The sequence below is a fragment of the Polyodon spathula genome, chromosome 3, assembly GCF_017654505.1.
Source record: "Polyodon spathula isolate WHYD16114869_AA chromosome 3, ASM1765450v1, whole genome shotgun sequence".
Classification (NCBI taxonomy): Eukaryota; Metazoa; Chordata; class Actinopteri; order Acipenseriformes; family Polyodontidae; genus Polyodon; species Polyodon spathula.
Genome location: NC_054536.1, coordinates 37,797,498 through 37,941,676, shown reverse-complemented (window position 1 = coordinate 37,941,676; position 144,179 = coordinate 37,797,498). Strand labels below are relative to the sequence as shown.

General features: G+C 36.8%; 4 protein-coding genes across 8 annotated transcripts; 2 read left to right on the top strand and 2 right to left on the bottom strand.

Moving 5' to 3' along the window:
* Positions 1 to 28,745: 28,745 nt before the first annotated feature.
* On the top strand, positions 28,746 to 61,045 carry LOC121313063 (ankyrin repeat and SAM domain-containing protein 6-like). Of its 2 annotated transcripts, XM_041245200.1 has the most exons (16): positions 28,746 to 29,345; positions 29,584 to 30,083; positions 32,871 to 32,915; positions 36,435 to 36,639; positions 38,509 to 38,615; positions 41,482 to 41,630; positions 42,156 to 42,390; positions 44,079 to 44,128; positions 44,443 to 44,637; positions 48,632 to 48,800; positions 49,288 to 49,463; positions 54,589 to 54,778; positions 55,640 to 55,707; positions 57,059 to 57,175; positions 57,653 to 57,749; positions 58,249 to 61,045. In XM_041245200.1, exons 1-16 carry the CDS (start codon positions 29,008 to 29,010, stop codon positions 58,296 to 58,298), a joined length of 2,691 nt encoding a protein of 896 aa, XP_041101134.1. In that variant the 5' UTR covers positions 28,746 to 29,007; the 3' UTR covers positions 58,299 to 61,045. The 2 variants fall into 2 exon arrangements, with proteins under 2 accessions (XP_041101134.1, XP_041101135.1); XM_041245201.1 differs by lacking the exons at positions 57,653 to 57,749; positions 58,249 to 61,045 and adding an exon at positions 55,962 to 56,043 and having other exon boundaries at positions 57,059 to 57,146.
* On the bottom strand, positions 61,046 to 90,312 carry LOC121313065 (programmed cell death protein 6-like). 2 transcript variants are annotated; one of them, XM_041245203.1, is made up of 6 exons: positions 90,138 to 90,312; positions 72,334 to 72,395; positions 64,507 to 64,551; positions 63,221 to 63,388; positions 61,703 to 61,812; positions 61,046 to 61,146 (listed from the first exon to the last, which is right to left on the bottom strand). In XM_041245203.1, exons 1-6 carry the CDS (start codon positions 90,209 to 90,211, stop codon positions 61,048 to 61,050), a joined length of 558 nt encoding a protein of 185 aa, XP_041101137.1. In that variant the 5' UTR covers positions 90,212 to 90,312; the 3' UTR covers positions 61,046 to 61,047. The 2 variants fall into 2 exon arrangements, with proteins under 2 accessions (XP_041101137.1, XP_041101138.1); XM_041245204.1 differs by having other exon boundaries at positions 63,230 to 63,388.
* Positions 90,313 to 90,438: 126 nt separating this feature from the next.
* Positions 90,439 to 98,065, top strand: pigm (phosphatidylinositol glycan anchor biosynthesis, class M). The gene is made up of 6 exons (XM_041245202.1): positions 90,439 to 90,628; positions 91,872 to 92,291; positions 93,473 to 94,029; positions 94,805 to 95,063; positions 95,483 to 95,584; positions 97,671 to 98,065. The coding sequence occupies exons 2-6, from the start codon at positions 92,106 to 92,108 to the stop codon at positions 97,836 to 97,838; spliced, it is 1,272 nt and encodes a 423-aa protein (XP_041101136.1). The 5' UTR covers positions 90,439 to 90,628; positions 91,872 to 92,105; the 3' UTR covers positions 97,839 to 98,065.
* A 1,848-nt stretch (positions 98,066 to 99,913) lies between these two features.
* Positions 99,914 to 132,100, bottom strand: LOC121313061 (exocyst complex component 3-like). Of its 3 annotated transcripts, none has more exons than XM_041245199.1 (13): positions 132,045 to 132,100; positions 123,636 to 123,793; positions 120,875 to 121,094; positions 114,540 to 115,221; positions 113,817 to 113,934; positions 112,523 to 112,648; positions 111,237 to 111,337; positions 110,817 to 110,927; positions 107,631 to 107,769; positions 106,482 to 106,604; positions 103,293 to 103,454; positions 101,715 to 101,842; positions 99,914 to 101,272 (listed from the first exon to the last, which is right to left on the bottom strand). In XM_041245199.1, exons 2-13 carry the CDS (start codon positions 123,777 to 123,779, stop codon positions 101,101 to 101,103), a joined length of 2,226 nt encoding a protein of 741 aa, XP_041101133.1. In that variant the 5' UTR covers positions 123,780 to 123,793; positions 132,045 to 132,100; the 3' UTR covers positions 99,914 to 101,100. The 3 variants fall into 3 exon arrangements, with proteins under 3 accessions (XP_041101133.1, XP_041101131.1, XP_041101132.1); XM_041245197.1 differs by having other exon boundaries at positions 131,960 to 132,091; XM_041245198.1 differs by having other exon boundaries at positions 131,972 to 132,091.
* Between the last annotated feature and the right edge of the window lie 12,079 nt (positions 132,101 to 144,179).

Here is a 144,179-nt window from a genome sequence, read left to right as displayed (position 1 = left end):
TGATTAACTTATTTATCGCAGTGGTTTACTGCAAAATTTCGGTGTTACAAATGAAATGTACATTTTGGACATATATACACACATATACGTATATACATTTCTTTCTATACAACATTTAACTTCCAAATGAAAAAATATTCTAGAAATGTGTAGAAAATTAATTAAAAATAAAAACTAAAATAGCTTGGTTGGATAAGTGTCCACCCACCTTGTAATAGTAATCCTAAATTAGCTCAGGTGTAAACAATCGCCTTCAAAATCACACACCAAGTTAAGGGGCCTCCACCTGTATTAAATTGTAGTGACTCACATGATTTCAGGATAAATTCAGCAGTTCCTGTAGGTTCCCTCTGCTGGGTTGTGCATTTCAAAGCAAAGACTCAACTATGAGTACCAAAGACAAAGTTGTTGAAGGCACAGATCAGGGGATGAGTATAAAAAAAAATCAAAGGCCTTGAATATCCCTTGGACCACGGTCAAGACGATTATTAAGAAGTGGAAGGTGTATGGCACCACCAAAACCCTGCCTAGATCAAGCCATGCCTCCAAACTGGATGACCGAGCAAGAAGGGGACTGATCAGAGAGGCTACCTACAGGCCAATGGGAACTTTGCAAGAGCTACAGGTTTTTATGGCCAAGACTGGTCAAAGTATGTATATGACAACAATATAATATATTTATAACAATAAAACTAAAATGGAACTTTTTTACCTAAATGCAAAGCATTATGTCTGGTGCAAACCTAACACAGTGCATCACCCAAAGAACTCCATCCCTACTGTGAAGCATGGTGGTGGCAGCATCATGTTATGGGGATGTTTGAGTATCCACCTTACCTTTTACTTACCATCGTTTCATGTCTCTTCAGGAACTCCCACTACTTTGGACGACGGAGAGGTGTTCGGTCGTGATCACTTAATGATTGAGGATTTGGAAAACTTTACAAAATGTTTTATGTAATTACATAATAAGAAAAAAAATTTTACAATAATATAATAAGAAAATAATAATATAATAATAAGATTATATTAATTTATTATTATTAATTATTATTAAAAAGGATTATATTATTATTATTATTATTGGTGTAGGTTTTTTATCTTTACAGGTAAATTTGTTCCCTTATGATCTTTCTTCCTGCGGTCTGGGTGTAGATGTTACATTTTTATCTCTTTCTGTTCCAGTTTGTCACATTTCCTTATCACACCTGAGTAAACAGAGTATGTATTTAAAATTCAGCAAACAAATGGATACAAACTCACAGCTACATTTATTAATTGTTTACTAGCTCCATTAAAAACAAAAATCAATGCATTACACCTAAAATTTAGGATTACTAAATGTACTTTCTAGCACATGTCCGTGAAGTGATAACTCAAGTGGGAGCTGTTCCTTCACAATTCATCCAGAGAAAGAAAACACACATTATCAAAAATAATCAAATTTAGCTTTCTGCAATGAATAATGTAGTTGGTTTAGTTCAGATATTTCTGTTTTTAAATTTAAATTTTCATTTTTCAATCTCCTGTTCTCTTCTTCCAAGTATGATGGGTCTTTAATTTCTCTTTTCTTTTTCATTAATGTGTTCGCTGTTGCTATCTTTTTTGAGGTTTCGTTTGCTTTCTAAAATGAAAATAAACAAAATCTGGACTAAATGTATTTTATGGGAGAATTGTTTATTAATTATTCACTAGCTTACTAAAATGTGATTTTTTTGTTTGTTTCTTTTGTTTTTTAATGGTTTATATATTTTTATTGTACACTAAAATATCTGAAGAATTGGAATTTCTTTTAAAAAGGATCAACAACAGCTTGCTAACAATTACTTTTAAAGGCACTTTTTAAAAAACATGTTCATGAAACAGCCAGTCAACTTTACTAATACAAATAAAATTACACTTTGTTAAAAGCCTCTAAATAATAATAATAATAATAATAATAATAATAATAATAATAATAATAATAATAATAATAATAATACAATAATAAAGGGCACAAGTCATACTACCACAATGACTACTTTAAATTATTAAGGTTATAATCTAGTACCTATCTTTTTCGAATTTTGATGGAATTCCAGTATTCCTCTTCTCAGGTTTAATATTTGGCCAATACAGGCAATTATAAATGAACTCCCACCAAATCTTCAATTTAAAAATGTACTTTTTGGGGAACTTTGTTTTGGAGATAAAAAAAAAACCTGAATCTTGCGACATATTTGCAATCTTTTGTTGTGAAGTGTCAAATATTAGAAACTGATCAATTTTGAATATGGAGGACAATAAAGAAAATGCCATGTTTACAATTTGCTTTTGTGTTTGAGCTGCTGTGGCTAGGTGCATGTTACAAAATGTCAAACAATTTAACGGTGAATTTGGGTGCGATTTGTGTTGCCACCAAGGGGAGGTAGTACCAAAAGGAAATGGCTATACACGAGTGTTTCCTACAGTTTGCCAGAGCCAGAGAAGCGAACACACAATCAAATGTACCTTGATGCAAAAACCATTGTTGCTTCAAATCATTTCTCCCACGCTACACTGCTCACATCCAATTCAAAAGTCTAGTACTCGTCTATCGCTGTCATAACATTTCTGCTCCCTTCTATCTCCAGACTATCATTTCTCCTTACACCCCCTATCGCCCCCTCCACTCCTTCCTCCCCCCTCCATTCCCTGGCCTCCAAAGCCGGCTCCTTCTCCACCCTTGCCCCTCAGTGGTGGAACAACCTACCCACTGATATCAGGACTGCTCAGTCCCTGACCACCTTCTGGCGCCTCCTCAAGATACATCTGTTCAGACAACATCTGTAAACATCACAGCTCTCGACTATATAGCACCCAGTTGTCCCAGTAGTTGCACCAGCTTGCACTGAACTGCACTATACCTTGCCACATTCAACTACTGCTTGAAACTATAACTAATTTCTGTATCTTGTATTTGATTTTACTCTTACAGGTAACCGTATTCATGTTTTTTGTATTTACTCTTATTTGAAATCATTCTCATCCATTTATCATACTGACTGCTTGTTCTTACTGGACTTTACTCTTATAAGCAAATATTTACTATACGTTTTAACTGCTCTTAGTTAAACTCGCTCTTATAATTTACTGTATTCTTTATTTTGCACTTTTCTTAACTGTTCTTATCTGTATTATGATATTCTGCAGTGGGATATTTTATAATGTGATAACTTGTACTGTGATATTTTATAATGTGATACTTTGTACTGTGATATTTTGTAACAATTGAAAGTCGCCCTTGATAAGGGTGTCTACTAAGAAACAAATAATATTAGTAATGATGATGCTTCTCTCTATGTGAAAGGACCCTCGCCTCTCATGCTCCTAACCTACTTCAATATGGTACATAGGCAATAAAACTGATCAACTGAATGAACATCTCCTAAGTATAAAACCTCAATCAAACATAACAAGAGTGCCCCGATCAATTCATATGAGGAAGTATTGAAAAGCATCAGAATACAAACATTTTCTGTTGTTTTATGCAGTACCTTGCTTAAGGGGTATTTTACCTAAGAGGTACTTGGAACACCTTTTTTTTTTAGTACATGGAACATATATAAGGATCAATTTCTCAATGAAATAAATTCTGTTGATATATGCGTTAAAAAATCATTTCATTTTTTGAAGCACTATATGGAAAATGTCATGTGAGCTATAATGTGTTTATTCTACTTCAGGCCTTTGAATGTGTTAAAAACTAGGGTCCAATTTGTTGTTATAGTACATTTCCATTTGAAGGAAATAACTTAATGCTGCTGAAATTGCTTAACGAAACACAAGAAATACCTGAACACATTTTTAAAAAGTTTCATATGTATCAATATTCCTAAATTAATGACACTCAATTTTTTAATTTAAATTTAAATTCATCAGCAACACAGTGTGATTGTACACAGAGAACGTCCAAAATAATGCCAGACAATATTTCAACATCAGTAAAAAAATGAAAATAAAAACCTGCGCTTGCCCTCAGCGACCACGCCGACTGAATAGGCTGCATACCCCGGCATCGATCGCGGTTTTCCCGCCGAACTTGAGGCAGAGAAAAACAGCTCCTTCTTGCCTCACTGTCAGAAGACAGGATTCGGTCGTTGGAGGCCACACTCTCCCTATTCAGGGAGGACGCTCTCCTATAGGTCAGAGTATATCAAAGGTTGTTGGGGCTGATGGCAGCCGCCTCAAGAGTCCTTCTGCTAGGGCTGCTGAGAATGTAACACTCACCCCACCACCTTTTGGTTCTGAAAGATTGGCAAGTGTAGCCAGAAATGGGGCATGGCTAGGGTTTTGCTGCTTTTGGGCTTGATTTGAAAAACTGTCAAAAATCTTGCGACCCTGATTGAGTGGTTTTACCATTCACGTAGCAACACTAAAAATGTATATAAAGCAATGGAGTCTAACAAGGGTAAGAGAAAATTATTGTTCTTTCTGTTGGTATTAAGCTAGGTATAATACAACATCTTGAAAGGGGAGAACAAGTAGCAAAACTGGCCCATGAATACAATGTGGGCATCCTTACGATCTACAACATCAATAAATTAAAGAATAAGCTGTGTAGATTTTACAAGGACACAAACAATGGTGGACCATCCAAAGTTAAAATAATTAGGGGTGTACGTTTCGTCGTGTGGATGATGCTGTGTATCATTGGTTCCTTCAATGTTGTAGCTAGGGTGACTAGATGTCCCGATAATATCGGGAATGTCCTGATATTATCAAGGTACGGTCGGGACATCACTTGTCCCGATTTTTACAGGTAACGTTGAAAACCCGAGCATCAGATGGAAAATTATATATATGGTGCTGCTGCACTGTACTAGTTTTGGGCGTGTGGTTTGAGTTACCGTGGCAACGCATCTATGCAGCTGTCCAATCAGGTTAACTGCACATGTTTTTTTGGTGCGTGCGTTTGTGCATATACAAATGCTTCCACACACCATTTTACTGGCGAAGACTTTGTTGCGAAGTCAAAGTGTCGTGATGGCTAGTGTTGCTAATTAACCCGTCACTAAAAAACTAAAAAGACAGAGCGGGAAGGAAATTCTGGATTCGTCAAGCATATGACTGTGTGTAGCAAAGTGGCTGGTGGCGGGGAATAGGTGTAGCGGTGATGCGATGCAGGAGTGACAGGCAGACAACAGATATCCAGTGGAAAAGTGCTTTTATTTGTAATCCAGGTCTGGTGACCGTTAAATAATAAATCCCTGGCTATACACAACAATGTGTAAAGTGCGGGGATAACAACAACTGGGCACAGTCCCGAACAAAGCCCAAACACACGGTCACCAGTCCTGGGTGAGTGCAGTCGTGCTGGTGCTGAGTGAAAACAACGGTACTTCGTGACGATAGTGCAGTGGTGCTCCGGACAGTGCTGACCCTACTCGACAGCTCCGGAGGTGTGCTTTAACTGTCTACAAGTGAAGAACAGACAATTAACAGGACAAACACAATAACACACAACATGAATTAATTTCTACACACTGAGAGCTCCTCTCTCAATCCTTCTCTCTCTCCGATTGTTTTACCCAAACAAAGGAAAAGATCAGCGTTACCCTGGCCCCTATATGTAATCCCGCATGATATCTAGGTAAAAGGTTGCAGCTGCCTTATTACTTGCATCTGCCTCTCGTTTACCTTTCAAATCAATACGGTCTTACAACAGAGTCTCGCTTCTTTCCAGGCTGACCCACTTCCCTGACCCGGAAACAAACTGTCAGGCCAGCCCTTCCAGATACTTCTCCTCTATCTTTAGTGCCCTCACAGGTCGGAAGGAAGAATCATCACCAGAACTCATGTTTCCGTCACACTGTGTTACAAAGGCATTTTGTAAATTGTGCAAAAAAGAATTCACCATCAGTCATGGCGGTGAGTCTGATGTGATATACAATTCTCCATCCCCTTTATGCTATCACGCATGACCCCTTGGTAAATGATTGCAGCTATCTCTATTGCCTGCAGCTGCTACATTGTTTACCTTCCGGGTCAATAGGTTCCTGCACCGGAGTGTCGCCGCCTTCCAGGCTGACCGACTTCCCGGCCCGGGAAAAGAACTGTCAAACCAGCCCGTCCAAAGACTTTCCCTTTCACTAGTTAGCGCCCTCACAGGTCAGGAGGGAGATTTACAACCAGAACTCATATTTCTGTCACAGTCAGCCAAAGGCAGTTTAATGTGGATCACCTGAGAAATAGTTGGGGTCTCTTTTTTCAAAGATATATATACAGTACTGTGCAAAAGTTTTAGGCAGGTGTGAAAAAATGTTGTAAAGTAAGAATGCTTTAAAAAATAGACATGTTAATAGATTATATTTATCAATTAACTAAATGCAAAGTGAGTGAACAGAAGAAAAATCTAAATCAAATCCATATTTGGTGTGACCACCCTTTGCCTTCAAAACAGCATCAATTCTTCTAGGTACACTTGCACAAAGTCAGGGATTTTGTAGGCATATAGTCAGGCGTATGATTAAACAATTATACCAAACAGGTGCTAATGATCATCAGTTCAATATGTAGGTTGAAGCACAATCATTAACTGAAACAGAAACAGCTGTGTGGGAGGAATAAAACTGGATGAGGAACAACCAAACTCAGCTAACAAGGTGAGGTTGCTGAAGACAGTTTACTGTCAAAAGTCATACACCATGGCAAGACTGAGCACAGCAACAAGACACAAGGTAGTTATACTGCATCAGCAAGGTCTCTCCCGGACAGAAATTTCAAGGCAGACAGGGGTTTCCAGATGTGCTGTCCAAGCTCTTTTGAAGAAGCACAAAGAAACGGGTAACGTTGAGGACCGTAGACGCAGTGGTCGGCCAAGGAAGCTTACTGCAGCAGATGAAAGACACATCATGCTTACTTCCCTTCACAAGTGGAAGATGTCCAGCAATGCCATCAGCTCAGAATTGGCAGAAAACAGTGGGACCCTGGTACACCCATCTACTGTCCAGAGAAGTCTGGTCAAAAGTGGCCTTCATGGAAGACTTGCGGCCAAAAAGCCATACCTCCGACGTGCAAACAAGGCCAAGCGACTCAACTATGAACTGTGTATTTATAGGTGATGGCGCAGCCATGCATTTTTGTGTTGTTTTTGTTTTAAAAATATATTTATTATAAATGACGATGTGGCCGACGTTAATAATTAAAACCCGTGCAGAAGGTGGCCATCTCCTGAATTAATTACGTGATTAATTTATTGCTAATCAGGAGATGGTCACCTGTATAAAAAGTCTGCAGCTCTCCATGTTCGAGGTGGTGGGTGTTTGGAAGTGGAGAACGGGTGACCGAGAGGCGAGAGAGAAATTTAAAACTAAAAGAATACAAGGATCAGTGAAGGCAGCTGCTCAGCCTGACCTTTGCGTTTATCTTGTGTATGAGATTTATTTTGTTTACTTGTTTTATTTTGCTCTGTGAGCATTGTTTTTTTTTGGTTTAAATATTTTATTTATTTTTGTTTTCTTAAAAGCAAAAAGGCGCACGCGCCACTACACCGTACCTGTCTGCTGTTGTTCCTCCTTCTGGTCTGAGACACAGTAACGCCATTTCCTGCCACACATACATATATAGCTTTTTGCTTATTAACAACTTTCAAATAATGACAACTTTCAAATAAGCAGCATCTACTGTATTTACCAAATCAGACCATCTCAGGTCTCGCACCAAAGCCAAGTAGAGCATTTGAAGGAGGTGATCTGATCCCTTGCATTGACTTTCTTTAATTATTATTACCGCTATAAACACCTGAACTGTTGGGAAGTGTATACTGTATGTACAAGTAGCAAATACATTACAATACTTTGTAATAGCATGCAATAGTTAAGGCACAAGAAATAAATAAATAGGGGTACAGTATCAATTTTAAACTCACCCATCAGGATACCTGTCTATATCTGGATCACCTCAAGAACACTATGGCCTGAAACAGATCTAATGATTTATACATGCTTAAAATAATCTCAACTCACCTGTAGAAATATCTTTTGACTGCATAGTCATGCAAATAGTCACAATGATGAACTGAAAATAGAAAAAAAATGCTGACACATAAACTCAGTAACCCAGTGATCAAATGCGTTTACAACTTGTTAGTCCTTTTAAACATGAAATACCTGGCATCTAAGCCAGGTGTTTGGGTTCAGGGTACAGCTACACAAGCATAGTCCTTTATAACATGGAATACTTGGCATTTAAGCCAGGTGTTTGGGTCCAGGGTACAGCTACACAAGCATAACATGAAATGTTTGGGTAGAGCTATATATATATATATATATATATATATATATATATATTATATATATATATATACAACCTTAGCCTTTTATAACAGCAACGTTGCCTTATTAACTGTTAATCAGTAATGGAGGCCACTTAACTTGGTGTGTGATTTTGAAGGCGATTGGTTACACCTGAGCTAATTTAGGATTGCTATTACAAGGAGGGTTTTTTTATTACTATTTCAGTCTTTATTTTAAATTAATTTTCTACAAATTTCTATAATATTTTTTTCACTTGGAAGTTCTGGGGTAGGACGTGTAGATAAATGAAAAAAATAACTATTTTAATGCATTTTAATTCTAGGCTATAAGGCAACAAAAGGTGAAAATTTTGAAAGGGGGTGTAGACTTTCTATAGGCACTATATATACAGTGTGTATGTATATATATATATATATATATATATATATATATATATATATATATATATATATATATATACACACACACACAGTGCCTTGTAAAAGTATTCAAGCAAGATATTTCAGTTTTTTATTTTTCTTAAAAATATTTCCCAACATAAAACCAATATCACCTTACAATAATTGATTTTGAGTTTAAGTGTTTTAAAATCAAATATCAAACAGAACAAAATTTCAATGTACCATTTGTAATTCAGTAATATGAGAGAATTGGTCAGGGGTCTGAATACTTTTGCATGGCACTGTGTGTATATATATATATATATATATATATATATATATATATATATATATATATATATATATATATATATATATATATATATATATATATATAATGTGTGTGTGTGTATTGAAAGAATAGATAACTGTTTATTGCAGTATGACTGCAGGAGTAGGATAGTAGTTTGCTATGCTAACCTCAACCAATTCACTAGTGAAGGGTTGTGTGATACTGTAATAACACAACTCTTCTGAGAAAATGTTCAAATACAATAAATTGACATTGATGGAATAGTCAAGACAATAACAGAAACCATTCTGAAAAAAATTCCAAACAGGCTCCATAAGTGATAGATTATTTTCTTCAGGTTAAAGTGGAAAACTATTATCCCTTGAAGAAATGAGAGACAGACCATAATGGCTTTGGAAATTATACCTGAGCCAGGTGCAGTCAGTTCTACCTACAGTATGCTGTATCTATCAATTTAAGTTTTAACTATTTGTGGTTATTACAGATAATAATAAGGGCAGATAGGTTACCATGAAAACAAGCCATGCTCCTTAATGCTGCTGCAAGTTTGCAGTGTTTTCATCCATATATTATAGGGTTATAGGATGACGGGTGTCTGTGTATGAGGGGAATATTGAGTAGAAGTGACGAGACCAAGGCTAAAAGCAAAGGCCTGTTTACATTCTGTTAGTACAACCCTTACACATAAGCGTGTAGTCATATAACTCTATTATATACTGCTTTATTATTAATAAACAAGTACAAAAAATCAGTTACCAATGATAATGACGGTAAGTGTCAATTTTGTATTGAATTTGCAGTTGATTGTAATTACGAGAGGTGTCTGAACTAGCACTGCACCACAACATATTTCGTTGGGTATGTTTAGGGATACTGTTCAATTAGAACACCCCACAGCTCGTATAAATCGAGCCTGTGCTTTGAGGTGGATACCAATCCAAAAAGATCTTGTGTATGAACATTAGTAAAATAGGTGACCCTATACCAGCGGTCATCATTAAAAACATGTGGAGGGCCACATTAGTGTCAACATAATCTTTGAGGCCCACATGTCAATATTTGAATCACTTATTTATCACAGATGTGTTGTCTCACCGGTGCTGCAAAGGGATTTCCCAAAAATTGTAACAACACTTCTGCGAGATGTGACAGGCACTGGGTGGAGGTGGGTTGCTTTGTAAGCAAAATACAACGGTATCATCCTTTTTTTTTCATTTAGGAAATATTGCTAAACGAAGATGTTCTCCGATGCATGCCTTTATAACATCTAGGATTCATTATTACAGTGATCTTTTTTTTCCTGGTATTTCAAGTTGTGTTTTATCTCGATTGCAGCTTGTGCAAAATGCTGCTGCCAGAATTTTAACAAGAACAAATAATTATGAACACATGACCCCTGTGTTAGCAGCGTGTAAAGCTTTAATGGCCTTACTCCCCTAGAGCTTTAGAACACCATGGGTTGTAAGGCTTTTAAATTTAGACTAAAGACACAATTTCAGAATTTAGCATATGTATTTTAAAGAGAAAATTGTATAAGCCTTTTATTTTAATTTTTTGTATTTATTTTTACTTATTTGTTTCAAAGCTTTTTAAAGTAATAACTAAAACGACTTGTTTAGCTATTTTACTGTGTGTAATTTAAGGGGATGTTTGTATTTTGTCATTTTATCTTTTACTTGTTTTGTATGTTATTAATTGTTACTTTTTATATGTAAAGCACTTTGAGATGATTTATCAATAAAGGTTGACTGATTACTTGATCAATAACGGACTACCTCTTTTTTCCACTTGTTGTAAATGTGCAATAGTTACAAACATTTAATGAGACAATTTCTTGAAATTAGATATTTGTCACATGTTTAATTAACTGTAATTAAACATGGCACCAAATAAGTGTTTCATTCATTTTGCAGAGGCAGAAGATTAAAAATGTCAAAATTGGTTTCAGAAGATTTGTATTGCTATGTTTAATATGGATACAATATAAAACAATAAAATCACCAAATTTTGCATGTTTTCTTCATATCTTGTAATGTCATGCATCTTGTAGTTTAGGATTTCAACTTTTTGTGTGTATGGTTAATAAGACCATGCTTTTTGTGTGTCTTTGTACTGTGTGATTTGTGATAAGTCAAAAACAAATATGTGTGTGTATTTTGTGTTTGCTTAGTATCAGGCGATTTGTTTTTGTGTCCTGCCATTTCTCATTGTGTTACTTTTTAAATTCCACTTGTACCATGTCAAATTTGCTATTTTTCTGTTGTTACTCTTTTGATTCAAGACAATATGAAACCCTGTAGAGTAAATGTCGGATAAGAAGCACATATCCACCATCTAGTGGACTAAACAAAAACTACATTTATTAGAATTTTAGGTAAGGGATAAATAAGTCATTGAATACAATTGATACTATGGGCAGTCAAGACTGCACTGATTTGACAACATAGGTTTGCAAGTTGTTTAAATTGCTCTGGGGGGATACATAACCATTCTGCTGTTAAGAAACTTCCTTTTTAATCACGCCAGTGAGTTCTGTAGTCATGGATACAACCGCATCTGAAAACCAAGCATCTGCTAAAAACCTTCAAATTCTGTCAAGGGACATTACAGAACAAATCTTCAAAAAAAGCAGTTATGTTATACGTAACTTTCCTAATCCCTAGAAAAGTAAAAGAAACTCATTACAAATGATTTAGTGATGTTTATCCAGCAGGAGAACTACTCCATAGAAGATTTGGTATTGGTTGTTACCTTTGTGCTTTTTGTAAAAATAATGTTGAACATTCTGAACATCTATTTTACTAATGTTCATACACAAGATCTTTTTGGGTTGGTATCCACACCTGGCTGACTTTAAAAATCGGAATCCTATCAGCTTTATCTTATGTTGACATAGTGTGGTACTTCAACTCTGGTGACATTTTACTCTTATTATTTTACAGGCTTAGTTCTATACATAAGAGTAGTGTACTTATCTAAAAATGAAATGGCTCTTTATATCAAAGCAGTAAAAATTGTTAATAGCCAAGAACATTTATGATCTAAATTCACTTTTCTGCTGTACAGTGGGTTATTCAAAAAGCGATTGATACCAGTGAGCTCACAGACTTATAAAAGTTGATATACTGTATTGCACTCCATCTTTATTCCTTATGCAACCTGCCTACAATTCCCAGAGGAGACTGTTCAACTCGATCTTAGAAAGTAAATGAAATGTAAGCCTGCCTTTTTCTTGGAGACAGTTTTGTAGGATATTCGCAGCTTATCTAGAGGCTTTTATTGTGTTTTTTTTCATTTTGGTCAAGTCCGATTCTGGTTCTATTATTTCACTGTGCCATTTTTCTTTTTAAAAAAATTCAATTCCTAGTACTGTACTTTGTCCGGTTCAGGAAATTCATCTTCATTCCATTCTTCAACTGTTTTTCCATTAAAAAGATTACAATTTGATTCTGGGTCTGACAATTTTGTGTTGTTTTGGATTTATGTCTGGCTGATAGAACGCAGCTAACCAATCAGAGAGCAGGTTTTTCTATCAGATTCATAATAAGGAAATAGTACCTGCACTGGAGAGTGAGAAATTTGAAGATTCAGTCTGCTGAACAAAGATAAGCTGAAATAGAAGAAAGATTGAATATCTGAAGACTGATGTGAGTACCTTAACACTCTCTCTCTCTCTCTCTCTCTCTCTCTCTCTCTCTCTCTCTCTCTCTCTCTCTCTCTCTCTCTCTATATATATATATATATATATATATATATATATATATATATATATATATATATATATATATATATATATATATATATATATATATATAATATATATATATATATATAATAAAAAATTAGGGATTAATCTTATCATCCACGGTAGTATTTAAGGATTCAGCTCTTCTGAAGTAATGTATTTTTGCATTATAATGTGGATTGTTCAAAAACGTTTACAGGTGTTTTTTTTTTTTTTTCTCTCTGCACCCTGAACTGGAATATTATCCTGCACAGAATATCCAAGTACAGGTGAACAACAAACTTATAAATAATCACAATGCTCACAAATTGATTAATTATGCAATGCGTAAGTACAAGTTCCTACCCTTCAGTATTTCTTAAAATAACTGTATTGTGTGGATTATTAAAACAACACAATACAATAACACCTTTTCTTCAGTATACTGTACCCAGTATGCATGCCCTAATGTGGGACCTGAGGTTTGAGGAGTATACTGCATATACAAGTTGCTGAATCTTACCTTGGGTAAAGTAGTCTAAGACTTGCAATCATGGTCTTAGGAACTGGGCGATGTCAGTCTAATTTTTGGTTGTTTCCCAGTTCTAGATGATTAGAAATCTTGCTGGTTTTCTTAGGAGCCTTTGTTTTGTCAATAATGATCTTGGTTAGTTACAATTTTGTGTTTTAAATTACAGGGAATGATAAGATAAAGAGAGGAATCCTGCTAATGTTGTTTGGGGGGAGTTCTTTAAGTAAGCCAGCTCAGTATGTACTGTCGGTCTGACTGTAGCAGTGGTGAGGGATGAAGAGCCACATGAGTTTGTGATTGACAATGTATGTGAGGTTGCCTATAGATTTCATTGAAACATGGCGATACTTCAAAACTAGTTTGAGTGACTCTAAATGTTTTCTGTGATTGATCAGGGCGTCTGCTGTATTGATGAGTTCAACAAAATGGATTTGAAAGATCAAGTGGCAATTCACAAAGCTATGGAGCAGCAAACCATTTCCATCACCAAGGCTGGAGTCAAGGTAATTCAGCTGATTTTAACTGAAAATGGACTGTAGATATCCCAGAGCATAATGCATAGTATAACATATCATTAGCATAGTCCAATGAAAACATTTTATTGTTCAAAAAATTGTGGTAATTGGATTACTGCATGTAAAAGATTACTTCAGCCACAACCCTAAATGTTTAGAGAAAGCCACCTGGTTACATATTTATAAATGCATATGCAAGAAAACAGGGGTATTTCCCTGAGTAATCAGGCTTTAAACTTTTAAACTTGGCATCAGCATATTGAATTGAATGGAAAGCCAAAGGCTCATTAACTGGTAACCTCAAGGTTCAAAAACGAATGTCTTACAATTCAACTAAAGAGTGAACTCTGTAGTCAAGAGGCAAGTGTGTCTTATATTGCTCTCTGCACCACCAACTCATAACTCATCAAATGATTAGCAGCAAGGTTTTTTATGCTATATCAAAGTGATGGCATGAACAACAGCATTGTCAGTATGTTTTGGTTAGATACAGGCTAATTGTTTGATCATTTGAAATCTAGGCCAACTGCTGATGGAAGATATAAACGATCAACGTCTTTGAAGCAGAATGTTTATATGTCTGCTACTATTATGTCAAGATTTGATCTCTTTATATTAGTAGATGAGTTCAAGGAGGCAAGAGCTTACAGCTATTTGAAATTCATAACATGTTGACAATTCTATTTGTTTTCCAAATACAGTAACAAAATTTAACTCGAAAGTGACAACATACAATGACCAAGGATTTTTTACAACGTACGTGACAGGCATTTGAACATGTGTATATTATTAAGAATAGAAAAGTACAGTGATTTTGTGGTTTCTAAGCAAGAGCTAAAACCACTGCACAAAGGGAAGGCATTACTTGTCTAGCACAGTATGTAGGGTTCAGTAGCATCCATAATTCTACCGGAACATTTAATAGCTTGCTGAAGAGACACAGTTACAAAAGTGTAATGCGTGTGTGGGTGTGAGGTTTTCAGCAGCTTTACCTGCAGATAGAATTGGGCCAGTGCTAAACTAGTTTTATACCTCTGAAGGACAATGGCTGAAGCAGGAAGTGTTGGTGACTCAGTTGGCTGGCTTCTTATGGGCTAAAACTAGCAATGCCCAACCTTAGAATTAGGGGGACACATTGCTGTTGGTGATGTCCTAAAAAACGTTGTGGACATTAAAGATTGCATGGTACGCTTTCAATCAACAAGCATAATATATTTTCTTACTGTTTCTTAGATTTGCTAATTTTCTATTTTTTTTTTAAAAGGTATTAGCTACTCAATTGTGCATTGAACACCTTGTTTCCATAGTCCAGAGAACTTTACAGAGATTTTATACTGCATACCTAAAACTTGCATGGTTTGAAATTTATTTTTTTTATTATTATTTTAAACCAGAGGGCTTATGAAGAGGAAAACCCAAACCAGGTATTTGATCCTGTTAAGGCTTCCTCAGTTTTGGGTTCCTGCTATACAAATATAGTACATCTTTAATTTAAAAAAAAAAAATCTCAGCATGCAGCTCTGAAAGGCCATTATATTATAACCTGAGGGCTGAGTGCATAGATGATCAGAAAAGTGAGGTTGCTTTCTAGAATACCATATTATGGCCTACAGGCTAGTGATGAGGTTTTTGAAAAGGAGCGAAGTATGAGATCTATAGGGCTCTTGGGGGATATTTTGGGTTTATTAATTGCATTTTTTCAATACAAGACTACAATTTTAGTTTTTGCTTATGATCTAATTACTGACATTTTCACTCGACTACTGACATAAATTTCTTATTATGAATGCTCCAGTAATTTCCCATTTTTAGCTTCCTTTAGGCTCTTATGCTGTACTGGTGTAACCTGAGTGAATAGATTAACTAATTTTAATATATAAAGAGGAAAGTTTGTCTGTTCCTTTATGCATTCGGACCCTGCAGGAGCCAATGCAACCAAACTTTTCATGGCCTCCTCTTTCATCTAGGGGAAGGTCGAGGGTTGTGTTTGGATCAAAAATGTTGACCCCCAGAGTACTTTATTTAGTAACCCAATTGCAGGATCACAGCAGTAGCCATGTATCTCAAATTAAAGAAACCCATAAAACCAAAAAAATAAATATAAAGAACACTTTTTTTTTTTTAAATTAATTTGTGAAAAAAAAAAAACCAGTTTTTTGGTCAAAATACACTTTATATATATTATATATATATATATATATATATATTATATATATAGACTATATATTTTCTAAAAGATATCTCTGTTTAAAAATCTTCTATAGATGAACCTGTTAAAGGTGAGGCCAAAGCTGTGAATAGTGGAGATGCTATGGAAACTGAACAGGAAACTGTCATTCCTGAAAAACTGCAGTTAGGATGTCATTTGCAGAATACAAAAAAATCTGAAACCTTCTGGTTTTACACATGCAGAAAATGGAGGACGGTGAGTAACACAGACCCAATTGTAATGTCTACTGAATAATGTTTACAATGTATTCTATGATAAAAGCCTTAAGTGGCATTGTAAGACTGTAAAATACTAAATATTGGAGGCAAACTGATGTTGCCCTTGTGTTTGCACATTAAACCGGTTGCTCAATAGATCACTCAGTGTCTTCTGTAAATAAGTCATGCAATATTTGTTCCTAGACTGCACAAATAGTCTGCCTTTTGATTGGTGTTATTTTGAAAGAGTTAAAATTCACAACCTTTCAATTTTGAAATATCAACACTTTGGCACCCTCTTGTGTCTGCACTGCTTCAATCAAATGTATCTGATTTTCATTTTCTTAAAAAGCAAACATACCTGGGTTGCTCTTATCCATTCTTCAAACTAAAATGTATTTGTGTGGGGTAAACAGTTTACTGTTTCTTAAAAAAAACATAACATATACTGTAAAAATCCCTGTTGCGGTTGAAGATAGTCTTCATTAAAGCAAAAGCCCATTTAGTTATTTCACAGAAGAAACCTGTTTCTCAATTGTTATTGAGATACACAAATGGCTTAACAGGTATCAATTGCATTCTTAAAGGAGAGTTGAAAAGTCAGGGTAAAACACTGAAAATCCGAAGCCCTCTCTATAATATATTAATATTATAGATATGAATAGCTACCTACAGGATAGTGATCCTATATAAATAAGCTAGTCAATTTAACTTAAAACAATCAATCAAATACAAAACCACTTGGATGCATGCATGTTTTCTTTTATTAAAGGAATAAACCAAGTACTGAACAGCACTTAAACACTTAATATTGGCTTTTTAAAATATATATTTATCTTAATCGAATTAACTTAAAAAGATTACCATCTCATAAAACATTAAAACATTTTTAAAGAATGTAAATAATGTAATTAAAACAATTTATGATAGTCTCATGTTTTAAAAATGAAACCAATTCAATTACATTTATAAACTCAAATCATATTTACATTTATCTTGAAAACCAACCCTGATTAAAAGAAGGTTGTTACATGAATAGTACATATTAAAGGGTACATTAAATATTGGCCACTTCCTCGTTTAAACATTTTTGCTATATTGTTGAGTTTGCAGTGCATAATATGGAAAGCATCTTTCCTGGTAATGTTCCGAAATCTGCGAAAAAAAAAAAGATGTGGATAATGGTATTACTGAGCAGCTCCTGATGTTCAACAGTGTGAAACATGCACGAGCTGCGGATTCCTCTGGTATAGTTCGCCACAATCGTGACCATGAAACACCACTTCCACTATACATTGCACTGAAGATCCATGCTGTCACACACACGAGAAACTTCAGTGATAAACTCTTCAGCCTGGGGATGTGTGTGCGTCTCTTGCAATTGACATCAGACATAGCCAATGGGGTATGCCAACATTTTAGGGTGGATGACGTTGCGTGTCCACCAAAGATGCGTCAAGGTCTCTTCACAACAGCAACATCGACTACAATTCCAGTTCTGTAACAGCAAAGGATTAATTTCCTGGCACTGGCATTTCACTTATGCAGCACCCATCCCATCAGTTTGCAGGACTTGACCGTGGTGAGTTGGTCATCAATGCCTTGCCGACATCCAGAAAGCAGTGATGCCGTCTGCAGCGATCAATGCATTATTGCCATTGTTCCTGGACAGTGCACACTCAGTGGCCATGATCAGAATTTGAAGACTACGCAGTGGGATCACACAGTCGTGACATTGAGTGTCGCCATCATGAACAGCATTGCGGTGTACAAGGGGCATTCCTAAAAGATGTCAGATCATTAACTACAGTGGTTGAAGAGATGGGAAATCCATTTCTAGAAGAAAGCCTTGAAACCAGGGATATCATCAACATCTGTGGCAGAAACAGTGCGAAAGGCGAGGAACACTACAACAAATTTGTTGAGGACAGGATTGTTAAGTCTACAAAACCTATCACAGACGCATTGCCCAAGAATAAGTTATCACTATTCAGTCGCCCATCCGTAGCCACCTTCAAAGCAAATGATGCAAGTTGCAGCATTAAAGAATGACTGCAATCTCTTCTCACAGCTGTACTTCTCCTGTCACCCATGAAAACCAGACAGCCCCACCACCATTGTCACTGGCAGGCAAACTTCGGCTTGGTACAAAGGCAGACCTCCTTCACTGCCTTGAATCGGAGGAAAGTCAATCAACAAACACCCTTGTTGTCAATGGCAAATTCTTGGATAATGCTGCCTTGGTCCAGATGCTCAATCCTGGAACAGCAAGGACTTTTCAAGACTATACAGACATGATGTTCACACCGTAGGTATCATCTCAGCTACAGACAGCTGATCGACTGGACATGGTCTGGGATGTGTACATCACAGAGAGCTTGAAAAGCACAACCAGGCAGAAGAGAGGCAAGGGTGTTCACCGACGAGTTGTCTCCACTACAGTAATCCCCAAAAACTGGAAAGACTTCCTATATGTGGATCAGAACAAAACTTAACTGTTCAGCTTCCTGCCCCTACAAGTGACAAGCCTCCCAACTGAGGAAGACAAAGCCATCTATGCAACCGATGGAAGGGATGTCTTGTGCTCCTTGGCTGACGCCAACGTCACAAACCAGGCCCTGCTCCCACGAGGAAGCAGACACCCGCCTCCTCCTACTTGTGTTAGATGCTGTCAGAAAGGGTGCAGGAAAGCATATGTGCACACTGTAGATGCCAACATTGTGGTGTTCAGGCAATTGCCATGTTCAACCAGATCAAACCTGACAGCTGTGGGTGACACTTGGTTCTGCTACTGTTCTGGAGAATGTTAGCACTAAGCTAGGACTCAGATCATTACTCAGACCTCCCAGTTCTTCAGATCTCTAATAAATATCTGTGTGACATCTAATGTACATGTAGACACCAAATTTATAATAAAATGGTTTATTTGTGGTATTCATTACAACACATGTGAGCCCTAGACAGCACATTTGAGCCCTGAGTGAGGTCATTGACCTCTCAAGGTCAACAGAAAATAGTGAAAATAGTGTTGCAGGACACACAAATGCACACAAATCTATGTAATCTATCATGTTGTTATGACACATGGTGTTAAAATATCAAATGATCATTGTCCGAGGTCATTGACCTCTCACGGTCGTCAGAGGTCAAATCCAAGATGGCTCCACATCTGAAAACAAACCTTAGGGAATCAAAAACACTGTGGAACATGTCATGCTTTTATCATAAAATGCACAATACCTTTTTATGTATGAGCTTATCAGCTGTACTACAATGTTTGTGTGTTTTCGCTGGAGGCTGCCGTTTCTAAATGTTTTAGGTCGTTCAAAAACTAAAGAAAAAATCCACGCTCTGAGGCACACGGGACAACGAGCTAAAAACAGGACATGAAACTTAAATACCGTACTACCATATTAGTACAGTTTTTTACTTTCAATTGTTTCCTCTCGTCCTCGTGCAACTGCATTTACTTTTCATGCGAAGCAGTTACAGTACTATCGAAACCGAGCATGTTTATTTTTTTGTAGACAGACAAAAATAAATACGTAACATAACTAATGCATTAAAAAAAAAAAAAAAGGTATCCAGTTAGATTTAATTTTCCCAGTCACAGTAGGCTATACTTCACCCTCACAGTGTGTGCTCAGACTGGCTTTACTGACTGTTGAACCAAGAGCGGGTCAGCTCAACAAAGCCTGATAGGCTGTAGAATGTCAGTGAGATACAAAGAAACTGAGCGGTGGGAATTTTTTTTTTAAACTGAGGTTGATTGTCAGCTAAACTCAAAATTTGATTAGTTACTGCAAATGTCAGTGACGCGTCGTGAAAGCGATTGGATGTAATTTAATAATAGAAACGTTCTGCATATTTCTCTTAAGCATTTATGCATAGACCAACGTAAGAAATTGTGTTTATTTGGGAATGAGCTTAGTGGACCTGGGATATTGTTTGCCCGGGGATACAGTAGGCCTACTATCCAGGCACTGTCCCCGAAAAAAGGGGAACGTATGGTCCTCCCCCGACTGTATAGATAGGAAAACATTGCTTTAAAATCCAATTCCATTGCAGCTGTTTCGGTAGTTTGCCCCACCATTTAAAATCAAGTTCCCAAAATAATTAAGGTCAAATTGCCATATTGACAAAGGAAAATTATTCTAATGGTATTTATTGTACATATGGATTACAAATAAATATATTTAATATATATTTTTTAATATGTTCATTTTTAAGAAAGTTATTAATTGTAACCCCTAATGCATACCGTCCTTTAACACGCTCCAGCTCCAAATTCTGTACATGTAATATTTTATTAGGTTTTATTTTTGCGTTTATAACTTCAAAACATCCTATCTGGCTTTAAAACAACAACTTTCTGCAACAAACAAAGCCATACTAAGACAAATCTCAGGTTTTTTTTTTTTCAATTATCGCAAGATTACGGAAGAAACTGCACACTGGTACATTTTTGGCAGAACACAGCCAGCATTTGAGAAGTAGGCTCAAAATTGCTACTAAATGTCAAACACTACATGGATTTTCTTTCTTTTAGAAATTACAACTACATTATATAATCAAAATCAGAACACTTTTGTTATTACATTTAATCTCATTACAGGCTAAATGTTTTTTTTTTTTTTTTTTATTTTAAAATGCCCAATTACCACATGCCCAATTTTTTAAAAAAGCCTATTTTCTGGAGTTCATTACAAAACCTGAATTGGGGATCTCGTGGGATTGAAGCTTTCTAGCCTGTGGTCTTTTTCCCCAGGGGCCCATTTTCATCTTTAGGTCATTCACTACAGCTGTCAGTCTTCAACAATGTGGCCAAAATGAAATTGTTCATTACATTAATATTATATATTGGATGCCAGCTTGTATACCATGTTTTTAATTGTTAAAAGGTCAATTCTTTTTCAGATTAAAGGGAGGAGCTGAAGACACTAGGAGCACTGGATATTATGACCAAGTATCCCAATGCATTCAAGTTTGTCATGTGAAGAAGCCGCCCTTGCAGCCCAGATGATGTCTTCCACCCCATTATACACCCATTGGGCTCCAATAAATATAGAAAATCTTGTACTGTCTCACTGGATAAATGTCACAGTGTACAGTTCACTAGAACAAAACTACATGCTTTTTTGTAGTTAGATTACTTTTTTAACTTGAGGATAAGGGCTGCAAAAATCACAATTTAATTTCTAAGCCTTTCACTCAACTGTGCAGTACTGTCTTGGGAAGTATCTGGGCTATGTTATGCAGAGGAAGACAAGTCGCACAACCTATGAGGACAGTGCTTCAATGACATAGGTCTGAATTCTGATAACAGCTCAAATGCAAGTGTGAATGCAAGCGCTAATGGGGATTGCCCTGATTTTGTGGGACATAAATGGAGTGAAGACGTAAAAAAAAAACATGCACTGAAATGATATTCTGAAGACATGTCCTGTGCCGTTATAGAATGCCTGCTCCATCAACACAGGTTGGCATAAATTTGAGGTGTGGTATCATTAACATTTTCACCAAAGCGATTCTGATTACAGTGTAATGATGTCCCAAATAGACAATTAAGCACTGCGTTAAAACCCGCAAGAGGCAGAAATTTGCAACCAAAAGCACCTATCAAACAGCCCCACCTCACAGGCAGATAACAACAAAAGAGCACAACTTTTGCTGTTGTCACACATCTAAGCCCGCCCTCCCACTCCTACAGTTACGCCCTTTCCTCTCTGTACTGGAGTTTGAAAGCCCGCTGGATAGTTTGAAGTTGGATAGTTAGGAACTGTAAAGGTGCTCTTAAATTTATAAAAAGGTGTGTTTTAAGTCCGGACTTGCAATTTTTGACTGGGGTCCTGGTCCAAAAGTCTCCACTCGAGTCATAGCCTTTATGATACAATAAATTACATGATCAGTTTTGTTTTTAATAATCGCAGTCCTTCTGATGCGTACAATCCCTGCCTCTTATGAGTGAGAGGAACACGAGACAGCATAGAGACAGAGAGAAGAGCGTCAGCAGCATGGAATATGAGGCGCCATTCAGGAAATAAATAATTCATTCACTGCCATAGGTATTGATAAATGTATTGCTGGAATGGCAAGCAGTATTGGCTGCTGGCTTAATTCATATATTTTAAGGGAGTTGTCAACTTGCACCTGACTAAATCCTGTGTCAAAGTTTTTTTTTAAACGTTTTTCTTTTTCCCCAGTCTTTGCAGTATTATTTTCCATGTTTTGCCTGCTTAACCAGTAGTATCTCTGTGTTTTATCACATTAATAAATTAAAAAAAAAAAAAAAAAAATGACATTAATAATTTTTTTATTTAATGAAGAGTGTTTTTAGTAGCTAATGTAATTATGCAGAGTATATGGAAAGTTTGATTGAAAAATCCCACTTTCAGGAATTATTCCCCAGGGCTAAACTACTGCAGTTTAATAGGGGACGCTTCAAGGGGCAGTTGTTTTGGGGATTAGATTTAACCATTCAATAACGCAATAGACCTAGTTTACTTGATACCTTGTGCGCCGAAACATGTCCTGTTGTGCCGCAACCTGATTCCTTGCTCCTCAATTTGACACATTTTTGTCTGGAAAGGCACCTCATAATCCTCAGCATAAAACCGGCAGGGTGACCAAAAATATTTTAAGAACTGCACAATGTTACAATGTTTAATTGGTTGTAGTGTCAATACATTCTCAATCTATGTTGCAATTTTAGTCATATAGCATCAATGTTTCAAACAATAAATGCAATGTCAGTTACGATGTTTTATGTTTTATATACTCTATGACTAACAACAAATACCCATAGTAAAATGTTAATACAACACAACTGTAAAAAATAAATGATTCTATATCTAGCCCATATTATATAAATGCTGTATTTTGGAATTTGTGTTTTCAAATAAATAAATACGTAAACAGATACAAATTGGATGAGCCTTGCTGCTAAAATCAATGTACATATTATTTTTGTTATTGTTGTTTCAGTTTCTAAAGTAGATGTAATACAAATTATAATGTTATTACTTTTTGATAACTGTTTGAAATTATATATATATATATATATATATATAATATATATATATATATGATTTCCATTACATGAGAGTAGATGTTAAAACTTCATGCTGATTTGAACTCAGCTCTCACCAAGAAAAGCACCAACTAAGACATAGCTTTACAGTAAACTAATGTGATCCATCTGCATCTCCATCCATTTGCGTTTCTTTCCATCTGTTGATGTAGATATCCTTCTGTCTGGTGTTGATGGCTGAAGTGTAATGCTGGCTCCAGGGATCACCTTATTTTGCCTCCCCAGCGCATCAGCATACATAACTGTTGTGATGCTGACTCTGGAGATCAACCACAGTGCGGTCTCCACAGCGCATCAGCATGACAACCGTCTGGATTGAGCTAAGTAGGGTACATCTCTGGAGTCTTCAAGTGGGCACCTTCCGTCCTCGATGTTTCGTCGACTAGCCCATGACACCTCAAGAGGGCTCGACAGTGATTCTGGCATCCCACCATCACCCAACTCTGTCCCTCACTCAATTCAGCCCAGCTTACTTACCAGTACATTAGCTTTGCTTTCTTTCTATTGTGCTTGAGATCCCAAGCCAGAATCTTTCTGTATCAACCACAGCCAGTTGTTGCGCCTTTCTGCTGCTTTAGATAAGTTCTTCACTGTATGACACAACTCTTGGCCACTGAACCCGGCATCTCTGAGAAACCAGGTTGTAGAGTATGCCACAAATCCCACCTCCACAGGATAAACCCAGACTCTCCATCCACCTTACATCCACCTTACAAGATCCACCTTACATCCTGTCAAAATGTGCCTTGCAGGTGATGAACACAAAGGACATGAGGAATCCTCACCCACCCAGAGATTTTGGTTCTGTGGTAATGGGAGAACATCATATGTTGATCCTGCTCTGTTCCACTGTACATAGGTGTTGCCAGCCAATCTTGCGTTGTTCCACACTTTCCCATCTCATCTATTCTCCCTGCTTGATTCTCCCTGAATCTTTTTCTTTTGGTATAAAGACTCCACCTGCTCGACCCCTCTTTCATCAATTTCCACAGGATTCGTAGAACTCCTGAAGCACTCTTGTACACTCTGTATGGAACTCCATTAGGCCCTGGAGATGATGACGCCCTTGCTTTTTTCACAGCTTGCTCTACTTCTTTCCACTTAGGTGCACAGTCCTCCAATTGGTATTCTGGTGCATTGATAGGTGAGATGTCTGAAGGACATCCTTCTTGTGCGCCGTCCTTTGGGTGAGATGTAGTGAGATGTAGTTGTAAGTGACTCAGCAGCTGATGCATAGTTCACATACCCTAGTCTCTGTAAGTCACCTTGGATAAAGGTGTATGCTAAACAAACAAATAATAGTGAACATGGAGGTGATGGTGACAGTGATTTATTTGATGGAGAAACTTTTGACCTACTGTACATGATTGATGGCGCTGACGACAATATCAACAAGTCACAGTATTTTCAGCTACAGAATAAGGTAGTTTGTTGTATTGACATGTTAATATACAGTAACATATCTAAGAATTCAAATACTGTCTTTTTGTTTTGTTTTGTTTTTTTACTAAAAAAAGGGTGGGAACTAGATTATTCACCCTAATGTGTGCTGTACCTTCATACTGTCTTTACATTTTTAATTCAGTTGGAAATACTATTGATGATATTAGCGTTTGATTTTTTTCAACAGAATGATGAACTAATTTATCCTGGGGGATGCATCACAAAAGGACAGTCTCTTGGCAATAATGATATATGTGCTCCAACATCATGTAACAGGTGTTGCTTTGGAGGACTTGTTTTCTCCCTCACCTGATGCCAGAATCAAACTACCGGTTTCAAAATTATTTGGAAATCCAAGCTTGTTTTACACTGCTCATTATTACTGCTCAGAATAAGTGCATTACAAAGGACAGACAAGAAATCAAATATTAATTCTGGCAACTTTTTCTTAGTCGCTGGGGTAAAAATTTGCTCTTAGATACATTAGAAAGTAATTGTTGGACAAAAGAGCAAGAAAACCTGATGGCTCCATTGAGGATATTATAGATGGCAAGAATTATACAGAATTGTTGAAGAAGAAACAAGTTGGAGAAGGAAGATATAACTTTGACATGGAACTGTGATGGTGTGCCTATATTCAGATCATCTAGGTACTCGATGTGGCCTCTTCAGTTCACAGTGAATGAACAAGAACAAAGGAAGAAAATGTCATGATTGCTGCCTTGTGGTTTGGTGTATAAAAGCCACGTATGGATACATTTTTAAGCCATTTATTGATGAGTGCTGTGAACTTGCTGACACTCCCATAACCTGGACTGATAATGCTGGTTTTCTGTCTTGTGTGCTCATCAGATGGTGTTACAAGACCCATTTTGCATAACACTAAACAATTCAATGGCGAATATGGATGTGACTGGTGCCTACATCCTGGTAAAGTAGTTGAAGAGGCTATGTACATGCATACCCATACACAGGGGATTTGCAAGATTGAAGAACAGAGGAACAATTAAAGGATTATGCTACTGAGGCAGTGCAATTGGATAAACCAGTAAATGGTGCTAAAGAGGTGAGCAGAATACTTTTGCTTTCTGAGTTTAACATAATATCTGGTTTTGTCCCGGATTACATGCATTCTGTACTTTTAGGTGTCAGCAGGCAGTTTGTCAATGTATGGTTAGAACCGCATAACTAATCACAGCCATGGTACATAGGCAGGCATATCAGGAAATTAGTTGAGAAACTCTTGAGTATAAAACCACCACTGTACAGGGAAGAGCATGTGTCTTCAGTGTCCATCAGTTAGTTCTTATTAGTGATAGCATCCTAAATTGGGGGCCATTGTGGGCAACATCAACATTTATTTTTTGAAAATAATAATGCTTACTGAAGTAACTTTACAACGGTACTCAGTTTGTTCCACAGCAAATATGTGAAGTATTTCTTCTTTGGAGAGATATATCACAGCATCTCAGTGTTTTAGGGTATCAATCCGATTCAAAATTAGTCACTGACAGTAGGCTAAACCGAAAGACAACTAAGCAGGGACTTATAACCCTTGGCAACTCATTTAGACTGCATATCTGTACAACTTGCCGTAGAAGAACTTTGGGAGATTCGTGTACAACACTATTTTATATTGTACTGCAAACTACACCAGAACAAAGAAAAGGTACAATTCTACATATAATTTAATAATGACAATTTGGTGAGATAAAGTTCCTTTTGCTGTGCAAGACAAACTGTTCAGTACTGCTGATTGTGATTGCCAGCCATGCCTATTGTAGTAGTCAATCCTTATAAGGTATTATTTATGCCAATAGGAGACTTGGATTGACATTAAACAAAATCCTAAAGAATCCCACTTCCAAATTCTTATGAACAAGATACATTTTTGACATTTGCATGTTAGGGCTTGCAAAACTATTAATTTCTGAATTTCAGAAATTCCAGATAGGAAACTCTTACACAATTAAACTAATTGAAAAAAAAAAAAAAATATATATATATATATATATATATATATATATATATATATATATATATATATATATATATATATATATATATTAAAGGTATACAATCTAAAAAAAAAATATATTAGATTTTTTTTTTTTTATATTATGATAACATATAAAGTAATCCTAAACATGGTGTGTAGTGTCGTTAAACATTTAGTAGCTATTGTTTTACTTTATTCATTTATTTGTATTTATTAAAGTTATTTTTACTATGGTATCAAATCTGTAAAGTGCTTTGAGGATTCCATCCTATAAGGTGCTAAATAAATGTGTTGTTGTTGTTGTTGTTGTTCTTTGTAGGTTTATGGGTGATAAAAAACACCTCAACACTGTGATGGTCTAATAATGGTGCACACCCTTCCATAACTTACTACTGAAATGGTATAGCAGTATACTACTTTTATAAATACATTGTACAATATATAGACAAATACTTTGGAAATAATAATAATAATAATAATAATAATAATAATAATAATAATAATAATAATAATAATAAACTTGTTAATGAAACTGATCTTCTGGGTTTTTATTCATGCATTTGCAAGACAACATGCATACATAGCAATTTATTATAGTTATATTCAGACTACAACTAAAATTAACTTGGCAATGTCAATACAGCCTAGTTTAAATTAACTAGTAAAATGTGTCTAACATTTTTCACTTTGTTTTAAGTAATGCTTGTTTTTTCTCTTACTTTTTTTTCACAATTTACACTTGGAACGTACATGCTTCTAGTTGCTAAACTCAACATAAAACGGTTTTGAGACTAAATACTTTGATCTTTGAATGTTTCAAATGAAAACTGTGGAGGTGTAGTGTTGGTAACAGCAAATGAACTTTTTACAATTGAACTTTTCCTTCAGTCTCAAATATTTCTAAATGATTCTTGGAAAAAAAAAGGATTCAACACATCATTAATTATTCATTAATTATCATTAATAAGATAATTACTAGCGTAACACGGGCAAATGCAAAATACATACACTTAATTGGTATCACAGGGTATAAATTTCAGTAGTTTGGACATAAAACTTATATCTTTATGTTGACAATGGTATTACCTATAAATACATGATAGACAAGCCTTATAATATAGATGCAAAACAGCAGATTGGTTAGCATATTGGTATTAATACAATCTACATAAAGGTTTCTACAGAAGTAGTATGTTGCTATAAAATTACTACAGACCAACTTGTACTGCAGTAATGTTGTATTATTCATATCTGTAGTAATATTATAGGCTGCTCTATAAGTACAGTGCTATAGTGTTATACAATAGTATAATTATACAGTACTAAGTACGATTTGTTCCTGTATTATAGAGACTCTAAAAATACAAGAATCTATAATATTACTAAAAATCACTACAGAAACCTGCAGTACGCCCATATACTAGACTTGAATACTAATATAGTACAATACCAAACAAATCCTATAATACCCTATAAGAATGTACTTTTTTTCGTAAAGGACACAGTATACTATTTCAGTGACCTGCTTCGTCCCAGTAGCTGTTATTCTTAATATTTTGTAATTTGTATATATTCCCAAAGGTAACAATGTTATCAAAATGTTACATAATTAAATGTATACGTGTCTCTATTTTATTATTATTATTATTATTATTATTATTATTATTATTATTATTATTATTATTATTATTATTATTTCTAATACAAGCAATTTTTTTTTTCTTCCTAGCATTTATTTCGGTCTTGATATATATTTGGTTCTGTTTTAAGCAAAAAAAACAAAACAACCCTTATCATCCGGATGTACGTATGTCAAAACCCTTGCTTTGTAAACTCACAGCGCCAATCTAGTGCTTTTACTGAGTGGATATCTGAGTTTTAACTCTAGCTTTCTATCTTATCTGATTGGCTAGCTAAATACATTTGCACAACCCCATTGGTTTCTAGTTCTCATGGTTTCAATGTCGTTTTGTGTTGACACTACGGTCGACGTTTGCTATTGGTCAACCCCTTTTTGTAAATCAGTACTGCGTAATAAATCACTACGGTAGGTGAATGAGTATGTTGTTAATTTCCGGTAACAGAGATCAATCGCTAAAAGAGTCAATACTCTAACTGGAGCTGCTTTGATTTCTCTCTCAGTCAGTGCCATATCAAGTTCTACCACCTTTCATGCTGGAAAGTATATAAAGGCAATGTCTATTCAACGTCTGCCAGCGGTAAACATTAGGGGCTGCAGGAAACCAGTTTTAGGAACTCTCAGGATTCCAGAAAAGAACACCAGAATTAACCTTGAAAATCATTTGAAATGGATTTCGGAATTCCAGCAAACGTGCAGGTTTTATTCCGAGCATGCGATGAGGGCGATTACGAGAGTGCAAGGCGAATCCTAGAACCAGGTGTTGCCGAAACCGCGACACCAGGAAGGCTCTGCCCCGATGCGGGATCAGAGTGCAACGCAGACAGCTCGAGCTCCAGGTCAGCTTCGCTTGTCCCGGTTGATTGCACAGATGAGGAGGGTAACACAGCGCTCCAGTTCGCCGCTGCTAGTGGACATGAGAATGTTGTTCGGTTTTTGCTAAGAAAAGGAGCTTCGGTGGACAACCGGAATCACTATGGTTGGACCCCGCTAATGCAAGCAGCAAGGTGTGTATCTCCCAATTCTGTAATGTAAACTGTTTCATAAGCACATTTTGTACTGAATATAGATATCACTGCATCCTACATTTTCAATAACTTCTTGCAACAGAAGGATATAGCCTTAGATACTTTAAACGTTTTTAAATATACATTGTTGTTTGTTGAATATATGTAAACAACGGCAGAAGGTGTGATTTGTTAGTTATGTTGTGTATGTTAATGATATTTTTCCCTCTCCATTTAGATTCGGCCATCTGAGTGTTGCCCACATGTTGTTGGAAAATGGTGCTGAAATAAATGCCAAAAACAGAATCGGGGCCAGCGTCCTTACAATGGCATCAAGGGGTGGTCACGTCAGTGTTGTGAAACTGTTAATGGAGAGTGGAGCCATTGTCGACGACTGCGATCATTTGGATGTTAACATGGGGAATAATAACAAAGGGGAATTGCCAGACATCACTGCCCTGATGACTGGAGCACAGCACGGGCATGAAGCCGTGGTGAGGTTGTTGCTGGAGTGGGGTGCAGATCCAAATTACAGCATCAAAACAACAGGATGGAGCCCACTTATGCTGGCAACACTCAGTGGGAAAGTGGGTGTGGCACAACAGCTAGTAGAACGAGGAGCAGACCCAGACCACAGAAATGTTCTGGCTAAAACCTCATTTGAGATTGCGCTGAACTGTAAACAAAAGGAGATGAAGAATTACCTGGATGCCATAACCACTATCCGCCCACAGTCAGGTAGTGTATGTTTTTCTTGGAGACCGGGTTGGACTACAGTGTTAGTAGTGTGTAGACCAACAATGACAGTAATTAGACTGCAAGGTGTTTACATTGTTCTGAAGGGATACATGGAGATTTCTAAATGAGAACTATTGTAATTTCGACATTTGAAGGCAGAAAATTGGCCAATAGGTTACTCGTTTTTTTAGGCCAGGAGATATTTACAGACTTTGATGGAGAGCTGGTAACAGGTGCTTCCATATCACAGACCTGCTATCAGCTCTCTGTCAGTCAGTCATAGACTCACTTGGAAGTGAAATGTGCAGATCTTAATTATTACAAATTATAATGTTTTAGCCAATTGGAACAGAGCCATTCATGTATTATGCTGCAACAGCACAGATTCATCTCGTACCAGGTTACTAAGTTTTGTCTGCCTTCTTAAACATGAGTAGGTTTCTGTAGCTGCTTTTACTAATGCTGGCTGCATGTAAATATTCCCTAGTAACCAGATGCTGTCTAATTATTGGCTAATTTTGGAAATCACTAAACTGACTGCACAAATAAATTAGACTTTCTTTGTTTGTTTAGCAGCTGTGCTATCCTTGTGTTTTATGTACCACAGGGAAATACTCTCCAGTCAACAGTATATGTACAGTAATTGTAAATTTAGCAGAAATGCTTGACATTTTAAGGCAGTGTGGTCCAGTGGTTAAAGTCCAGGGCTTATAACCACAAGGTCACTGGTTCAAATCCCACCTCTGATTGACTGACTCACTGTGTGACCCTTAGCAAGTCACTTAACCTCCTTGTGCTCCATTCTGCGGATGAGGTGTTAAATCAAAAACCTACTGTAAGTGACTCTGCATATAATGCACAGTTTACAGCCTACCTCTGTATAGTGCTTTGTGGTGGTGGTCCACTACGAAAGGCACAATATAAATGTATTATTATTATTATTATTATTATTATTAACAATAAACTGCCAAAGCTGTCATCTGTTAAGTAACAAGTGGTTGGATGTCCAAATAGGTTCAGCCCCAAAAAGCTTTCAAGATGCTCTACGCTGTTGTATCTAGGTGTAGAATTATGTGTCCAATCTCTCACGTGCAAGTGAATCATCTTATTCAGTGAATATGCAGTTGTGTTAATGTGCTGAAGAAGTGTGAACAGCTGGGTGTTAAAAATCCTTTCACAAATACATTAATTTCGTAACAGGGCAAGCAATACAGCAATAAATCTCAGGTATCATTGATCAAAATGTATATTCTATAGTATTTCCTTAATTCGAAACTCTGTTGTAAAACAGTAGGCCTACATCCAGTTTGAGATGTATGTTTTACCCTCCCCCCTTATTTAATGCATCCTCTACTGTACACGTCTTAAATTCATAAAATATGCAGATGGATTAGTGTTGAGGTGTTAAATATGTCAATACAGGACTTTGCACTTTGTTTGGAAAGGGTTCACCAAATTGAAGTGTGTCTTGACCTGTTGCATAGCAACCAGAAAGCAGTCACTTCCCAGAGGAAATTAGCCTGTGTTGAGGGAAACAGACTGTGAAGTAACACGTGTTTAAGTGGGAATGAAAGCAAAGAACAGTAGGACAGTTTTGTTTGCTATACTTTATCTTCAAGTTGGTCTCCGAGCAAGCCTTAGCAGGGCGAGTTTCTTAAAGGAAATCTATATAAAAATGACCACCACTAGGAATCGTTCCAATGGTGGGGTGGGCACACCTCAGGCTTGTTCAGAGACAATCCCAAAAAGTTAAAGGCTGACTTTATTGAACATGAGTAATATCGTTCAAAAGTATTCCTTTAAGATATATAAAATTATTATACAGTAAATGCCAATTATTAGCAACCCTTATAAAGACAACTTTTGGTTATTAACAACATTTTCCCAGGAACCAATCCTGTCCCATAGACTTTAATATTAATGGAATAATGATATTAGCAATTGCACGCCGCTTATTGACAACTTTATTACTAGTTGCCAGTGCTACAGAGCACACTTGCATGATTTATGCACATACTTCATGCAGCTTTTATAACACACTGACTTCACAACTGGGTATTTCTGGAGGACTGAGGCAGACTCGTGGCTTTGAAACTGGCTACGAAGCTGCATGCAAAACTGAGGTGGATTAACAGCGGGAGTTGGTACATTGTAAAAAGCGGACGTTGGACAATTTCTTATTTTAAAATTGTGTTCTTTAGAACTGATTGTAAGTACAACACATTTTCTATGTTTGTTTTACTCATAAGTACAAGTGCTATTTAAGCCTATTCGCCTTTTTTGTTTTGTTTTATACACGCGTGAAGTAAACAGTTCTGTGTTTGGGTATTTCGAGTTTCTCATGTTCATTTTTTAACACTAAAATTTAAACGTATATTTCAGTGCCATATTTGTACAACTACAGCATATATCATTGTTCCATATATACACAGGGGCTTTTCGCTTATTTGAAACTTTTTGCTGGGAACCGAGAGGTTGTTAGTAAGTGGCAGTGTGTGTGTGTGTGTGTGTGTGTGTGTGTGTGTGTGTGTGTGTGTGTGTGTGTTTGTCTATATATATATATATATATATATATATATATAATATTGTGTGTGTGTATATATGTATATGTGTATATATATATATATATATATATATATGTGTATGTATATATATATATATATATATATATATATATATATATATATATATATATATATATATATATATATATATATATATATATATATATATATATATATACGATATCAAAATTGTTACTGTTTTGTGTTTAATTGTCTATTTCAGGAGAAGAGAAGAGAAGGCCAGATGTCTTTCATGCTCTGAAACTTGGTAAATCCCATAGCATTTACCTTATTTTTATACTGTTGTGTTTTACACCGTTGGGCTAAAGAGTTAATCTGTCCTTTTAAAAATGAGGTTTTTTTTTTATTCCTAATGTGGAATGAATTCCCCTGGTGATGGGAATATGGAAGCATATTCAATCTTAAGGATCACTCGCTTGTCTTTAAGGTTTAGTCATGAGCACTTAAGAATGCCAGTATGAATGCCAGTTGAAGTAGGTTGTTGTTGTTTTTATGATTACATAAAAGGTTCTCCGGATACGTTTATTTCAGTTGATTCCCTCGTAGTGCAATAACAACTCTGCTGCCTTTGTGTCGGTGACTGGTGATTAATCACTATTACAAATGGTTTGGCAGGAGCCAGAATCCCAAACTTGTTCAGTGAAATGCAGCTTCCAGTCATTTGGAAATAGTTCAGTATATTGTCAGGATTTGCATGTGGGTCATTCCACACCAACTCAACCAGAAAAGGGCCATTTCGTTGCGCACCTGTCTCAGATTTTCCTAGAAAAATTCACCAGGGGGTTTCCTGACACGCTGAGTTCAGAAATGATAGCCATTTTTTTTTTTTTAAATGTCCTCTTCGACCTCTGACCTTGCAAAGGTCAACCTAAAGTGAGAAAGGGACCTTGACCAGAAAAATCGCCCTGGTGCAGTTTAGATGCAACCATCATGTGTAGCACCTCGTTCTACTCGTATTGAACAGGGCTTTTCAGAACAGAATACCAGGAGCACCGTACTCACTTCTTGCAAACTGCAAGACGAGGGGTAATTGATGAGTTTTATTCGCGTTTCAGCCTAACCCTTTATCTTGTAGGGGATGTGGGTATTGCTGTAAGACCCTTAGGTACCAGTCTTAGAAATTCTGTGAAAAACATTTGGTTTCAAGTCCCACCACTGGAGGGGGTGACTCCAAAAAATCACCCAAAGATATGTTTGGATAGATGTTGATGAGATCTACAAGAATCAAGCAAAATATTATGGTATCTGGGGATTTTGTATTTTTGAAGTTGCAATTGTCATGCATTCAAGCATTGCCTATTGCCAATTTGGTGAGGCTAAAGTGCCACATAGTTCTATCCATAGTTCTTGCATTCTCTGAGGATTGATCTAGAGGGAAAAGTAACAGTATGTGCTTCCACTGGCACTAGCTTGGAGCTGAGGGGTTATAAACTTGCATGGGACTTGGGACTTCTTTGTTATGATGACACATTTGAAACTACCAAAACCCTACTAGTTGAGTTTTAAAAACTAAATTCACGATTTTTCTTAAAAAATAAATAAATAAATAAATAAATACATACACCTGTCTCTATGATCGAAGACCTCCTAAAACAAGGACTTTCAGTTGTGATGAGTGATGAGTTTTTCACAAATGGTTGATCAGTCAATCAATTATTCCCCTAGGTAGGCACCACAGCTTATAAAAACAAAAACTTTACTGTCACTTTTTGGTTTTTAAAGCAAGGTTTTGGTAGTTTCAAATGTGTCATCATAACAATGAAGCCCCAAGTCCCATATGTAAGTTCATAACCCCTCAGCTGCAAGGTAGTGCCATTGGAAGCCCACATTGTTATTTTTCCCACTAGATCAATCCCCAGAGAATGCACAATTGAAGAAATAACCAGTTTGGATAGAACTGTGTGGCACTTTAACCTCACCAAATTGGCCATAGCAATGCTCAAATGCATGACAAATGCTACTTCTAAAATTTGCCAAATCCCTGGATACCAACATATGTTGCTTAATGCTTGTAGATCTCCTCAACATTTATCCAACATTCATAGGGGATTTTTTGGAGTCCCCCCACGCAAGTTATTACAGCTTAAACTCAGTACAAACAGCAAAAATTCAAATTTCAAGGGGGTTTAATGACCAGTGGTGGGACTTGAAACCAGATGTTTTTCACAGAAATGGGACGACTGGTTCCTAAGGTTCTTACAGCAATACTTAGTTTAGGTCCCAAATCCCCTACATGGTAAAGAGTTAGGCTGAAGTTCAAATAAAACTCGTCAGTTACCCCTCATCTTGCAATTTGCCAGAAGGGAATAGGGTACTCCTAGTATTATTATATGAAAAACACTATTCAATACGAGTAGAATGAGGTGCTACAGATGATGGTAGCATCTAAATTGCACCCAGGGTGATTTTTCTGGTCAAAGTCCCTTTTTCACTTTAGGTTGACCTTTGCAAGGTCACAGGTCAAAGGGGAAATTAATAAATATATATATAATTTTTTCTTTCATTTCTGAACTTAGCAAGTCAGAAAACCCCCAGGTGAATTTTTCTAGGAAAATCTGAGACAGACTGGCAACTGCACTGGTTGAGTTGGCATGGAATGAATGACCCATGTGCAATAAAGGCAAACAAACACCAGCAGGTTGTTTTTTTAAGCATCAACAACAGAAAGAGTACCCGTAAACCTGACGTGTAGTGACATGGTAAATCTTACCTTTAATTTAGAAAATGTTTGAGAATTTAGTTGTAACCATCACCAAGAGCCTTATCATTACATTTTTATACTTTAAATTTAGGTTTTGCACCCCAAGTTTACATACAAAGAGGGATACACTGTATCGCTGAATGCAAGTCATAGCAGTGAGAATCTAGGGCCCTATGAAATCCATTTTGTTATTTTGAATTTTGGGATTTATCTTTCCCTGATTTTGGATTTTTTGGTTTTAAAAATCTGTAATTTGTTAGTTAGTTTGTTTTTTATAACCACAAGTGTTTGATACATTGACAGCAATGGTGAAGCTAGAAATGCATTAAAAATATGACGAAAAATCCTTTTTAAATGGTTTTAATCGAAGTGCTTTCAGAAAAAATAGTACAAATTGGCACAATGTAATAGATACAAACTAGGAACATTGTAAATTAAAAAAAATCTAAATGTAGGCTTTTTTAGAAGTTTTTCTTTTCAACACAAGCTGAACTATAACATTTCAATTTAATAATTTTTGACAAACAATTTAAATAAAAGCCTAAATATTTAGATTCATTCTAATTTAATAAAAAGGCACTTAGTAATATCTCCCTGAGAACTTAGTTATTTCATGTGTTCCCATGACGTGTGCTTCTTGAAACCTCTTGTCATACAAACACTGTGCTATTTGTGTCATTTTTTAAATATATACATATATATTTTGTTCGTTTTAAACTGATTTTGTGGTAAAGTCCTTGGGTGCCTAATTCAGTTTTTCTCTGAATTCCGCGATCCCGTCTGTGTCCTCAACAAGACAGATTTCATAGGGCCTTAGGAAACCTATGTACATGAGTAAATATATAATTTGGCTTGTGCTTTATTATGCTTATTAAGACTATTTATTTCTTAGCAACTCTTGAATCAACTCTTGGATCAAGCTTTGTATTGACTTTTGTCAAGAATTTCTTGAAAGACTATCCAAGCATTGTGAAGATGTTACTATTTTGTTCACAGGGCATATGCTTACAATGCGATTCTTTACTGAATAATTCTGCCTGTCTCATTGCTGTATTCATGCTCCAGGAAAGTGCCAGTTAGTTAAGGAGATATTAGATGAAGATCCTGGCCAGGTGAACATTGCTAATCCTGATGGCGCCTCTCCCCTGATGATTGCTGCAGTGAATGGGCAGCTGGATGTTGTTCAATTGCTTGTGGAGGGAAATGCTGACATTGACAAGCAGGACAGTGTTCACGGGTGGACAGCACTGATGCAAGCTACATATCACGGGTACTCCAGTAAAGTAGTTGTAGCTAATTCAATAGCTCCATAATTGTTTTCTGCCATGTACAGCCATTCGCTATATAGGTCTCAACTGTGCAGTTTTGAAAGAAACACATGTTTAGCAATTATGCAATTGCATTTTAAAACTTAATATCTAGTACAGCACCAGGTTAAAGAACCCTAATCAAATGTCCAAGGTAGTAATGCAGTAACAGACTATCTCAAAGGCAAGGCAAAAAAAACATTGAACTTACTATAGTACCAGATGTATGATTTAAAATACATGTCTCCTATATAGGGCTGTGTTCAAAGGTTTGTTCGCTAGCCAGAGATTCGAAGATTGTTTTAAACCTTCGAAGGTTCTTAAGACTCCATTAAAACACTGTGGGTTTTTTTTTTTATTTTTTTTTTACTGTTAACAGAAACCGTTTGACAATGTGTGAATACTATAAATCACACGTTAAATGTCACTCGCATGCAAAATTCGATCTTTTGATTTGTATAATGTATATTACTTAAACAAAAGTTGTTGTATCACTACCAAATCGTTGTACGTAGCAACTCTATATGGCGCCCCTGCTGTGTATGGAGCAGGGTATAGTGTCCAACACACTGGGGCAGTACAGTTTTAGTGCTTTAGTAAAATATGTACTGAATATCTGGTGCACAAAACGGTGTAAGAGAAGTGCTATGATAGAATATGTTTGAAACATACAAAATATACGATAACACAAATAATTTTAATTTCGAAAACTGAGCACTGTCTGCCCCTCCCCCCTCCAGCTTGTGTTATCCAGAAGCAAACCTTTAATTTCTTCATTCGCCATCTAGACAGCAAAGCGTTGTATAGCGTAAGCTGTATTGAAAGAAATGTCTCGAAACCCCTCTGCTGTTTGGAATTTTTTTGTTAAATGCCCAGACGACTAAAAAAAAATATTAATGCAAAAACTGTGCAAACAACTCCTATCATGGAGGTATAACCAATCTTTGGGGTCACTTGACATAAGTTCATATATTATTATTATTATTATTATTATTATTATTATTATTATTATTATTATTATTATTATTATTATTATCGTTGTAGTATTAGTAAAAAGTGACAGAGACTGATAACTTGGTTGGAATGGTGACTGTTAAATAAAGTTTTGTTTTGCCTGAAGTCTGAATGTTTTAGTCCATGTATATGGATTACCCCTAAACAGTAGCTATGGTAACATCATCAGTAAATTATCCGAATTTGAACCATCGAAGTTTCGAACCTTCCTTCGGTAATGTGTCCCGAACCTTCGAAGGTCAAAATGTACCCTTCGTTGCAGCCCTACTGCTATAACATGTTTATTTAAAAACTGTACATTTGAAATCTATGTAGACAATTGAAGTACAAAATGGGTAAGATTTATGGAGTCATTGTACGGGCACACCCCTCGCTGCATTTTTGAAATGTTATACAGTATAAAAAGTTATGGTATTCAGACTGTTGCTTACAATTCCCACACTGTTGCTGTTAAAACTTTATTCTTTACAAGGCTGTTTCAAAGTCACTGTAGTACTTGGCTTCAGTGGACAAAATCAGTGACAGATCTGAAAATTCCATTAGCAACAGAGGTGTTGTGTGTCCCTATGAAAATACTCCTTTCTGCTGTATCTAATGTTCTTTACAATTAATTCCTCCTTAAGACAAACTGTGCCCATTTTAAACAGCGTTTACAGTGAGTTTATAACCATGCTTTGCTGTTTAACAGGCCTGTTTTCATTGAAACTACAACTAAATAAATAGAATGCGTTGCTATTTTGAGTAAGTAAGTAGGTTTTGTTATTTGGTTTAATTATGCTAATAGCCTCTAATTACATTTGTAACCCTCTTTCTTTTAGGAATAAAGACGTTGTTAAGTATTTGTTAAATCAAGGAGCTGATGTTCATATTCGGGCCAAAAATGGATATACTGCATTTGATCTAGTTATGCTGCTTAATGATCCAGGTAAATGAGAAATTAAAAAAAGCTCTGAACATTTGTATTCAGAGCTGAGTGAATTATCCCAAGGGAGAAATGGTCACATCTTTTCTGCGCATATATTGTGATAAGTTCATTTTCCCCCTAGGAAGAAGAATCTGATTAGTTGTCGCAGATGTTTACATGATTTCTTGTAGATAACTTTATGTTCGGGGGTTTAATAGATTAAATAAGTCATTAGCTGAGATGTTTATCTGCTTGACTTAGTTTTTACTTTGTGGTATCACTGTGTACCAAGCCTACAAAGAATAATATGCTGCTGTTCAAAAAACAGGGTAACTTAAACAAAATCCAACAGTATCTTCTAATAATTAGCTTTAGTGGAACCTATATTCATTTTATGATTGCCTTTTTTATGGAGGAAGCTTAGTATTTAGTTTCAGATATAGATATGGCAAACACATTTCTGTTTAAAGAAACATTTAGGGCAATGTTCATAAACATCTTAGGATCTCTTAGACGTGAAAGTTTTAGCTGTGCACGTAGTTCTTTTTAGTAGCTTATTCATAAAGTCTGTTTATCTCTGCATGCGATTAAAGAGTAAGTAGCGGAATGTCGAAAAATATAGCGTTACACGTCCCCACGTGTTGCTGCAGCTGTTTAAATAACATACCTGTAATTTCTTTTCATTAACATCCTGACAACCTTTTACACTTAGAACTTTAAAGTCTGTTTCAAAATGGCCGCTCTAGTGCACTTGAGTGTGTTCTCTAAATCACTGCAGGAAAAGCAATAAAATGTTTTAAAAAACATAAGTGCTGTGGCCTTTCTGTTCTGTTCCAAGTCATGGATCATTATTGCTGTGTTACCTGTTTGACAATGTGGGCAATAATCCTTACATTACACTGTGTAACAAAAAAACTTATTTTTGTTGTTCCTGGGTAGTAAGTGTTATTTCCTAATTGCTTATGCCTCAAAAGTATAGAAAATGGCTATTATTCCCCACAAACTTTGCTTTTGTGATCAGGACAATGATATTTCAAAATATCACTATTTTCAATGGGAAAACGGGCAAATGTGTGTCTTTTCGTTCACTTAAAGTCAGAAAAAAAACAACATATGAATCCAAATTAACATGTATTTATACTAAAGTAATACAAATATGACTACAAAAGATTTAGAAGTGAGTAGTTTTTCAAGATTTACAATTATACTGTATTTACAGTATAATCGTAAATCTCGAAAAACTACTCACTTCTAAATCTACTCACTTCTAAATATCACTGTCCTGGTCACCAAAGCAAAGTTTGTGGGGAATAATAGCCATTTTCTATACTTTTGAGGCATAAACAATTAGGAAATAACACTTACTACCCAGGAACAAAAATTGTGTTACATAGTGATCAGTGCACTAGAGTGGTCATTTTGAAAAAAGCTTTAAAACAGACTTTAAAGTTATGTGTAAAAAGTTGTCAGGATGTTAACAATGAAAAGAAAAATTACAGGTACATTATTTAAACAGTTGTAGCAACATGTTAGGTCTGTTCTAAATTTTAGGTGTGGCTAACCAAAATGCAGTACAGTTGAATTTGTTCAACAAGGGTATTGCTTGTTTAAGTCAAGTTTTAAGCTCATTCAGTCACTTTTAGCAGATCTAAAACATATACTCGGTCATTTAAAAAAAAATAAAAAATTAAAATTACTTTACCACTAATTTAAACACTTGGGTAGATGTACTGGGCCAGTCGCAGTGCAAACATACCGCAATTTGCATTTGGGTTACGACAATTCACAAAGTGCACATTTTGTCATATGTACTAAGAAAAAATATGTTAATGAAGAGAGCCGCAATATACTAATTTAAATATTATTTGCGTCATCTTTAGTGAGATCTCTAGCGATAGTTGTGTGACATTTTTTCAAATAAAATAGTGGGAGTTGAGTTGTGGTGTGCTGCAGCAGAGGGTGCCCAAAGGATAGCCTCTATACATGCAAGGGTGCAAAATTCAAAATAACATTGTTTTTGTTAAATGTAAACATCATCTATACAATGCATTCAGCTCCCTCTTCATTTTACTTGTTTTAATACTGTTGTATATTATAGAAAATGAAAGGCAGTTTAATCCCATCAGATTCTATAGTGTATAATCACACAGTAGCCCATCGCTAAACCAGACATGTTTGTCTGACATAAGGAGGTGTTGGGTTTAAAAACAATACAATAAAATCGCACACACATACATTTACAGATCTTGGTGTATCTTAAATATAAAGCATTGCGCTGAAATAACACTAACGTACTTTGGGTACATTATGTAAAAATATAAATCTGTACAGTAGGCCCATACAGTACAGTAGTAAAAGCAAATGAATACACTTTTTTTGTACTTTAGCCCACTAGTAACACAAAATAAAGCCTTTTGCTGCATTGTACGCATTGGTGTACAATGTGAATAAAAGATTATAAGAACTGCGGCTGCAAAGCATTCGTTAAAATGATGTCAACAGCGTTGCATTTGTTGAGTACATTTCACACTACACTTCCGACTGGTTTGCAACGATTGCGACAGACTCAACACTTTAGTACACATTCCCCTTACTGTTATAATATATATGCCATTTAATAATATATGACCCCTTCATGAGTGGCAATCTCAGAACCCTATGTAGTCCCCAAGATCAGCTCACTGTATTTGATACAGTGGAGGGACTAAGGTTTTCTTAGTTTTATTTAGGTTTCATTTAGATTTATTGTTAATTGTAAGAGACCAGAATGGTTGTACATGTTTGTACTATTTATCCTACAGAATAAACCACATGTTATAGTAAGTATGCTATTCATTGTTTAATTGAAGTATTGTCATAAATGATTTGTTGTTTTTTGTTAACATAGATACAGAACTTGTGAGGTTGCTGGCATCTGTGTGCATGCAAGTAGACAGAGACAAGGGCAAACAGAAATCCAAGTCATCACTACCACGCTCAAAAAGCAGGTTGTCTTTAAACATCCCTGTGCCTCCGGATGATAAAGGGGGACTAAAGGTAAGAAGCAATTTGTGGAGATGTATCAAATTCTACGCCAAACCGCAATGTGCATCTATTATTTTTTTTTCTTTTGTCAAAGAAAAAACAAACTTTTTTTGTAAAAAGCAGCTGAGGTTGTTTTGAGGACTCCGACATGTGCTGAAGGTGGTGACCCATAGTGAGCCCTTCTTTGCCTTCTATTTTGTTTACCACTAAATTAATATACCTTAGTAGTTAACTGGTTTTAGTGGTCTATGGGTCTTAGTTTGTGTCTCTTGACTGATTTATAAAAGCAGTAAAATATGTAAGGTGAAATAATGTCATGCTTTTCCCATTATAGTAACTGTCCATTACCAATCTGGGTAGCATTTTCCAGTGGCTTTAATTTAGTTGATCATGCCCCAAACCAACTGAAGTCAATGTTCCTGGGAGCCTGGGCAGCTAAGGGTATAGAAATGCTTGAATGATTGAAGTGTATGCTTTATATTAGTGAGGAACAGTTCCAGAGTTTTTTCAAAGCTCTGACTTGATCTGATTCTGCAGTCATGGTGGAACAGAATGTCCAATAGGTTCCGAAAGCTTAAGCTGACTAGAACACTGAGGCACGGCTTCTCCACTAGTCGTCTGGCACCGTTTCCAGATGATACTGATGTGTCCCTGGATTCTACAATGAAAGCAGACCAGAAGAACAGTGGGAACAATGGATCGATAGTGCTGCCTCCAATCTTGGGAACTGCAGACGTGACTACAGCCTGGGCAGTGAAAAGCAAAGATAGCGGTAGGCAAAAAACTAAATACTATTGTTTACTTTTTATATTGCAGCACACCCTCGCTATAACAAACCTGTTGGGTCCAAGCCTTTTGATCGTTATATCAAGGGGTTCGTTATAGTGAAAGGAAAATCAAAATGAGCGATAAACTGTTGGAGTATGTTAATGAGATGATACTGTGAATAAAAATGTGTTAAATAATTAAAACGCAGTACATCAAGCAAAAATCCTGAATTGAAGCTAAACTTTTTAATAAATCTGACATGAATCCTTTTTAAAGTGCACCAAATCTTAATCCAACATGCAAGTTTTAAATTCCAAATCAACCCGACATGAAAAGTTTGACATGAAAAGTTATTTTAGATCAAGTTTTTTCTCTCGTTTTTTTTTCTTTAATAAATTTTGCTTTGCTGCATGGTTGCTGAACAAGCCAAAAAACTGAGTTTTTTGACCACCTGTATTCACGACAGAGATGTGCCTGCGTTATTCCTTGTTTCAAACGATCAGTATAGTTTCCAGCTTTGTTGCAGCATAAAATTATTTTCGTTTCAGAGTCATAGTTACACAGCGCGCGCTTTTTATTAAGATAAAAGTGCTGACTTCTCTGCGGAGGTGGCATCCCGTGGTTACAGACCGGATGTTGACAGTGTGTGTATATTGTAACAAAAATCCTTAACGCTTTAAGAATGAGCCTTCAGTCGATTCAGGGCCAAACTTGATGTTTATTACACTAATAAATGAACTAAGACAATCTGACAGTTGTTAACTAGCAATTAACTTGTCAGTGTGGACCACGACCTACGCCTCTAAAATAAATTTTTAAAAGGAGTCAGGGTGGAGCTATTCTGTGTTTGTTTATTCGTCTCTTTCTGCTTCAAAACAACAAACACTCCCCCTGTCACCCGTCTTTAGTCCCGCTTTGGTCAATCACCACAGATCCTGTGGTCTGTGCCTGTTGCTCATAGGCGGTTCGACCGATGTGAGGCACAGCCCCCTCCCCCCACTCCAAGCATTCTTGCACTCACATCACCTTGCATACGTCACAATATGATCTTTTTTTTATTATTATTTGGGGTCCAGAGGCCAGCTACGTTATAGCCGAAGGTTCGTTATAATGAAGGGCGTTATAGTGAGGGTGTACTGTATTACTTTACTTTAACACAGGAGGGCAGTATTGATAATGGCAACAATATATATTTTTTTCCATTGTTTTCTGGACAAGTAATTGTAGTGTGTTTAGTTGTTATAACGCTACAAGGTTAAAATGTGTGTTCACTGGCAGTTTAAAAGATTCATCTAGTACTTTCTTCAAAAAGTTTGGATTTAAATCTTGTTGAAAGTGTCTTCCCTGCATTGTTTTTACAAGTCATTTAATTATGGTACCTGACCTTTTTAAAAGTCTTGACCCAGTAAAGTTAAAACCAAAAAATACAAGTTATAAATTGAGCACCTAGTATAGTAATAAATCTACAGTAAATGTTAGTCATAGTATTTGTTAGCAAGATGTCTTGAAGCAGTGTGTGTTGAGCATGTGTTTTGCTTCTGATGAAGGACACAAGAAAATGTGGTACCCAGGGTTGGAGTTACCAAGTATGCAGTACATGACCTTGCACGACAACTGACAATATGATAATTTGAAATTGAGAATATTATGGCTTTACCCCATTGTGTTTAATTATTTTCTTTCTTTTTTCAGGACTTGGCGGTACTAGCACAGAGAAGGATGATACCCTAATAACAACCATGGTATGTCTCCACATGAGAAACAAACAAAAAACTGAATTAAGCTACATGTTGAGGTAGGAGAGGATGTTGGTTTGCATTGACTCACCAAAGTGTGTATAACAAATATATGTGTGGTGTTGGTATCTTAGTAAAGACCAGCATAAAAAATCTTAAGTCTTGTTGGTATTATACAAACCCACCAACATGAAAAGTAGGTCACCCACAAAAAGTATTATAGCGTCTCATAAGAAATACCCAGACTTGGTTTCATCGAAACCGAGATAATAATGTCAGTATATTTTGTGGTAAAAGTGCTATCTCATTAACGCTCCCAGCTCAGAAATGGTGCTCCCTCCACCCGACTCCCCAACGACAAGCTGAAAGCTGTGATTCCTCCATTCCTTCCTCTCTCAAACTTCGAGCTGTGGGACTCTGACCGGTCACGGATCAACAAAGAAGGCAAGAGCGAACAGACAAGGCTCTCCATGCCACAGAGAGGCAACTTCAACAGCAGCGGAAACTCTGACATAGTAAGCAGGGGTTTATTAAAAGTGTTGTTAAAGGGATTCAGGTGTGTTATTAATAGGATTAAATTATGCATCACGTTGTACAGTATAGTGGTAAGAGTTATGTGAGGACATGTGTGAAACTCACAGGGTCAATCCTGCTGTGTATAATGAGGTTAATGATTTATTGTCTGTATTATTGAAAAACAACAGCTCCAAAGAACCAGAGCCTATTTTAATCAATAAACAATTTAGTTTATTAAAAAGGCATTCTTGGCTAAAGATGAGGAGATTATATTTTAATATAAATATTACGCAATACTATTTGGGTCATCATGCTTGGGTCATCATGCTCAGAGGAATATAACTGTGTGTGTGTGTGTGTGTCTGTGTCTGTGTCTGCGTGTTGGGGTACCTCTGGCTAATGACCACAAACAGATGATTACCGGTAGTTGTAATGAGATAGCATTAACGGTAGGGGAGACCGGGGCTAGTTGAGACGCCACCCATAACTTCCTGTCACATGATGCCATGCTTCCATGACAACAGTTGTAGTAGCATAGCCATGTGATTAACCCATTCCCTATGTGTGGAAGCTCTCAAGGTATGTCATTTCAAGTTGTGAAAGTTTTATTGTTTTTCACATCCTTTTACACCCTGAAGTAATTTTTGAGGAATTGGATATTTTGACTGATAGCCAAAGAAATATAGCACATACTAAGTGAACTGCTGTGTTTCTGTACAGTGTCATTTGTTTATAAAAAGGTAAAATCTGTTTTTGTCTTCAAAGTTTTTGGCCAGCAAAAATAAGTACATTTGTGGGGTAGGGTTTTCGGGGGTAAGTTGAGACATTGTTAGTGGAGTAAGTTTGAGATATATCTCAACTTACCCCCTAAAAATAAATACTACTAATAATAAATATTAAAGTTAACACATTATTCCATAGTATGTCTTGTCCATTTAATTTCATTGTTTTTAAAATCTATTTTGCCTATTTGTTCTCCTGATGTTTTTGATTAGTTATTGTGCTGTATAATTACTATGCTTACTGTAACCTATAATAGAAGTTTTATTTCACTCAGGTTAAAGCTAATGTGACGGACTCCAGAAAATTTTTATACAAAAATTAAATGGTTCTTTGATAATTAGTTCATCATTATTATCCTCAACAGTAGCCTAATCTTTTCCTGTGGTATTGTTGTTTTTGTTAGTATTTTACTTGTCTTTTTAAAAATTATGACAGATTTTTAAATAATTAGTAAGTAAGTAAGTAATTGGTATATTTTAATGGCTGGAATCAGCTGGCTTCTTTAAATGTTTTTTTCTTGTTGAATTTGTTTTTACTGGGGGCTCCCGAGTGGTGCATCCAGTAAAGGCACTCCGCATGGATGTGCCCTATAGCCTGGAGATCGCAAGTTTGTATCCAGGCTATGTCACTGCCAACCGTGACTGGGAGTTCCTAGGGGGTGGCCGAGTGCCACCCCATAGGTCGGCCAGGGTGTCCTCGGCTCACTGCGCATCAGTGACCGTTGTTGCTTGCCTGTAAGCTACCCAGAGCTGCGTTGTCCTCCGACGCTGTAGCTCTGGGTGGCTGCATGGTGAGTCTGTAGTGTTAAAGATGCGGGCAGCTGATGGCACATGCTTCGGAGGACAGCGTGTGTTCGTCTTCTCCCCTCCCACAGGGGAGGTAGCGGTGAGCTGATCCTAAAAATAATTGGACACGACTAAATTGGGGAGAAAATAATAAAAAAATCATTTTTGCGAAGACTAAATTTAAATAAAATAATAAAATTTGTTTTTATTGCACACTTGTTATTAAGTTATATTTTATAACAGGCATTCTAATGTATTGAATAATTTTTTTGTGCGTTGTCCATTAATAAATGTATTTTAAGTAGAATCATGTTGCCCATTTCATGTTTATTCTATACTGTCTCAACTTACCCCATGCAGTGTCTCAACTTGCCCTGTGCATGAGGATGGTTGAGACACTTGCTCATCTTTTTCTTTTTTTTTTTTTTAACTTATATTTAATAAATTTGTTTAACTTTGAATGTCAATCGTTGTTTGTAAAACAAGCACAAACCAAAGTTATTTACGGTGCAAAGTTTCAGCCTGCTGTAGACATCATTTGTGGTATATGCAGTGTTTTCCAAAATTGTTTTTAACTTACCCTGGTCTCCCCTACTGACAAAGCAGGTGAGGAGGATGTCTGCACAACTTCTCAAAAAATCACATTTTGGTTTAGAATAAATGTAAATGTCAGTTTGCAACATGTTGGTTATAAACAGATGTTGGTTAAAAACATGGATTCTGAAACCCTATGGTGACCCTTAGATTATCTTGTGTCTGCCTTTTCCCTTTTGAGTTTCAGTTTAGCCGTTTCTTCAAAGGAATAACCAGGTGAAGACTGTGCAGAAGAGCAAATAGATTAATGAAGCATTAATGCACAACAGAGGCGGGGTTGACATGATATAACCACACACTTAAGGTGTTATAAGGGACGATGCCCATCCCCAAAGTGCCTTAGTGCTATTAAAAAATTACTATAAAATGATTAGATGTATTTATTTTTTAAATTAACACGGACAATGGCAGTAAATATCACTACTCACAAGAAAACAGTTCTAGTGTTTTATTTTAATAAGTGAACATTAGTTTATTCATATATATATAATAAATTTGCTAATTTAGTATAAATTAATGGACATACATAAATAAATCTGATAAAACTTTAATTAACTGAATTACAGATCAGTGATTTTTCATATAAATGTTCACTTTAAAATGCCAGATAATGTGCAGTTTGAAAAACTGCCAGAAGGGGAGCTGCAGGTGAAAGCAACGGTGATACCGCTTGCTTTGTGCCTTGCAGAAACTTTTCTTAGGTTCTGCAGTTCTGCGGGTGTTACTGTGGGATAGTGTGTTTTGTCTTTTCCACTTTGTCATTGTTTTTTTAATTACTGTTAAGAATATATTGTTAGCATTGTTACATTCAGTATTTTTCGCTAAATTCACGTCGTTTTCTACTGTATGGCGGGTCATTCAAAAATCGATGATACCAGCTCGAAGGCATATAAAGCTTGATATGCTGTATTGTGCTCCATCTTTATTCCTCACGGGAAGCGATATAAAATTCCCAGAGGAGACTGTTCAGCTCGCTCTTAGAAAGTACATTAAATGTAAGTCTACCTTTTTCTTGGAGACAGTTTTGTAGGATATTCGCAGCCCGTTTAGAAACCTTTGTGAGTTTTTTTTCGTTCATTCAAGTTTGAGTTGATTCACTTCTGGTTCCCTTATTTCACTTTGTTATTATTTATTTTATTTTTTTTATTTGAATTACTGGTAATTTGTCCAGATCAGGAAATTAATCTTCATGCCATTCATTCATTTTTCCATTAAAAAGATTACAATTTGACTGGGTCTGACCATTTGTTTTTAAGTTAGTGGTTACTTATAGATATTAAATGTTATATAATTAGGACAAGTAAGTGGAGGAAGAGTTTGAATCAAAAGGAGGCAGTGTGGTCCAGTGGTTAAAGTCCAGGGTTTGTAACTAGAAGGTCACTGGTTCAAATCCCACCTGTGCCACTGACTGATTCACTGTGTGACCCTGAGCAAGTCACTTAACCTCTTTGTGCTCCATCCTGGGGATGAGATGTTAAAACCACGTCCTACTGTAAGTGACTCTGGATATTATGCAGTTCACAGCCTACCTCTGTAAAGTGCTTTGTGATGTTGGTCCACTATGAAAGGTGCTATATAAAAAACAAAACATATGGCTGGTAGAACACTGTTAACCAATCAGAGAGCATGATTTTTCCAAGCAAATTTATGATTGGTCCTGTAAACTCCAACGCTGGAGAGAATGTGCACAGAGAACTTTCTATTGTATCTACATTTTTTTTAAACTTTTGTTATTGTCTCTTTTAATTCTTTATGTTATTGTTGCAAACCAAACCTTGTACTATTACTTGGACCATAACAAGTATGTAATTAAAAAAACTTTTTATCGCAGACCTCTGTCAGCCGTGTTGTGGCCAGGCCAATTAAGTTCCCGAGTATTGTCAGAAGCCCATCCTCTCCTTCAAACTCTGGCAATTTCAACTACTCCCCTCACTCTTCAGGAGGTTCCAATGGTATAGCTGGCATTAACAGGCATGGAGGTGATCCACATAATCGATCAGGTATTTCATTATAGTATTTTAAATTCAATAAATAACAATATGCCAAGTAAGAAGCACTCAGTTTACTGTCAAGCTACTATAAAGCATCACTGTTGGAAGGTTTTATACTCTAGTCAGCTATCAGCATGTGACAAAAACTTACTTGTATTTTAAACCATACATGCACAGGTACAACACTTAAAACTAAAAAAAAAAAAAATCTCTTTGCAACATTGTAATGGCAAATGTTAGCATGTACAGTAGTAATGTTTTTAGCATAGGTTTATTCATCATGATAAATAATTAATTGTTTGCAATAGAGGGCCAAATAACAACTAGGATATTAAGTTTGCACAGTTAGAACTTGTCTGTAGATTTTCTGTTTTGTATATATCTTTATAATTTGGTGTATTTTTACCAGTGTTATGAACTTCTATATAGACTGTATGCTGCCATTGTGCAGAGAGCATATGTTTTATAATAGTGCTGCTGTCTCACTGTTTTCCAGGTGGCAGTGCTGACAGTGTCCTGTCCCAGATTGCAGCCCAAAGAAAGAAAGCAGCAAGTTTGTCGGAACAGAAAACTCCCACCTTGGACACCCAGACTCCCACAGTTCCAGATCTCACCTTGCCCAGCCTGCATGGTACCCACAGCTTAGTGAGCAGCAGCTGTCACAGTGAAAAGGTATCACCCAGAACAGAACATTGAGTAAGGGGGGATTGGTGGAATTCTCAATGTAGATGGGGGGGGGGGGGGCTATTTTTGTGAAATAACCAGGGTCTGGATCTTAAATATGGACCTCATGTCACACTTTTTTATTAGTAGATTAAATGAATGGGATTAATAGAGGGATCAACACAGAGTAAAAGAACAGCATTACATATTGAAATTGGCTGTCATTTAGACAGTTAAAATAGACCACAATGTACCAGCCAAAGTTGCATGTGTATTTGTGGATTAGGAATGTTCTGCTGAGCAACCCACATTTTTATTCAAAATATGCTTTGCTTAAGAATCTAGTTAAAACTTGTTTCCCTTCTTTTTGGGAGTTTTTTCACAAGTGTCTCAAATATATATTCGTATGAGCTTAACATGCAGCCTACAGCACTCGGTATTCCCAGGTTGTCTCCCATCCAAGTACTAACCAAGTACCAAATTCGATTTGAAGAGCTTTTTGTCGTCAGAGATGTTGCCCAGGGGTCAATACAAGGAAGTAGCTCTTCTTGACCCCCACAAGTGTCTCAAATTATAATGTTGGAAAAATACAACAATGCAGATTAATGTATAAATGTATTTGTGCATTTCCTGTCTCTGATACATATTCTATAGAAAGTTCTTGTTTGGCCTTCTGTTCATACTGCCACCTGCTGCATCTTATTGGAATCACAATGAAGCTATGTACTTGGTTGAATTACTTATTTCACAACAAACATGACTGGTTATTGCATCTTTTATTAAGCATCAGCAATGCTAACAGACTGTGGATAGAGAGGTATCCTGAATAATAGCTACAACCGGGGGATACAGAATAAAAAGGGGTTAAAACCGTCTAAACAGTCAGTATCATTTTTAAATTATGGAGCTTACAGTAGCTTACTTGAAAAAGTTTTCAGGCTGAGTTTTTCTCATGCCAGAGCCCCACATCCTGCAGGGTGAGCTGAAAAATATATGTATGTTTTCATATGTTTACAAAAGTAGCTGCAAGAGTAGGTGTGCATCTGCAAACTAAAGAGTGTAGGAATCACAATATACCTGCTATTCAAATACTGCACAATACTCATTGTTCTGTTTCTTACATTAATGAATGATAACATGTGCAATTGTTTTTTTTCCCTAATTCAAATGTTCAAATATCAACAGAAAACACACATAGCTAGTACCGTTTGTAAAATGGATCATCCTATTAACTTCATTCTTTCTTTACGTTTTCATGGACTTGACATCGTGAACTTTAAATACACACACACACACACACACACACAAAAGTACCAGTCAAAAGTTTGAGTACACTTGCAGGTAACACTAGTTTTTTTTTTCATAATTGACAATGTTTTACATCGTATACGTTTCTGTAAATGCTTGAAAATGAAAACACATGTTACAATATACAAAACAAAACATAAGGAGTATCAAAGCAATGTTCAAGAAAATTGAAAATCGTCTCTAAATCTTGGATTCCTCAAAATAGCCACCCTTTGCCTTAACAGCGTCACAAACACGAGGCATTTGGTTAACAACTTTCAGCAGGAAATCACCCGACGTGTCTTCCCAGCAGTTCTGCAGCAATTCCCAGAGATGTAGGGCACTTGTGGGTAGCTTTGCTTTGACTCTTCTGTCCAGTTCGTCCTGTGCAAGTTCTGTGGGATTGAGATCTGGAGACTGGGCAGGCCAGGTCATTAGATTGAGTTGTCCTTCACTTTCCTTCTTCGCCAGATAGTTCTTGCACAACTTTGAGGTGTGTTTCGGGTCATTATCTTGCTGAAGAATGAAGGACTGCCCAACTAGCTGTAATCCTGATGGAATGGCATGCCTCTAAAGTATGCTATGATAGCCATGCTGGTTGAGCTTGCCATGGACTTAGTAAAGATCACCAACTCTGTCACCAGCAAAGCAACCTCAGACCATGACACTGCCTCCTCCATGCTTCACTCATGCGCTCACCCTCTCTGCGTCTTACAAATACTCGCCGGTTGGACCCAAATATTTCAAATTTTGACTCATCGGTCCGTAAGACCGACTTCCACTCCTCAAACAAGCAGTTTCTGTGTTTTTTGGCCCAGGCAAGTCTCTTCCTCTTATTCTGCACGCTTAACAATGGTTTATTTGCAGCAGTTCTTCCAGTTAGGCCAGCTTCACGCAATCTCCTCTGAACAGTTGATGTTGAAACATCTGTACTTCTAGTAGCTTTTAGCTGAGCTTGTATTTCAGTGGCAGTTAATCGCCAGTTTCACAGACTTCGAATGAACTTGTTCTCAGAAACTGAAGACACCCATGGTCAGCCTGAACTAGTTCGGTCCTCATGAGTGCCAGTTTCTTCAAATCGTTTGATGGTCTTTGCCACAGCAGTTACAGACATTTGCAAAGTTCTTGTGATTTGTCTTAAAGATTGACCTTCATTTCTTAAAGTAATTACAGACTGTCTTTTTTCTTTGCTTAACTGAGTGTATTTTGCCATTTTCTGCTCCCTTACATTCAGGAATGACAAACTTGTGCCTATGCTACCTATATTTATAGTAATCATGGACCCTCACCTGTTAACAATAATTGGTGACAAAAGGTTAATTAGGTAACACGCTAGTTAACTCAGAGAACATCTAACAAAGACACTTTTATATTCAGGCCAGTGTTCTAACACAGTGTTATACATATTTCAGATTTTTAACTGACTTGGGTTTCAGACTGAAATCCCCTTGCTTTGGGTGACCATTTCATTGAAATTGACATTATTTACATTTTCATTTAAAATTTTAATGCAATTCACTGATGATTATCAGCTTATATAAGTACACGTATCATATAATGAAATATTAAGTGTTTATAGACAAGTTTATACAGTTAAAAGCATAGATAATCATGGAAAACCTGGTTTCAAGCAGGTGTACTCAAACTTTTGACTGGTACTGTGTGTGTGTGTATATGTGTGTGTGTGTATATATATATAAAATTTTTACCTGAATGTCCATGTTTCTGTGTTCTGTATAGGATACAGTAAACCAGTCTGAGATGTCTATTTTCAATTTCACTATGAGGTGTAATTACATTTTGAAAATCAGTGGCCTGCTGGGAGCTGTATTTGATGGGCATATAGGATGGCCTTTATTTCCTGTGATCGCCATGAATGTTAACCTAGCTGTTATTTTACAAAAATGAAAATAAAAATGGATAAATAAATGATAGATAGATAGATGTATAGATCAGAATTGCCCAAAACTGTCCATAATCCTGAAAAAGTACTAAAAGCTATTTCAAGTGATCCAGAATGATAGAAAAGAGCTCAGTAAGTTGCAGTGCATCTCTGGGGTCTTGTTATAACTTATATCAATGGGATACTGACTCTGTAGACAGATACCCAGCAAGGTAAGAATGTTAGAATGATGTTTATCTGGGATTTCTTTTTCCTGTTTGTAACATACAGTGCCTTGCAAAAGTATTCAGACCCCTGACCAATTCTGTCATATTAGCGAATTACAAGTGGTACATTGAAATTTCGTTCTGTTTGATGTTTTATTTTCAAACATTGAAACTCGGAATCAATTATTGTAAGGTGACATTGGTTTTATGTTGGGAAATATTTTTAAGAAAAATAAAAAATGAAATATCTTGCTTGCATAAGTATTCAACCCCTGTGCTGTGGAAGCTCCCAGTTTGCAACGATGAAAGAAATTGCCCTAACGAGGACACAATTATCTTACCATTGGCCTCCACCTGTGAACCATTAAAGTTGCTGTCACATTTTCTGGATAAAAACCCCACTGTTGAAGGATCATTGGTAAGGCTGTGAATCTAAAGGAAAATGAAGACCAAAGACCAAAGAGCAAAGAGCATTCTCCAGAAGTTAGAGATAAAGTAATACAAATACATAGATTAGGGAAAGGGTACAAAATAATATCCAAGTGTTTGGATATCCCAGTGAGCACAGTTGGATCAATAATCAGGAAGTAGAAGCTGCATCACACCACCCAGGCACTGCCAAGAAAAGGCCGTCCCTCAAAACTCAGAGCTCAAACGAGACTTGTGAGAGAAGCCATAGAGAGGCCGACAGTCACTATTAAGGACTACAGAGTTCAGTGGCTGGGAGTGGAGTAATGGTTCACCAGTCAACCATATCAAGAGCTCTGCATAACACTGGCCTGTATGGGAGGGTGGCAAGAAAGAAGCTGTTACTCAAAAAGTACCATCTGAAAGCACGTCTGGAGTTTGCCAGAAAGCATGAGAGTGACCCAGCTGCGATGTGGGAAAAGGTTTTGTGGTCAGATGAGACCAAGATAGAGCTTTTTTTGGCCAAAACTCAAAGCGCTATGTGTGGCACAAACCTAACACTGTCCATGCCTCAAGACACACCATCCCTACAGTGAAGTTTGGTGGTGGCAGCATCATGCTGTGGGGATGCTTCCAATCAGCAGGGACCGGGCATCTTGTTACAATTGAAGGAAGAATGGATGGAGCAAAATACAGGAAAATACTGCAAGAGAATCTGCTTCAGTCTACTGAAAAACTGAAGCTTGGGAGGAAATTCACCTTTCAGCAGGACAATGATCCCAAGCACAAGGCCAAAGCAACATTGGAGTGGCTCAAGAACAAAAAGGCGAATGTCCTACAGTGGCCCAGTCAAAGTCCTGATCTCAAGCCCATTGAGAATCTGTGGCACTATTTGAAAATTGCAGTCCACAAGCATCGTCCAACCAACCTGAACAACCTGGAGCAAATCTGCCAAGAAGAATGGGCCAAAATCACTCTGACACTGTGTGCAAAGCTGGTACCTACTTATCCCAAAAGACTTAAAGCTGTTATTGCAGCGAAAGGTGGCTCTACCAAATATTAATGTGTGGGAGTTGAATACTTATGCAAGCAAGATATTTCAGTTTTTTATTTTTCTTAAATATTTCCCAACATAAAACCAATATCACCTTACAATAATTGATTTTGAGTGTAAGTGTTTTAAAATAAAATATCGAACAGAACGAAATTTCAATATACCATTTCTAATTCAGTAATATGAGAGAATTGGTCAGGGGTCTGAATACTTTTGCAAGACACTGTACATTGATTTACAGCATTGAGGTAATCATAAATATCCTTCATTTTGCAGAAATCAGACAGCAGTAAGAGGCCTCAATCTGGGACATCCTCCACGTCCAAGAGCACCTCTCCCACGCTGACCCCTTCACCCTCCCCCACGCCTAAAGGCCCCCATGCAGATTCCTCCTTATCATCCTCCTCCTCCAATCGACGCTCCAAGAGTAGCAGAGGCTCAAGCAGTGGCACTATCACTGACGAAGGTAACACAGCTCTAAATACTAGCTTTCAGGGTCCCCATTCAGGCCCTGAGTAACCTTTACCAGGACTAACAAAACAGACATGCTTGAAAAGGTCACCATGTGCCTGAATTGGGTGGCTGTGTGTTTAAATTGTTGTTTAGCGATGGATGCATGACCATTCTTCAATGATTTTGGTCTTTTGAGAGAAGTTTTAAACTGAGAAACTGAAGTAGAATTTCAATTGCAGCTGGGCACACAGGTACATAAGGGGCAACACAAATACAGCTGCACCCACCAAGAGTAATACACTTAGGTGAAATGCATTTAAGAAGTCTTGATGTCGAAGACCTAAGCTGTCTCCCAGGGATGTATGGACTAAGAAGGTCCATGTTATAAGAAGGGGCTTGTATGTCAGCAGCAGAATCTTGTAAGTGACATGGGAACAGACAGGTAACCAATGGAAATGCACAAGAGCAGGAGTAATGTGTTCAGTCCGTCTGGTGGCTGTCAAGATTCTAGCTGCTACACTTTGTACCAACTGTAAACGATTGATAGAATGAGCTGGAAGACCAGCAAAAAAGGCATTGCAATAATCAAAGCGAGAAGTGACAAAGGCTTGAACAAGGATCTCAGCATCCCTTGGACACAGGAAAGGACAGATTCTAGAGATTTTCTTTAGGTGAAAGAACCCTGCCTTCACCACTGTAAAGGTATCTGTGTAAAACAATAACCTAGCCTAACTTAACACCTAGACTTCGGACCACCGAGGAAGCATAAAAGAACTTGAGAGAGAAAATGTATTGTGTGATGCATTTTACTCTGCGACCATATGTTCATTTGAAGTTATCCAGCTGTGTTTTTTGTGGGGTTTTTTTGTTATAGATGAACTCTCTGGGATCCTAAAGAAGCTTTCTCTAGAGAAATACCAACCAATATTTGAAGAGCAGGAGGTGAGTGATTGTATTAGAGGACTGTGCTGCTGACTTTGTTCTTTTCTTCTTTTCTAAAGCTCTTAACACATGCATTCTGTTTGTCTGTTTCCTGTTACTTTATTCTCATTTTTTTAGCAAGTCATTAAAATTGCCAACATAATTCCTTAAATAGTGTTTTTCGCATTGACTATTGTAAAAATGCAAATACAGTACATTCATGTTTGCTTTCTTGGCGCCTATCATCGAAGCACTTATCTTTCTTTTTGCTCTAGTTCTTCCTCTGTTTTCTTCCTGTGCTGTCTTTCTGCAATCTCCTCAACAGTCTGTTCTGTTTTCTGTGAAGGCCTCATTTTGGTAAGTGGCAGGTTCGTTCATTGGTCCTAATTGAACAGGGCTTCATTCAGTAGTGAGTTGTTACCAGATACATAGATGTTGCAGAAAATATGTTGTGTCAGCTTGAACTGAGATAACAAAATATAGATATAAAATATAGTACCAGATACAGTATATCTACTTAAATCAGAACTATCCCAATTCTAATTGATGTATTAAAGCTGTTGCCGTTAGTATCAATTCTGTTATCTTTATAAGTTTTATTAAAAAATAACCTCCAATGCATGTTTTAATACATTTTTTTTTTTCTCATAAGGTTACAGCCTTCTTACATTTCTCAGAACTGCTTTCTAAAATCATGTAGGGCATTTTGCTGTTTAAACAAGAACATGGCATCATGAACTCCCAGCTGAAGTCTGACTTTTTTTTTTTTTTCATTTGGCGTTTGTGTATCACAGACAAGAACATAAGACAAATACATGTATTTGCAGTTGGGTTGCACCTCCCCCCTCTTATTATTATCCATTTGAGGCCGAAGTTATAATGTAGATTTCTTCTGTTGGTTATTACTGTTTCCCAAAATGTACGAGTTGATTTATTTGGGTCTGAATTTACAGTAATTCAAAAGGAAGGGAAAACTAATGAACATAAATCTTTTGAGTCGCAATAAGATAAATCTTGTAGGAATATTCTGTATTTTATTTTGTAGAATGCAAGACTTTTTCTGGTCACCCACACCCCAGGTTTATCTTATTTTTTATTTTAGTTTTATTTTTAGAGATTATGAAACAGGAGCTACTGAGTCTCCAACATGTAGTTATCAATATGTAACTGGAACTAACATTACCAACTCCATCATACAGTTTCATAACCTTCTCCACCGCTCTTTCTGCATGAAGGGCACAGTTTGGGTTCTATCTTGTTTCAAATTACACGTCCTGACTTGATTCCTTATTTAAGCATATTTTCAACAACACATTTTTTGTATTAGTTTTTGTAATGGCTTGGTTATAGGGTGTGGAATTTGTTTCTGCAGGTGGACATGGAAGCATTCCTCACACTCAGTGATGGGGATTTGAAGGAGCTGGGTATAAAAACAGATGGACCTAGACAGCAAATCTTAGCAGCCATCTCAGAGTTAAATGCTGGAAAGGTATGCCTTAAATCTCAAATACTTGCAATGTGGTGAATGCAAGAGGAAGTCACTGGGTTCAATCAAACACTTATGTTTACACAGCTATTGGCTGAGTTACATGTTGGGCAGTTCATGTATTCCAATGAATCACATTTCTTTAAACAAGAAGATATTAAGAGAAAAGTTCATACCAAAATACAATGATTAAATTATACTTACACATAGTGAGTTTGCCAGTCAGTATAGATACCTTGGCAATAACTTTCTAGATACTAAAACCACTTCATGCATTTCACCAAGGCAATTCCCCAGTGCTTTAAAGTGATCTAAAAAACCCTGTCTGTATAGGTTGAACTTTAAGGTCTATGGTTGAGTAGGCATCAACATGTATCAAACAAAAACTATAATTGAATAAAATACTTTTAAGAGGCAAGAATCTTGGTATTCCTTGGTCCATGGCAAAATGTATCGTAAATGTTATGTTTCTTTTTATAGGGCAGAGAAAGGCAGATTTTACAAGAAACTATTCACAACTTCCATTCTTCCTTTGGGAGCAGTGCCAGCAACCCACGACCACCTGGTTATCCTCGCTGTAAGTAGCATGCATTGTACCTTACTGTATGTAAGCTTTCTAAAGTCAAGGTTGTGTGACATTTAAAATTCCAGATGCATAGAGACAGTACACTTTGAATTATTGTCCTAATGTTTGATAAACAGCTTTATTCTTTGATATCCTGGCATACAGTAAGTTGTATTACCAGTGTTATCCAGTAAAAAGAACCATATTATTACCACATTGCTTTAACCTATTGCCATACCACTGATACACAATACATGTTTTGCTGTAAGGTCTCTATAGTTGGTATAGTTATATTTAGTTCCATTACAGGTGGGGTCCAGTCCATTAACCTTTTTATTACCAGTGTTTTTAAACATAATATGTTTGACTTTTTTCACATTTCCATTTTACTTAGATTATGCTAGAGGATTTTTGTTGAGAATAAATTTAATTTCTAGTTATTTCTTGCCTCTCAATACATTCAAATAATCAACTAATTCTATGCATTTTAACTTGTATGATTTTCCTAAAGCACCAGCAGGCTGGGTTAGACAACAAGTTCGGACGTCCAGCAAGAGGTAACACTCAATAGGACCAAGCCCCTGGGGGAGGGGGGAGAGTTGTGAAATCATAGAGTTATGGGAAATTGAGCCCAGGTGAAAGCAAGACTGGCTCTTCTCAACGCCAGTGTTTCAGTGCATGGGACTGTGCAGGAAGACACTGAAGAAAGTGACTGCATGCCGACAAGAAAAAGGACCTAGGCTTCGCCACGTCTATGGGATACAAGTAATGCCTACAGGAGGTGCAGGAGTGTTTTTTTTTAAAACATTTTTTTGCAAGGAATGTGCTGCAATAAAACATCACAGTAATAATAACAAATAATATGAAACATGAAGAGGTGATGTTGGTAATCTGAGTAACTAAAAATGCCAGTCTTGTTGGAAAACATGGATTTGGTCTTTTAGGGTTCTTTTGAAGAAACCTGCACAAGTGAAGACAGGCTCTAGCAGGATACAAGTGATCCTAGGCAGCTAAGTGAAATGGCAGAAGATAGCCTTTGAAACACACCCTGGAAGAACAACCACAGGAATGCTATGATGTAATATGAGCATCAAAATAACTTGATGAAATAACTGAACTATTGAAGCATTTTGCAGATGAAGGTATACAAGTATACATATGGCAGTATTATAAGAGACACTGTTCTGTAACATTATTGTTTTGTGATGGACTCCCCTTCCTTTTTGCTAACTATTCCTTGTTTGCTGCTGCTGACCCATATTCATGGCCTGTTTGATTGGATTTTTTCCATGGTCATCCTGGTTTGACACAGTTATCTTACTGTTGTTCAGCCCTTTCTTCTGTTGGATAGCTGCAAATGACTGAAAGCAAACTTAATTTTTAAACAAAACATTGAGTAAATGAGAATCAGAGAAAATGTGCTATTCCTTTTACATTTTTTCTGATCTATTGAAATAAAACTAAAAAAGGATCAGTGTTTTGTCTTTTCAATTATTGATATATTATTTCTCTTAAAGTATACTTCCCTTTCATCCAAAAATAACTTACATATGCCAATATACCATATTTTAACCATTTCTATTGTACTTATGACTTTTGTAAGAAGGTAAAAAGTATACTAATAACTAGAGTAGATAAACTGATTAAGGTTTTACTTTTAAACTTTATTTTAATCAAATCACATTTATTTCTGTATGTCCTATATGAATTTGGTTTTGTTTATTACAAAAAACTTGAACAAAAAGATGGCTGTTTCGGTAAGTGCGTCACAATTTTTAAACTGACATTGGTATTTATGGAAATATGCTAATTTCTGTATTTACTGTTAACTGAATGTGCAATTAATATCATAATAATTCATGAAATCCATAATTAAAAGCTGCGTATCTTGTTTGTCTGAATATCTATGGTAATTGTTGTTTATAGTCACACTGCAAAAAATCAAACCACTTTCAAGAAACTGTATCCAGTGTTATAGAAGTGTTACATGCATGTCCATTTCAAAACAGACAGCAGCCAGCTCCTTCATTTTCAGATTTAAAAAAAAAAAAAAAAAAAACACACACACAATGCATTGCTTAAAAAAAACCTGGACTTTTACAATATGTAGAAGGGCTAATAATATCTAAATAAAAAAAAAAAAAAAAAAAAAAACACATTTATGGCTATTAGGGGGACATTCCAGCATCTACTCAGTGGACCATTGTTAAAGAGCTTTGGGTCTGTGCTAAACTTGTATGAAAAACTTGTTGTATTCCTTTGAATTTAAGCCGCACTTTTTAAACTATTTTTTTCCGTCTCAAAAACGGCCTGTGTCTTAAATTAGCATATATTGATTGTCAACAAACGACGAGACGGCCGAGTACACAAACAGCAATGTGACTGACTGCCAAGAAAACACAACAAAAAAAGTCACTGCCCGATCTCGATTCATCCATGACATACAGGCAGACATTTTCAAAGCAGTGTCATTAGCTTTCTGAGCAATTCAAAGAGAAGCTTTTACAATTTCAAGGTTTCATTATTAGGCTGAGTTCTAACAAAACAGTACCAGCTTGGACAGATCGGCACATAACTGCAATGCTCTGTGTGACAGCAGACTGCCACAAACTGCCTCCATTCATGTTTTTCTTATATGCAGAATTGAGGTTGTATCTTTATCTTTGTAAAGGCATCTTTTATTCGATGTTTTATTTTTTCCTCAAATTGAAGGGGGGGAGCTGTTGGGATTGGGCTGCCTCTTAAATTCAAAGGAATATGGTACATAGCTGCAAAAAACATAAAATAATCAGGCGAGTAGTTGCTTCAGAAATTCTACACAATTGGGATGACACAACATTCTGATTTCAGCTTGATCAATATTTTATTTTAAAAATTTACATTTCGTAATTTTATATAAGGCACCATGCATAATGAAAAAGATTAAAACTAAAAAATATATAAAAGCACATATTCCCCCTAAATGGCTTATGTTTGCTTAAAAGCATTCATGGTATAAAAATTATTAGTTTCATAGAAGATCCAAATAGGTTAAACTGTGGCAAGTAACTTTAAAGCAGGCATTTGACTTAAATTTACTTTCACAGTACTTATCATCTCTTCTGGCAAAGGTTTACAGATATGTCTTAATATTGTAGTCTGTAATGTCTGATGCTGCAAACACATTTGCATGCAAATTGTAATGCAAATGTACATGCCATCAGGTGCTGACAATCGCCTTTTAAATTCCTTAGACGGGTGCTATAAACATGGTGAACATTTCAGATTTGGCATTTCACACAGTTATTGGTCCCAGTATTTACTGTTTGTTCTATAGAACACTGAAGACCATGGATAAGTACTGTTCATATGACACTTGAATCCAGCCATCTTGATCTGTATCATATCTTCTGAATACATCTGTGAACCTCTGAAAACACACAATGTTGATCATATACATGTTAATGAAAGAAACATTGTCTTGCCTGTTAAGAATACTTGTTAAATAACTGAATTTATCAGAGTGATATGTAAAGATTCCACATCACTCAGTAGTTGTTGAAATATGTTGCAACCGTTTTTCAACATTCCCCAAAAAACATGCTTGTTTAGGAGTGAATTTATAGGATTACATTTTCACTTAAGTTTCTTGAAAAGATTGCAACATTTATTTGGAAAACTGAACATTTGTTTTATGAAAAAAACACAAAATAAAATCAGATTTAGATTTTGCAGTGATTCAAATGCAAACACACAGACTGATTTTAGTTTCTGGAAAAGCCTTTTCCCAACTGCATAGCAATGTTATAATAGAGGTTTTCTATTCAAAATGGTGAAAAAAAAAGTCAAATCATATTTTTGTGCTAACATTTACAATCTCCCGTCTGAGAGATGAAATCACATGATACAGAACCAATGCTAAACTGAATCTCCATGTCTTGTCAGGGATACACAGACAGCCACTCTTTAAAATAGCATGCACTTACCTGTAGTACAATACAACACTGAACAAAGTCATCAAAAGCCACCTGCCCCTTTCTCTGTCTGTCAAACTTCTGAATGAGAACATCATAGAACTGATCGGTAAGACGATAACCTTAAAATCAAGGAAGGAAAATTGTCATCATTGCTTACACTGACTATAGCATATGCTATGAGAAACACTGCCATTTGGCATTGTGGTAGCTTCCTTCAATTAAACACAGTATCAATGTTAATCTTACAAACACATATTTCTCCACATCTCATAATTTGTATAGACTTTCCTGTTAATTCTATAAACCCTCCTTAATACTGAACTCAATAAATATATAAATATTTAAACATTTGAATTATCCATGTACTTATATGTAAAGTATTGACACAAATTATGGAAGCAACGAATCATTTACAGAAAGACTCGAGGTGGAGATTTGATTGTCCATTCCCTCACTCATATCCCTTACTAAATATCTGGTATATAAAAAAAACACACACACACACACACACAACAATAACATCATGCAAGGGGTATAAGCACGGTTTACTTAAAATGACTCTATACATGCTATCAACTACACACAAATATTACGCTGTATATGGAAACTCAACATGTAAAATCTAGTAATTGATTTTGCAAGTCGACATGGCAGAATTGGGTGAAAAACTATCCCAGAAATGTATTATGTACACTTTACAGCAGGATTAATCCAATCTGCTGAGTAATACAGGAACATGCTTGGTATCAAAATAAAGGCAATCTAACAACTATTCAATCACATAACCGCTGACAAACGGTTAATTGAGCAGGATAGGCTACTGCAAAATACTACTAACAATAAGAAGAATTAGTAAGAAATAATTAGGTCTTTTTTTATCTTTTTAAACCTGGAGAAGGGATTCAGGATGTGAATCTTAATATATATGAAGGTTACATATTTTACATTGTTATTCATGATACAACAGGACATCAAGTTAACGTCTTTGCAAACTAGTAAAATAAAATTGTTGGACAGAAATCCTTTCGCTGTGTCTCAAAATCATTCTCAAGATCCTAGTAACTGGACTTAGTACATGTACACACACACATATATAAATATATATATATATATATATATATATATATATATATATATATATATATATATATATTATATTATATATATATATATATATATATATATATATATAAGTCCCCTGAACGAAGACTTTGCTAAAACCACCATTTTGCCAGATGGGAGTAAGGCTGCAGTATATAAAAAAATAAATAAATAAATAAATAGAAAAAAAGATGATTTTGTAATATAGTGGAATGTCAAAAGATTACCCCTAAGTACAACAGAGGCAAAACTGTCTTCATAAAAGAGCTATACTGCAAAAACTAATATCTTACAAGTAACAGAAATGTATTTCTATTAGTTAGTGTTGTCACTTTGCTTGGCTGTCAATAACCTAGCTACCCTGAATAGCTAGCATGATAAGAGCACAGTTAATTGATATTAGTACAAGCAAATACCAAAGCCTACTTTGCTCACCAAACCCAGTCAATGCTTGCTTGAGTTCATTTCTGTCAATCAGCCCAGAGTTGTCTCGGTCGTATGTTCGGAAGATGTTTTGCCAGTCAGTGATATATTTCCATACACCGGAAAATTCATTAAAATTCACTCCGCCTTTGTTGTCCCTGTCAAACATGGCTAAAGAAAAGTTTTTTTTTTTTTTTTTTTTTTTTTTTTTTTTTGACTGCTTTAACATACAGGGAAAAATACAATGCAGTTAAAAAATAAATAAATATTAATTAAAAAAAATAAAATAAAAAAGGCAAGTGTACCCTTTACACATAAGCCTTGAAAAATAAAAACAAACATGATTTTTAAAAGAAAAATATGGAAAGCAGGAGTCAGAATAAAATCTTTGTTAAAAAGGAAAATGTCTGTGTGTTTTCAATAACAGAGTTGTTCACTGGCACCGTCATTGGGGGATTTATTGATCAGGTCAGGTCAGTGCATTTCTTTAAAAAAAAAAAAAAAAAAAAAAAAAAACAACAACAACAACAACCCAGTAGTAGTTATTTCAATGTGTAGAGCCACATTTCAGTGCAGAGTCTTTCAAGTTATTACAGTAAACAAACACTCGCCGTATTGTGACTGCAGTCAAAGTGGGACAGTATATTCTACTCTATCCTATTTTAAACACTTTAACAATAATTAAACTTTTTCATGTTGCTGCTTTTTTTGTAAATAAGTTGTTTACAATACCTTGGCTACACCAGAACAAAATAAGTGGTCGAGTGCTCTTCAAGGATATACAGACACAATTGATCACAAAAAGCGATTGAGGTTGGGGAAAAAAAAAAACAAACATGAAATAGCAATGTCTGGTTGATTAAATAACACCGTTATATTGTAAATTATACTGTGTTTACAGTATAATCGTAAATCTCGAAAAACTACTCACTTCTAAATCTTTTGTAGTCATTTTTGTATTACTTTAGTATAAATACGTGTTAATTTGGATTCATATGTTGTTTTTTTCTGACTTTATGTGAACGAAAAGACAACATTTGTCAGTTTTCCCATTGGAAATAGTGATATTTTGAAATATCACTGTCCTGGTCACAAAAGCAAAGTTTGTGGGGAATAATAGCCATATATACTTTTGAGGCATAAGCAATTAGGAAATAACACTTACTACCCAGGAACAAAAATTGTATTACATAGTGTAACCATTAATTATATGAACATATATGAACATTCCCCCCCCCCCCCGGGTCTCACATGTGACTGTCTGACATTAATGTTAATAAAAATCTTACAAACGATTGATCTGACTGTCACTGGATTAAAGGGGGTCCACGTTCCTAAAAAACAAAAGAAAAAAAAACTTTAAAAGGGAATATTATAAAAACATTTATTTAACAAAAGCTTAATTTCAGAGTCTGGAAAGGGAGGTCTCAAGAGGGCAAAATAGATTTTATTTAATTTTTTAAAAACCTTTTAAAAACAACCAGCCCACATTGTATATTGCTAACATACCCACCTGTACCCATATCCTTTTTGTTTTCCTGTAATAATATTGTGCTCTATCAGTTTTAGAATGATGAGGAATGACCAAATAACACCCTGAGACGTGTAGATTATAAATTAGTTTATAAAAATGTAATTCTTCATGAGTGTGCTTTATGAAAATGTAAAATCCCCCTGCCAAATCACTCATTTTAATTTTGGACCTAGTTTATTTTACCCTGCATGGTAAGGGGTATGTTCCTGTAACAAATGTAATTTTCATTATTTATACTTTATATAAATGTTGAGGCATACAGGGTGTTGTATTTCATTTCGGAATCTCTTAAATCCATTGAAAGAATAACTGGATGAATCACATGCTTACAAGTTACGCTGCATTATACTTTTTATACAAAATACTAGCCTCTATGAATCCTGGATTGAACCAGGATTTATCCAAGACCTGTATATACACTGTAGTAATAATATTATGTAATGTTATGAACCCCTTTGTAGCCTCCATTGGCTATGTTTGATTCCCCTAGTGGTCCTGGACATGAAGTTCGATGGTCCTAGTGGTCCTGGACATGTTCAGTTGTCCTAGTGCAGGGATTCTCAAACTATCGAAGCATTCATTCAAAAGCTTAATATTTGATGTTCATGTGTGCAGTTTTGAAATGTTGATGGCAGATTGCATGAGAGAATTTATTTTGTGAGTTTAATATAAAAAATATTTCACACTATGTGTCTCTTCTTCACTGCCACGATTAAACTGCACCAAAGAGAGACAGTAGAGAGACAGTCAAGCCCTTTGCGAACCTGCCAGACTTGTCTGTTTACTTACACAGCTTGATTGACAGGCTGTTCGCTTTGAAGATAGGGCAACTAACAAAGCCACTATCTATTAGCTCCACTATGCTTTCTTTTCTTCTACAGAATCTTTCATCATTAAATTCAACAAAAAGATTGCTACGATCGCGACTATATCTACTCAATCCTACATCCCGAACTGGTCAAACAAGTTCAAAACAACCAGAAGCCATGACTTCACAATGACCCAGACTCAATATCCACCCTAAAACCAATAATCTTGATACACACCACAGAAAAAAATGTCAAATCTAGGAAACGTGGGTAAGTTGCATTTTCTTTAAGTCTTTATGACCTGTTCAGTGGTCACAGTTAATGTAATTTCTACACTTTCAAATAGTTGTTTGTTTTTACAGATTCCCTTGTTCCCTTATTTAATATATTAAACATACATTGCAGCACAAACTCTGCTGTTTTGGTGAACTATCAATAACCATACCAGGCCGGTATAATTTTTTTTCTCTTTCTGTTAACAGAAATCTTTTAATAATGTGTAACTACGATATAAGAAAAGAAAAATCACACATTAAAAGTCATTGCAAAATGTTGTCTTTTGATTTGTATAATTCCTACTACTTAAACAAAAGCTGTTGTATTAAAATCCACTACCAGATCATTATACATAGCACCTCTTTATCAATGATGCCCCCACCATGCACTGGAGCAAGGTATAATACATAAGCACTGGGGGAGTACCCTGAGCTGCAATATTGCTTCAATAAAATATGTACTGAATGCCTAGTGTACATAAGTGGTAGATTAAGTTTGAAACACAAAATATATGCAAACACGAAGCATTTTTATTTTAAAAACAGAGCACTGGAGTAGGGTTAAAGCTCTGTCCCTTTAAAAAAATAAACCACAGTATTGTCACAGGTCACAGCACAGAGGCAGACCATGTCCATGAAACAGGTTTCAGAAAAAAAAAGACAAAAAACAGCTACACCTCTCGTTTATCTACAGTTTGTAAAAAGATGTTCACCCAGTCTGAAGTATTTTGCTGAGCTATGTTACATTTTGGAGAAAATTTACATTTATTTTCAACAGACTAGGGTGAGACCAGGGGAATATATAATGATACATCGGGGAACCCTGCATTGTGCAAAAAAAAAAGAAAAATGTTGCAAGTAATAAACTGTAAGTATTAATTAATCATTACTTTATAAAGGTTGCAACCCTTCTTTTTGTGTTCAAAAATAAATTAGCAAGAGCTGTACATGAAGACCCCAAATGGGGGTTACAGTAACATTTTGTCCAAAGCAATAACAAGACATGTTACAATACTATATATTATTTATTCAGACAATAATCACGATAATTTACAGCCAATAATCAATAACAGGAAATTGCATTAACATCCAACACTACTATGAGTAAATCGCAAGCAGCATCAATTACGTGTACATAAATGTGTATTTTTTATTTAACTGATAAAAACATGATTACTATTCTATACAACATATTTTTAAACTACATGTGAATGTGTTATTCCATGTATATGGATTACCTGTAAAATAGGATTTTCAATCAAATATAAACTAGTAGCTATGGCGACGTCACCAGCAAATTATGCAAATCAGTACTATCGAAGATTTGAACCTTCCTTCGGAAATATGTTCCGAACCTTCGAAGGTCGAAATGTACCCTTTGTTACAGTTCTTCCTGTTACACGTTCCAAATTCCATGCCAATATGGGGTTGGCAGCTACCCAACTGAGTTTAAACATGCATAATACTGATACTACCTTCTAAGATTCTGTTAATAAGCAAATTCTTTCCCTTTGGGTAAAAATATATAAATAAATAAAAAATAAGGTTAGGTCTTGCTGAACAACATCAACACAATAACAATAATAATATTATTATTGGATAAAAATGTACCTTGTAAGTATAAAGACATTTTTAATCATAAAACAAAAACCCTGACTCACATTGATTTCAAATAACCAAAATAACCAAGCTGACCACAAATCCTGATATTGCTTCTTCAAAAGATATATTTCTGGGTGGTTTCCATAAACAGTGAGTTAGTGGTAGAACTATTTTTACCAAATGGAACACACTGAATTAAAGAAACACTGTTTAGAAAGTCTTCATGAATCACACACACATGCACTTTTTAATATTATACACCTGTTACAACTCCTGTGCAGTAAGTTAAACAGTTCCACCCAACACTTTTGAACAGAGTTGCACTGTGCTTAGAACAAAGAGTGTTCATTTCTCTGCTTTCAGTAGTCATGGAGCACAGCAAAGCAAACAGAAATACTTATTCCACAGCTCATTCGTATTCCGCCCAAAGCATCAACGGTGATTTTCTGCTCTGAAAAATAGTGAGGTGCAAGAAAGCCTTTTATGAACATGTTCAGTGGTCCCTTTAACACTGGCTTCACAAGCAAAAGATTACATTTTGTCAGAAAATGCAAAGCTTAAAAAGAACAAACTGGCATTGGTCTGAAATATCAATGAGATATCAAATACCAATGTAGTCATCCTTTTCTGTTTCTAAAACCCGCCTCCACTGTTCGATTCCCCTAGTGGTCTTTGGGTAGCTGACATCAGTCATGTTCAATTTTGCATTAAGCGTCCCTTCTTAGCTATGTAACTATGTCATTCCGCCATTAAACTGCACCAAACTTTGTATAGGGACAGCCAAGCCCTTTGCAAACCTGCCAGACTAGTCTCTGTTTACGAACACAGCTGGACTGATATGCTGTTCGCTTTGAAGAGTGGCTTTAATTGGTGTTGCAGCTGTAACTCTCGCACACACCCACATTCCCAGAGTGCCAACAAAAACATGTCCTTTTTAAATGTTCTACTTCAAAAAGGACAATGAAAATATCTAACACATACATGGAATTAATGTTGTGATATTCTAAACTTTAAAAATCTGTTTATTTTGAAGTATATGGATATATAAAACTAGCATCCCCTGTACAATAATTTCTGTATTTTGTTGTATATACTCATTCTATATTTTATATTATCTGTGAAAATAACAGTAACTGTTTTATACTGTGCTTTTTCATTATTAGTGTGATAGTGACAAAGTTTATTATATAGACATAGAATAATGTAAACAGGAGAAGACACTATGACTAGTTAATATTTTTCTCTATATTTCTAAATCTGTAGCATGGATGGGATGGACATATCATGTAATCAAATGTAGAAGGAAGGGAATTATGTTTAATATGTATATATAGATACACACACACTGGCTTGCAAAAGTATTCAGACCCCTGACCAATTCTCTCTTATTACCGAATTACAAATGGTACACTGAAATTTCGTTCTGTTTGATATTTTATTTTTAAACACTGAAACTCAGAATCAATTATTGTAAGGTGACATTGGTTTTATGTTGGGAAATATTTTTAAGAAAAATAAAAAACTGAAATATCTTGCTTGCATAAATATTCAACTCCTGTGCTGTGGAAGCTCCAAGTTTGCACCAATGAAAGAAATTGCCCTAAAGAAGACACAATTACCTTACCATAGGCCTCCACCTGTGAACCATTAAAGTTGCTGTCACATTTTCTGGATAAAAACCCCACTGTTGAAGGATCATTGGTAAGGCTGTGAATCTGAAGGAAAATGAAAACCAAAGATTCTCCAGAAGTTAGAGATAAAGTAATACAAATACATAGATTAGGGAAAGGGTACAAAATAATATCCAAGTGTTTGGATATCCCAGTGAGCACAGTTAGATCAATAATCAGGAAGTGGAAGCTGCATCACACCACCCAGGCACTGCCAAGAAAAGGCCGTCCCTCAAAACTCAGCGCTCAAACAAGAAGGAGACTTGTGATAGAAGCCACAGAGAAGCCAACAATCATTTTGAAGGAGATACAGAGTTCAGTGGCTGGGAGTGGAGTAATGGTGCACCAGTCAACCATATCAAGAGCTCTGCATAACACTGACCTGTATGGGAGGGTGGCACGAAAGAAGCCGTTACTCAAAAAGTACCATCTGAAAGCATGTCTGGAGTTTGCCAGAAAGCACAAGAGTGATCTAGCTGCGATGTGGGAAAAGGTTTTGTGGTCAGATGAGACCAAGTTAGAGCTTTTTGGCCAAAACTCAAAGTGCTATGTGTGGCACAAACCTAACACTGTCCATGCCTCAAGACACACCATCCCTACAGTGAAATATGGTGGTGGCAGCATCATGCTGTGGGGATGCTTCTCATCAGCAGGGACTGGGCATCTTGTTACAATTGAAGGAAGAATGGATGGAGCAAAATACAGGAAAATACTGCAAGAGAATCTGCTTCAGTCCGCTAAAAAACTGAAGCTTGGGAGGAAATTCATCTTTCAGCAGGACAATGATCCTAAGCACAAGGCCAAAGCAACACTGGAGTGGCTCAAGAACAAAAAGGTGAATGTCCTACAGTGGCCCAGTCAAAGTCCTGATCTCAATCCCATTGAGAATCTGTGGCACTATTTGAAAAGTGCGGTCCACAAGCGTCGTCCAACCAACCTGAACAACCTGGAGTAAATCTGCCCAGAAGAATGGGCCAAAATCACTCTGACACTGTGTGCAAAGCTGGTACATACTTACCCCAAAAGACTTAAAGCTGTTATTGCAGCGAAAGGTGGCTCTACCAAATATTAATGTGTGGGGGTTGACTACTTATGCAAGCAAGATATTTCAGATTTTTATTTTTCTTAAAAATATTTCCCAACATAAAACCAATGTCTCCTTACAATGATTGATTTTGAGTTTAAGTGTTTTAAAATAAAATATCGAACAAAATGAAATTTCAATGTACCACTTGTAATTCAGTAATACGAGAGAATTGGTCAGGGGTCTGAATACTAATAATAATTTGTAGAAAAAGTATGCTTATTAAACATTTATAATATTGTCAAAAATTGAACTACCACTTTTTAGAAAACAGGTTTTGCAGACCCGCTCAGCACCAGAAAGTGCACCTGTGCAGGACTGCTTTTTGACAAACAACAAAAAAGCTGCCTTAAATGTTTTTATTTTTTAACATACAAAATCACTGGATTCGTTTTTGCAAGGCTTGCTCAATAAATAATTGTAGAAATCAATTTACTGTAACTTTTTCCCGCATCCACAAAAGCAAAATGTTTGCTACAAAAGATTTTTCCAAAAATTCTAGAAATTATAAAATTTCCATTGTGGTATGTAAACTTCTGACTACAATTGTGTGTGTGTGTGTGTGTAATATATATATAAGTGTGGCAGGGCATGCACCCTGCATGTTTATTTTGTGTGTGCGCTCCATCCGAGGCACGCCAGCTGCTTTGAGTTGGCTGGTGGTCGTGTCTGGGCGGAGCACACATATTTAGAAGGAACAGCGAGCAGCTGAGGAAAAAAAAAAGAGCAATGCACGGCGTCCGTGAGGAGCCATGCAGGTTACCGGTATCGGTTTTGTTTACATTTGTTTATTTTTGTTAATAAATACTGTGCCTTGCGGCGAGCGTTTTTAACTTTGTGTCTCTGCGTCCGTGTGAAAAAATGCTGTAAATGTAAGAATGCTTTCAACTCCATTTGCAGAAATGCAGCCCCAAACTTGCAAGGAACCTCCATCATGCTTCACTGTTGCCTACAGACACTCATTCATGTACCGCTCTCCAGCCCTTCGGCGAACAAACTGCCTTCTGCTACAGCCAAATTTTGACTCATCAGTCCAGAGCACCTACTGCTGAAGTAAGCATGATGTGTCTTTCATCTGCTGCAGTAAGTTTCCTTGGCTGACCACTGCGTCTACGGTCCTCAACGTTGCCCGTTTCTTTGTGCTTCTTCAAAAGAGCTTGGACAGCACATCTGGAAACCCCTGTCTGCCTTGAAATTTCTGCCTGGGAGAGACCTTGCTGATGCAGTATAACCACCTTGTGTCTTTGTTGCTGTGCTCAGTCTTGCCATGGTGTATGACTTTTGACAGTAAACAACTGTCTTCAGCAACCTCACCTTGTTAGCCGAGTTTGGCTGTTCCTCATCCAGTTTTATTCCTCCTACACAGCTGTTTCTGTTTCAGTTAATGATTGTGTTTCAACCTACATATTGAATTGATGATCATTAGCACCTGTTTGGCATAATTGTTTAATCATACACCTGACTATATGCCTACAAAATCCCTGACTTTGTGCAAGTGTACCTAGAAGAATTGATGCTGTTTTGAAGGCAAAGGGTGGTCACACCAAATATGGATTTGATTTAGATTTTTCTTCTGTTCACTCACTTTGCATTTAGTTAATTGATAAATATAATCTATTAACATGTCTATATTTTTTAAAGCATTCTTACTTTACAGCATTTTTTCACACCTGCCTAAAACTTTTGCACAGTACTGTGTATATATATATATATATATACTGATAGATATATATATATTATATCATATATATATGCCCTTACATGTATATTCAGAGAGAGCGTTGCCTTGCATGTACTGCTCTTTGGAATTGTATTTTTATACTAAAAATACTTCATGAAAACCTGTAACACTTTTCTCATGACCTGTGATTTCACCCTACTTTATTCGATATTCGACTAATAGTATTCATAACACTGCACAATGAAAATAACTGCATTTGTAAACCATTGTTAGAACAAAGCAAACAATTTCCTAGCTACACATCCTGGCTGTGAGTCATGACTCTGTCGTAAGCTTAGATTTCCATTAACAGGTGCTTTACCACACCGTCAGTTTAATATGAATACTATATATTTAACACGTTCCGAGGTTTAAAATACTGTAATTTTTCCCCTTTATTTACATTATTGTTTCACACTTACCATTAGACAAGGCCTGCTGAAGTTCGGAATCTGATATCGATCCACTCCTGTCTTTATCCACTCTGCAATCAAAGGAATACTTACATTTAAACCCATGAAACCAAAATTCAATCCACCTAGAACTTAAATGTAACAGGTAGGCCAAGGTGACCACAGAGACTGAAAACGGACCTACTGTTAAAGATTACCTCCAATTTACTCTCTTAAGAATTATAATTTATCAGACAGGATGTGTCTAAAGAGGGACGGTCAGAAGGATGAACCTTTATAATAAAGATCTACAGGTTATGTTTTCCAAATGATATTGTAGGACTCAAAATGGCCATTCTAGCTGGAGATTTCTTAAATCATATGTGCAAGGCAGTAATAATATAATATATGTTTATATAGCACCTTTCATAGTGGACCACCATCACAAAGCGCTTTACGACGTAGGCTGTGAACTGCATTATATGCAGTCACTTACAACAGGACACCGATCTAACATCTCGTCTGCAGGATGGAGTACAGGAGGTTAAATGACTTGCTCAGGGTCACACAGTGAGTCAGTCAATGAGAGGTGGAATTTGAACTTGTGACCTTCTGGTTATAAACCCTGGACTTTAACCACTCTGCCACACTGTCTTCTTGACTCACAAAGTAATATAAATTGGCATCATATTTCATTAAAGCATATTTCTGTAGGGAAATGTCAATGATCATATAGGGCCTACTGTATACAAGTGGACCAGTGGCCTTCTGAAGTGAGGCTTGATCTACAGCTTTATAAAATATGTAAAAAACTTTTTCAAAATGTATACCTATGTGACATCAAGGCTCGAAGGTAACATATATTTGGTAGCATTTTGCTACCCAAAACTTAATTTGCTCCTATTTTTTTATGCAGTACCATTTTTCTGATCCCTTACGCTGCAGTTTATATGACTGACCTTGAGTGAACACATATTACCAGTATCATTTTTTTAAATGTATTTTAAAACACATAGATTACAAGCATCTTTCATAAAGCAGGAAACTATTGCTAACAGAGCTTCCCTATTTGTAGATGACTGAGGTTTCTACCGCCCCATGTAGATACTCGCGAGGCTCACAATGCAAATCGTATTGTTTGGACAGTGGAGTACACATACCTACAGTACCAGAACAACATGCACATAATTTCAAAAAGGTATGAAGTTTATTTTATGGGCCAAAAGTAAAATTAAATAGCTGTTAAAATTTCAGAGGTGTGCAATTCATACCACCGGACGCCCTGGGCAACAAGTTTTGCCGTTATACTTTGCCCGTCGGACAAATCGTTTTTATTTATCATTCTGTTGCTAGAAAGACACTCCGGGTATATTTTTAGAGAGCCGCACAAGTTTCTGAAACCTGAATTGTGGAAGTCTGGCACTAAAGCACAAACATTTTAAAAAGTGTTTACAACCCACCCCTATCACTTCTAATTGGCTAGCTGTGGAAGAAGCTGATCTTCTGTTGGTTGCAAAGAAATCTAGAAATGGCTGCCAAGATAGCCTCTGGCAACGCAGAGATATAATCTTAAATTTAAGGTATTATTTATGTTTTTTGTAAATGAGCAAATAAGTGATATTGCTTTCTTAATACATGAACCTGACATGTAAATGCAGCAATCCAGTAAAGTTACAAAAAACAACAGAAATCATTTGACAGTGATTTCAATTAGATGACAGATGTGTTTGCATTTTTGTAGAACTTAAGGATAAAACAAAATACATTTTGACAAGGAATTGCATTGGTTCCATTACTTAGTTGAGCACAAGGTCGTTTCAATAAATACTTTCAGATTTAAATATAGGCCTAATAAGTGATAGTTTGGGATATTCAGTCTATTTAAAACAGTAGGTAGGTGCTTATTTTTTTAATTTTTAAATATCATTATTAGTTGAATAAACTGCTACCAAATAAGACCATTTTGCTACCTACTTTCCAGGCAGGTAGCACATCCTCACTACTACCTTAAAGTGAACTTCTAGGCCTGACTTTATATATCAGGGTTCACAGTTATTTTACAGTATATCAATATAATAAACATACCACATGGTTACATATACTGGGTAGTGCAATCCTGTCATCACACCACTTCCAGCCTGACAACTAGTAAACTCAGATTGGGCCATCCGAGTACTACTCAACATGAGGGATTCCATGAAACATAAATTAGATTAACTACATATGTTTAAATCAAAGGGGATAGCCTTTGAGGCTGAAATTAGATAACTGAATAGTCTAAATTTGCACATGAGAAAATAGAATAATCATTGAAGATCAAGTAGTCCAGAAGGACGTCATTTCAACACCAGTCACTACTTTCAACGAGGAGTCAAAGGTATGTTTTAAAATGTTATTTTTTTTTTTTTATCACCGACAGGTTAAAGAAATGCGACTTTAAATTGTAAGCAACCTTTTAGAACATATACAATTCCAAAATCCTAAACGTTGCTTTCATCCTGTAAATTATAGCCAGTCACATGGCATGTTTTTCTTAATACACAGTTTAACACTATTAAAACTTAAACAAAATGTCGATATGCATACTGTTGGTCAAAATTCTGATGACACCTGTAAACCTTACTGAAATCATACAAAGAAAGGAAAACTATACTTAAACAACTGGCTTATGCAATAGTTTATTACCCATTTCAGAAGGAAATTTAGCAGTGGATACATTTTACCTGTTCCCCCCATTAAAACTACCAAAAGAGAAGACAGACTGATTGTTTGAAGTCCATGGCTAATCGTTTCCTAACCAGCACTCGACTTGCTGCCGATTTCAATTCCACATCAAAAAAATTACCATTCAAACGAAACAGGAAAGAGAGGTCTTTGAAAATGCTGGTATGATGGGGAGAGCTGCAGCTCAAACCCCTTTGTTTAGATGAGGAAAACATCAAAAACCACCTAGTATGGCCATTAAGCCATAAAGATTAGTCAAAAGGGCAATGGAGAAGTGTTCTGGACAGATGAATCAATGTTTGAACTTTTCAGCTCCAAGAGGAAACAGTAGGTTGAGAAGGAAAAAAAAAAAAAACAGGCAAGAGATTGTCAAGATGTTGCGTAGTGCCAACAGCAAAACAAGGGAGGTGGCAACGTCAAGGTTTGGGGTTGTTTTGTAGTAAAAATAGAATATGCATTTGTAAAGGAACAATATCGTTCCATTCTTCAGAGTCATGCAATACCATCAGGAAGGTGAATATTGGGTGGTTTGTTTTTCAACATAACAATGACCCTAAACACACAGCCAGACTAAACCTCAATTACTTAAATCAAAAAGAAGAACAGGCTTTGAAACTGATGAGCTGGCCTCCCCAGTCGCTTGACCCCATTGAAATGTTCTGGGATGAACAGTGAAAAAGAAGAGTGGAACTTGCATGAATACACTGAGGGAAATGATTTGAAGTGAATGGACAAAAACAGACGGTGACACACTGCTAAAGTAATGAGCATCTGTGATTGCTAACAAGAGGGGATATTTTAATGAGAAAAGTAAAAAGTAAAATGCCAGCAAAATTATCCTCTGTTGCATTCTTTTGAGACAGTTGGTACATTTTATATAAATCAATAGTTTATGCTGATTCTTCCTTCCTTTGTTATATTTCAGTAACATTTTCATGAGTCCCCATCATTTTGTACATATTCTACCATGAATTGCACAAACTTTAAATACCTTACAGTTTCCCTTCTGTTGTGGGCTTGAAGGCTTTGTTTTTTTTTTTTTTTTACATCTCTGGACTTTTATAGCAGTGGTAAATAGAAAGGTGTCTTTATAACATTGTATCTGTAGCTACTGTTCACAGTGAATCATGAATGTTGTGCTGCAAACTGATACAAAGTAAAAATGTGTTTCACTTTGTAACATATATAATGGGAACCATACATAATATTTCAATATATAAAATAAGGGAGCCCAGAAGATGTCAGCGCAGTGGTTCTCAAACATATTTTTTGAGATAGCTAGCTAGCTAGCTGGCTAGATAGACACAGACACAGACAAATAAAGTCTACACCCCCTTTCAGAATTTTCACCTTTTGCTGCCTTACAGCCTGGAATTAAACTGCAGTAAAATAGTTTGATTTATCTACACATCCTACCCCACAACCTCCAAGTGAAAAACTGTATTCTATGAGAAATTTGCACAAAATTAAAAATAAAAACTAAAATAGCTTGGCTGGATGAGTGTCCACCCCCCCTTGTAATAGCAATCCTAAATTAGCTCTGGTGTAACCAATCGCCTTCAAAAGCACACACCAAGGTAAGTAGCCTCCAGCTGTGTTATAAATTGTAGTGATTCACAAGATTTTAGGATAAATTCAGCAGTCCCTGTAGGTTCCCTTTGCTGGGTGGTGCATTTCAAGCAAAGACTCAACCATGAGCACCAAGATGCTTTCAAAAGAACTCTGAGATAAAGTTGCTGAAAGGCACAGATCAGAGGATGGGTATAAAAAAAAATATCAAAGGCCTTGAATATCCCTTGGAACACGGTCAAGACGATTATTAAGAAGTGGAAGGTGTATGGCACCACAAGTACCTGCCTTGATCAGGCCGTCCCTCCAAACTGGATGACCAAACAAGAAGGAGACTGAACAGAGAGGCTACTAAGAGGCCAATGGCAACTTTGCAAGAGCTACAGGCTTTTATGGCCAAGACTGGTCAAAGTGTGCCTGTGACAACAATATCCCAAGCACTCCACAAATCTGGCCTGTATGATAGGGTGCCAAGAAGGAAGCCAGTACTCAAGAAAGCCCACCTTACTTCAAATGGGAATCATTCAAAATAAACTCAGGAAATTCTATAGCCATGTGGCAAAAAGTTTTGTGGTCTGACGAAAATAAAATTGAACTTTTTGGCCTAAATGTAAAGCATTATGTTTGGGGCAAACCCAACAAAGCGCATCACCCAAAGAACACCATCCCTACTGTGAAGCACATGTTATGGGGGTGTTTCTCATCAACAGGGACTGGGGCACTTGTCAGGATAGAAGGGAAAATAAAGCAAAGTATAGAGAAGTCCTTGAGGAAAACCTGCTGCCCTCTGCAAGAAAGCTGAAACTGGGATGGAAGTTCACCTTTCAGCATGACAACGACCCAAAGCACACAGCCAACGCTACACTGGAGTGGCTAAGGAACAAAAATGTAAATGTCCTTGAGTGGCCCAGTCAGAGCCCCGATTTAAATCCAATCGAAAATGTGTGGCATGACTTGAAGATTGCTGTCCATCAACGCTCCCCAAGGAACTTGACAGAGCTTGAACAGTTTTGTAAAGAAGAATGGTCAAATATTGCCAAATCTAGGTGTGCAAAGTTGGTAGAGACCTATCCCAACAGACTCACAGCTGTAATTGCTGCCAAAGGTGCTTCCACCAAGTATTAACTCAGGGGGGTGGAGACTTTCAGTTTTGTATTTATTAAATTATATATATATATATATATATATATATATATATATATATATATATATATATATATATATATATATATATATATATATAAATTTATTTTATTCCCCCCCCCCCCCCCCTTAAAGTGTGGAGTATGGTGTGTAGATAAGTGGAAAAAATCCTCATTTAAATGCATGAAACTCTGAGGCACTGACACAACAAAATGTGAAAAAAGTTCAAGGGGCTGTGGACTTTCTATGGCACTGTATAGATAGACACTAGATAGAATTAGACACAGGCACTTCTAAAGTTTTTCATTTATAGCTACAGTAGTCTCTGCGTATAGGAACACCTCCCAAGAGAACACGCTTAGAGAACAACCTTGTGGTGAAATGGAATTTTCCCATTATAAATGCTCTGCTTAAGGAACTTTACTTAAAGAACACGTTTTTTGGCACCAATAGCGATTGTAAAATGACTCAAAACTGATGCAGTACTGTTTGTAAACTATTTATTTAAATTTTTTTCACCATGTGAAGCGCTCTGACAATTCTATTGTGAAATGCGCTATAATATTGATTGACTGATAAATAAACTGATAACTCATCTTCTTCAAACTCAAATTCAAATGGTTTATTCAATCTTTTCAAAACTGATGTCATTGCAAGAGTAATCTAGAGCTGCTGCTGCTGCATTTGTTAATGCGTGTAGGGCAGTGCTATGCTAATAACCATTGTATTTATTATAAAATGTATAACATATATAATATGATTTATATTAAACTATTTAAAATGTTTCGTCATTTAAGTATATATTTTAAAATAATGTATTTTTATTCAAATAGTACAGTAATGTTTGTATCCCAGTGAACCATGAACAAGAGTCTACAGTAATATGTTGTATCATTATATCTTTTTGCCATTGCAGTCCAACAAGTTAATTGGTAAAGGTAATCCAATCAGATTATATACAGTGCCATGGTATTCACGCATTGCATTTTATACCATGGTAGTTACACTGGATTATATATCATGCATCAGATTTTACACCATGGTAGTCCTATTGATTTAGTTACAGGATTCGGTATCATGGTAACCCTATCAGTTGGTAGTCCTATGGTACCATGATGGAAATAAATCCCATGTCACTGTCCAATTTACCATATGACAGCACCATGGGATTTCTGTTTTATCCCATTGGAACTTTTTTGTAAGGGTTATGCGAAAAAATAGATTAGGGGACTGTTTTTGATGGCTCCCATGACCTTTAGTTAAATAGTAGCAACCGTTAACCATAATGACTAATTGGTTCTACTCCTTTTGTGAGAACTCCAGAGGGGAAAAATCAAAGCAATCCTTGAATTTTACCCATGGGTGCGTAACTGTGTTTAAAAGCAGGAGGGCAAACTGAAAGACTAACTGGCAAGTGTAGTGAGGCAAATTATTCTCCTTGTTATTTAACAATTAAGACACTAAGAATCCAAGCAAACCTTGCTGTTTTGAAGTTATGGTTTTAGTAATTGCAAAACTGGGCAAGTGATTCAGCATAACATTTTCAATATGTATTTACTGAGCATGCATTAATTACAAATACATGGAAGTAGCACCAAATAGCACAACCATCTGTGCACAGTGCTACTACACCTAGAATTCCCAGATGCAACTTATTAAAGGAACGTGTTACCACACAAAGTACAGCACGTACTGTTCTTTTAAATCTTGGGGCAAGTTATGTACTTGCTTTGGATCATGTACATTACTTGATATCTTTAACAAGGGCTGACAGTGCACAGAATGACAGGGAGAGTAATATAAAACACAAATATTTTAATGACCTTACAATTTCAGGTATGTGCCTTTAAAGTAAGACTAAGATGACCACTGGCTTGACTTCCGGACGCTGAGGTGAAGACTTAGAACCAATCTTGGTTTACTCATCTTTTGTTGAAAACAAGTTATAGCTTCAATATAAAACAATTACTTTTTTAAAAACCAGCGGTTGAAGTGATTTCATTTTTAAACTCCGAAGAAATAAAAGGCTACGGTGGCGAAGCCTGATAATGACCGCTTCGGATTATGTCTAGTGCTTAAGCTCAACCACAGCACTTGGACTTTTGGTAAGTACCTAAACCGATGTAATAGCTAATTGGACATTAAAGGGAACCTTTTAATTTTATTTATTCTTATTCTTACCAGACCAAGAGAGAACGGAAAGTCAATTATATTAATTTAATTATTAAAGAATAAAACAAACTTTGATTTTGATACCTAGCCTATGGACCGGATAACCCTATAATGGGATATTAGTAAAAAAAATTAGTGTTTAACTGGTGCGTCGAACACAACGTCAGTGTGGTGACCATTGTACGTCTGGTACTAATCGTTTGATTAGTGTGGTTGATTGCCAACTAACGTAAAAATATATATAGATACAGTCTGGAGACCTCAGGCCTTACGGAAGGGTAAAAAAAAAAGGGGGTAAAATTTTTGTGTCATTGTCACACAGTGTGTTCGTTTTTTTTTTTCACTTCCAAAAAAATGTAGCAAAAAGGGGGACATTAGTTGTTTCACTCCCCTGGGATACCCAACAAAGTGGATACTACTGATATGGACGGGAGCACCTAATGGACACATGATATGTTTCACCAGACCTGTGTAACAAAGTGGTCTCACAGATTCTTGACAGACTGGAACCGAAATCCACTCGAAAATGCCCCGACTGGACTGACCTATCTATCAGTGCCAATGGGTCACCAAATGGAATACATTTTTGGCTCTTCGCCACCTTAGCGTGCCAGGTTCTTTTGATATTGCACATGGATGTACCTGGAAGTGTCTGAGGAGGAATCCCAAAATATTAGCTCTCATTATTTTAAGTTATTGGCCTATAATGGGGGGTGCACGTGGTGGATAAAATAACTGAAAAGGGGCCATACTTTAAAAGCATTCAAGATATCTTCTTGATACAGGCCACACACACAGAACTGCTCTTCTAGCTTAATTATGTATGAACCATACTGTACTTGCGAGAACTCCTGAACCACTGTGGTTATTGCCTTCTGTTACATGAATTATTTGCTATCTAGATGCACGTCTCAGAGGTGGCCAATTTTAAAAAATACTTAATTTATATATATATATATATATATATATATATATATATATATATATATATATACATATATATATATATATATATATATATATACATACATACATACATACATACATATATATATATATATATATATATCACACACACACACACACACACACACACACACACACACACACACACACACATTATATATTCACGTCAAATAAAATATATAAGCACCAACTAAGATGTAGCTTTACAGTAAACTAATGTGATCCATCTGCATCTCCATCCATTTTTCGTTTCTTTCCATCTGTTGATGTAGATATCCTTTTGCCTGGTGTTGATGGCTGAAGTGTAATGTTGCCTCCAGGGATCAGCTTATTTTGCCTCCCCAGCGCATCAGCACACACAACAGCTGTGATGCTGGCTCCAGGGATCAACCACAGTGCGGTCTCCCAGGGGCATCAGCATGACAACAGTCTGGATTGAGCTAAGTAGGGTATATCTCTGGGGTCTTCAATTGGGAACCTTCTATCCTTTGTGTTTCGTCGACTAGCCCACGACATCTCAAGAGGACTCAACAATGATTCTGGCGCCCCAGCATCACCCCCCTCCATCCCCCACTCAACTCAGCCCAGCTTACTTACCTGTACATCAGTGTTGTTTTCTTTCTATTGTGCTTGAGATCCCCATCCAGAATCTTTCCATCTCAACCACAGCCAGTTGCTGCTCCTTTCTGCTGCTTCAGATAAGTTCTTCACTGTGTGATGCAACTCTTGGCCACTGAATCCGACATCTCTGAGAAACCGGGTTGTAGAGTGTGCCACAAATCCTTGACAACCCACCTCCACTGGGTAAACCCGGACTCTCCATCCTCGCTGTTCCGCTTCAGCAGCTAGTTGAGCATACCGAAGTTTCTTCCTCTCATACGCCTCATCCACAGCATCTTCCCATGGCACTGTTAACTCTACCAGATGAACAAGGCGTGCTGATCCAGACCACAAGACAATGTCTGGTCGAAGGTTAGTGGTGGCAATCTCAGGTGGAAAAATAAGCCATTGACCAACATCTGCCAGCAGCTTCCAGTTGTCCTGGGCAAGGCTTGGTTTTAACACCTTTTCTTTGTGGTTGCTCTCCTGGACGGAGGAATATTGTCTTTTGTGTGTAATGCTTTGATGGAACTGGTGGCAACTTATTGGTCAGGTTACGCTTGTCTTCCAATGCTAAGGCCAAACATCGCAGCACCTGGTCATGGCGCCAAGTAAACTGTCCTTGACAGGACTGACATTCTGGTGGAATGGTGGGACACTTTTACACGGATTTACAACGTCCCAACTACTTGTGTTTTCCTGTACTCCCTAGGAGTGGGTGGTCCAAGACACCCACTGGTCTTGGTATTCAACTAAGTTACTCCTGATGAGGAGGACTGATCCCTGCATATATAACAATTGTTGTCTCTGTTTTTCGATCTAGAAAAATCTACAGGAAGAATTTTTAACTCAAAAGAATAGTTCTTCTTATTAACACTTGCTCCCCTATCGAAAAAACACACACACACACACAAAAAAAAAATAGAATATAACTTGTAGGATTTTGGTTTAATTTAACAGTGAACACAATCAATCAATTAGTGATTAACAGGGGCGGATCTAGCCTTGTAGCTTGACTGGTTCACTAAATTCTTCAAGATACACAAAAGGTTCCCTGTGACCCGACCTCACCTCAACAAATTTATAACATACTTTAAGGAAATGTTCCTTTCAGTGCAGTTTGGAACACATTTGCTAGTACATTTAAGTAACATACTAAGAGTACAACTATAATAAGCAATACTTGGGAGTTATTCAAATATAAAAATAGCTTCTGCCTGTTTTTTTCCACTCTTTCTTTATAAGCTGAATTCAACTTCTGATGTACAGGTGCTTTAGTTTGTTGCATCACAGACACAAATTCATTGCCAACTATTACTGCTGCTTTGTTGAATTCTGATTTTCTTTACAGTTTTCTAACTGCTGAAGCCCAGATTTATAAGGAACGTGTGTTTTTCTACCAAAATGCACACAATATTTACAGTAGGCTCCATCAAATACTGCAGACATAAAATGTTTTTTTCTATGATATATTTATTTTACATAATACTACTAATAATTAAAAAAAAAGATTGTTAGAATGCTACAATATCAAGCACAATGTCACGATTAAGAACCACTTAGGAACAACGACAAATCACTGCACCTGTGCTAACCCTGTATCACTGCACCGCCAAAATCAAAGAAAACACCTGTCAAAATACTTGCTGTCATGGAAGATACTGAAGACATCAAGGTGTCTTCATATCTTCCAGTTTATAATAATTTGCACAACCAGTTTGCTATTTTAAACATCACGCTGTTTTGGTATTTTTTTTTTTGTAGTAGGCCTACACACCAGTCATTTTATGTAACTTCGGTGGGATCCGGTTGTTAGATATTCAGTTTTATTTTACTCCTTTTAGTTCATATCAGCCGTCGTTTTGTGTAACTGACTATATTAATTTGTAATTGGGGATATTAATATTTTGACAGTATTTACATGCAATGTCTTAAGCACAGACTCTTTCTTCACTCTTCTCCTTACTACTGCGCATTCACTCTTTACAAGTACAAAAAACTTGAAATTAAATTAATACCACACAAATTAAGCTGTTAAATGCTTACGAATGGCTTAAAAAAATAAATACATTAATAAATAAACAATACAATTTGACTAAGTTAATTACTTAATAATGAATAATCTTCATCCCAGCATGAATGGGCGTGAATTACCTAGCAACAATGTTACATAGAACATGCAGTAAGGCAGCACCTCAGATACACAGCTAAGTTTTTGTTTTGTTTTTTATAGTTATTTGAAGTCAGAAAAATGAACTGAAACACACACAGCAAGGTCTGGATAGTTGGATAGTTATTTAAAGTCTTTAAGTAAATTCTCTTTTTTTTTTTTTTACTTGACAACAACACACCAAGAAGTGACAATATTATAGCGTGCCGGGGTAAACAAAAGGGAACCAGATGACCACAGCAAGATGTCAATCAAGATTTTATTCACACAAGGGCAGGACACCACAACACAGCCCACAGCAGCATGCAAGCTGCCCCTTTATGCTCCAAAACCTTGCGGAAACATGTAACATTTAGACAGAAGACACATTACTGGACAACATTCACAGCCAAACTGGGACCATGACTCGATCACGCTCCCCCACCGGTGCACTCGCTCAAGGTCAGGTGGGGTTACAGGGAACATTTTGTGTATCTTGAAGAAATAAGTGAACCAGTCAAGCTATAAGGCTAGATCTTGCCCATTAATCACTAATTGTTATATATTCTACTTTTTGTGTGCGTTTTGTGCCGCGAGGAGGGGGCAAGTAGATTTTTAAGAAGGAACGTAGATTTTTCTAGCATTTTGTCCATTGGACAATACGTTTTTTTCAAAAATTGTACACTTCTGATCTATGGTCACTAATAGGTAAAGTGACCAGATGTCCCACTTTTGGAACACTGGTCCCCAGAACTTTTCTTGGGATTCATTTCGTCACGTTCCACCCCCACACCACCCCGTCCCGAGCATCATTGCAGCGGTAACACAATATTGTATTTTAATGTATTTTCATGCATGCTGCTGTGTTACTGCAATATATAAATTATTACAGTAAAATGACACTTGATGTGACTAAAGGGAAGGTAGAACGACCAGTAAAAAGCGGCTGCACAGCACCATGGAAATCTATAGTTGCAACCAATCACAGAACTGCAGGTGGGTTTATCCACGGACTTGCTAAAATGAACTGCCGGCTATCTGTCTGAATCATCACTCACTGCCTGAAGAGGGTAGACTAGGTCTAACATAAACGGCTCATACAAGTACCATTGTATTGTGTTAGAATTAACAGTATTCTCGTCATCCATGATATTTATACATCTGCACGCAAACGACTTTGTGTGTAGCTATGGGTGACAATTGCGGAAATCAACGTGGCCATGTCACAACACCGTGCCATGTTTACATAGAACACAGTGCACTGAAAATGGTCCTGGTTTTAATATTTTGTGCATTAAAATAGCCCATCAAAACAATAAGAGCTGCTGTAAAATGTGACACAAGTATTTGGAAACATATTTTCTATTGAAATAAGTCTATATTCACTTTCACCACAGGTATCCTGTATAAGATGACCAGATTTTTAAGTCCTTAAACTGCGACAGTATGAAAATATTGTAAATAAACTTCCAACTTCCAAGCTACAGGGAAGCTCTAGGGTTTTTATTTTCACTTTGGCAATGTTTTATCTAATATCATATTGAAAGTGAATGCAGAGAGTCGTGGCGATATTCAGAGTTGAATCTTTTACCTTCAAAAGATTTTCTTTTGGAAATAAATGATCTTATTCTTTGTAACTTCATTTATACACAACAAGTATAGTTATTACGTAACACAAAAGCAATTCGATAATATCAAATTCCGAGATTCTATGTTACTGATTATTATTGCTGCAAATTTATCCCTTTTCTGCCTAAGAAACTGCATCTTCTCTCTTTGATTTCCACCTTGCTCGCTCTATATCTAATATCCTCCAGTGTCCAGTCTGCAAACCAGGCCTTTCCTATATAAAAACATATCTAATATTTCTGTTTATTAAATGGTTACTTCATGGAATCAATTTTTTTCAAAATATTAAATTTCTTACCACGTAATACATGGTTATATATATATATATATATATATATATATATATATATATATATATATATATATATATATATATATATATATATATATATATATATATATATTTTTTTTTTTTTTATTACAGTTTCTCTTGGATTATTGGTGTGCAGTGATTAATAGATACTAGGAATTTCTTTCAGACACTTTCTACTATTAAACTATTATTATTATTTAAGATGATGAAATGTGTTAAACACCCTATCTTGACTGTGTGCAATAAATAAAGCCGACTAATCAGCTTTCCTGTTTTGTTTAGAAGCTGCCCTGATTGCAGAAACGTGAATTTCCTTTTGAAGTAGTAGGCAAACCATTTACATTTCTCTGAATAGTTGTATCTCCAAGTCGCCCCTTTAACATGCTGTAAGCTGACAGGTATCGCTTAAACAGAACGGAACCTGTTAAAAACTTAATAGCATGATGACATTTCCTGCCTATTCCATTTTGTACCAATCAATGAACATGAGCAAGCATCTTCTGACAATCTAAATTAGATAACTAAGCATTTTATAAAGGCTAATTTCTTTGCTGATCGTGGCTGGATTTTTTTGAGTCAACAGTACAGGTTGAGACATGGATCAAGCTGTAATCAGGTTAAATCGTATTCCTTTTCTGATCACATGAAAGGTTGTGACTGCTTTACTTACGAAAGGAATATTATTTAATCTTCCTTAATATAAGCATAAGCCAATGTAAAATGTGCAGATACGCTTTCTCATTATCATTGATTTGTACTACTAAACTGCATAGACAAGGCAGGAAATGTCATTATACAATTAACATATTTTTAACAGGTTCCTTTCTGTTTTAAGTGATACCTGTCAGCTTAGAAAAAAACACACTCAAGGAAATTTGGAAATAAACTATTTGCTGAAGCTTAAAGGGATCAACCTCTCCCCCAGCCCACCAGTAATTCAAGCCCTGACATTTGCCTCTTTTGCTTAAGGAAAAACATGTTTTTATCAATGTGTTGTTTTTCTTCTATTAAACTAATAATTGTGATGAAGTAAAATACTTATAAAATACCTTATATAGCTATCACACGTATGCAACAGACATTAGTCTTTTTTTCCATAAACTTTGCAGGACAAAATATACTACAGTACTTCCAAAATATATTTAACACATAAATAAAACTAAAGGGTCGCCAAATTAAAGAGATTTATCCTGCCTTTAAGGCAGCTTTTAGATATTTTTAAATAGACAGGATTCATAATGTGTACTTAAGAAATAAAAAAATACTCAAACTTAAAATATTTTTACAACATGAATTTCACAAATGTGAAAATAACTAGTTCATAAATTTTGTATTATTCACCAACGTAAGTTTTAGAGGGTACCTGTGGTCGACTGAAGGTGACTATAGACAGATCAATAAAATATGTTTCCAAATAGTTTTGTCATATTTTACAGCCCTTCCTACTGTTGTGAGGGTATATTTTGATGCACACCTGTCAGCGTACAGCATGTTAAAGTGGGAATTTGTAATTATTTTATTTTTTTTGGAGAAACTTAAAAGGGTTTGCCTACCTGGATTACTATTTATCATATTTAAGGTGACCCTTATTTAAGGTGTGCCGACATTTTGCTCAAAGTCTTTAAAAAGTCCCGGTTTTCAGCCACTTCATGTAGCGCGACACACACTAAATACCCTTTGTCAAAATAATGTAAACAACCACTTTTAGTTTATGGCACCTGCAGTGAAAACAAAATTAAATTAGAAACAAGGTACTAGGGTAAATCAAGTAAAGTGATTAACACAAGCATAGCCTAGTCCTCAGTGTGCCATGCGTTTTCATTTAGTTTTTATTCCATATGAATCTACAATTGTGTGTACTACAGTAATTTTGTAGCTTTTAAATTCTGGCGGGATTTAGCCCAGACAAGCAGCGAGAGGTTGCAAGCACCTGAATCCACCAGGTTAAACCACATCCACAACATCAGTAAAAGAGCCTGATGCAGCAAGTGAAATGCCAAAACGTAAATGTATTTTTAATGATTAAATGTATTATTATTCACAACATAACATTACATAATATGTATAATATGGCTACTTAATCATACTTAACTACTTAAGGAAATTTTGAAGCTGCTTCTAAACAAAACTGAAAAGGTTGGGAAGTTATGGGTGATGCAATGAGCTTCATTTATTGCACAGTCAAACGATATGAGATTAGCACATTTCATCACCTTCAGGCTTTCCACCTCATAATCTACAATGTATGAGTCTTGCTTAACAGTTGAAAGTATCTATCCAAGCATTAACTAGAACATGAAACATATACTGAGACAAATACCATGGCATATTAAATGGCAAGTAATTAAATATTTTGAAAAAAATAGATTATATTAAATAACCATTTAATAAATAGAAGAGATACGTAATGTTTTCATACAATGGGCCTGGTTTGCAGATTGGACACCGGACAATAGCATAGAGATGGAAAGTGGAAATCAAAGAGAGAAGATGCACTTTCTTAGGCAGAAAAGGGACTAGATTTGCAGCAGTAATGAACAATAACATAGATTTTTTGTGAATCTGATATTAGATCAAACATTACCAAAGTGAAAATAAAAACCCTACAGCTTGGAAGTTATTCATATTTCCATACTGTCCCAGTTTAAGGACTTAAAAATCTGATCACCTTACCAATACTAGAAGAGCTGTTCTGTGTTCTATAACATTTCAGGTACATTCATATGCGTTATCAAAATCATCTGAGCTGGTGAGCTGGGGACCGACCATTGGTCCATTTGATGTGGAACTACCCAGTTATCAATGGTGTTCGGAATATATAGGGAATTAGCTCTTTGAACAAAAACGTGTGTGTTTGTATGTGTGTGTGTATACGTGTATATATACAGTGCCGTGAAAAAGTATTTGCCCCCTCTCTGATTTTCTGCATTTTTGCAGATATTTTACATTGAATTTGGCCAGTTATAGTAGTATATACAGGGTCTGAGAATAAACATGACACCAAAGTTTAGTACTTCTTTCATTTGTTTGCTGTGCAAGGCAATCAATTATTGCTCCCCCCTAGTTAACTCAACCCAATTAAAGGGATAATTAGAGTCAGCTGTTTGAATACTTTAGTTAACAATCAGGCCTGATTTGGGCCAGCGCTGCCCAATATAAATCTGAGTATCTTTGGCCCTTACCATAAGATTGAAGTTGTCAGTACACAGGTTCTAGAGATACATCATGTCACGATTAAAAGAAATTCCTGAAGATCTCCGGAAAAAAGTTGTTGATGCCTATCAGTCTAGAAACGGTTAAAATGCCATTTCTAAGGCTCTGGGCCTCCACCAAACCAGTCACAGCCATATTGTCCAAACGGAGGAAGTTTGGAACAGTAGTGAATCCTCCGGGGAGTGGTCGTCCTGCCAAAACCTCTCCAAGAGCAAGGCGTAAAATTGTCCAGGAAGTCACAAAGAACCCTAGAACAACATCCAGAGATCTGCAGGCCTCTCTCACCTCAGCTAAGGTCAGTGTTCATGACATCAGAAAGACACTGGGCAAAAATGGGATTCATGACAGAGTAGCAAGACATAAACCACTGCTCACTAAAAAGAACATGAATGCTCATCTCAAGTTTGCCAAAAAGCATCTGGATGATCCTCAAGAATTCTGGAACAATGTTCTAGGGACAGATGAGTCAAAAACTTAACTTTTTGGCCAACATGGGCCCTGTTATGTTTGGCAAAAACCAAACACTGCATGCCACAGTAAGAATCTCATACCAACGGACAAGCATGGTGGTGGTAGTGTCATGATTTGAGGATGCTTTGCTGCATCAGGACCTGGACGACTTGCCATCTTTGAAGGAACCATGAATTCTGCTCTATATCACTGAATTCTACAGGAGAATGTGAGGCCATCTGTCCGTGAGCTGAAGCTGAAGTGCAGCTGGGTCATGTAGAAAGACAGTGATCCGAAAAAAACAAACGTCTACATCAGAATGGTTGAAGAACAAGAAATTTAAAGTTTTGGAATGGCCTAGTTAAAGTCCAGACCTAAACCCCATTGAGATGTTGTGGCAGGGCCTGAAACGAGCAGTTTATGCTAAATAAACCACAAATGTCACAGAGTTGAAGCAGTTCTACATGTAGGAGTGGGCCAAAATTCCTCCACGGTGCTATAAGAGACTGATCAATAATTTCGGGAACCATTTTGTTGCAGTTATTGCTGCTAAAGGTGGCGTAACCAGTTATTGAGTCTAAGGGGACTATTACTTTTTCACACAGGGGCAATGGGTGTTGCATAACTTTCTTTAATAAATAAATGATAGAAGTGTCAAAATGTTGTGTTATTTGTTCACTCAGATAGAAGGATAGGTACATTTACAAAACCAGGAAAATCCCCCGTGAATACAAACCAACCATAAAAAACGACTAAATTAAACACTTGTTTGACAGAAATACTCTTACTATTTACATTTACAACTCTGCACAATGTTTTATTTAATGAAATATGCGTCGACAATTCAGAACGTGCTACATTATTAGGTAAATAATATAAATCATTTATCTAAATACATTTCCTTACCTTTGAAATATATTCCATAGAAAGCTTTGATCGACCGGAGTGTTATGTTGCTGCGGTCGGTACTGATATGCCATTTTAGTTGAAATGTCAATTCAAACCAAACTGATTCCTACTTTTTTTCACTGATTTTAAATCTAACACAGACCCAGCAATGCTAAAACGAGTTCCTGCTCCGGGTTTCAGAGATTCGTCAGCGGCCTGATAGTGTCGTACTTTAACGTAATACAAGGACTGTACGCGCATTTTCCCAGTCATGGTGTTTTCTGTTCAAATAATCAGATTCAATTTAGTATTGCAATTACTTAGCAGAGTGTTTGCGACAAGGATTTTTTTTAACGTTGATTTGGGCTTATATTCGCTATAAGACGGTAATGTTTTGAATGAGGCGTCCCCTGGTTACCCGAGAACTGCAGAGATCGATCATGTGACAGTATACCATATAACCTACTTTTCACTTCCTGGTGTTTGAATGGAACGAATTCCATATGATGGTACGTAGTAATCCATGCTTAATAATCATATTTTGTTACAGTAGTTTAACAAATGTATTCCCGGGTCATAAGTGCATTTCTAGGGTACTATCGAAATAAAACAATTTTAAAACATGTTGTTTATTAACACGAGTTTATCTATTACTTATGCTTCAGTTATATTCAGAATACATTTTAATTAATAATATTAAACCACGAAATAAAATAAAAAACACTGGTCCAATACCTAATTAAAAAATGTTCCTTTATTTTCAACCAAGCATTAGTACAACATTTAAAATGCAGTGGACCTGCACATGCTTTCAACACAGTTCCAATAATCAACAAGATCTGTCTTAATATATAGGTTGCACGTAGTAGTTCAGACTTGTTCCATAAATACATTGAAATGTGCCTAACTCTGAACTCGGAAAATTGGGCCTTGCGCAATATTGGAACACCATAATAATATTTTGAACAACAAGAAAGATGATTATTGTTATTTATTAGTTTAGTAGACATTGAAATACAATATGAACTATGATGCAGAAATAAAGATTGCAGCAAATTATATCTAACAAAGATATATTAGTAATAATAATAACGTGGTGCTTAGGTCACCCAGGAAACCAGTTATTCATAAATGGAAAACATAACATTGTAATGATATAATATTTTTAATATTTAGAGCATAGCTAAGACCTAACACTTGCATGATGCAGCAAACGGAAATATTTCCAATGTATATGTAATACTATGAAATTGTAAATAATGATTATGTTTGTGTTTGAACTGAAAGATAAAAATAAAAAGAAACCTTTTATTACTTTTTCACTGACGTTGCTTGGGATTGGGACAGCACAGGATACTAGATTACAAGGTGTTCTGAAGTTAGACACCACCATTTATCAATTGGTATCATCTAAGTGCACAAGAGTGTTCTCCAGAACCGTCCATAGAGATATAATGCTTTAGACTTCTTCTGAAAATACAATAAGTTTGTACTTTATATGGTTATTTAATATGGAAGCACCTGCATGTTATGACCGAATCTGACTCACAGTAGGGAGATGAATCTTTTATACATTACAAAATGCATGTGATGGATGCCATGTGCAAAAACACATTTAAATCCTGTAAGAGAACCGGTTTACACAAAAGTGTGTGCTACTTGTTGCAGTGCTTCCCAGTTGTGCATCTAGGTGTAGTAAGTAAAAATGTAACTGAATAATAATATGCTAAATTGTATTTACTCTGTTTTCAGATAACTTGTGTTTCCAGATTTGCCAAAACAGCCTCAAGGATATTTGCAGTAACTGTCAACAGAGGATTCTTGAAGTTTAAATGCAGTAGATTTCAGAATGACAAAGACAGTAACACTTGGAGTGGAAACTTTCAACTAATTTAATTTAAAATAAATAACAATATACTGTGTATCATGAAAGAGCAATCAGCAGTGCAGGATTATGGTTTTTAAAAACATTCTGACCTTTGTGAAATGGCTGCATATTTGACAACCGACTGGACATTGGCTTTTTTGAAGAAGCGAATTTTGTTCAGCACAGCTTTCTTAATCAGAATTGTTCTGGTGTTCTATGGAGTCTACCAGGACAAAACAATGTTGGTCAAATACACAGATATCGACTATCACGTTTTCACTGACGCATCAAGATTTATTACCCAGGTTTGTCTAAAGCATAATATAGGCCTATACTGCATTTTCTATTGTTCTTGATAGCACTCTGAACAAGGTAGTTCTATCAAAGAATAGTATTATTCAGAAAAGTGTATGTATTGTAAGAACCAGCACCATCTAGTGAAAAGCTACTGTGTATTGACAGCAGTACCAAAGGAAACTTGGTTTAGGAAACTGTTCACTACAGTCTATGAAGCTGGGCCTTTCAACTATACAGACACGTTGAAAGAAAACAACATATTGTAATGATATAATAATATAATTTGGAGTTACTTACTCTTTAAGACTTAAGTAGCCTCACGTCAACATGGTTGCCCATAGGATTATACATGGGATGATGTGGGCAAGAGAATTTTAGTAATTAAATGTGTTTTGGCAGTATAACTAGGCTTCACTTGAGTCAAAAAAAGGAAAAGTCGTGAGAAATTTGTTGTAATAATAATGGTTTTTAAGGGATTTGTTTTTGCCCCTTTTATGAACAGGCAAATCTAAGAAAATAATTAAAGTCTGACTTTAAAATAATTGGTTCCACCTTCAGGGTTTTTTACATTATTACTATTAAAAATTAATTCTAACCAAAAAGGTACTGAAAACATTTGAATAATAATGTTAATTATCCTATATACTAATTCGAGACAGTCATAGTCCTCTGTATTACTGCTTCATTCAGTAGTACATCCAATACTGTGTGTGATGAAGAGTAAAACTTGAGATAGCCCCCTATTTTGTGAGTGATCCAGAGGCAAGGATGATGTACTGCAGTCTTTGCTCAATAGGGAATGATCTCTGATGAATTCAGCTATACCAATACATTTTTTTCAGTTTTGTTACATTCATAAAAAAGAAAACTATATATTCAGAATTGCATTGGAGCATAAGTACAGGATGAATCAAACAATGCACCATAATAAAAAAGGACAGATTGTTTTGAAATGAGCTGTGCCATTGACCTGCACATTTTTATTAAAGTATAAGATCTTTATCACTATTGATGGGAAATGAGTAATAATTTATAAAACAACAACACAGGTTTTGTTTATTATGCTAGATTTAGTCCTTCCTTCCGTTGTCTTTGAGAGTACCAGAAAACATTTGACCTCTAATAGAAATTGTGTTGTTACAGTTGTTTTGCTGCTGTTTCTCAAGCATGACTTAATTTGTTCTTGCAGGGATCTTCCCCATATAAAAGAGCCACATACCGTTACACCCCTTTGCTGGCATGGATCCTAATTCCCAACATCTACCTCACAGCCCTCTTTGGGAAGCTGTTATTTGTAATCTGTGATGTCATCTCCGCTTACCTCATGTACAGTATCCTGCATTTCAGGGGAATGGGCAATGACAAGGCATGCCGGTACTGTGCACTGTGGCTCCTTAATCCCTTGCCGATAGCTGTATCCAGCCGAGGGAATGCAGAGTCTGTTTTGGTAGTCCTGGTGGTTGCTACATTGTATTACATGGAAAGTAGAAGTCTGGTGAAAGCAGCTGTGTGCTATGGTCTATCTGTGCACATGAAGATTTATCCAGTGACATATGCACTACCGATAGCCCTTTCTCTTCAGACACTAAAGGATCCAGAAACAGAAGCACTGGGGAACAAAGCCAGCCCTCCATTGTCGAAAAGAATTCACAAGATTTTCTCAAGACTGCTAAACAGAGACTTGCTGGTCTTTGCTGTCACAGCTGGGGGAACGTTTTCTGCGCTCAGCCTCATTTTCTATTCCATGTGAGTGCTGATTTAATTCCTCCAGAAATTTCCAGGTTACTTATCAAGAAGGCATATAACAAAATACAGTTAAAACTGCTTACAATGTTACATACTCGATTGCATAAATATCAAAGCCAACTATATGGATTTCACTGAGAGCACAAAACTTTTCGAAAAGTTTGGGCCAATACATTATCCTTTGACTGTTTTGAGCATTTCTGTTAGATGGTTTATTTAAAAGAGAAACCAGTGTTGATCCAACATTAGTATGGTCACCCTTATTAATGTTTCCCATAGTAAAAAACATAGCAAAATGTGATAAAAGTGTGGTTAAGTACAGGTAAGCACTGTAAAGCCCAGAGTGGTATGGTAAATTATATTAAAAACATGGCAAACTATGATAAATGCATAGTGTAACCATGTGAAAAGCACAAAATGATCATGCAAAAATACCGTAGTAAACTTTTATAATGGCAATGACAAACATTTAAGCTAAAAGTCTTTTTCAATGTGTTCCTTTTTCAGGTTGCAAGTAAGCAATAAAGACTTACATGGAAGACTTTCACAATGTTTTGTAGGACAGGGATAGTTAGATGTGGTTCAACTGTGAAACATTCTTCAACACCTCTGGCAGCAACAATAGTGTTTCCAATGTATTCACTTAACTTGAGCCAAGTGCTTTGACTGAATTTATTAATCGTTAATGTTTTTGATAAAGCAGTGAAAATGTAAGGTAGCCTGTTGTTAATGAATGTTGCTTTGTGTTTTTCTGCTTTGACACTTGTTGTTAAAGGTATGGCTGGGAATTTCTGGAACACACTTACTTGTATCATCTGACTAGGAGAGATATCCGTCACAACTTCTCTGCTTACTTCTACATGCTGTATTTGACTGCGGAAAGTGAGTGGAGCCTTGCCCTGGGACTGGCTGCATTCCTGCCACAGCTTCTGCTGCTTCTTCTCACATCCTTCGCCTATTACAAAGATTTGACCTTTTGCTGCTTCCTACACACTGCGGTTTTTGTCAGCTTTAACAAAGTTTGCACTTCACAGGTAAGACAAGATCTCACTAAGGTCACTCACTAACCCTGATGTTTTCCCAAGAGCCCGACAGGCAGAGAAACAATCCAAACCCAATTGCATTTCAGTAGGGACAAACTTGCAAGAAACCTGCCGTTACCTTCTGTTAAATGCATTAGCTTATGAGCTATGTTTTATTTTTATTTTTTTTAAAGCCAAGTATGCAATAATAGTTTTAGAGGTTGGGTGCTCTGATTACAGAGGTACTGTAACAATGTAGTTTTGTATACTGTAAGAAACTACACTAAATCTATCAGTGAGCTACTCCCACACGAGAGACATCATTTGGGGACGTGTTGTTGAAATTGCTGATTTTGTCAGTTACTCGCTTTCCATTTCCAGATTGATAACGTGCTAATGGATAGTATGCCTTTTATTTTCTGAATGTGCAGTACTTCCTATGGTATCTTTGTTTGCTGCCGCTGGTGTTGCCCTCCCTGACACTGTCATTGAAACAAGGACTAGGGCTCCTCTTCCTGTGGTTTGCTGCACAGGTAAGCTGTTATTTACTGCTTGTTAATCACATACTGTATGTTCAACAGTAAACCTGGAGAACTGAACCTTAAAATATACTGTTATTATATATATATATATATATATATATATATATATATAAAAAAAAAAAATTGGTCGGTTAGCCTCGGAAGGAATCCTTCACACAATCCATCGATCTGTGGAGGGACGGTTATCCCTGCCGTGTAAGAACTGCACACAGTATTGTGCTTAAAGTGCATGAAGGCTTAGTTCAGATTTATTTATAATATCAAAGTATTATTTCTTTTATAATTATACATTCATATTTGTATAATATATTTCAGATTCAGACATGTTAAGTGCTTACTAGGGGTGTAACTAACATCACAATATGATATGTATCACAATACTTCAGTGATGTATTGCTACTAGTATGATTCATAAGATCAGATTTAATGATGTACTATTTTTTTAAAAGACAAATTAAATGAATTAAGAGTATGCATGCATACACGCTATAAAACACATATATTCATCATTGAAGAACCACTGCAGTGAGCTAGGTTGTAATTGTGGTCTTGTATCATGATACAAACAGTACATACCAGGGGTGTGCAATTCATATCGCCTGACACCTGGGACAACAAGATTTGTCGTTATTCTTTGCCCGTCGGTCAAGTAGTTTTTATTTATTTATTTTTCCTGTGTTCGTTCTGTTGCTAGAAAGACACTCTGGGTATATTTCTAGAGAGCCACATAAGTTTCTGAAAACTGAATTACAGAAGTCTAGCACTGAAGCACAAACAAAAAAGTGTTTACATCCCACCACTTCTGATTGGCTAGCTGTGGAAGAAGCTGATGTTCTATTGGTTACAAAGAAACCCAGAAATGGTATATTAAGACAGTATTTACATTTTTTGTGATAATGCTTTCTGAGTAAATGAACCTGACATGTAAATGCATCAACTTAGTAAAGTTACTAAAAAACACCATAGTTGTTAAGGTATTAGCAGATTAGAAAAAAAAATTGTTTCTTGTTTATGTATTTATGTTTCAATGAGAGTAGTGCAGGGAAATAATGTTTCCCTGCCAAAAAAATAATATATAAAAAATCGGGGTATGAAACCAGGATCACTGTGCTTTGTTTAAATATAATATAAACTTTGTCTTTGTAGAATTTGATGGAGCCTACTGTAGATATTATGTACATTTTGGCAGAAAAAGTACAAAATGCAAAGAAACGTGACAGGTTATACACAAGTCCTTTAAAAATCTGGGTTTCAGCAGTTACAAAACTGAAAGAACATCAAGAAAAATCTGAATTCCACAAAGCAGCAGTAAGTGATGAATTTGTACCTGCACATCAGGAGTTGGATTCAGCTTATAGAGAAAGTGGTGGAAAAAAACTGTTTTTATATTTGAATAACTCCCAAGTATTGCTTATTATAGTTGTACTCTTAGTATGTTACTTAAATTTACAAGCAAATGTGTTCCAAACTGCACTGAAAGGAACATTTCCTTAAAACATGTTATACATTTGTTGAGGTGAGGTGGGGACACAGGCATACAGGAAACTTTTGTGTATCTTGAAGAATTTAGTGAACCAATCAAACTACAAGGCTTGATCCGACCCTGTTAATCGGCAATTGATTGATTGTGTTCTGTTAAATAAAACCAAAACCCCACAAGTTATTTTTGTGTTTTTTGTCTGACGGGGAGGGGGGCAAGTAGATTTTGAAAGACAGGTTCAAGATTGCTGCATACCTTTATTACAATACAATATGTATGGAAAGTATCACCATTCATCGATTCACAATTAATCATTACATCCCTAGTGTTTATCCATGTAGCTTACAGTAAGTGTACTTCAGTGCTGCTGACAATTATGATAAATTGTGTGGTGAGACCCCCCCCCCCACTTACAACTTGGGCTTGAACTCAGGCCTACTAAATTAGACATCAGCACCCCCAGGTCTATGGTGTTACATGAGATGGACAAGGGATGAAACAGTGTTACATTGGTGCATGTGATTATATAGCAGTGCTTTGTAGTATTTTCAGTTCTGCTAGAAGACTATATTTACATTTACTTATTTTCTTTTTTAGGGACTGTGGTTGGCACCTGCATACTACTTGGAGTTTGAAGGACACAATACTTTTCTACTCATCTGGCTGGCAGGATTGTTCTTTCTGTTCATCAACTCCCTTATTCTTGTACAGATAATCTCTCATTACAAACAATGGAATGCTCTGCAAAAAACAAAAAGTGTCTAATAAAAATAGACATGTGACAGAGAAATTAGCAGTGCTGGATGATATTTAGAAAAACCTAAAAAATAGTAAATAATGTATTTGTTGTACTTATTCTTCAGCTAGTATACTTAAGTGCAAATATGTATTTTGTTATCAGCGGCAAAATACCAAAGACTTCAGATAGATTACACCGTGTAATAATTTTTTTTTTTTTTTTTTTGTTCCTGGGTAGTAAGTGTTATTTCCTAATTGCTTATGCCTCAAAAGTATAGAAAATGTTTATTATTCCCCACAAACTTTGCTTTTGTGACCAGGACAGTGATATTTCAAAATATCACTATTTCCAATGGGAAAACGAGCAAATGTGTGTCTTTTCGTTCACAAAAAGTCAGAAAAAAACAACATATGAATCCAAATTAACATGTATTTATACTAAAGTAATACAAAAATGACTACAAAAGATTTAGAAGTGAGTAGTTTTTCGAGATTTACGATTATACTGTAAATACAGTATAATCGTAAATCTTGAAAAACTACTCACTTCTAAATCTTTTGTAGTCATTTTTGTATTACTTTAAAAATTGTTGTTTCTTGTTTATGTATTTATTTTTCAATGAGAGTAGTGCAGGGAAAGAATGTTGCCCTGTTTTTCGAGATTTACGATTATACTGTAAATGCAGTATAATCGTAAATCTCAAAAAACTACTCACTTCTAAATCTTTTGTAGTCATTTTTGTATTACTTTAGTATAAATACATATTAATTTGGAGTCATATGTTGTTTTTTTCTGACTTTATGTGAACGAAAAGACACACATTTGCCCGTTTTCCCATTGGAAATAGTGATATTTTGAAATATCACTGTCCTGGTCACCAAAGCAAAGTTTGTGGGCAATAATAGCCATTTTCTATACTTTTGAGGCATAAGCAATTAGGAAATAACACTTACTACCCAGGAACAAAAATTGTGTTACAGTGTTATTACTGGCACTGTAGAAACTGTCTACTTTACACATATGTATAGTTTTACACATGCTTTCTCTGGCATTCAAGAACAGGAAGCATTTAATGTATTTTTATCACTGTCCTAACTCTATACTGAATTTTGATGTTTTGCATTTTGATTGATTTGCAGACAGTAAAGAGATGCCAGTTCTTGCTTTTTAAACACAACTTATCTTATAAAGTGATGATTATGTATATAATCTCTTGAGACCTTCCTTGGCCAGCTCTGGTCCTGATTCGGAAGTCATCGTTTTGGTAGATTCTATAATTTGGTCAGTTCATTATGGTTAAACATAACTGTAAAAACATTAGTGCTATATATTGGATAGCCTGCAGGTGGCAGTCACTGACATGTAATCCTCAAGTATTTTATCCAAAGTATATGTTTGTCATAGCTTAAAATTGGTACAGAGTTGTGAAACAGGTACATTACGGTATATAGGTACTTGTGTAGTTGTGGAATCAAAGAGCCATTTCATTGCAAATAAATATTACCTTGAGAGCGAGTTAATTTTTGCCAAGTGTCATTTTTTAAGTATGTATGTTAAACTATTTTTTTTATTTTCCTCATAAAATGTGCCTTTGACTCTGCAGTTGCATTAGAGTAGTGCCAGAAATGTGAAACTGTTACTTAGGACCAAAGATATTTCTGTAAATAGACTACAGTTTGACCACTGTAAAACATTACATTAAATGTAATGTTTTACAGTGGTCAAACATTAAATGTTGGCGCACCAGACAGAACAGTAACTTTATCTAGAGCATTCCATTTAAAGTATTAAAAAAAAAAAAAAAAAAAAAAAAAAAAAAAACACATCTCTGGACCCATTAATACAATAATTCCAATTGTTCACTATCATTGACCAAGCTTCAATCTGGATATATGAGAGGTCTATCTAAGGTTATGCTTCCAGTTAGAGAACAGTGTCAACTATTATACCAATGGAAAAATAACACTTTTTACCCCTGTGGGTATCTATAAAAAGAAAGTTTGTTTTATATTGCCAATTTTCCACCTTACAGAACCCCATCCTTTTCCCTGTGAAAAGGCATTGATTTGAAATGATAAATTAGCATATGAACCATGAAAAATAATGTTTCATAAAACTTCAGCTTTATCGTGGTATTTTTGTATGGGATTAATACATTGATATATAAGGTAGAACATAATGGTTTCTGGCAGGATTGTCAGAAGCAAATAAAAAAAAAAAAATAACATGTGAAAACATTACAAAGAACACTGGGGGCAAAAAATGAAATCAGAAGGTACATCAAGTAGAAATGTTAAGAGTCACGCCACACATACAGAAAAAGGATTAACATCTCAATAGGTAAACTCTCAATAAAGCTGTGACTGCAAATCAGCAGATACCCCAGACTTTTAGAATTACATTTCCCTCTAGCAAGCAGTTCCTTTGACATTTCTTGAGATTAAGCATTATAATGACTCAAAGAGCTTAAAATGGTATATATTGTAAGATACAAATAAACAACAAATGGACCCAATTTCATGGAGCCATCTCCTTTGGAGGTTTTAATGAGTTTAGTGTAAACTGTTACTTCTACCATTAAAGCCTGATGTGAATTATTTATTTATTTATTGATGTGGACTCTCATACTGCGATGAGTGTCGAATTAGGAATACAATGATAGAGATTACTTTTTACATTCTTAGGTTGAACTGCCTGGTATATATTATAGAAAAACAATTAAAAAATAAAGGGAATGGCTAAGTCATCAATATCAGACCAATTCTTCCATATAAATTGCAATGGCATGGCCCAACAGGAAAATAAAATGTTAAATCATGGGTTAGAAACCATTGTATGTGTAAATGACAGCCACTCCAAGTAGGATAACTGTTGATATGGTCCAAACTGTAAATTAAGAAAAGAGCCTCCAGAGACTGAACATACATGCACCAACACCAAATGTATTTATTTGTGAAAATTAACAAATGTTTTCAAATGTGCCTTTTTAGTCAAATCGCATATAAAAAGAGGCGAAAACTATTCTCTGTACATCAAGTATGAACTTTTAAGGTAATCCACCTATAGTCTTTAACTAAAACAGTCATTTTCATGTCATCTTATGGCAGCTATATTATGTTGTAACAACACTAAACACTCACAAGTTTCCCCTTATCCTTATTTCATTTTAAAAGTGCACACACAAATTAATTAAAATCTGTTCAGATTTTTTTTCCCCTCAAATGAAATCTATATTGTACTTCAGAAAAGTGTCTTCTCACATCAGTCCATCTTTTTTTTGTTTGACATTTATTTCAGTAGTTTAGTCACTGTCATAGTTGGGACAACAATATCTCTGAAAACTGGCTGTACGTTTACAGTCGACAAGGATTTGTTTTGATTCAGAGTTTCGATAATCGTCTGCTTCATCTCCCGACTGGCATCTCCACGCACCGCCAACAAAGCTAAAATGTGGTCTTCCCTGAAGATTACAAGAAAACAGTTGTGGAGCAAACTCACAATTTCAGCAAAGACAACCAGTTTCACAAACTGAACGCTTCCATACATTAAAAGAAATGCAAAAAGGTTACACCTGCTTTGAGGCAACATTTGTTTAGTAGGGTTTTTTTTTTTTTTTTTTTTTTACCATAACATGGCAGATAAATATGTAAGGGCTGGCTGTAGGGCATGCTACACAAAAATAACACATTGCCAGAAAGCAACATTTTGCAATAACAGGTTAATGTCAAGCTGTTCCACTATAGGCGTTTTTGTTAAAACTTGACTCACTGTCAGCTAATATAGATCAGGCAGCAGAAACATAATTATGTAACTTTCTCCTGATGTTATACAAAAGAAACGTGTATGTGGAAAGTTATAAACAATGTCAACAACTATTTATCCTTAAGTGGACGCCAGCTTACCTGATATCCGGGTATTTTGAGACGAGTGTAGATACTTCAAGATACAGCAAGGTAGGGTCGGTGAGTTTAAAAACTTCTGCCAAAGCAACAATGGTATCACACAACCTATCGGTATCCTCACCTAAACCCTGTAAAGGCCGGAAGTATTCAGCTTTATTTATAATCAGAATACAGATAACAAATACAGAAAAGGTAGGTGTTTTAGAAAGCAAAACAAACAAGTTGGTTTATTTTTATTTTTTGTATGTCCATGGGCTGCCGATCTATGCAAATTAGAAGTAAATCCCATTCTGTGGGCTACACAGAACCTTGAATCACACAGAAGAGATGGCATAAAGCATGCAGTCAGTGGAACTGAAGCCAGCATCAGCCTGGCACATCAAATAACAGCAGCAGCCAGTCAATCCAAAATGGACAGATTAGAGACACCGTAGTAAGTTAATAAAAGATCAAACAGTTCTACCATGAATGAAGAAAACCGAGTATATTAGTCACACAAAAGTTACACATACTCAGTCAACAGGCAATTGTAGGGTATATTTTTAGAATCTAACCAAACAATAGAATGGTTAAGCAGGCTAATGTTTTTCTTATTCAGTTACTTGAATGTGCCATTAATTTCCTTTTAAAAAACAGAAGCTAATTTAACGCTAGTGTACACTCTTTGAATATTATGTCTTTGTGTTTTATTTATTGTGTGGTTGGAACAAAGAATTTTTGCCCAGTGGAAACAGAAAAAAACACTATTTTTTTTCTTTCTTTCTTTATAAAATCAGTTAGGCATACTTGCTAATCAGTCTTTGCATGTTTGATCCTTGCATGCTCAACAACCAGCCAAATTATGTCATCCTCTGATGTTCTATCAATACCTTCTTTTTAGCACAAACAGATGTTAAGTGTGTATTTGTATAAATTTGTGCAACAGAAAATGCAAACTTTGAATTACAAATCCTAAATCAAACATGTTTCATGAATCTTCACTTGCCCTTTTCTAAATATCTACACTGTGAAAACGTTTTTAGGATTAAAAAAAAAAAAAAAAAAAAAGCTTGTAATAAAAAGCTTGGCCCGGTATACAGGTTAACTTATTTTGCCCCCCCCCCAAAAAACTTTTATTACTGTTACCTTATCACAAAATGCAAACCTACAGCTAATAGCAGCATGAAAAAGCAGACATTCATGACCCACGTACACTTTATACACATATAAACAATACATTCTGTTATCTCGTGATCACGATCTAAACTATTTTTGGATTCTCCAAGTTTTAAAACTTTAATTTTTTCATGAAAAAAAAGACATTGAAAAAACTTTAACTGTAAACTGTAGCTCGATAACCCCTGTTAAAACTTTGTAAACAGGGCCCAATATGTCCCTAATCTTCCGATTTGCCTAATCTTGATGTGTTTGCAACACTTTGGGCACCAGGGCATTTGTTTAAAAGATGAAGCTTCAACAATTAATATACTTTGATACAAAAATAACTGCTGGGTCGGTTGATCAAAGAAAGCAATGTCTTCCGTATGAAAGCCCAAAGACTGTACGTATTGATGACCATGTGAAATAGCAAGAACTTACTGCTGAAAGTTTCCTGAAAAGAAATTTAAACTGTTCCGCTTCCTTGATCATTCTTTCTGCTCCCTCTTTTCGCTCATCTGGATTTTTGAAAGCTATTCTTTTTTGCATGACTGCCTTAATGTATTCAATGACCACCCTCCGATGGGCCTCAAATGTCATCTCCTATAATAATAAAAAAACAACACTTTAGGTATAACAGTGTCAGGAGTATTAATATTGACTGATTAACACCAAAAAAAAAAAAAAAAAGTTCTCCTTCTACAGAAGGCCTGTATAGAGACATTTCAGAAGTAAATAATCACACCTGAACACAGACATATGAAATGTTTATTCTGCCTGTAATTAACCCTTCATCAGCATCAAGGGGTGCAAATTTTGAAGACTGCAGGATATCCTTACATGTAATTAAACTTCAAACTGCTTACCTTTACTTTGATACCAATTGCCCGATTCATTTCGCTAATAGATTTGGTCAATAGTTATTTTCATGAAATTACGTGTCTGTGTGTACAATACATTCGTTTACAGCACTGTATTTGATCACAGCATTCTTTACAGTAGCCTGCTTAGCCTGAAGATTACCTTATTACCTTTTACAGTACAACAAACATGATTTTATTCTGCGAGTTTAAAAAAATAAAAAAAAGGGATGCATGTCGTTCTCTGTGTGACAGCTGTTGCAGATATTAGCAGTGAGCTGTTGATCTTATTACGCTGTTCTTCCAGTGCTAATGCCAAGCATCCCAACGCCTGGTCACTACACCAAGTGAAGCGACCCTGGCTCAGGAGGTATCTACATCCTTTAAGAATGTGCTTCAGGGTAGCCGGTGATGAACAGAAAGGACATTCAGGTTCTGCGTTGTTGGAAGAACATCATATGTGGACCGATTAGGAAGCTGATCCTCCTCTCTTCCATTGTCCATAGGTCTCACCAGCCAATCTTGCACTGTTCCACACTCTCCCATCTCATCCATTCTCCACACGTAGACACTGTCTTGACACACCTTTTCCTCTCCTGCTTGTGCACTTCAGTAACTACCAACTTGCCATCTCGGGGGAGCTAAACTCACACCAAAGCCTCCTCTTCCCTGTAGTACTTGCCCTACGATATCACTGATACAAAAGGCAGCCTTTGCATCTTCTACCGCATCCTTTGCTGCCCGCCTTTCTCTCAGTTCTCAGTATGGGTACTACCTCCCTCACACATTCGTCTCACGATTCCATCTGTGTAATTTCCAGCCGAACCATTGCACACCTCAATTCCTCAGTTAGAGCTGAGCCTGGCAGCTGCAGTTTCCCTTTACAGTAGAGCGCTACCCTGCAAAGCCATTGTAGAACTCTCAGCCATATCCTAATATATGAACGTCCAGTCTCTCTACTGTTGACAGGGAAATCTCATACACAGTAAGTGGCCACAGCAACCTTGGAAGAAGGCCAAACTGAAAAGTACCAGACTTTAAGCTTCCCCAGTAGTGCACTACTGTCAAACCTCTTCAGCCCTTGCACTGTCTTGCTGTCTCACTAGTCCCACTCGGACTGTATCTTGTAAATCCCACCTACCCAGACCCGTTATAAGCTTTTCCAATACTTATCCACTACATTGCCTTCGGTGATGGCTTGAACAGCATAGGTACCCATGTTATCTGCTAGTTTGTCAAGTAATCGAATGGTGCAGGATACCATTGTAGTCGTCATAGTCACGCAACTCACGTACAGCTATCATGCTAGAACTTTCGGATTGAGAAATAATAATAAAAAATTATATGATTTAGATCTTTTATTTAACATCATGTAAAAGAAACTACAAAAATGATATTGCAAAAGCCTACCGGAAGCCATAATAGTTGTACTTAGTATCTGCAGTGCATTCCATTGTGTTAAGACTTCCTTAATCCTTTCAGGCATGGACTCAATGAGACGCTGAAGGGTAGAGTTTTTTTTTTTTTTTTTTATTAGCAATGCAGCTTTTACACTTGATTCCAGTTCATTCCGGTTGCATGTTGACTTTTCCTGATTTCTTGTCCTTTCCGACCCAAAACATTCTCAATAGGATTGAGATCCTGTGAACTTCCAGGCCAAAACTGAAGTGGTATGGTACACCATTGGGCCCAGGTGATGAAGCCCTTGCTTACTTCACGGCTTGCTCTACCTCCTTCCACTAGAGAGCAGGGTCCTCCACTTGGAATTCTGGTGGATTTATAGGTGTAATATAAGAGGGAATCGACATAGGCTCCCCTCTTCTTGTCTCAGTGTGTGTGTCTTCAAGACATCTCTAACTTGGGCTTAATTGCCGTAAGTATGCCATTCTTTTCGCTGGTGAATAAGTTCTTTACAAACTTGATCACATCTTTCTTGCATGTGCATTTACAGCGCTTTCTTAATACTCCGATTTGCATAACTTTGCAAGTTTGTTTTAGATCATGTTGCAGACCGAGGGCCTCCTTCTGACCTGACCGTCTTCATAAGTAGTATTGATCCATGCGAGGCCCCTGCCCCTTCTCCCTCTAGCATCTCTTTCTTCATTTATGGTTCTTCAGACCCCTGACCATTGTCATCTTTGTCCAGCCACAGGTACAAACCTGTAGTGCCACATCTTGTCCAAGCGCTCTCACTGCAGATCCTAAGCAGCACAATTATGGCCGCTGAGGAAGGGTTAAGCAACACTAAGTTAACACTTTGTGGATTGTCCTTTAGCCTTATGAAAAACATTAACCCGGTTGGACATCCCCTGAATAAAAGCAGCAATCTTATTGTTCCAATATTCAAGGGCTGAAACACTGACACAGTAAAGTGAGATTCTTCAACTTTCCACTGGGTGACTGAATGTACTGTGAGTTGGGATTGAAACACAGGCAGGAGCCTTGTAGTCAACAGCTTGAATTATCTGGCTGATGACCACATGCCACCTAGGGGATCTGTTTACTTTTGACATGTCTCTGTATGCAACTTTCAGAGAAATATCTCTGTTCAAAATTTATAAAATGTTTTACAGGGCACCTCTTTGATTTCACCCCTTTTATACAATGGATAAATTCAACGTACAGTTGTAGTGAACAATATTATAATAAACCTCAACCATTTTTCTAATGCATTATTATTAGAGCGGTAACACTCTTTTAAGTTGCATGTTCAGTAGGACTTATTGAAAAAAGAACCTGTTTGCCTTTTTCACCACCCCCAAGGACCTACCTTGTTGTATGGCTTCTTAATTTTGGCAAAGTCATTAAAATAATCCTCTATTGTGACGCAAATGGTATCCACAGCGTTGGATCCGCTCAGCCATTTTTTAGTCATAAGCTCGTTGAGATGTTGCTATGAAGAAATTGATTTTGTATTAAGCATGGAATTCTAATAAAAGTCAAGAATGCTAACTGAACAGAATTTTTTTTAGTGCCGATACAAAAATGGATGTTATAAGATTAGTACCTTGAATTTCCCTATATGCACAAATGTGTCAATTCTTTAACACAGATTTTTAAATGTGTTTGTTTTTCACTCCGTACTTCATAGTGCATAACTGTGACATCTTGAGGGGAAAAAAGACATCAATGGAGGCTTTCTGAGTACACACTGTCAACTAAAGTGTCGATTTCAATAATGCCTGTCTTTTTTATACAGTAAAATGGAACAGGATTACTGCCACATCACTAAACTGATTTTAGATAGCTTAGAGTGCTGGGTCCTTTTGAAACTCATCTTGCACATGATGCAAAGGCATACTCAAACAACACCCTCCAGCCCTCAATCAGCAGATTCTTCTGAAAACAGGTTTGTCGATATATTTTACAATAAGACAATATTACACAAACAGGAACATTAAGGAAATGTGTGCAATAATCTAAAATGGAGATTCATGCGTTGTCAAACACAGTATTCAGTATGTATGCAAGTCTCTGAACAAGTTCCCTATTCTGAAAGCAACCATAAACTGTGAACACATAAGCAATAAAACAAGGAATAAAAGGGCCAATCAGTGGTGCACAACCCAGGTCATGGAGGGCTGGTGTCCCTCCTGGTTTTTGTTCTAGCCATACCCTAAATTAGTTAATTGGATCAATTAAGCTTCTAACAAGGTCCAATAAAGTACTTTAGTGTGCTGTTGGAATAAAAGCCTGCAGGGACACCGACCCTCCAGGACCGAGTTGTGCACCACTTGTCTAGTGTATGAAAATAGAATTGGTTTCTTGTTTCATTACATTAGACTAATTTAGAGCTTGTAAAATATATATTGTTATTACTTGTTTGGCTACAAGCTGTGCTTGCATTTCCTATACATTTAGTCTAGTATTACTAAAAAGCCCAGGCTGTTTGAAGGCTTTCATCTCTTCATTAACTGACCTCCAGATCCATAAAGACTTCATCCAACAGATACACACATCCATCTTTTGCCACACTGTCTAATGTTGAGTTGATGGCAGCGTCATTTTCATTAAATTCTGTTTTGGAATACTTCTTCTTTAAGCTGCTTATGGACTCTCTGTCAAAAATAAAGAGAGGAAATGCAATTAGCACTTTGCATATGCGTATGTAAAATGTTATGTGACATGTTTTACTGTGCATGTAAATACAGCACATCATTGTAAGGTTTGTTATTTTTTTTTTATTCTTATAATGTCTAGTCCAGCATGTTGATCTGAAAGATCTTGTCCCATCAAAGTGGATCCTGAGCCAAAACCATTTAAGATCCATTTCCTCTAACACACATCTAACATGCTCTAGATCTCCATACAGTGAATAAACTGTACAGCAGTTCAACCTTCTTTGTACTATCTTACTAATTAACCATGCCCTAGAAGCAGCAGCACAGTATGAAAAGCTCACTAGCAATACCTACTTCTCAAATCTGAGCTGTGTTTATCCATTAGTCACAGTGTAATGTCATGCATTGTTTTTATGTCATGAACTTCAAATAGATTTTCTTAAAAATGCAGTATGATGCTCTACCTGTGCAGGACTCTAGTTCAGAGTACCTTAAAATAAAGCAAAATCCTACTTACATGTTTCTAGCTTTGCACAGTATCACCTTGAAACAGGTACAACAAATAGGTTGGCCTGTTTTAGTTTGTCCCCATCCTGAAAATGTTATACACACACACGCAGCTGTAGTCAAAAGTTTACATACCCCAATGGAAATTTATAACATTTTCGAAAACAAACAATTTTAGCAAAAATCTTTTGTAGCAAAAGTTTTGCTTTTGTGGATGAGGAAAAAAAGTTACAAGAAATAGATATCTACAATTGTCTACCTTGTATTGGAACTAAATTCTCTGTGCCATTAGAGGAAAAACAGACCCATATAAGGGTATTACCTCCATCACTGACAGTAGGTATGGCGTTCTTTTCTTTGTACGCCTCACCAGACTTTCTCCAAACGTAATGACTACCAGCGTGACCAAATATCTAAATTTTTGTTTCATCACTCCACAAAACCTTTGCCCAGAACTCATTCAAATGCAGTTTTGCAAACTTTCAGCGGTTGTCCTTGTGATGTTTTCCTAAAAGTGGCTTTTTCATTGGCCTGCGAGACCTTTCAGACCTTCACCATGGAATACTCAACCTATGGTTGAAATGGAAACCCCAGTCCCACTTGTAGCCAGTTCACTTTGAGTCTTGTACTTCTTGATAATAGAAAAAATAGCTGAAATTTGAATACTCAAATGCTTGGAAATCTTCTTCTCTGGCTTTATGACAATAAATAATTTTCTGGTCTTCAGATAGCTCATCTTATGCCTGACCGTTTTATACTCATGTTCACCTACAATCCAGCATTTTGTAGACATTTCTAGAATTAGGTTCTGCATTATCATATTGAAATTTCTAGCACCTTGTAGACAATACTATCATAGCATCAAATGGTATGAATACTTGAATTAGCATTTTGGACATGTGAGACTGCAGCTTAAAGAGAAAAGCAGGTATCACCTAGGTCAAAGTTTAAGTATTATAGATTCAGATTGCTTCGTTGCTATGGCACTGTGCATCACAGGCACAGCTCTGTTGTGTCCTGTCAGACTGTTTACAAACAAGTAGGGAAACATAGCCACATTTACACAAAAGTAAATAGCTCACTCTGCAGTGACAAAGACTACTGAACTATGTTTTTCTGCGAGGAATGTTATCTTGCTAAGATATTCGATAATGTCGACACTGTCTGTAATCATGATAATCAATAAATACGGTATTATAAAAATGAAGTATCGTGTGTATCACTTAACATTTTTATCGCAAATTTTCTATAATCGTCCCAACATTAATCATGACACATGATATTTCTGTCATGGGCAGATGTCGTGATAACAAAAATATCTTGTCATGATTTTGGACAAATCTATTTTATACCACAAATACTTACATAAATAACAACATACTTTACATACATATTTAATTTTGTTTTAAACACATGCCGCTGAACTAGGACTATATTAAAACAGATAATACTTTACGGCTTATGACATCACTGCATCGTAGACAATCATTAACACAGTACAGAGCAGCAGAAACAGATGGGGGTTTACAGCTACCAATGGCATACCTATGTTTTTCATTACTAGTGTTTGTATAGGATTACTAGTCACTAATTAATACATCATTCAAAACTAATACATTGGTTACTTTATCTAGTTATCTATCCTACTTTATTTGAATGCCGTATGTCATGGTTTTTCATGACATACTGGTATCTTGTTTATGACACAAATGTTTACACAGTAGTACAGAGTAGGTAGTACAAAGCTCATCCTGCTGATAGGTTGGCTTGGTTTTGAAATTCTTCTATTAAAATTTCCTCTAAGTAAAAAATGAGATCCAAGTTTACTTCCATTTTTAAATATTTAGTATTTTGTGATTACTAGTGTTTTATAAATAGTGTTGCTTAGCAACAATATGTATTTGTGGTGCAGTATGTCAAAATGAAAGAGAGATCTAGTCAAGCAAACAACATTCAGCTAAATCCACTTCAGTCAACATTTTTTGGTGAATCTGTTGAAGTGGTTTCCATTGCCATGGGAATGATTCGTTAACTGACAGGTTTGAAAGCTGTTCTCTCATGGTCACTTTGGCTGTGTAAAGGGGTTACGAAAATGGCACGATTTTGTCCCATGTGGCTTTAGAGGAGCACAGAGGCTTTAGAGGAACCTTGACTGTTCAGAACAGATATGCAACTTATTATAATGGATTTCTGTATCGCATAACGTAATTGCTCATTTACAAAAACAACACCACCAGAAATAGCTTTACATATTCCCACAAGTGGCATTAGCCCAAATTTATTTTGGATCTTAAAAACTTGGGATGGAATCCACTAACGCATTTTCTGCTGGGGGTGGTTCTGCTGAGAACAAGGGCAACAGGATTTATTCATTCTTTTAAATTCATAAATAGAATTTTGATTACATGAATCTGCTGTCTTTGCCATCCACCCCAGAGGTATTACTGTATGCTAATGCATGTGCTGGCGCTGATAAAAAGTTCACAGAACCAAAAGATTATGAGAAACCATCACCCTAACCCGAGCAATTCACTTACTTAAAGGTTTGGCAGTTGTTGATAATAGCAATCATATACTGAACATAGCACTGAGGATGTTGTCTATCTCTCATATGATCTTCTTTGTAAGCAATTGCTTCTTCCCTGTACCTACAAAACAGAAAAAAAAAGTTATTTCCTGTGCAAATCTGAAATTACTAAAGTTTGGAAAGTAAAAGTTCAGTTTATTTTACAGACATAAAATCATTGTTTGCTGCATTAGGTTAACTACATTCTTGCATGACATTTTTGCACTGCAAATTCAGTTTGTTTACATTCCACAAAGCTACCTTAGACACACATGTGTCATTCCCCTTGAAAAAAAAGCTTTAAAAGGTCAAACTTAGCAGGGGGTTAAAATTCTACCACAGAATAAAAAATTGTAACGCATACAAGAAGTAAGCAATACATACATCTTACCTAATTAAAAAGGAGGTCATCTGTTTCAAACACAGACGCAGCACCTCCTGCTTAAATATTTCATCAATCTGAGCAGCCACTTGAAGATTTTGTTCAAACATCTAGAGACAATAAAACACATTAATTATGGTCTGGTGAAAATTCATACTATGAATCATCGCAATGGTCTGAATGAAAGATGTGTCAGCACTAAACAAGTAAATACTCAGGGTTCAATATGTGCAAAGTAGTGTCAAATCTAATGAACAATAGGATTGTGAGGCAATTTATAGTAAATTATACTTAACTTAACAACAATAATAATAATCATAGTCATCATTAAAAGCAGCATTTCAAGAGTTCCTTTAAAAACTAAAAGAGTTTATGTCCCAGGGAATTCTAGCCTGGGAATACAGCATCACCTAGAATTCTAGGATTGAGATAATTTAGATCTTTTATTTAACATCATGTAATCCAATAAACTGCAAAATTATATCACAAACATCTACGGAAGCCATAATAGTAATACAGTATTTCATGTTAGATTTTGAAATGTCACATTTTTCCATTTGTCAGTTCTTTGTTAAAAGTATATTGAAAACTACAAAGCGGTATGTAATTCAATATGTTAATGCAACATTACTCAGCAGGTTTCACTCGACTTTATGAAGCAAAATTAGTTAATTATATAGGGTGATGCAAAACGTTTGGCCACTGCTATACACTGGCACTCCTATATTAAATGCCAAAGGACATTTCATACTCTGAAGGAGATCGGCTCCTGCTTAGGTCATCCCACCCAACCATGTGTCAAGTCAATGTACAACCACATTAATCTATGAAATCTTTGGGTTAGGAACGCAGCAACATACCCTTAACATACAATTATATACAGGTACTTAAGATCATCCTGTCTGTACAGCTTAAGATTTATGCAGTCTTGTAGAGCAACAAAGGACACTAAATATGCATGCAAACAACAGATCTGATCAGCAATTTCACCAAGGCTTGAAATGATTGTTATAAATGCACCAGAATCCTGAGATGCAAATTACAACTCTCAGCAGCCCAGGTTTTCTGTGCGGACATATGGAACTGCTTTTGTTAAAATAACAGTATTGAATTATAAAAACATTGTCAGCACTGGGTGTCTGATTTCTCAAGCCGTGCAAATTATGTTAAAGGCGTATGCAAAGTGGTGAGAGCCATTCATTGAAGCCACAAACAAAATATAGTCATGGTTGCAATATTGTAGCCCTAAGATCATGCAACTCTCTATAGAAATCCTAATTCAAATGTAACTGTACCTGGAAGACAATGGCAGGCAGTGTGGTCTGATAGTAACCATCTTGGTCAGCTTCTGGTTCCGTATCTTTCTTCCAGTCCTTCTTGTCAGTTTCTAGAGCTTTCCGTAACCAGCCAGTGATGTTTGACTGTAATAAAAAGATGACTTATGTTAAAATATTTAGTAACTGAAAATTACAAAATAGTCTGTAATCATAAAGCACGTACATGTGAGTAAATTCTCTAATGCCATACAGGTACTGGCATAGTTCAAAAATGCATTTTAGTACATGAAAAGAGCTACTAACACTAAACCAGCATCAACAGCCATAGCTGACATATAATTTGACTAAATGTTAACTGTATTATAAAAGTTTCTATTTTTAGGGCTAAGAGAAACTTAAAATTAAGGCTTGAAACCTGTTTATTATCCTACAAGTCTCAAAAGCTTTGCCACTATGTGAATAACACTCAGTTTACTCTTTGTATATGATCAGCTGCATAAAACTGTGCCTGTGAGTGGGTCGATATTGTGATTATTCAAGGTGTATGTCAATCAAATATGACCTGCCTTGTTGGTACAATTCTGACAAGGACCTAGGATACATACTTCAGCAAATCAGAAAGACTTACAGGACTAGATCACTAACGGTCTTTGTAGTTCACTATAAACAAGAAAGACAAGGCACCTACTGTAGGTGCTTAAAGGAGAATAATGCTGAAACCTACTAGCAGCCACATAAAAGTGTGTGTAAGGAACTGTGTGCCCAAACGTTTAATGCAGTGAGAGTCAGCTTTGCTGGCTCCCTATGTAGAAGTTATCAGGTGCTACTGTAAAACAATGATGAAAATCCCCAAAAAAGTGTCTTCCTCGATATCTTACAATTCAAAGCATATAATGCTTTGGCACACATCAGTAATGCCCACTGCTTTCTTACAGTTCTCATTACGCATGACTATTAACAGCTGACCAATATCATGCAAATATGTGAACAATATATAACGGCTGTAAAGTTGCCAGTTATACAAGATATACATGTACAGTATGTATGCCATAGCCCATAAATATAGGCAATCATTTTTGAAGACCCCACACTTGTGGAGCAGTCAGTATAAAATACAAATGCCTATTGTATGAAAACACACATTTGTAAAATAGAAATTCATTAAAGTCATTTAACCTGATTGGCAAACTGAAGCTGTTCTAAATGTATATTAAAGTATAATACATAACCAATGAATCTGCTTCATCCTCTGTGCATTGTGTTCCAGACTCACAAGACCTTGCAACTGGAAATGAACTGGATATGAACTCACCGTAAAAATCTGTATATACTTGCTGAGTAGCTGATCTACGACCTCTTGCGGAAGCAGAGGGCCCATGCTGTTTACGTCCATTTCTGTGGTTAATTCTGGGTGTCCCATCATCTCTGCACTGCACAGAAAGAGGAGGAGATAGTCAACTTTTCATGCAAATACTTAATCCACAGTTAATAAAGGCTTATTGTTTAAAGCTTTTTTGAACCCTGTGAAAAAATATGTCACAACTCTGGCTCTAGAGGTGTAATATTTATAGCAATCTTGCAATATATTTGACTTTTTACTTTGTGTAACATTTTTGAAATACAGCAATCTAAATTAAATTATAAAATGTCATCGGCAAACGAAGGGCTTTGATTGGTTGTTAGTGGTCACAGGACCATACAGGAATTGTTTTCACTACCAGATTCTTAAAGACCAAAGCATGTCATTCTATGTGATAAAGAACTACTGGCCACTTAGATATTCAGTTTTTTCATAATTATACATAAGTCTACAACTGTCAGAAAATAAATGGAATAGAGATTTAAAATATTAATGTTAAATGTTCTCACAATGCACCCAGGACATGCAGTAATTTTACAACTACTGTACACCCTATCATGTGTTATTGCTTGCATAATCCAGATACTGGAACACCACTACCAATTTTTTTACAAGATTAACTATATAATGTAAATGTTTTTATGCATGTATTTTATTTTTTTTAAATGAAAATACCTTTTGTATGTGTTCAGAACCCAGGTGAGAAGGGAAACAATTTCATTAGCCTCAAGGTCTTCTGAAGCAAGTTCCTCGATACGCACCGACAGTGCCTTGTGATACAGGGTGAAGAATTTGTTTAAAATGTCGTAGTTAGGCGGGAAACACTGGATCATCAGGTTCTTAATCACAATAAGATCGTCCTGCACGTATTTGCGAGTGATCTCCAGGAGGCGTACAAGCCACATTTTATCAGATTCGCGGGTGTCTGACTGACTACCCTCAATCCTGGTGCTCACAGTCCTTTCCAGAACTTCAAACATCTTCTCCTTCCATTTCTTGGGTCTACCAGGCGGGATGAAGCCTGTCTGCTTCTTACGGTCGAGCATTCGCCTGTCGATCTTCTCCTCGCGTTCAATGATGCGCACCACAGAGACCACCATTGTGGGGTCCCGACGGACGGTGAGCAAAGACCTCTGGAGCACCATCCACAGCTGCTTGGCCAGCTCCTCAGAGAGATTCTGCACCTCCCCAAAGTAACTGCGGATGAGGTTCATGTCGTGCGTGTTCTTGACGTCCATGCGGTACTGCTCGTACATGAGGTCGTCCCTTGAGCACTCCAGGTCCATCAGCTTGCGGTGGGCTTGTAGAAGCTCCGCTTGCTCAATCAGGCCATGAGCCTCCTGGACTATCTCTGGCACTATGAAAAACAAAATACATTTTGATTTAACAATTAAATCAACATAAAAAATGTTAGATCCAGGTACAGCACTAATCCCTGTTGAAGGGTAGAAGTAAAAGTAAAAAAAACGGATACATTCCAAATGCCAAATAAAGCACTGTAATATTTCAGCTGATAGTGTTAATTAGATGAGCACAAAGCCCGGAACTCATCATACATCAACCAACCAATCAGGGAAGCAACAGTTATGATTTTCACAAACCGAAACCAGCATTTTCATAGAATTTCAAACCAAACAATAACGACAAAAGATAAAACCTAACAAAAACCAACATTTTTGTACAATGAAAAAGCACTGGCATTTGCACTCCAGAAAACATACATACTGGGTGTTTTACGCATTGAAAAAATATGAACTATGTATGATATTTCAAATTTAATGGGTAAAGAATATGCATAGCAATTTTGCTGCACAGCTTGAGTTTGCATGTCAAGCTTCTTGTAATTTCATTGGTCAGTTGTGAATATACTGCATGCGGTAGCTACAGAATGGATCATAATACCGGATTCTGCCAAGTCAATGCCCAGGTTTGAACAATAGACCCACCCCAACTTTAAGCTTAAAGTCAAATTTTAACCATTAATTTCTGGTTTTTAATAACCATGCGCAAATAATGCGTGAGGGGAAATATCACAGCTCACATGAATAGAAAAAACTGCCAAGAAGTAGTTGCTCTGTGCAGTGAATGATTCAGGGTTAGGGTTATCTTCGGTTCAGATAACAAAGACATGGAGTTTGGCAGTTTTGGTTCAGATGATACAAATGTTTGATTGACCTCACTTTCCTGTTGCGCAACAATCCACATTTTGGATTTGTTTTTATTTTATTTATTTTTAATAAATAACTCAGGCAGCATTTTTTTGTATTAAACATTTTAATGCTATAGTGCTACTTTTATTATTTTGTGTTGTGTTTTACATTCTACAATGCAATGTCTTACTTGCAGAGATGATGTAAAGTCCTATATTTTAGTGGATCGAAAATGTCACATATTTATGTTTTTTAAATGTAGCGACCTAGTTACAAATGTGGTTTTTTTTTTATTTTTATTATGTGGACTTTCACTAGACACTGCAGCTTTAAAATTATGTGAAACGAGTTGAAATGACAAAACAGTGGACATAGTGCAGCAGCATTTCAACAGTTATTAACCCTTTGCAGTCCATTTATTCAGCGCTTGTCAGGTGCATCAGGTCCAATTTATTTTCACACGCGCTGTTTATTTTACACCCGCTGTTTAATTTTCTTTTCAGAGTAAAACAGGTTTGAAAGGCACTGAATCGCAAAAGGACACTCAGTACTGTATCTCCAGCCACCCCTTATTCTCTGTATTTTTCACATACCTCTTTACAGACGTGCATACTGATAAATCCTCTCCTGATCACTCGTTCTATCATCAAACTCCTCAATAATGCGATCCAGGTCATTATTTTATTACTATAACATCTCAAAAAGCTCTGCAAATGCTCAAAACCAGACCAATTGTAGCTGGAATGCTGCAGCTCTATTTTAACAATAGCCGCCCGGATGACGAAGGCTAACTCGGAGTTAAACTAGCATGATTATTTATTTTAATTTTTTTACAACAGGGACATTACAAATTAACAATGTCACGTACAACAGTGTCTCTAAAATACAAAAGTACAATACTGCACATATACTATAAAAAGAAAATCAAGTGATAATTAGGCCACTTAAAACAAATCTTGAGTTTCAAGCAACCCAGCCTTCCACATCACAATTCCCACTCTTGTTATTATTGGGCTTTTTTTTCTGTTGTTTTTTTTAATTGAAACATAGTTCCAACCATGCCTTACTGCCACAGTACTCAACATACAGCCCATGGGCTGGACACTGCCCTTTTAATGATTTACAAGGGCTCAAGGTCGGAAGTAAGTCTAAAAGGGACGAGAGCTAAGTTATGGAGTGCTTTGGTTTTCTCGTAACAAACACAACTGGAAAAAGTTTTTTTTTTTTTAATTCTCTCTATCTGCCAGTTGTATTCAATTATGTTGCCTAGGCGACTGCAGGCAGTCTCAGACACGCGCCTTCTAGTTGCACGCAATCAACGTTTACTTTCTTGGCCAGTGACTTCCTTTTTCCCTCAGTTAAGATATGATCTTAATTTTCTTAAAAAAAACAAGTCTGTTTAAAACTATAAATATTTAACATCATTCTTTTTTGTGTTTAACAGTAAAACATGACAAGAGGGTTTATACAGTTTAAATGGTAGTCAGTCAAACGTCGCAAAATACTGAGTATATTGGGGACTGCAGTAAATTGGTTCCAAGTCGTCCATTTTTGTAAATTGTACTGCTACATATGTAAGATTCAGATACAGTAAACAAGCTATTAGATTTGCATTTAAAACATCCAGTATACACTGGCAAACATCAGTAGAATCTTGATTCTTTTATGTTAGAACAAAATATTCAAGTTGTGGGTTATGCTTTTCTCAAGTACTCTCAGAACCAGCTGGTATTTTTCTCAGGACTGATGCAAGAATAGTGTAGCTAAAAAACTATTTTTTTTGCGTTTACAAAAAGTGCTGTGACATTACATAAAAAAATGTTTTTCATACTTACCCAGTGAAATAATTTAGTAAGCTGTTCCATTGCGTACCGGTTACAGCTTGACAGTCAGCGAAACAGGAACAGTTTTGGGAAGGGTCTTAAAATCAAACAACTGTACCGTTGGAAATGTATTTATTTATTTATTTGACAGGGACAACATACAGTTTTTAGCATGTCATAAGATTTATTGTACCCAGATTTAGCTATGAGCTCATTTTCATTGTTAAATATTTCAGTCAGATATACCTGAAGTAGCACTGTTATTGTTAGCAGAAATTGGTAAACATGGGAAATTACAGGTTATAAACTGATGCGTCTCAAATGCATTCAACTGGGTTTTGCAGGTACTCAAGTCACAATTAGATCCCGGCTTAAATTCCTTGCCTTTCTTGGATTTCTGCACAGATTACACTTGCAGTTTTTTTACTGGTCAAATTTAGGTCTCATGTAGGGTGGGATTGCCAGCCGGAATCACAAAGAGACTCGCATTTTCACTGGTCAAAATTATAACTTTTTTGGTTGACAACATTATTTTTTTGCGGAAGGTTATCTTTTTTTTTTGTGACGGCACTTTTTGTAAAAACGAAAAAACATAGGTCTCTCGTTTCCAGGCGCCTCTGCTTCAATGCATTGATGATGCTTATACAGCCAATTTAACAAAAGTATCAGAAGCATGTGAAGTGTTGGGCTTCTCCAAAGCTGATGTGAAAATGGAACTGATTGACCTGCTACACGACTCATCATTAAAAGGCATTAAGAAATTACATAACAAGCCTTGCATTTTGGCCTCTGATTCCTGACCAGAAATACCCAATAATAAAGGATGCTGCTTTGAAGGTCTTGGAATTGCTGTAAAAGTGATTTTTTTCCTCAATTTTTCCTAAAATCTGTGCCACACTTCACAAGTATTGTGAAGGAGAAAAAGAACACACAGCTATCCCATTAAACAGGGAAGCATTTGTACATAGTGTGAGCAGGGAGAGGGTTAAATTCCTCCCTGCTGAAGAAAAAGATGTGCAAATGCATGTTTATTATAAGGTGTTTTGTTAATTATCACCAGCACTTGGTAATTACTGTAAATTAATGCCAGCGCAGGGTTTAAAAGGTGTGCAGCCAGTCTGGTCTGCTGGCCTGATGTGTGTGAAGAAGCCCGACTGTGCGCGTGTGTACAGCTGTAGAAAAAAGGTAGAGTGAAAAGCCTTTTTGTGTAGTTAAAAATGATGTTTGTTTGGTGTTCATTTTTTAACAGGTAAGCAGCTTAGCTGTCCTGTTTATTAGTTTGATTCCTGTCCTGTGTTTAGTTAGTATTCCGAACGGAGGTTTTGTTTTCGTTTTTGTTTATTAAAAATAGCACGTCTGTGCTTAAAAAGCCATTTCTGTGTACTGGGTCATTTACAATTGTTATTTGAATGTACTCGGCATTTGTAAAGGACCACTGCCAAATTGGAGAAATATGTTTGGGTATGACCGGCCCTCGAGGCCTTTCATTTGCTTGTTTTTTTTGGAAATTTCGACCCTCACAAAAATTTCTTGAGTACCCCTGCCTCAGTGTGTAAAGTGAAATTCTGGAATGGAACACTGGTTCATATGGAGCTAGATGGGCTCCAATTGCAAAACCAACATTGTCTTTTTTTCTTTCTCTCTCAACCAACATATTTATTATGCAGCTATTCACTGCAGATATATCAGTCCATACGACAAGCTAATATTTGCCACACCCTGATGGTGAGATGACAGCAAGTCAAATAGTTTACGAACCCACCTTCCATCTGAGCACATGTGACCGTAACGCAGTATTTGTGAAAAAAAAAAAAAAAACAATAGTCCTAACAGGTAAGAAATCGACCAATATTTGTATCATTTCAGTAACGAATCCAGTGGTTTTCATAAAGCACATGTTGAAAGACCTCAGCAGTTTTATTTATTATTTTTAAATGTTTCCATGGACAAAAACCTCTTTTTACCAGGGTACAGAATGACTTAATGTTTGAGGCTTTAGCTTTTTATTGACATAGAAAACTAGATGTTAATATAAAGCCAGGGCAGTCATGCTTTAATTTTGACATTGAAGTTGGTCCTGATGAAAAACAATGGACTGCTATCGGCAAACTGTCTATATACAGTGTCAGCTACAACTGTATTTGCAGTGAAATGTGTCTGTATTTCATGTAATGTGGTGGAGCATTCAGCAACATCTGCAAGGACAGCTTCAAATTGCAGCTTGAAGAACACATTCTGTTTTGAAGTCTGCAGGAAATCTGAAGAAGCCGGTGTTCTGACGATTTTGCATTATTTTGAGATATCTACAAGCGTCAGCATTTAACTGAATTTGGTCTGTGTGATTACTTAAACCCGTCACACACCAGACGCAATGCAAGATACTTTTGCAGTGACATGACCACACACCAGAAGCGATGCGACAGATTGAAAAACTGCCAGCTAAATAAAACAATAAATAAAAAAATTGTTACTGACAAAACTATGATCGAGACTGGTACATATTCGTCAACATGATGTAGCAATTACGAGTGCCTTCTCTGACGGTATTTCCGAATGAAGCCAGAAAAAAAGGGCGTATCTGATAGCCCCATGCACCAGAGATAACACGGACATAAACAAAGGAGATAGCTGCTTCTGCATCCAGCACTCAAAGAATATCACAGATATTTGCAGAGCTTTTTGAGATGTTATAGTAATAAAATAATGACTTGGACCGCATTGAGGAGTTTGGTGATAAAATGAGTGATCAGGAGAGGATTTATCAGTATGCACGTCTATAAAGAGTTATGTGAAAAATATAGAGAACAAGGGGTGGAGCTTGGTTGGAGATACAGTACTGAGTGTCCTTTTGCGATTCACTGCCTTTTAAACATGTTTTACTCTGAAAAAAAAAAACCAAATTTAAACACCGCGTGTGAAAATAAGTTGGACCTGACACGCCTGACAAGCACTGAATAAATGGACCGCAAAGGGTTAAATGTGAATTTATAAATTAAACATACTTTTTAGACATCAAAACAATATAAAAACGAATTACCTGAGAAAATGTTTTTGAGGTTCTCCACAGCTGCAGCCAATTGACTGTGCTGCACGACAGCATCCTTCACATCCTTCAAGTTCTCTATGGTGTTGATGCTCTGTCTCCAGTCCTTGCTAACGTCTCCCAGGGACTGCTGGATGTCCTTCACGTCCCCCAAGGCATTATGGAGTTGACTTAGACCAGTTCGTACCCCGTCGAGTTGAGACTGAATAGCCGCCTGAAAAGTAAATTAACAGCATAATATTTCAACGTTGACCTTTTCTAATTGAAGATAAGTAAAGAAGCTGGACCATTTACAATAAATACAATTTTGCGTTAAACTTGCATTTTCATGTACATTTGAGGGAAGCTCTTTTTATTTTCTGAGGTTGTACTTAAACAAAGAACGTTCGAGCAAAAAACAGTTTCAAGCCAATAAGACCCAACAGAAATATTGCGCCCAAGTTCAAAGTTTTCCCACAATTTAAAAACAAAAACAAAGTCTATTACAAAAGTAGATTTGTTACAGGAAGAAACAGTTCTTGTTTCAATTGGTTTGTTCCTATAATATAAAAAATGCTACAGGAAGAACCCTATAACATCAAACAATGTTTTAAGAAAATTTCTACACTAGCTCAACTTTAGGCAACCTTGGCTCTTCCAGTCTATTCGAGCAAGAAAACCAAAGCTGTCTACCCCTGCACTACCTTAACAAAACATTAGCAATTTACAACACAAGTTCATAGTGCAAATATATGAAATTCCTATCAAAACTGAATGTGGGCCACATGAAGTCAATTTTTTGTAAATAAATACATTATGCAATTATGCAATAAAATATGTACAGAAAAACCTTTGAAACATAAGTAGCGTTCCATCATCAGTCTTCCTTCATTCAGTACGATATTACAACTGTAATACCCTTTGGAGTCTGTCAAAGTAGCCTGATAATTGATATGAACTGAAACCTTCTACTCTCAATCAGCCATAGGGGATAAAAAATATCCGGTACTCAATCAATTTAGTTTCAGACCTCAATAAAGGGAGGTGATGAAGGGAATGCAATTACATGGATGTGAACCAGATGGGGAAAACGCAACAGGCTAACAATGAAGCTATTTTTTAGACAGTAGGTGTTTGAAATTGCCACCGTTTGCTAATTTCAACAGCTAATTTCTCAGTCAAATATTTTAAATCAAATGCAGGGGGGAAAATACAACTAAATGAAAACCTATATCCACAATACAGTTTTAAATGTAACAACTTGTCTGTCTTTAATAGGCATATCCTTCAAATTACAAAAGAAAAAACAACAGATCTGTATTTTTGCAAACAAAATAAAAGTATAGAGCATTTAGGGTATTACCTAGGGCTTCAGGTACAGATGTATATACCGGTATACCCTCCAGCGTTTCCGTTAACTGGTAAATACCCGTCAGACAAGGTTTCAAAAGCTAGCTGACGGGCAGAGAGAAACACTGACTGTCACTAACAAGAGTGAATGAGTGTGTCTCTAGACTACGCCCTTTAAAGGCATTTGCAGTTGATTGAGTGTGATTCGGCAGATCCTGCTTCTAAACAAAGCAAGTCACCGATAGGGCAATTCAATCCACCTCCCCGCCTCTTATTCCTCCTGTTGAGGAGAATTTGTTTATTTTGTTTTAATCCATGATTCTGATTGACTTTGCCTCATGTGTTCATTGAAATGAAAGCATAAAGTCCAGTTTATATGTTTGTATGGTTTTTACAAAACCATACAACTTTAGTCTAGATACATGTATGTCAGTCTTCTCTTATGGAAGTTTGCACCCCCCCAAAAAAATAAACCTGTAGTTTTCTGGTCCAGTGGTTAAAGAAAAGGACTTCAAATCCTGGCTCACTCACTGACTCACTGTGTGACCCTGAGCAAGTCACTTAACCTCCTTGTATTTGTATTTGAAATTATGAACCGAAATATGACTATTAAATAAGAAAAAAATATGTCAACTTCTGAAAACAAATTGTAATGAACTATTTTCTTTCAGTTTTTGCTTTTTGTCATAAGCCTATTTTTATTCCATAACTACGTGTTTGTGCCTTGCTTTTACGAGTGCACAGGTGTCATATGAATGGTGCCGATGTTTTGTGTTGTGACCGATAAAATAATCAGTGACCCGTCACTGGGACAGACAGCAGTTTTTCCTAGTGGAAATGCTGACCCTCTGTATAGCATTGAAAGAGCAGCAGCAGACTAAATACATCATATTCTCTAGGGTTGCTTAATAATCACTTTTTTATGCAAATCAACAGAGATACATGTATTTATTTTTATTTAATTTAAAACGTATTTTGTGTAATGACTCATGTAATGTTTTTTTTTGGGGGGAAATTCTTACATTCAGGATTAAACAGGTTACATTGTAGCAGATGCAACAGTGACGATTACAACATGTCAATTTTCAACTTTCATAAAATACTATATTATGAACATTTCTATACAAATAAAATGTAAAACATTGGTAAGCACAGATGTCATCTGATGGAAAATTATGGACAAGGACCTCAGCCAGGGTAGTCTACATGTGATCTGAAATTGAATACTCTAGGCCAGGGCAGAGCAGGTTGCTGACAGATAATCTAAAAACATAACTAAAGGATTTGCTACTGAGTCATGTAACACTATTTCCTGACAAGGCCAACACCCAGAAAAGCAACATGCAAGGTTGCTGAGTTCTGCAAGCCACTAACTCACCTATGGGATAGGACCGATGAAGCACTGTGTCGTCAGTGGATTACATACCTTGAGTCTAGCCTCCACTGAGGCCTTTTTGCGAGCCTCCCTCCTGCGGTACTGTTCCACTTTGTCTAACTGGTCTGGTCTTTGCAGCATCCCAGCAACTCTTTGTATGGCTGTTGCAACAGCCTCCCTGTCCGTCTCCTCCATTTCAACTGCTGATCCTTAACACAAAGAGAGACGCATCAGTATTACTACAGAAATATATAGTTTGCACTCTTTTTAAGTAATATTTTACTACTTTTGGTTGTAGGGTTGTAAAACTATTTTATTTGAATCTTGCAAGTGTAAATCCTTGAACATTATTTCATAGAATGTCCTTACAACATTCTCATTGAAGGCATAAGAGAAGCATGTTGATAATCAATAGCAACTTGCAAAAAAAAAAAATGTAATCTGGGATATAGTTGCACGTTTTATTCTAGAATTACAATTTAGAAAACCTTTACCCAGCAAAAGCATGTTATTCATATTAAGAATATGTTAGATAAATGAAAATCCCTAAGAGGCCTCATCTTTTATGAAACAAAACTATTATCAAGGAACTTCATAACAGATTTTGCATACTGTAATTCCAAGGTATGGTTGAAAAGAAAACTAAAGCACAGATACGGTAGCAGGAGGAAAAAGTTATGTACTGTATTGGGTACAGTAACATACTTGGTCACAGCTGCATAATTTACAACTTAATTTACTACAAGGAGTAACTAATTGGTGGAAATAACTCACTTTTTGCCAACCATTGACCTCACTTTCCACTAGTAGTCACAACTAAAATACCAAAGGTTTACCCTCTACAAATTAAAAGTATTTTAAGGTTTAAAACAAATTAGTGACTTCTCACTAATGAAACATAATATTATGTAAGCAATAAGACCCGACAGGGTGGGCGGCAGTGTTCCGTGGTATATCAATATCTACTATATATCATGATAACAAAATCCTACAATACCTAATACTGGGGCGTGAAGGGGTGCATTCGTAAACTCAATCTGATGCTCTGAAAGAGAGTCCGAGAAATCTCTTCAGTGCTTCAGAGCGAGAATTTACCATGATACCATGGTAAATAGGTGTGAAATATATGGTTGCTCCAACACAGCAGGGTCATTGGTATCTCTCCACGAGTGTCCTAAAGAGTCGGTACGATGCCAGTAATGGGCGAAGTTTGTGAGGAGGACGAGGGATTGGGATGCTAAACCCAACAGCAGCTGCATCTGCAGCACCTACTTTACCGAAAACAGCTTTATTAATGTAATGATGTTCAAGATGTTAAAAAAAAAAAAAAAAAAAGTGAAATTAAATAAGGATGCAGTACCATCCATTTATCCGGATGGTACCTGCAGGACAGCAGCATTTTCTTCTTCTAGTAAAAAAAGTAAATTCACTGGGACTCAAGCAGCTGCCAGGAAAAGAGAGGTGCAGAGGGTAAGGGCATGATCCTATTATTTTATAATAATTATCTCTTACTGTTTGATGAAAATATGTATAAAGTGACGTTTATATATCCAACAAACTCCCATGTACATTATTAATAAATGTGATAAAATGATTATGTTATGTCACGTTATTGTATGCATTCCTGAGAAGTCTCTCTATTTCGTTGGGACACTTCCACATAAAATCTTCTGCCTTCGGACTATTTAGATCGTCATAATCTTCAACTTTATCTATTTATTATTATTTTCCCCATCCGACCTGGGAAAATGTCTTAGGATACTTTATGATGTAGGCTATATCAGATTCAATAGGCTACAAGCTAAGAATAAAGCATTCTTTACTGTATATGTAAGAATTATTATATTGATTTGTTCTGGGAAAGTTGTGCAGTAAGTCTGAAAAAGGAGACCTTTGGTTCTCATGTTTTCATAAGTTGACAGGTATTACTGTACCTGTTATGCATGTTGAATTGTGGCTGATTTGTTGCCATGGAAATCTGACGCACTCTGTGTCTATGGCTCGGTCCCTCACCTTTACTGAGGGTAGCGTAGTCCAAACATACACTTGATAATTTAACCTCTGGTTTGATTAACAACTAAATTCCAATAATGCGCTACAGCAGGAATGCATAGATGCAACAATCAAGCGATATACTTCAAAATAAATTCACCGTCTTAATAAGGATGCTTGGCACAGGCTTTTCACTAAAAGCAGACGTGAAAATACTGCCAAGAAACAAATTTGCCTTTTTCCACTTTATAAGTAATGAATGTGAATGAAACTTTCAGGACACGTATAGAAAGTTTAGCTGCACTCAACAATTACTTTTTTTTTGTCATTGCACCCCATCTTTAATTACTGGATGCGCGCACTTTAGGAAAACAGCATAGAGTTTCCAGTAGGGGATTGGCTGGTGAGAGGAAACTGGTGAAGAAACGGGAGTAGAGCAGACAGGAGAAGGTACATAGGTTGTGGATTTGTTGTTTTTCTTGATGTATAGCTACTTAATGTTTGAAATACATTTATTAATCGGGTTCTTAGAAAAACAAAAACACCAATCAATGGAATAAAATGGTTAAATAATACTTTATGTATGATGTTTGCCTATAAGACTAACAATGATTGGTATGTACAGTTCCTATACAAAGTATACAACCCCTTTCAAAATTTTCACTTTTGTTGCCTTATAGCCTGGAATTAAAATGCATTAAAAGTTGTTTTTTTTCATTTATTTATACATTCTGCCCCACAACTTCCAAGTGAAAAAAGTATTATACAAATTTGTAGAAAATTAATTAAAATATAAAAACTGAAATATCTTGGCTGGATAAGTGTCCACCCCCCTTTTAATAGCAATCCTAAATGAGCTCGGGTGTAATCAATCACCTTCAAAATCACACATCAAGTTAAGTGGCCTCCTCCTGTATTAAATTGTAGTCATTAACATGATTTCAGGATACATTCAACAGTTCCTGTAGGTTCCCTCTGCTGAGGAGTGCATTTCAAAGTAAAGACTCAACCATAAGCACCAAGGCGCTTTAAAAAGAACTCAGAGACAAAGTTGCGGAAAGGCACATATTCAAAGGCCTTGTATATCCCTTGGAGCACGGTCAAGACGATTATTAAGAAGTGGAAGGTGTATGGCATCACAAGACCCTGCCTAGATCAGATTGTCCATCCAAACTGGATGACCGAACAAGAAGGAGACTGAACAGAGAGACTACCAAGAGGCCAATGGCAAGTTTGCAAGACCTACAGGCTTTTATGGCCAAGACTGGTCAAAGTGTGCATGTGACAACAATATCCCAAGCACTCAACAAATCTGGCCTGTATGATAGGGTGGCAAGAAGGAAGCCATTACTCAAGAAAGCCCACCTTGATTCCCGTTTGAAGTATGCAAAAAAAACACTCAGGAGATTCTTCAGCCATGTGGCAAAAAGTTTTGTGGTCTGACGAAACTAAAACGGAACTTTTTGGACTAAATGTAAAGCATTATATTTGGCGCAAACCCAACACAGCATATCACCCAAAGAACACCATCCCTACTGTGAAGCATGGTGGTGGCAGCATCATGTTATGGGGATGCAGGGAATGGGGCACTTGTCAGGATAGAAGGGAAAATGAATGGAGCAAAGTAAAGAGAAGTCCTTGAGGAAAACCTGCTGACCTCTGCAAGAAAGCTGAAACTGGGATGGACGTTCACCTTTCAGCATGATAATGACCCAAAGCACACAGCACAAAGCTACACTGGAGTGGCTAAGGAACAAAAAGGTAAATGCCCTTGAGTGGCCCAGGCATCACCCCGACCTAAATCCAATCGAAAATGTCTGGCATGACTTGAAGATTGCTGTCCATCAACCCTCTCCAAGGAACTTGACAGAGCTTGAACAAGTTTGTAAAAAAGAATGGTCAAATATTGCCAAATTTAGCTGTGCAAAGTTGGTAGAGACCGATCCCAACAGACTCACAGCTATAATTGCTGCCAAAGGTGCTTCCACCAAGTATTAACTCAGGGGGGTGGAGACCTATCCAATTATGATCTTTCAGTTTTGCATTTTTAATATATAACTTTTTTCCCCTTAACAGCGTGGTGATGGTGTGTAGAGAAGTGGAAAAAAAATCCTCATTTAAATGCATGAAACTCTGAGGCACTGACACCAGAAAATGTGAAAAAAATTCAAGGGGGTGTAGACTTTCTACAGGCACTGTATAGGGTATCTTAATTTTTGCATCTTAACATAAAATAAACTTGATTAAACTGCAATTGTATTTTTAGCAGTACTAGCAATAAAAAATATGTCTCTGCGAGTGTACATGATATATGGAAAATATTATCGATATTGATATTGGTGACCATCCCTAATATATAAAGGCAGTTTAATCCCATCCGAATCTATAGTGGGCCCTCACCTTCACCCCCAAATAAAAAATGTTTTTTTCTATCAAAAAGATTTTCATTACCATACAGTAAACCCTCACTAAACCGGATATGTTTGTCGGACATTAAGAAGTGTCAGGTTTTAAAAAAATACAATAAAATCGAAACACATACATATACAGTGCTCAATGTATTTTAAAAGTATAAATCATTGCGCTGAAATAAGACAAATGATTATATTATGTAAAAATATATAAATCTGTACAGCACTTCTATACAGCAGGGCTTGAATTTCAGTTTTGTGTCCCCCCCTATGCTGCAGACAATGGAGGGGGGATTAAAAATTTTTAGGGGGAATGGCTAAAGAAAAGGCACTTTTGCATATAAAAAACTCTATATATATACATTTTTACTGCATCAACATTCACACTGGTGTTGCTTTAAAATAAGCTGCTTTCAGGAGACCTAACAGCTGTTCATCACTGTGAGACACAGCACTCTCCATTGCTTTTGCCATTGCCTGACGTGAAGTTTTTGCTGCAGCAGAAGAAAAAGGTGCTTTTCTTTTTAACCAGCGCTCCATTTCTTTCTTTTTAACTCTTTACACAGAGACTGTTTTTCACTGTTTTCATTTGTGCACGTTTAACTACTAGATAGTTTGTACTGCATGCATGTAACACAAAGGCCACAAACTTTCCTTTCATAGTATGTAAGTTGCAACAAGATCAGGCATACTATATGTGGTAGTTATGAGAATAAATGTAAAATAAAATGAAAAATTCCAAAATAATGATCTTTGGTCATATATATATATATATATATATATATATATATATATATATATATATATATATATATATATATATATATATAAAAATCACGTTTTTTTTTTTAACCAGAACTACTCAGAATGTGGCTCATAGTGCTTTCATCACTGACACCCACTTCTTTACAGATTGTTGTAGTGTTTCAGGCATTCTAAATTGGGTGAAAAATACAGAACCTTGGTGTCTTAAAATATCTCTGCGGGATTTTCCAGCACTGAAAGTTGCAGATATGCGGAAGCAACTTGGAAAATCCACGATCCTGCACTGAAATTCAAACCCTGTACAGTATACAGCAAAGTAGTAAAATCAAATGAACAACACCTAGCACACTTTCTTTTTACTTTAGACTGTAGGCTACCAGTAAGATAACACAAAATAAATCATTCTGCTGCACTGTACACATTGGTGTCCAATGCGCATCAGATTATTTTAAATTGCATCAATGATATTAGCGGGGTTTTTTTTATTATTATTATTATTAGTAGTCGTAGTAGTCATAGTAGTAGTATTAACTTGGTAGCCTAAACAATGAACACAAAATAGATCATGGGGCAGCATTGACAAGTTACGATACAGAAGGTCAGTCAATTCTCGTTAATACAAATTTCAAGGGACCAGCAACAAATGTTGCATAATACCACTAATTCACATTCTCATGAGTAGCCTATAAGTCAAATTATACTGTACGCTTTTATTTAAGTTAGTCAGTGGTACAGTGCTAAAAGATTATCAAAATGAGCTAGAGGAGTTAGCAGCACATGTATGCAGTCTTGCTTGTAACACATTGGGAAAACAAGTAATGTCACAGAAATTTGTTTTCAAGGCTTGCAAGTACACCCTGCTTTTCGAGAAAAATAGGTATTTGGCTGTTTGCCTCAAAAATGTATTGCGCACAAGTGACAAAGCACGAGGAAAGGAGGGCTGGGAAATACCAGCAACAATTGCAACTGTTTAAAACATGGTTTCAAAAGTTCTTTAAAAATGTATGCAATTGTAACTGTCACAATTGTATGTGGCTTTTGTACATCTCATTATACTATTTGAGAATCCTGATTTGCACGATCTCCACCCTATTTGCTAATTTATGTAGGAACGCCCATAATTACATATTCATCTACGCTTGAACTGCAAACAGAAACTGCAGCCGCAAAGCATTCCCTAAAAAGTTGCAAACAGCACTGCGCCTGCCTAGTACACTTTACCCAAGACTTCCAACTCGTTTACAACTGGCTTGGGACTACTGAAACAGGTGCAACACTTTAGTAAACCCTAGTGTATTCACTAATGTTACACATTACTGTGTTCATTTAAAAAAAGTTTTACAGTATACATGAATCAATCAGGCTAGTCTAGTTTAGCATTGATACTGTTTTACTTTATAAACGATACAGTATAGATGCATGGAGGTATTATGTTGTATGTGACTTTTAAGAGATGTTACAAACAAGGAGGTGGTCCATTTGGCCCATCTTACTCATTTGGTTGTTTATTGATCCAAGCAAGAACCTTATCAAGCCAGTTCTTGAAAACCCATGCAAACCAGCTTCCATTCCATTGCTTTTGATTCCTTAAGTTCTAAGATACCCCTGTAAGTAAAACACCTGGCCTAGTTATAAAGCCTGCTTCAAGTAAAGTAGTTCTGTGTTAGTGTATTTTGTTAAATATAAGAATTGAGAGATTATTTAACATGTAATAGACATAAGACAGTATCGAATATGAGCCCCTGAAAAGGTCTTACTGCGCTTAGAAAATGGGGAACTGGTATGAAAAAAAAAATACATAAACAAGTTTTGTGGTTTAAATTGGTGTGTCTCGAGGATATGGGTGATGCACTGTGTTGGGTTTGCGCCAAACATAACGCTTTGCATTTAGGACAAAAAGTTCCATTTTAGTTTTGTCAGACCACAAAACTTTTTGCCACATGGCTACAGAATCTCCTGAGTGTTTTTTTGTATACTACAAACGGGATTCAAGGTGGGATTTCTTGAGTAATGGCTTCCTTCTTGCCACCTTACCATACAGGCCAGATTTGTGGAGTGCTTGGGATATTGTTGTCACATACACACTTTGACCAGTCTTGGCCATAAAAGCCTGTAACTCTTACAAAGTTGTCACTGGCCTCTTGGTAGCCTCTCTGATCAGTCTCCTTCTTGCTCGGTCATCCAGTTTGGAGGGACAGCCTGATCTAGGCAGGGTCTTGGTGTTGCCATACACCTTCCACTTCTTAATAATCCTCTTGACCGTTCTCCAAGGGATATTCAAGGCCTTTGATATTTTTTATACCAATCCCCTGATCCCGAAGTTCTTTTGAAAGCACCTTTGTGCTCATGGTTGAGTCTTTGCTTTGAAATGCACTACCCAGTAGAGGGAACCTACAGGAACTGCTGAATTTATCCTGAAATCATGTGAATCACTACAATTTAACCCAGGTGGAGGCCACTTAGTGTGTGATTTTGAAGGCGATTGGTTCCACCTGAGCTCATTTAAGACCGCTATTACAAGGGGGGTGGACACTTATCCAACCAAGCTATTTCAGTTTTATTTTTAATAGATTTTCTACAAATTTCCAGAATATTTTTTTCACTTGGAAGTTGGGGATAGGATGTGTAGATAAATGAAAAAAAAAAAACAATTTTAATGCATTTTAATTCCAGCCTATAAGGCAACAAAAGGTAAACATTTTGAAAGGGGGTGTAAACTTTCTATAGGCACTGTATATAACAACTGCATATGACCAGTACTGTCTTACTAATGCTATTGTATAGCACAAAAATGACCTTAAACATACAGATTTGTAAACCAAGCACAACACCACAGTATGTACGGTGTGTTAGTGTTTCCACAAAATATCCAGTACAGCTGGAACATGCACATTACAGGGCATTTAAATTTCAGACTATTTAGGAAACAATTAAAAGATCGTGTTTTTTTTTTGTTTTTTTTTGTTTTTAACCCATTTAATTTATAAATCGTTAAAAATCACACAATCGCTACTATAGTATCATGCACAGTATACGTCGATACCACATGTTTAGCTTAGCACTGTGAAAACGATAATGTTACTGAAATTTTAAATCTAAAATAAAATGGAACTGTCACACTCACAGGCCCCACGGTCTGCGAAGGGCTTTTCTGCAGGTACGTTGTTATGCTAACATAAATAAATACTATATTAAATGTTTTCCTACCTGTAGTATTACCTGTGGATTATTAAACTGATAAGAATGATTTATATTGAGGCATTAATCACATTCTTCTTATTAAAATACTAACTTCCTTGTCTAGAGCTTGTCCACCGCCCGACTGCTGGCAAGACCAACTTCCTGTGTATTTCGAAGTGCATTCTAGGAATTGTAGTTCTACAAGCGCTCTTTGTCTGTTGATTTAAATTGAGACAAGCTTCGGGACAAACTACAATATCCAGCATCGGGCTCTGCAAAAATAAAATTGCTTTCTACGAATTGTACTTTTGTTTTAAAATGTTTGTTTTCATACAGAAAGTAAAATCGTTCTTCAGTAAATTATACAAAAAGTCTAACATTTCTATTTTAGTGTATATAAATTAGCTGCTTATTATTATTATTATTATTATTATTATTATTATTAATAATATCATAGATCACATATAATAATATCATCTCATCATAATCAGTAGTCAGTATCGTAGTAGCCGTAGTAGTATCGTCATAACAGTATTGTCATTATTAATGTCTATTGGTAATGGTCGTAGTCGATCGGATTATTATTATTATTATTATTATTATTATTATTATTATTATTATTATTATTTTTTTTTTTTTTTTTAAATAGCTCGATCGAATTAAATCTCTTCACGAAATATAGCTGCCATTTAGAGCAAAAAAAGCAGCACATACGTATAACATAATAATTAATAATACAAATTAATTCATTCATTCATTAATAATGAAAACACAAACAAAACCAGTGTCAATATTTTGTCAGTCCCAAATCTCCACGTACTGGCTTGGGACAACCCAATCTTCATTTCACACAGGGTTAGGTTTGGGATGTAACCCTGGTTCCCTGAAAGAGAAAACGACCACCAACCACTTTAAGGATATGCCTGCCACAGGCTGAGAATTTTATGTCAGAGCTGCCAATAGGCCCCTTCGGGGAGTGACGTCCTCGGCCCTGCCTACTGAGGGAATAAGTAGTCACTGCGCGGAGCTCACTTTCTCTATTGCATTGAACCCGCGAATGCGAGTGATGCGACCTCGCAAGGTTTGGTGGTCATCTTTCAGGGAACAAGGGTTACATCTGTACCCTAATGTTCCCTTCCAATTCGAAAACAACCATCAACCAATACTTTTGGGAAAAGTATACCAAACCCATCACAAGGGAGCATGAGCGGAGACAGCAGACAAGGGGCAACTCGACACCGCAAAACTACAGATATCGGTGAAAGCATGCAACCTCAAGGACCTTCATGCCTAATGAAGGGATAGAGGGATCTACCACATTAAGCCGGTAGAACCTAGTGAATGTAAGAGGAGTAGCCCATCTAGTCACAGTACAGATATCAGTCAATGAAGCTCCTTTAAAGAGGCCCCCTGACGAAGCCACTCCTCTGGTAGAATGCGCGGCTACCCGCCCAGGTGGAGGTAGGCCGGCATTAATATATGCAGTCAAAACTGTGTCCACAATATAGTGGAAAGCCTCTAGTTACACTGACTGGTTTAAGTGGAAAGCCTCAACCACCTTAGGTAGGAAAGCAGGGTTTGTGCATAATGATACCCTGTTCCCATCATCCCAAATACACATGCAGGCACTGTGCACTGACAGAGCCTGTAGCTCACTAACCCGCTTAGTGGAGGTGATGGCTAACAAAAAGGCTGTCTTCATACTAAGATATTTCAACTCTATAGAATGTATAGGCTCAAATAGGGCCTTAGTGAGAGCCTCTAATACCACATCTAGACTCCACCCGCCAGAGGATGCCTCTCTTCTGACTGAGGAGATCCAGGCGCAGGGGGCTGTCCCAGGGCTGGCCTTGCAGCAGCTGGCAAAGGTTTAAAAAACAGATTCTCCTGGGTCATCTTGGGGCCACCAGGAGAACTGTCGCTTCTCTCTCCGGACCTTCTCCAAGAAAGACAGGAGAAAAGGTATTGTTGGGAACGCATGGGCTAAGGTGTCAATGCCTTAGCGCTGGAGGGAATACCACAGGGGGCAAAGTGTTGTCTCTGCCAAGGTGGAGATTGACCTGCGCCCTTCTGAACTGTTCCCAAATGCGCTCCACCACCTGCGAGTGGAGTCGCCACTCTGACAGATGTGCACCCTTCCTGGAAAGGAGGTCCATTGCTCCATTCACCACTCCGGGAAGATGCATTGCCCATAGGGACAGTAGGTTCCATTGTGCCCATATTAGAAGCCTGAAGGCGATGCGGTGCAACCCTAGTGACTGAAGGCTACCCTTGTGGTTGACCTATGCCACCACTGATGTGTTATCTATTCTGACCAACACATGTTTGCCGTGCAACACTGGAAAAGTGCTGGAGGGCTAGGAACACAGCCTGCAGCTCCAGCATATTTATGTGGAGGGATGTCCAGCAGCCTGACCAGGTGCCGTGGACTCCTCTGTCTTCCCAGACTGTGTCCCAACGCAGTTGGAGGCATCTGTTGTCACTACTTGATGAGTTAACACCACTCCCATCTGCACACCTTCCTCCACCATCTCAGGGCCGCTGAGCACGTGTGACACAGGTTAACCAGCAGGGCCGTGGGCACTGGGACCACTCTTGTGATGGTCCTCATTCGGGGGGTTTGCCAATGGCACAACCTACTTTGCCCCGGGACACAGGGAGGGAGCAGAGCGGCCACCTGCCGAGATGCCTTGCGCTACCGGAGGGAGCGCTGTAGGATCTCCTCCACAGCAGGACCAATGTATGGTCAGGAGATATCAGCACATCTAATAACGGCGCCTTATCCTCATCAGGTACCCTAGCTTGCGACAGCCATAGCTGTCTGCAAGCTACCATCAGGCTTGCCAGGCTTCAGCCAAGGGCTTGCCCATGAAGGCTGGACATCTGAAGCAGTGTACTAGATATGAGGAACTTGCTGCCTAGACAGAAGCTCAAGGACCTGTGTCATCTGCTCCTACAAATAAATAATGTCCCTCACTTGTTTCAAACACTTCTCGTCTGGGGGAGGGGGAGCGGCTGAGTGCAGGGAAACTCCTGTGAGGGGTTCTGCGAGAGCTGAAGGAGCAGGGATGGGGTCCTGAGTGCTGCTGACGGCTTGTGTCAAACTCAAGGCCGGCGGGCCGAATATGACTAAAGGAGATACTTTATCCGGCCCCCCCCAAAGTTAATTCGTTACAATGTAATTTGGCCCGGCCCAGTTTGAGTCTACAGTATTGGGTTATTACACGTAATAACTCCAAATCCCATCAGCCATCAGAAAAGTAGCGGGAAGTTCAGAGCTAATTAGATATGATTGGCTGTCTCTCGCTGTAAAGAAACAGAAGACAACGAGACACAGTCAATCATGTCTCGTGCTTGGTGCTTATGGCATGCTTTCCGTTAGACACTGTAGCCTATTGGCCGTCAAAAACAATAATATAACTCTTATAATGTCCAAGAAAAGAAAGATCAATAAGGAAGGCAGATTGTTTCAGGTGGGAGCTTGAATATTTATTTGTAGAGCAGCAAGAAACCCCCGTTTGCTTGGTATGTAAGGGAAGTATTGCGGTGATGAAATAATTCAATTTAAGGCGCCACTATGAAACAAAACATAAAGAAAAATATGGCGAGTTTGAAGGAAAGCAAAAGCAAGAAAAGCTGGCCAAATTAAAAAGAACCCTTGATTTACAACAGAACATGTTTAAAAAGGCAAAAAGTCAAAATGATGCGGCAGTAAAGACAAATTACCTTATGTCAGAGCTAATCGCAAAGTTGTCAAAGCACTTTTCTGAGGGTGCTTTTGTAAAAGTATGCATGCTTAATGTTACAGAAATAGTCTGTCCTGAGAAAAAGCGTTTTCCAATGTCAGTCTTTCAAGAAATACCATGGCTGAAAGTGTGAATGACCTGGCTACCGATCTTCAAGAGAGCTCACTTAAAAAGCAAACGATTTCAAAGCCTTTTCTCTTGCTGTTGACGAGAGCACAGATATTACCTATATTGCTGAGTTATCTATTTTTATCCGGGGGTGTTGATGCAGACTTCACTATTACCCAAGAGCTTTTGGATGTTGCAGCTATGCACCTCACTACCACAGCAAACAACATATTTCAACAGCTTGAGAAGTGTGCTCATGAAATTAGTTATAGAAATTAGTTGGATTGACAACAACAGATGGTTGGGCTCCTCCCATGTGTGGTGAGAAAAATGGGCTTGTTCTTTTGGTGTGCAAAAAACTACAGGAGGTGAATTGTCCGACGACACATAACGTACCGTTGTATTCTACACCAGCAAGCGCTTTGAGGGAAGGTGCTGAAAATGGTTGTGAAAATGATACATTTCATCAGGGCGAAAGGTTTGAATCACCAGCAATTCCAAAAGTTGCTTAATGAGCTTAATGCTCAATAATGATTTGCCGCACCACACAAAGTTTGCTGGCTTAGCCGCAGTGCAGTTCTTAAGGTTCTTTGAATTGCGTCAAGAAATAGACATTTTCCTGTACAATAAAGAGAAAGAAATTAGACAACTTTCAGGTGCAAAGTGGTTGTGTGATTTGGGATTTCTCTGCGATATAACTGAACATCTCAACCATTGAAAAGTGAAACTGCAAGGCTGTAAACAAGTAATAACTGAAATGTATGACAGTGTGGTGGGTTATGGGAGGAAGTAATGTGACACGGGAAGCACATAGTTGTGATTGGATTTTTATTGTTAATTCCCACCAGAAACTGCCTCTGTTACCTGCTATGGTAAGCAGAGGCTTAAAATGAAAAACAAAATAGTCCAAACAGAACATAAACATTGCCACAGGGTTGTCAATAATCCACACCCCACAGTAGGTGGCTTGGGCTCCCTCTTAAAAACCCAGGACAAGTAATTCCTGCAGCTCTCAAGGATCTCAGGGGAAAGTCCGGACTCGCAGGCAGCCGGTCTGGGAATCCTCAGTCTGAGTGTAAACAAAACAAACAAAAGAACAAAAAACTCACAGAGCTCACGCAGCACAACTGTCTCAGTCCAGAATAGCGAGACCAAATGGCAGAACCCCACAGTCTAAATAGTGCCGAGCCCTGCCCCTACAATCAGTGCACTGCCCCATCTCAGCCAATTGTCGAACGCAACACAGCTGATTGCAATAATGGGGCTCAACCATGAGGTTCTGCCCCAGGATAAGATGGCCGCCACCACTGTGGCTTCTGCTCCAACCATGATGCAGCCATTCTCATGTGTCTTGTTCCTTCCTGCACAGCGCTGCCAGTAGTCGGGAGGGCAAATTACAAGAGGGACTCCTTTCACTCTTGTCACAGACGGTGTTAAGGCACTTCAGCTAAAGTTTCATGTGTGGGAAAAACACAAGCAGCAAGGAAACCTTTCCCAATTCCTAACGTGCCAAGCTGTATGTGATTCTGTGGCGTATTTTACTTTTCCTGGTAGTGCGTTTGCTGCAAAACTAAACATGTTGTGTGTGGAATTTGAGCAGCATTTCTCAGATTTTCCAGTTCCAGGTTTTTTCAAACCTGTTTGGCGTAGATGTGGAAACTGCACCAGAAGAAGGAATTTATCGAATTGCAGTTCAATAGCGCACTGAAGACTATATTTCATTCTGTCTCGGCTGAGCAGTTTTACCCGTTCCTTCCAGCCACATTCCCACAGCTCCGCATTCAGGCTGCACGTGTCATGTCAATGTTTGGCAGTACGTACTTCTGCAAACAGCTGTTTTCACTGATGAAGATTAATAAATCCGCTCAAAGATCTCGCCTGAATGACAAGCATCTAAACTCCGTGCTGAAGATCGTTTCAGCACAAAACATGAATCCCAATATTGAACAAGCTTGTCTCACAAAAAAGGTGCCAGATTTCTTCAGTAAATGAGAATGCACAGGGCAGCAACTAGGTAAGATAGATAACATGTGTTTTAAATTAATAAGTCATATATAAAATATGTGTAAGTATTGAAAACTGTAAACATGTGTTTTTTATATCAACTATTAAAATGCATGTGCATATGTAAAAGGTGTGCATTTTGTGGCCCATGAATCAAACGTTAAATTAAGATAAAATTGAGTTTGACACCCCTGGTCTAACCCTATGGCCTTTTTGAGCCTACAGCAATGTATTTTGGGATTAAAAGCTGTGCATTGGTCGCAAAAATCGTCTCTGCCCATAGCTTCCTAGGCATGTTGGACTCCCAAGCACTGTACGCAGAGCGAGTGCTTGGGATGTGCAGGGGTGTGCAGGGGTGGAACCACTGGATGCTCGACATGATTCTTATTAAATGTTGTGCGTGCACTGGAGCTACGCTCGCCAAGTGCACCAAGCAGTATGCGTCCCAAGCGCATGGAGTGCTGTGCGCAATTGGCTATGTGAGTACCGAGTAACCACGCACCGTGCGCACTGCCAGGATTAGCCGCACTCACCACTTGCACCAGTCACTGAAGCACCAAGATGCTATGCACCGAGCACTGTGTGCAACACATGCACTAAACACTGTGTACACTGAGCACCGTGCGCACCGGGTAACGTGAGCACTATGCGCACAGGTGCTGTAGCGCTGGGCACCGTGTGCCGTGTGCAATGAGCATCGTGCACAATGAGCACCATGCGCACCGAGATACCGAAATACCAAGGGCTATGCATGCACCTAGGTACCGAAGCACTGGGGGCAGCTATGCAACAGTGCCTGCCCTAACCACATGGTCACTCACCTGGTCAGCGCGTAGCATACAAGGGCAGAAGCCACGGCGGGCGAGTTGAAGGCAGACAGCAAAAAACACAGTAGAAACAGATGGGAGAACACACTGTTGTTTGTTTACAAGGCCAGACTGTGGCTGGGAGAATCACTCGACAGCGGAAATTGGGCAAGGCCTAGCCCTGTGGAGAAACTGTATTCTCCCAAGAAAGAAATAGACAATCAATCACAGGGTGACTGCACAGGCAGTCGCTCACACACAACAGAGCAGAGCAAAAAACAGAGCAGCCTACAACGCAAGCGAGGAGACAGAAGAAGAGACTCAAATTAGAGAGTGATTCCAGGAATGCAGCAAGCCGGCTTTCAGCACGAATGCAAGGAAAATACAAATTGACTCAGATGCTCTTTCAATCAATACGCTCAGCTAGACATAGAGGTCTTACCTTACCATCTTGAGAAGGAAAAAGAGAAATGGCTTCCTCAGGATGATGGTTTTAATCCCTCGGTGGGCAAAATCGAGTGTGTCATCCCAGGAAGGGGCCTATCGGCAGCTCTGAAATAAAGAGCTCAATAATACCTACCCAATGGGCAGGCATATCCCATACATAATGTTGTTGGTGGCCGTCTTCAAATTGAAAGGGAACAGCATTGTACAGCATGTACTATGATGATCTGGAAATATGTAATCCATTGGGAAAATCAGCTGGAATACATAAGATAGATGTTTTCTACTATGTAATTGCCAACTTGCTTCCTAGTTACTGATCAAGGCTAGCTTCTATAAGGCACGTGGCTGTAGTTAGCAGAATAATAATATATCTCTATGGAATAGACATAGTGCTTAACCACGTGACTAAGGATCGGTATAATCTGGCACAAGGAACAAATTGTGTTCAGCATCAGATCAGGGGTGCATTGATCAGTGTTAATGGTGATACGCTGTCTGCAAATGATGGATGTTTGGTGCATTTAAGATTGGAGCTGGCTTTGCTTTTCAGAAGTGCAGGACATGTGAATGTACATTTAATGACATGTAAAAAAAAAATTAGTAAAAAGGAATTCATCCAACGCACTCAAGAAAGATATGATGCCAGTGTAAAGAAATGTATATGCAACAAAATGCAACACAGACTTTCTATAGCACATGGTATTAATAATAGAAGTGCTGCCATGGATATATCCCATGTTGATGTTACCAGAACGATACCTGAGGATATAATGGACATTATATTTGATAGTGTAGAAGATTATGAGGTAAAAGAAGCATTGCGCAGAATTATCGCAGAAGGGAGCTTTTCCTTGGAGCAATTTAATAAACATATTGAGAATCTTGAATTTGGTTATAAAGATAAAGGCTGTCAACCAATACCACACAATGATTTCTACAGTACAGAGCCCTCTCTAAAACAGTCTGCTTTTGGTATGATTGCTGTTACGTTTCCTTCCATTCATATTATTAATTAAACTTCATTGCAATAGCATTCATGCTCATTTTATATCAGACTTATATGAGATAGAATGAGCAGCACAATCTCCAATCATAAGTTTAGAAACTGTAGAAGTTCTTAGATCACTTATTACTTGTCACCTTAAGTTATTTAAAAAGCTTTTTCCAGAAAAAAAAAAACAAAAAACAAAAAAAACATAACACCAAAGCAGCAGTACATGGTGCACATTCCATCTGCTATTTAAATATGGACCTCTAAGTAATGTGTGGTTGTGACAGGTGCGAGTGGTGTGATGAATTCAATGATTGTCCAAACAGTTATTTCTCCCAAAACGTCTGTGTTTTTAATAATACAACAAAAAGAGAACCACCCCTCTACCAGCACTGGTATCGCGGGGAACACGGCTGGTTTGCAAATCAAAACAAAAAGTACACGCCTTTAGAAATCCTGAGTGTGCTAGTGTTGTGAGGTGATGGTAGTGTTCTGGTAAAGTGGGCTGGCTCCTCACTCCTCCTTTATAAAGACACGAAACACACAAGACAGCACATAACAAAACAAACAAAACCCGCCTCGGCCGTTAGTTACGTTTCTCAGCACAAGGCAGCGTACTGACGTAGCTGCTTCCCCTTTGTAACCACAACCTCCTCCCTGCAATCAAGCCATTACCTTGGTTTCTGCAATAGAGAGCTGTCCCGCAGCTGATTGCAATCGAGTCGTTCCGGGTACTTGCAACAACAGGCTCCTCCTAATATGGGCACCTTCCGATTTCCACCTACCGTCCAGGTGGCCCATTGAAGAGGCAGCGTACCACCATCCTTACACAGTGCCCTTTCTAATCGGGAGGGAGATTTACAATATTGATCCTTTCTCTCTTTATCATAGTGGTGTATGCGTTTTGAAGGGAAGCAACGTATGTCTGGAAGTCACATCTTTAAAAATGTTGAAAAGTCAATTTCACATCGCAGTGCAATGTATGAGTGTTCTCTAAATGTCAGTGATATCCATCCACTATTAAACAACAATTTTCAAGTTGGGCCAGTTTGCAAAGTGGATAATCTTGAGTATGTTAAAAACATTATTTTTGGAAGAGTTTGGTACAGACAAAGAATTAATACGCTCTGCATATTGCACCTCTTGAATTATTTATTTAATATAGACAAATGTAATTAATACAGACAAATGTGAAGTACTGTTTGGAGAGATAAACAATGGTTACCATGAAGATTCTAAAGTTTATGAAGTTGTAGAACCCGTTATAGCAGGTGGTTTACAAGTTGTGTACATTGAAAAGCAAAATAAAATGTTTATACCATTGCCTTATAATATAATTGATACAATCCGACTGCAACAAATAATACATTTTGCCAAACAAACTTTAAAAATTTTCTTAGTAGAATGCAACTTTACTTTTTAAATGATGCAGTATGTCAGCATTATTTAAAAATGCCCATTGAACAATTACTTCGTAAAAAATCTTTTAGTTGAATGTTGAGTTTTTCTGCATTATTTAAGAAAAGAAACAGTTGGTACAGATGTTTTGTTTAAAGTATTGTGAGAAAAATAACTTGTGTCATATCTTTAAAAATATCTTATTATAACAAATATATCTGATAAGAATTATTCCTTGCTAAGGCTAAACCACAATCCAACCCATATACCGTGATGACAATATTAGCTTTTTCCAACTATATTCTGCTTTATTTAGATTTTTACAGATAACAAATCACTTTATTTATTTTGGAATAAGTTTGCATGCAGCATTTTTCCTTGACCATTACATAACAGCAAACAATAACTTAAATTGAGATTGTTTAGGTTACCTCTGTACACCCTCTGCTATAAATCAAAACTACACACCCCAGATTATACGTGACTGACACAGAGGGGTATTATTTAGCTAAGGGGGTAGAATGTATGTTTTACACTATCTTGATTACTTTAGTTTTTTATTTATATTTTATGTAAGTAATGAGTTATATTAGGAATAATATGCTGTTTCATGAATTAATGTTGATATATTGAACAATGAAAGAGACAACCTTTATTTCACTGGGCGAGAGCAGGGGCTGGAGTGAAAGGTTATTAGTTTGAGAGGTACTTTGAGGAGTGTCCTCAGGGGATAGGATAGGAAAGGAAAGAGGTTCCCGACCAGCGGGAGCCTTCTTGACCAGAGGAGAGAGCGGCCTCGAAGGCAGGCTATTCAGCAGCCTCGGGAACCAGAAAACACATAAGCTAGATTGGCTCGATGGAGCCCACGACAGGCTCTACGGAGCGGCAGACATGCAGGACGAATAGGCTCTTGCGCTGAAGAACCCGGAAAAGGAATGATAGAATAGGGAGCTGGAAATAGAGCACAGTCTCAATTTGAGTAAGATAAAGAGCAGGAGCTGCTAAAGGATAGTGTGTGGCCGGGTGTCCCCTCTGGCTCATGGCAGAGGCATGGATGGTGGCGGCCACAGAGGTGGGGGAAGTGAGCATCACTTAACCCCCGAAGGTTGGACCAACGGCTCCCCACATAACCCTACACCCGTGGGACAAAAAATAGTTCATGTGTCAATGCGTAATATTTATGAAAAGAGGAAAAAAGACAAACAAGATATTTAGATGGGTTTTTTGAACAAAAACTGGGTAGAGTAAAATTATGTGTTTACCTGACACACAGTAGTGAGGAAAAAAAAAAAACTATTATGGAGGAAAACCTTTGGTGGACCCGACGGCTCAGGTAGCCCCCCACTCCAGGCATGCTAACAATTTTTTTTTTTTGGTGAGCTGCAGCTATAACTGAAACAGATGTGGGTATGTATGGTTCTTCTGCTGAGGAGGACCAGCGCTCTGGGCTCTTAATTAGATGTTGATTGATGTTGGCTTTTGCTGCTGAGATGGCTGCTCCTATTCTAAGGCCTGCTTTGGAGATGAGAGAGGCAAGGTTAGTTGAGAACCAATGTCTTGTAACTACTACTAAATCATGAGTCTGACTGGAGAACGAAAAGATGAAGTTTAGACATTAGTAAAGAGAGAAAGTTTAAGCACATTTGACGGAGTCTGAGTGATTGCTAGAAAGCGAAAACAAGCTGAAAACGCTAGACAGCAAGCTGTGTAAGATTCAGACTTATAGGAAATAGAAGAAGATTGACAGGGAAAGCACGGTGTAGCCCTAGATCTTGTCCCCCAAAATACGTCTATAGGCTATCACATCTAGTGTTTTTTTGTTTTTTTTAAAGGAAACCACTGAGTTTTGATATGTATTATACTTGTATTTAACTTTTCCTTATGTAGAATTATAAGTAAACCAAAGTGAGTCAAAGTTAATATATATATATATTTTTCAAATAAGTTAATTTTTGTAAACAGATTAATAAATGAACTTTATGGCATGGACAAGTTTGTAACAAATACATGAACAGTTTTTGTATTTATTCCCAACTTTTATTTATTCATTTAGCTAATACCTTTATCCAACGGATGATGTCATGATGTAATTGAATAATTAATTACATTTTCAATTAAAACATTTCTGGGAAAACATTTTTTCATTTTGCTCAGAGTACGACAGAAAACAATTATAAATAAAAATTAAAAAATACAAGTAAATGAAATACTTGTTTTAAGTATATTATATATAAGTAATTTTGCCATACAGTTTCATTTTTTATATAACTCTTAGTAATATATTTTAGTTAAATTACCCAATACAAATAATTCCTGAAGGAACTGGTAAATCTAGGTAGCTCTGTAGTAAATTTCAGTATTTAAAAGTATTTTTTAGTAATTGATAGTAATGAGCAAGTATTTATTTTAAGCAATATAAGTAAAATAAAAATAATAAGTCATTTATTTTTTTGAGTGCAAGACCGCCATTTGAGCCCCTTCATTCATTAAAGACAGCTTTCCTGCTTGCTATTACCCTCCGCTAAGCCAGTAAGTGAAAGGCAAGCATTCTCAACAGAGAAAGCCTGTTTGCTTTTTACAGAGGCCAGAACTAAGGTTACTCTCTGCACTAATCCTACTTTTCTTCCAAAATCATTTCTGCTTATTGGTTAAATTCCAATGTCATTTATGTGAATCTGAAGTTGGATATTTAGACTATTTTTATACCATTTACAATTTTTATCACAAGTGTTATTATCCATGTTTCA

What these genes read in the sequence shown, in the direction of transcription:
- LOC121313061 (XM_041245199.1), bottom strand. Translation starts at nt 123,779, where the DNA reads ATGGAGGAGACGGACAGGGAGGCTGTTGCAACAGCCATACAAAGAGTT. An exon ending in CCTCAAAAACATTTTCTCAG is followed by an intron (nt 115,222 to 120,874) that starts GTAATTCGTTTT and finishes TGTTTTTCATAG; the next exon opens with TGCCAGAGATAGTCCAGGAG. An exon ending in TTTTCAGGAAACTTTCAGCA is followed by an intron (nt 101,843 to 103,292) that starts GTAAGTTCTTGC and finishes CGGCCTTTACAG; the next exon opens with GGTTTAGGTGAGGATACCGA.
- pigm (XM_041245202.1), top strand. Translation starts at nt 92,106, where the DNA reads ATGGCTGCATATTTGACAACCGACTGGACATTGGCTTTTTTGAAGAAG. An exon ending in CATCAAGATTTATTACCCAG is followed by an intron (nt 92,292 to 93,472) that starts GTTTGTCTAAAG and finishes TTGTTCTTGCAG; the next exon opens with GGATCTTCCCCATATAAAAG. An exon ending in AGCCTCATTTTCTATTCCAT is followed by an intron (nt 94,030 to 94,804) that starts GTGAGTGCTGAT and finishes TTGTTGTTAAAG; the next exon opens with GTATGGCTGGGAATTTCTGG.
- LOC121313063 (XM_041245200.1), top strand. Translation starts at nt 29,008, where the DNA reads ATGGATTTCGGAATTCCAGCAAACGTGCAGGTTTTATTCCGAGCATGC. An exon ending in AGTGAAAAGCAAAGATAGCG is followed by an intron (nt 42,391 to 44,078) that starts GTAGGCAAAAAA and finishes TTCTTTTTTCAG; the next exon opens with GACTTGGCGGTACTAGCACA. An exon ending in ATACCCTAATAACAACCATG is followed by an intron (nt 44,129 to 44,442) that starts GTATGTCTCCAC and finishes TAACGCTCCCAG; the next exon opens with CTCAGAAATGGTGCTCCCTC.
- LOC121313065 (XM_041245203.1), bottom strand. Translation starts at nt 90,211, where the DNA reads ATGGCATATCAGTACCGACCGCAGCAACATAACACTCCGGTCGATCAA. An exon ending in CTATGGAATATATTTCAAAG is followed by an intron (nt 72,396 to 90,137) that starts GTAAGGAAATGT and finishes CTTTGATTGCAG; the next exon opens with AGTGGATAAAGACAGGAGTG. An exon ending in AGTGTTGTATTGTACTACAG is followed by an intron (nt 61,147 to 61,702) that starts GTAAGTGCATGC and finishes GTGTGTTTTCAG; the next exon opens with AGGTTCACAGATGTATTCAG.